Source organism: Pipra filicauda, unplaced genomic scaffold (assembly GCF_003945595.2).
Source record: "Pipra filicauda isolate LSUMZ 115617 unplaced genomic scaffold, ASM394559v2 scaffold311_size1313980_pilon, whole genome shotgun sequence".
In the NCBI taxonomy this organism is placed as follows: Eukaryota; Metazoa; Chordata; class Aves; order Passeriformes; family Pipridae; genus Pipra; species Pipra filicauda.
Genome location: NW_024104434.1, coordinates 1,165,327 through 1,309,505, shown reverse-complemented (window position 1 = coordinate 1,309,505; position 144,179 = coordinate 1,165,327). Strand labels below are relative to the sequence as shown.

Genomic DNA, 144,179 nt, shown 5'->3' with positions numbered 1-144,179 from the left:
AGACCTTCCCTCTCCCCTCCTTTCTTTCCGAGAGCCTGTTTCGCCTTTCCCGTGGCCCTCAGGTTGCCGGGACCCTGGCTGTCCCCCCGTCTGTCCGGGATACATCCCAGTACTCCCAGGGAAGGGGGATCGGTGTCCGCCCAGTCGGAGCAGCAGCCCCTGCCCGCGGCACCGCCGAGTCTCGGCTCCCCCGCTCAGCACCTGCGGCCCATAAATAATGGAGAAAACAAGCGGGACCCGTGGTTATTAATTATCCGGTTGCATTAAAATCTGTCACCCGGAGCCCGCTGCCTGTGTACGGACACGTGAAGGTAAGAGAGCTTGGATGGATGGATGGATGGATGGATGGATGGATGGATGCATAGATAGATAGATAGATAGATAGATAGATAGAATGATAGATAGATAGACAGATAGATAGACAGATAGATAGATAGATAGATAGATAGATAGATAGATAGATAGATAGATAGATAGATAGATAGACAATTTTCTCCCTTTTCTCTTCTGAAGATGTTCAATGACAGCTAACGCGGATTTCTGTACAGCCCGAGCCATTTCCAGGTTCCCTCCTGAAACACCCTCCGGCCGGTGTGGGGGGTGGAAAATTTTCCTACAAGAGGGCAAGGAGGAGGGAGACTTAAATCCAGGGATACCAGGAAAGAGGGGAAGCTCTCCTCTCGCCCCGCGGCCCCGAGTCTTGCCGGAGCCCAGAACGGCCCGGCCCGGGGATCCCCCCGGCGGGACTGGGAACCGCGGGAAGGTGCGGGGTCCGGCCCCGGAGCGGAGTCATCTCCCTCCCCGTCTCAGCCTGCCTTAATTACACGTCTCTGAGGTAGCTCTGGTTTGGGTTTACAAGGTATAAAAAGGAGAAATATCTACGAAAAGCGGTGGAAGATCGTCCTAAATGGATTCTGCTAGAATCATAGTATTCCTGTTACGTGTTATATATTAGATATTTTTAACATGGATGTATAGAGTACTACATGTATAGTATATATTAGGCACTATAGAGCACAGATCGATGTCACTGAATCAAAGCAAATCGGTATTTTTTGTGGGAGCAGTACAGAACCGCAGCCATCGGCAGATGCCTGCCGGCATGAATATCGCTGTACACAGAGTCATACGACTAGGTCCGTATATACGAAGTATATATATTTATGTATATATGTGCACATAGGTACTAAGACGGAACGGAAAGGCCCCGATTCCGCATATCCCGTAGGTATCTACCTACCCCTTCCATTCCTGAGATTAATATTTCACATCCCAGCTATGACAGCGCCGTGTCTCATCTCCCACCCCCCGCCATCCCAGCCTCACTCCTTTGCCCCTTAACACCCAGGGGTAAAACAGCTTCTTCTCACCCGCTTCCAAAATTTCGGCTCCCTCCCGGATCGGGGTGGTGGGGGCTTTCCCCAAGGTCACCGGGAAAACTAAATTTCCCCCCACGCACCCCAAGCAATGAGGGAGGGTCGGGTTGCGTTTCAAGCCCTTTCAGCCGAGCTCCCCATCCTAATGCCCTCCACGTGGAGAAGGAGTAAAAATGGGAAGAATTAAAAAAAAAAAAAAAAAAAAAAAAAAAAAAAAAAAAAAAAGAAGAAAATAGGAGGAGGGTGAGGGGACCCACGAACAGGCAAATCAGTGTTCACTGACCTGGGCAGACGCTTTTGATTTTGGCCGGTTCCTCTGGAGCGCTCAGGGCAGGAGTGCGGGAGGAGCGGAGCCGCTGCTGGCATGTCGCAAGCTCCCACCGAGGGGGAAAACCTGGGGGAGCCGCATCCTCCGAACGCCCACCCTTGCCCTCCTCCTCCTCCTCCTCCGGGCTGGGCTGAAGATCAGAGCTCTTCCGGGTTGGGAAAGGGCAGAGAAGGAGTGAGAGGAATATGATGGGCCATTTCTTTACACACCCATCGATGGGGCGGGGAGGTGGAGGCGGGGGGGGCAGGGGCAGGGCCAGGGCCGGGGGGACGCGCCAGGTACTGGGGCTCTCAGCGGTGTGAGCGTGATGTAACCCGTCCCGGGAGCAACTGTCAGCGCCGTGAGCCTGGAACACCGGGAAGAGGGAGAAGGGGAAATATAATTAAGCGTATGATCACACAAATAACGCCGAGGCTCGCTCCGCTGCATCGAAAGCTTTCAAGGAAAAGCGGTGACATTAACGGCGAGGGGCTCGTTCTTCTCCTCTGCCCCCCCTTCTCCTCGGGAGTGGAGGAGGGGGGACGGACACACCTTTAACGACCCAATTTTCCTTTATTTATTTGTTTTTAACCATCGCTAATTTATTTTTATTTTATACGTGTGTCTGTGTAAGGCTCCAGGACCTACACAGGAAAAAAAAATAATAATAATTCACACGCATGTCTTGGCCCTCCGAGAGTGGAGGGTGAGACGACAGTCCCCCTGTGTCCCCTGTTCCCCAGTCTTCCTCGGGACGAGGAAGGCTCCCAGCCACGGGCGGGACCGCGGCGGGGAGACACCGACCTCAGGAGTCAGTCCCAGCCCTGGGGGTCTGTCTGTCCCCTTCTCTGTCCCCTCAGAGCTGGACTGGCTTGAGCCCAGGGCCAGTGCGGAGCGAAAGGGGTGGGCGAGGGGGGATCTTCAGTCTCCTGCCCGCTCCTCAATCTCCCCTCCCTGTGAACACCTGGGGTTTTTCGAGGGCTGGGGAGTGAAGATAAAAACCCCTCTTAAACTGCTGTAGGGGGAGGAGAAGCCAGGGAGCCGGGCTGTGGCCATGCTACAGGCTCTCGGGGATGTCCCATATTTTTCAGCGATGAGAAGATGGAGGAACTGATGGGGGCAAGCGGGGGAAGGTGCTGATTTTCCATATTTAACCCCCCATTCGTGTCACTCCCCAAAACCTAATGCTGCAACCTCAGTGTGTCCCCCCGTTACACTCGATCCACCGGCAGATTCTACTTGCAAGAAAACTTCCCCACGGTTTGGTGATGATCTTTTTATTTGTTAAGGGTGGGTGCTCATTTCGGGGGGGAAGGAACTGGGGGCGGGAGGGGGTGTCCTGCCAGCAAAACCAGACAAGACACGAAGGACCAGCCTGGGGGGCTCATCCACGGAAAACGCTTCCCGGAGTGGCCACGCTCTTTTACCAGGATGGGCAGCCACGTCCGAGAGGGAAAATCGCTCCCCCACCTCATCATTTAACATCAACCCCCACATCCACCACTGGCGTGAAATGCTACCACGGGAAGGAAACAGAAATGCTTCATTCCCAGAACTAAACACGGTGTATGGAGCAGACCCCAGGCCCCACGAGTGGGAGACCCACTCGTGCTGGAGGGATGCAGAGCCGCCCTCCTCGACCCCACTCCGGTACCCAGCAGAGACCCCGACAGCGCATCCCGGCCGTGCTGAGTCCCTGAGCTCCAGAAAGTGGGGCAAAATTTGATAGCTGATCGCTTAGTGAGGCAAAAAAAATTAAATATGTGTATATACACACACATTCCTGGTCCTGGAGGGATATTGTTGGGTTTTTCTGCTGACGTTGGGAGTTCGCTATCGCTGCTTCTAGAGTGACTCTCTGTGAGGTGAAAGGTAACGCGATCGCCTCCCAATTCTATCTTTAGAAAACACATTCAATTAAGGTAATAACTTAAAGCTCATTAGGGCTGCGAAGGGAACCTTCCTACAGCCAAACACCGATGGAAACAGCTCGGGCACCCCAACAGCGGAGGGAGGGGGGTTGAGCCCATCTACCCTCGCCAAGAATTGTGCCTTTTGCTAAGGAAAAGCTTCGGGGGAAAAAAAGAGGATTTTATAGCCACGAGGCTTGTGTGGTTTCCACTGAGCCGAGTGGAGGAGCCGGGGATAAATCCTTGCGCGGTATGGGATAACAAAAAAGGAGAATGCAGCTGAAATCACTCAGGGTGTGTGTTCCCCATCATCGGGCTGGGAAAATCCCTGGGAAATCTTCTACTCCCCAAAACAGTGCTGCGGGAAGGAGGTGAGATCAACCTGGAAAGTGTTGCCCGGAATCCCTTCAAAACTGCCCAGAAAAAGAAAAAATGAAAAAGGCGAGGGAGAGGGGGAGAAAGCTGGGTCTGGACTGTCTGAGCACACCGTGAAAGTGGGGGGCGAGGTGGGGAAACGAAAAATCAGGAATCCTCCTGCCGAAACCTCTCGGGAAGCCCACGGAGATGGAGTCCCCGCACTATTGTCTCTATTCCTCTGGCCGGGGCTTGCTGGGGTGGAGGGAGAGAGAATTTGGGCACAGGCGCAGGCGCATCCACACTCATACCCCCCCTCCTACACCCACCCCGCACCGTGAAGTTCATTTCCAGCTACGATGGCTGGTGATTCAAAGGTTAAACATAACTAATGAGGCTTTAAATGGCACCCGGGGTTTATCATAAATATCACAGACCTGCCTCGATGCCTGCAGTTTAGGTCCGAATATACATTAAAGCAATAGTCAGATACCCAGAGATCATTAAAATAAATAAATACATGAAAAATTATATATATATATATATATGCGCACACATACATATTTTTCCTTCTGTGTGTGTGTATATATATATATGCAGAATATATATATCGTGTGCGTGTATATATATATTCCATATTTTTTCCATATATATATATATATATGGAATAAATTTTTTTCTTGTGTTTTCCAGCTTACTAGGGGAGCCTGTGATTCTCACAGCTCGTGTGGCTGACCCCACCTCTTGCTCTCTTCCTGGCACACGGTTAGACGGGTGTACATCAAAATAAATACCTACACACACACACACACAATCGATTTCGGCTCCGCCTGTACCAAGATTTGCAGTCGGACCCTCCATAAATAAAATCCATACGTTATTGTTAGGGATAACCGCTCTGCCGGCTGCAGAGGGGAGGCTGAGGATGTTTTATTCACTATAATTAAACTGCCTTGTCTGCTCTGGAGAAAAAAAAACAAACAACACTCTCTCTGCCCCCACCCCGGAGAAAAGTTGTCGATAATCAATAATTCCCCCTTCCCCAGCTGTGAAAACACAGTCTCAGAGAGGTTATTTTTTTAATATCATCGCTGCAATCTTCGTTTCCAAGGAGGGGGAGAGAGCACCCTCCGTCTTGATCTCCCCAAATCAGCCGCTTTGGCATTGATCCTGCGCTTTGTGTGCGCAGAGTATACTCGCTTTAAAACGATTTCCATTAAACGCGGCCGCCTACATTGGTAGGATCGACCTAATGACTTTGTGGGGGCGCTGGGGAGGGAGAGCGGGGATAGGGGGGAACCTCGGAAATTAAAATAATCCCCCCCTTTTTCCCCCTTCGTCCACATCTTCCATTCACCCAAGTCGGGGGCTTGGGAATGAAGTCAAAGCCAGACCCCAACAAATAGCCTCAGTTGTAAATTCCTATCCACTACAGTCAAGGTGCAAAATGTATTTATAAAAAATATATAAAGCACGTGGAAGAGGAGAATTTTAATTAAATCTTACTGCGGCTCTAACAACATCGAAGTGATATTTCATTCGGAGCCCGCCTCTTGCTTGTGTTTTATAGCGTTTTCTTGCCTCTGACTTTTTTTAAAATATTAGACGAGGTACAGAATTATAAATGACTCTTTCCTTATCTGTGCTGCTCACATATCCAGGATCAGAGGAGCTGATTAAGAAAGAAGTCAGAGGCAACGTTGGATTCATAATGATTCGGAATAATGAATCCTTATCTCTGCTTTCCAGATTATCACCCTTTCAGCTCCCAATGTTTTGTTACATGGGATAATTTATTGCATCTAATACATCACAATGAATCTGATGGCGGAAAGCGATGGGCAACGTTGGGGGAAAAAAATCGTGGGTCCTTATTTTAGTTTAGTTTTATCCTGGGGGCAGCGTGAAACTGATTTTTTTTTTTTTTAATTGGGAAAATATAAGGTAAATCTGATAATAATAATAAAAAGAAGTTGAGGGGGGATGATGAGGTGCTTTAATTAGTGTGTCACTTTCAGACTGAAATTAAGAAAATCGACCGGAGATTCTCCTCTCGGTGGCTCTGAGATCCTAATTTTACATGATTTATTTTTTATTTAAGGGGGAGATAATGCATCATAAACCTTGAATAAAGCACGGAGCCGGGCTAAGAGAAAACACAATTTGCATCTCTCTTTACCCCCCCCCCTTTTTTTTTAAAGGGAGGGTTGCCAATAATGTTCATTTTTTTCTCCCCGCCCCGTTGCCAAATAAATACATGCATAGCAAAAAATCGATAAGGTTTCTGCGAGGAGTCTCTCCCCTCTCTCTCCCTGTGTCTCTGCCTCCTTTTTTTTTTTTTTTTTAAGGCATTTCTCATAAACTGGAGAAACTCCGCGTGTTGCTTTGTATGCAAATGAACGCTACTCTGTGTTTCTGGCTGCAGAAATGAAATAGGGGATGGAGGGCGGGGGGGAAAACATTCACCTGAAATTATTGATATTCGCGTGCCTGAGGAGGGGAAGATCTGCTGATATTTTGCTGGATTTGAATGTATTCGTTTGAATCCTTGAAGGGAAGCAGCAGCCGGGCTCTGCCTTCTCACCTGCACAGGGAAAAGCTGCATTTCAAACATTTTCTGCGGCGAATAAAACCCCTTTGCTCCATTCTGAGGGATGGGGTGGGGGAGGGAGGGATTCCCACAGTAATAAAAACTCAACCCAAAACTTCATCTCAGCTGAACCACCGCATGGGTCAAACCCGATAACGGGATTTGGGATAACCCCCCCAAAACCCTGCGAGGGGCTGGGGAATGATCCCGACCCGCGCTGGAGCATCCCCGCCTCTGAATTTCTTGGGCAGCACAGGAGAGAAAATGGTGCCTAAAATCCTTTTCGTGGTCAATTTGCTGCGTCTCGATTGTGTTTTGGGTTTTTTTGTTTAAGTTTTTTTTTCCCCTTTTTTTCCCTTCTTTGTGTGCATAAAGATGATGATAAAATTTCTGGGGACAGGTGCTGGCGGTTCTATTCTGCCTTGGTTTAAGTTTCCCTGGCTCCCTCTCATACCTTCTTGGCTCTCACGGCACAGGGACGGTGTTTAATCATTAACCACGTCTAGCACGGTCCTTTTTTTCCAGGAAGGGAGAGACGTTTCTAAAATGAGGTTGAAAAATAACTTGGTTTTCCCCTTTGCCTAAAGGGAAAGGCTCCCACCCGGGGTCTTGAGTGGGGGAGACCTTCCACCCCACCCCCTCTCCACGTCTCCCCGCTATAGGTTCATCGTTTTGTATACGGTGTTTCACAAATCCCATCCAAACGCTAATCTCGGTTTCCCTACTCTTCCTCCACCGTATATGCCGTGCAATATTTGTCAAGGAATTTCAAGTATCAATTATAACCGCAATTTTTGATACCCACCCCCCCCCAATCTGAAGTGTAGATGATTTGATAGGAATATACATATATATAATACCGGTTCTCCCTCAGATGAATTTATTGGACCGCGTCCCACCCTTAGCTGAACATTCAATATTCCAGCATTATCTCCACACTTAAACTCGCTTTCTCCATTTCTGTGCCAAGATAAATTTGCATAATATTTGCAGTTGTAATTAGCTGATGAACATCTCCCAGCCTTCCCCTTTGTTTTCCGCGCGTTTGGTCTTCAATTGATGCCACTTTTGATCTTTAATATTACAGTATCCCGATAGAGCATTTTATATCTTATCTGCAGCACATGAAAGTCGGGCAGAAAGGGAGCGAGAAGGGGAAAAAAAACGGGGAGAAAGGAGAGGGAGGAAAAGGCACTGAACGAAGCTGAACTAATCAGAGTTTCGAAAGGTTGTTTCAGATGCCTGAATCCTCAGTTACGGGCCAAACGCGATAAATAGTGACATTAGAGCCATTTAAAATAATATAGGGCTCGATCAGGTGAGGTACCGCCAGCATCTCCAGCACCTCCGCATCACCAGAGAAGGGCGCCGAGGGCTCCGGCGGCAGAGCCGGGGCTGGGGACACGGGGGGCGGGGTGGGGGTGGCAGCGTGTGTGTGTCCCCCTCCAGGTTTGGGGACGCCGGGGAAGGCGTCCCGCGGACTTTTAGGGACTCGAGCACTGAAGTTGAGCTTTCCTTTTTTTTTTTTTTCTTTTTTTTTTTTTTTTTTTTTTTTTTCTGAGCGGGGGTGGGAGGGGGTGTGTGTGGAAGATGCTTTTCCTCATCCAACAACTGCATCAGGAGTAGCCGGTACCCCCCGACCCCCCGCCTCCCGGAGCATCTCGAGTGAGCAGCCCCCCCCCCAGGGTCACCTCCGCTCGCAGAGCCGGGAGTAAAGGATGTTATCACGTCGGGAGGGTTATTAAACCGCTAATGAATGAGTGTCTGTGAGACTCTGGACGGGCTGGAGAGACTGCGGGAGGGGGGTCGGGCGGGAGAGGAGGCAGAAAGGCTCGATCTTCATGCCAATCTCTGGAACAAATAGCTAACATTTAACGTTTACACCCTGCTTGGCGACGAACTGGCGCTCCACGGACCCCTGATCCAGGCTAAAATGTCCAGAAAGCCTTTGGAGAGAACAAGTTCCTAGCTATCAGGTTCTTCTGATCTCTCTCCTCCTTTCATAGGGCTTTGGTTTCAGGCTGGACTTGTCCAATGTCTGCTTTACCGCTGCGCGCTCCTAAATGAGTGTCAAGGAGGCGAATATCAAATAGCAGAGAGGTCAAGGCGATTTGGTTAACCGTTGGCTGGGCTGATGGCTTTAAACTTGTGTGGGAGGCTGGGGACGTGGCAGGGGGGAGGGAGGGAGAGGGAGGAAGGAGTGGGAGTGGAGGGGAAATAAACCCGAGAGAAGGGAAAGCAAGGAGGGGGGAAGGAAGAGGGTGGCATCTCAGAGAGCCCCCAAGAAGCCGGGGTCAAGGGTCTCACTGTGGTGGAGGGCTGTGGAAACCTTTGGTACAGAGTTTATCGGTGGTCATGGGTAGGCTGGGGTGTCCCTGTCCCTTAAAGGGGAGTGTGTGCGTTTGGGATCATTTGGAAAATGGATGAGTTTTGATGGCACCCACATTTGGGCTTGTGTGTGCTTGATCCCGGGTGTTTTCTGTGGGAAGCTGCAGGGAGTGGGTGGACGCACCCCAGATGAGAGGGTGCAGCCACAGGAGTTTGAAAACAGGGGTGATTTTGTAGCGTGTGGGTGGAGAGGTCGCACTGTGCTTGTGTTGGGGGAAAACCCAAAGATGCACCTGAGAAGGTGCAGTTGTGCAGGGCTGGCTGGGAGGGCTGAGCACCCGGGAGGGGTTTGTCACCCTGGGGTGACACCGGGCACGAGGCTCTGAGGGCAGGTAGGACAATGCCACGTGTGTCTATGTGTCAGGAAAAAAGAGGGATGTGTGGAAGAGTTTGCCTGTGGTGATGGGGGTATGGCAGGATGGGGGCAGGTGAAGAGTCCATGCACATATGGAACGTATAGGGATGGTTTTGAAGGGACTGTAGCTGAAGTGTTAATTGGCTGTGGGTGTGGGATGAGCTGTGCAGGGCTTCATGCAGGGAGGTAGGACTGTGGGTTTGAGGGGCCAACAAGCAGGTGTGACTGGGACATGCTGGACCATGAGCAAAGGCAGAACCCGGGGCTATGGAGGGCTGGGTGGAGGGCAATGCTTTCAGGGGGCAAATCCCCTCCCTGAGTGCTCTTGCACTTCCCAGCACAAGGGCAAGCTGGATGGCTCAGCAGTCAGTGAAGAAACCAAAGAGAAATTTTACTTTGCCCATAACAATCATCTGCTCAGGGAAAAAAAAAAAGAGAGAGAGAATTTCCTGGAAGAAAAACTTTTCTATTACTGAAGTGGCCAATGAACAGAACAAATACTCAAGGCCTTTTCCAGCCACACTCCTCAGCTCCAGCCCTCCCTTCCCAGCAATCACATTTTGCTCCTGACATTAGCAGAAAACTCACTCCGGTCCCAGGTAATGTAAAGCTCGTCAGCTGAATCAAGGCAAACAATCGCCATAGGAAATGTGTGCACAGCCACACACGGCTGAGCAGCGCCAGGGTTGTAACCACCACAGAGTTTGCAGGAGCTAAAACCAGGAGGGAGTTAATCGTGGGTTTAATTCCCATGCCCTTGACCTACAAGTTGCAGAGCTCAGGAGTGCGGTGCTGGAGGAAGAAATTCAGGTGAAGCCACCGAGGCTCTCAGGCTAAAGCTGAAGTCTCCATGTTGCCCTGGATTTTGCATTTTTAGCATCTTCTAGGGCATCTACTCCTTTCTACTCTCCCTTTTGGAGGTACACAAAGGACTTCAGAGGGTGAAGTCTCAAAAGAGATATTATCAGGGGCATTTCACTGAAGGCTGGTGAGGATGGGAGAGAGGATGAGCAAGTTTCAGGATCAAACGTGCATTTTGGATTATTTAAAATTTTCTTTTTTAAATTATTATGGGTTTCACTGGCTTGGCTGTTCAGGGCAGCATGGAGCCCAGCAAATATGGGCATCACAAAGGCGTGTCCTTACAGAGAGGTGCCTCGTGTGTGTGTTGGGACAAGAACGTGTAAGCAATGTGTGTGCAGGGGCTGCTTGTGCACATGCACACCAGTGATCTCAGATATTCTGTGTCATATACATATAAAAATATGTATATATTCCATAGGAGGCTCAGAGCTATACGTCTCCCCATCACGCCTGCATACATCCACATACATACACCCACCAAGGGTGCGTTTCCGGAGACATTCTCAAATAGAGCAGTGTAATTTCTCCGCTGATTTTGATTGACATGCTGTCCCTGGGATCATGTGTTAATCCCTTCTTCACTCAAGCCTTTTCATAACTCATTTCTCTCTGCTAGATGGAGACTCTGATGGTTACCGAGGCAACGATGATAGCACTAAGCCATTTCCCTCTCTGCACGGAGACCATTATTCCGCATGCATAGGCCATTTGCAACAAAGGTCGCCACAAAGTCATCCACAACACAGCACACGTTTATTAAACTTTTATTATTTTATTTTTTTATTTTCTTTCCCTCCCCCTAACAGAGAAACTAGCCAGCACGTGTACAATATCTCCCTTTTTTCTTTTTTTTTTTTTTTAGGAGATCTTTGTAATACAGGTAATAATAACTGTGGCAGATATTATTGTGCCCAAACTATATATCGCACAGATCAGGGGCTTAGAGTTCCTGGTCTGGAAAGATCATGCTTAGATGGTGAGGTTTTGAACCAATGATTCCGATTTGTCTTTTGTTCTCCTATCAAATAGCAACTTTAATAGCAGCTGGAGGAAAAACAGCCAACAGCAATGATATTAGAGCGGTGTGAGGTGAATATCTGAGTGTAAAACCCACATGGAGCTTTGCCCTGCAAAACCAAACGCCTCCCAAAACTGAATAACCATCAGCAACGACCATTCCTTTAAATCCATTTCCTACCTGGCTCTGGGTTTGAGTTGTAGAGGGTCTGTCTCGTGGTGTTAGGAGCTGGTTTAAGGGTGTTAAAAGCCAGTTCTGGCTTTAAGAGGACAGTGGATTAACGTGCTGCTGGAAAGGGCCCCCACTAACCTGAGGTGCTCCCTCCCCACCAGTGAGGTTTTGCCCATATGGGGCCACGCTGCTGGGTTTTATTTCAGTCCCATCCTTCGCCTCTGGAGACCGAACGCGATGCGACGCTTCGGGCCGGCTTTTAGCGAGCAGCCCTTTCCCTTTGGGAACGGCACGGATACAGGCACAAACGCCTTCCCGTGGATTTGCGAGTTCAGCACTGGAGCCAACCTTAACAGTGCTAAAGATCTCTGGAGGTCTCCATTTGCACAGCCCCCCACCCTGCTGTGGTGGGTCCTGCAGCCACGGTGGCTGACGGCAGCAGGGGCGGGCGAGGGCTGGGCGGCAGCTCGGACAGTCCTGCGGCATCAGGTCTGCCACGGATGTGAAAGAGGAGGAGAAGATGGCCCACGGTGATAAGCTCCCAGAAAATTTCTATGGTGCCTCCTACTCTTCTCTGTCCAGACAGCTCCCGCACTGCTCCGGGATCTTATCTCTCTGTATTGCTGCACCTCTCTGGCCTCCCTCCTACACTGTCCTGCTCAGGTTGGTGCAAAACACACTCCTAATTGCACTGGCCTGCCCCAAAGCTCTGATCCCATCTGCCCTCTCTGACTCCCATCACTGGCTTCACTGGTTTTAACACCTATTTCACTTAAATGCTTGATGCCGCCTCTTCAAAGCCCAGCCCCGGCTACTTCACTGCCCCTCCCTTTATTTTCAGATTGGGAATTAAATAAAATTATAAATTAACAACCTTTAAACATTCAGTTTTTTCTCTTGGATACATGGAGACACTGATATAACTGGGAAGTCCACATGAGCCCAATGTCTGCAAGTGCATGAAGTAAATCCTGTGCTCGGAAATCCACCTGAAGGAAAACACCTTCCGTGAGTAACCATCACTTGAAGACAAGCCACAGTGGTTTCCAAACCAGCTCGTGTGCTTGTTTACAAAGTTTCTGTTTTGCAAGACATTCAAATAATCTGAGACAAACAGGAGTAGGGGTTAAACCTCCCAATCTGCCATTTATCTGAAGAATCACTTTCTCACTGTGATACAACCACTGAGGAGGATGAAACACCCTCGGTCCAGCTGACACTCAGCAGGGGGGTTTATGGTGTGGGGTGAAGTGGCTCCTCTGCTGAGGGGCTGATTTAGCAGAGGTGTTTGAAGAAAGCAGCTGCCCTGGATCCACAGTGGTTGGTGTCCAAGAACTGTCACATCCACCTTTTTGAGCTGATGGTGAGCCAGAGTGAGGTTTGTTCCACTAGTGCAACATTACAGTGGGGAAATCCAAGAGCGGCTGATCCTGCAGACAAGGGCTTGCTGTCAGGAGGATGCTCTGTCTCATGGCACTCTTCACTGTATTCCCAAACCACATCCCAACTTTCTGAATAAAAGCCCGTTACCCTTTTCCCCATCCCCTGCACCATCCACCACCCTGGCTGCTCTTGCATCACTCCTTCCATTGAAGTCTCCAGCCTGACTGGCTTGATATTAAAAAAAAAAGTATGGAAAAAATTTATTTATCATGATTTCTGCTCATAATGAGCTCTCCCAGCTCATGTAGGGATGCTCAAGGCCAGGAAATGCACAGGGATATTTACTAGTGATGCAGCCCTGGGATGGTGCTGGGACTTTTGAACGAAGCGTGGCAGGTATTTCCAAGCCCCCTGCACTAATTGATGGGCTCTCTATATATCATGCCAGATAAAGGGCTCTTGCACAGTAAATGCTGATGTTTAGAACATCCTGATAGTGTTTTGTTAACAAGAAGATAACAGGAGAGCAAGATACGTTTGTTTAGCTGCCTATAGATAAACCCAATGGGGTCTTTGTTAAGTTTTCATGACTGATGGCAGGTACTAAATGCAAGAAATAATACCTCAGGTCCTGATTGGAGCTACTGTAGCACAAATTATAACCCATGGCACTGACCCGTGAGGGGGAATGGAGGGGTTAAAGGCTGCAGGAGTGAAGACCTGGGATTTTTTTTGGGTGGCGAGCCTTTTTTCCTGAACTGACAATGGTCTGCTATGGTTTTTCCAATGCCCCGGCATTGTGGTATCCACCAGAAAACGAGGAATGAAAAAGATGTTGGTAATAAGGTATTTATGGAAGCAGAAAGGCAGAGAGGCTACAAAAATTCCCAGGGAGAGCATGGCAGTGAACAGCACCAGTCTAAATCCAGACCTATTCTCCAAGGCTTTTCACTGGCTCATCCAGGGTAGGATGCTCCAAGAGTCTTTGGAAACAGAGGGTGAGCAAAGCTGTGTCGCAGAATCACATCGAGTAGGTCCCGAGCACCCTTCTGCCCCCACCCCAGGAGGGTGCTGAGTCAAGGCAGCTCCTGCCTCCCTCCCAGGTTTGCCTTCCCAGGGTGCTTATTAGCATTTCTCCCCAAACCACCTGCTAATTGCAAGGTGGGTCACTGCCAGCCCTCTTACAAAAGACCATTGTTGTTGAGAGGAGATGGGGTGGCCCTGGCCCTTAGTCGTGGCAGGAGAGGGGCTCTGGGGTCTACCCACAGTGCTCCCTGGTGATGTCCCAAAGGTGTCCCCGTGGATGTTCCAACCTGCCAAGGCCGGGGACAGATTACCAGCAGGGGGAGAGGTGCTCAGCCAGGCTTCCAAAGCCTATGGCTGCAAAACCTGTCCAGGTTTGGAAGTCAGGCCATGAAACACCCCAGCTCCTGTCAGCTGTTGAAAGGGATTATAATTACAGTATCTTCAGTACCATCTTTCCCGAGGAGTCAGTAATTGGCCACCCTTTTTTTGTTTTTTTTTCTTCTTGTGTCATGTTTTGTTTCATTCTTCTCGTGTCTTTCAGGAGAGGAGAGTGCAGGAGCTGCACTGGGGTGATGCTAAAAGCACCCACGACCCTTGGGTCGGTGCCTTTCCGGTGTGTCCCTCAGAGCAAGGGGATGAGGAGGGCTCCAAGCCTGGCTCCCTGGCTGAAAATCTCTGGGATGGTGGGAGTCTCAGCTCCTCCTCGGATGGAGGTGAAACCAGAAAGCAGCTGTGGCAGCTCCAAGCTGGTGCTGGTTTTGCACAAGAGCTTTGATGCCCAGCCTAATGTCATGTTTTGGCTTCCTAAGAACTGGGAATGAGGAGCTCAGTGTTACTTTAGAATGGGAAGGGCCCTCGGGGAGGTTGTGCAGTTTGGGTTTTGTTTTTCTACCCCAGCTGCTCATATGGGTATTTATTTGTTGGGTGTTTTCAACACTTTTAAGGAGTCAAAAAGGGCTGGAGAAGAAAGCACTGAACTGGGTTTGTGTAGTGTCCCAAATTATTTACAATAACATCTGGACTAATCCTGTTCCTTGCCCAGAGAGAGACCAGGAGCTGCTCATTTCTACTCCTGCTTTGTGCACTCTTTTCCTATCCAGCAGCAGAGCCGTGCCAAGCCCCCTTCTAAATTCAGATTAATTTCCAGCTATGGTTCTCCCCAGGCAGAAATATTGAAAAAGGACAGAGACTTTGCACCCAAGGCTGGACTATACATATTAACACACTCAAGCTTGAAAAATTCATGGATGGGGTAGAAACTCTGCCCCATAACTCATTGGGAAGATCCTAAATTTGCATTTCACAACCACCTGTGATGTGGGACTCACGTTGTGCTTCCGAGTGAGCGCTTGGCCCCAGCGTCAGAGCCAGCCCAGAGTGATGGAGAGATGTAAATGAAAAGCTAGTGGATCTTCCTGAGACAACTTTGAACAGGCATCCAAAAAATGAATGTGTTTTCTTCTAATTAGGAGTGTTCGTTATATCTCATGGTGATCTACAAAACAAGCCACATGCCAGTTATTGCTGGTACAAGCACAACAATTCTGACTGTGGGAAAAAAGTATTTCCAGGCATGTAGGACACAAAACTTACTAAAGGCATTTTAATGACACTTTAATTAATCTCTAGGCATAGGTTAAACAGAGAATATCTAAAAAGGTGTGTATGTGTGTGGGGGGTAATAACGAAAGTTAGGACTCAAATCAAAAGATGCTTTAGTACCTGCATATGTTATTAAATATAATTATATTCATTTAAAATATCCCCACGCACAAAAAATGGTAAACTGGAACGGAGGTTGCAAGCAAATCTCAGTAAATCAAGGCTGAAAAAAAATGTATCAAAAGAATGTTATGATTATCATACGAACAAAAACAAACCTGAATAAATTTAGAGTTAAGGTGAGACTTAAAAAAAGAAATCCCGAGGAGTTAGGTGTGGAAAATTACCCAGTGGAGGCAGCTAAACCACTTCAACTCGGAGATGGGTTGCAATAACCTAAAGAAAAAGCAAGTGTGGATTTAGAAACACGTTATCCTGACCCAGGACCACAGAAATGGAAATGCCTTTCTCAGATGCCTGTTGGCTGATAGAGTTTATCGCAACCAGCTGGGAGACTCTCACTTCCAGTTTGCTCACCAGATCACAGTCCTCTCTTTGTGTACATCTGTGACAAAGCAACTGGGGTCTCTGCAGAGATGCATCTTTTGCTTCAGGAAGAAAAGAACCTGATTTTAGCCCAAAATACCACTTCCTGCCTAATTCTTGCAAGTGCTTCACTGAGCTCTCCTTGCATTGTATCCCATTTGTGGTTGGGAGGTGTGTCAGGCAGCCTCGGGGGGAGCCCATGCACAGACATCTCCCCATGCCTTTGGTTTGGAAGGACCTTGCAGAGGGATCCAGACTTCTGCATGTCTCTTACAGGAAGATCTTGGCAGCCGAGACCCCTCTTCTGGGATAAACACTCAACATAAACTGGTGCCCCCAGTGACAGGTTCATATAAAGGTGCCTGGAAAAGTACCTGGAGAGGTACCTAAGGATGGAGCCTCAAAGGTGTATTTTGCAACAAATGTCACTATTAAAGCCAGGATTAGCTGCTAGAGGGATCCTTAAGCTTAGAAAGCAGAAGAAAGTTTCCCTTCCTGTATCATCAGGCAACTCCTCTGCAGATCCTGACCCTCTTGGCCTCAGACAGCTCTGGCACCAGCCGCCTGCTTGGCGTCCATGGGAGCTCAGAGGTGCCTGTTCCCATCTTGGCTTTGCCCCCGACGTGCTCTGTGACCTGGCACAAATCACGTCACCGCCCTGCTTCGGTTTCGCTGTTCCTAATGCCAGCAAAAAACAAATCAGTCCTTGTTCACAGAAAGTGAGTGACGCTCGCCCGGCCCCAAGATTTCTCCAAGCACATCTGATGGGAACTACCACAGCTTTTGAGTCCTTAAGCCACTAAACTAATGACAACGCTGAATATTATCTGGTTTTATTACCCTTTCCCATCAATGCCTTGCCCAAACGCACTTATAGGAATGGTAAGGTGGGATGTGCTGCATCCGTGATGGCAAAATTTGGCTAGATAGCTCAGGAGGTCATAGAACCATAGAATGGTTTAGGTTGGAAGGGACCTTGCAGATCATCTAGTTCCAACCCCTCTGCCATGGGTAGAGAAACCTTCCACTAGACCAGGTTGCTCCAAGCCCTGTCCTGACCTTGAACACTTCCAGGGATGGGGCATCAACAACTTCTCTGGGCAACCTGTTCCAGTGCCTCACAGTCAAGAATAACATCCTAATACCCAATCTAAATCCACCCTTTTTCAGGGTAAAGAAAGCCTGGAAGGTCTACCTCCTGAAGATGACAACAGGCAGGGGGAACGCGTGGTGTCAGACAAGTAAAAGTGAGGGACCCATTACGAGCAGCAGGACACTTGTGATTGAGATAAGGATAACTCAAAATGGAGGTAAACAGCTAAATTACTAAGTCGTTGCAGAAAATCGGAGTACCTTGGGGGAGGCAATGCCACGAGCGCACTCAGCTCTGAAAACATTTTGCAACGTGTGCATCCAAGGCTGGATTCATACCAGAGGCCTGAGTAATGTGATTTGGCAAGTGTTAACTCCATGACCAGTGCATGCCATCCAGAAGCGAGAAGAAAAACAAAGACATGATGCAGCTGTGCAGCCATTTAAGCATGGCTTTGGTAAACAGAGTGGGTATAACACTCACCGGAGCCTCGGGCACAGGCCAAGGCACTGGCTCCTCCCTCCACCCACCTGCACACTGGATGACTTGTACAAAACTTGGCCTAGTGGGAGCCCTGGAAATTAATCTGGTGCCCCCTGCATCTCCCCACCACCCTCCTTCCCCAACACCACACCGGCATATTTGCTTCTGCTTGTAAACACAACCAGACCACCAACTGAGGCCAACTGAAAACGAGGAGTCAGGTGGGTATCCCAAGATCTGTTCCCTGTTAAAAGCCTAGGGAATGCTTTCCAGCGAGCTGGTGGAGTGCAGCTTTGCCAACACGGGCACCTGGGTGTGGGAAGAATGCTGGCAGAGCGATGAACTCATTAAGGTGGAGCTCTGTCACCACCTCCTGAAGGAATCTGAGATGAGTCCATCGCTGCTCCGTATCCTTGTGCAATGAGTGTAGGAAGGATCAGTCACTGGAGCTCTGCACTCCCCTGCTCTACACAACGAAGCCAACGCCACCAGGAGAAACAGGAGCCCTTTCCATGTAAGCAAACTGATCCTGCTGATATCAAGTGACTCATTAAGGGCTTACAAAACTTAAGTAGACCATAGTGTTGCTCTCTAGTAGTGGGAACTTCTTGGCTTCAAAGGAGGATTTGATACCTGCCAAAAGCTCACCTCAGGCCTCGCCGTCGTTAGCAAATGCAGATCTGCCCTGGGAGGTGCTTGCAAGGAGTTGCAAACTGCTTCTGTTTTTACTCTAAAGAATTAAGTTTTCCAAAGATTCTGGGCAGGGAGAGGAGCTGGACCTGCACTGGACTGATGACAAACTCCAAAGCCTGAAATGGTGGTGATGAGGGGTGAAGGTGGAATCAAGCTCTTATGCTGGACAAATACACCTACTCAAACTGTGTTTTCTCAATAGCTTAAAACATTTCACCCTCTGCTCTCCCCTTCATCCTTTTCCCACCCAAAGCCCCTCAAAAGAATGAAAATATCCCATGTTGATTAGACTCATTAGAGACAAACAGATAGTGATAGGATGTGAGGGAATGGCTTTAAACTGAAAGAGGAGAGACTTACGTAAGATGTTAGGAAGAAAATTCTTGACTGTGAGGCTGGTGAGGCACTGGAACAGGTTACCAGAGAAGCTGTGGATGCCCTATCCATGGAAGTGTTCAAAGCCGGGTTGGATGGGGCTTTGAGCAACCTGGTCTAGTGGAAGGTGTCCCTGCCCATGGTAGGGGGTTGGAACTGGATGATCTTTATGGTGCCTTCCAACCTAAACTGTTCTATGATTCTGTGATTCTGTGATCTACAAAATAGCTAAATAGTCATCTTAAACAAATCTGAATTGAACTCACTGTGACTTCAGATCACAGGGTAAAAACAGGCCATTCCTCAGGCCCCCACAGATTGTGCAGCCAAATCTTGAAGAGCACAGAAACCATGGACATAGACAATCAAACGGAGCAGGATCAGCTTCCAAAGGAGTTGGTAGGCAGGAGATGCTTCTCCCAATTCTAAGGGTTTTGCAAAATAGATCCCCTGTGATCTGATTAATATAAGTGAACAGAGTCTTAATAAAGGTTAAGTGGGTGCACAGCAGTGGTTGCTTGAGCTCACGGCTTTGCCATGTTTCCTATGAAACCTCCTGGCAGACTTAAAAACCATCCCAGACATGACAGATGTGTGACACATGAAGTTTATGTTCAGTGAATTAGGAAGACATTTCTCCATTACAAACTGTCCCCAACTTAGTGCATCTCCATGGGACTCTTGCTGGTTCAGCTCAGGACTTTGCACAGGTCATGGTTATATTCCCTAAACATCATCTCGTGTATTAGAGAGCTACAACACCCCCAGTGGGATCCTCAGCATGAAACTGATGAACATCCTTGCTCTGGGAAACTTTTTTTTTTTTTTGGTCAGCAATCCTGAAACCAAAACATGCAGCATTTAGCCAGAGGCAACTGTGAGGGCTGGAGGGATGTGCTTCCTCCTGAGCTGTGGCACTGCAAACCCAGCCTTTCAGAGAGTTGATGGCACTAAGAGCCAATGGTGGGGCTGGGTTATTAGATACCGAGGCAAAGGCTGGATTTTGGGCTTGACTGAGCATCTGTCTTTGCAGAAAATATAGAGAACAACAGCATCACTTCATCCTCAGCATCTTAATACGTGCCAGCTCCAAGCACCAACGCAGACATTTCACAGCCCACGAGGCCCAGAGAAGGCAGCTATTGTACGAATTGTGAGAGGCGTATTTCGACGTCCCCCAAGTAATTTTGAGCAAGAAGCTGCTTCTCAGATAAACCCCACTAGATATCCCTGGAAACAAAGAAAAGCCAGGAGCAAAATATGGTCTCAATGTGAGCTCAGCCTGGCTCCTTTCACAGAAAGGCTCAAAATCAGTGGACGAAGAGGGTTGGATTTATGTTGGAAAAGTGTTGGAAGAAGGTCAACTAAAGCCTGTAAAGCCAAAGTATCTGTCTGGTTCAGTAGGTAGTAGATGGTTTCCAGCTCCCAACCTCAATGCAAACACATTTGCAGTTGAGGAGCAGGTTCAAGGACATATCCGTCACCAGGGAAGCTCCCAATAGCTCTGTGCTTTTATCCATCCCATGTGAAGGGTGTTATTCTGGTTATTTGACCTGTGGGAAGGTCTGGGCTTCATATCACCTGGATCCAAGGCTGAAGTGGAGCTGCCAGAGCAGGAAACGTTATCCATCTCCCCTGGATGGAAACTGGGACGTGCACTGATCCTGCACCCAAATGCACCAGTAATGCCATGACAGAACTGAGAACTGTGTCCAGTTTTCCTGATAAAAGACAATGTTTCTCCCTTTGAACACGTGCAGTGTGAACCATGGAGAGAAGACAATTCTTACAGCATTTACTAAAAAATGCTGTAAATGACAACTCAATTAAAAATAAACAACTGCACACTATTCCCTGTCCCTATTTCTTAATTAATTTATGTAAAAGGAAAAAAAAAATTATTCTTCAAATTTGGATGCCAAATGAAAAAAAAAAAAAATCCACAACAAACAGTGCCCAGTCCCACATCTGGTGAGGGATCAGTTTGAAGGAAGAAGACTGAGGGTGTCCTGTACACAACAAAGCTACAGCAGCCCCACGGGTCCAGGTGACACCAGAGTGTTGGGCTGGTGACATGCCATCACACTTGTCATTAGGCCCACAGTAGCCAAATGACAGGCACAGTGAGTTGTTGAACCCATGCTGGCTTAAGGAGGAATTGAGAGGCAAAACTTTGGAATTTGTAAACCAAATTCCTGCTCACGACAGGTGACAAAATCCAAAATTTTGAAAATGTGTTTTAAGTCTCCTTCTCTTTCATCCCCTCATTTAGGTAATAAAATCATGTAATTATTTTCTGTTTGGGTTTTTAAAGCTGTTTTGAAGTAATTTCGGGAGTGTTCACATTGAGAACATTACAGGGAGTTGTGTTCATACGAAATGACTTTCGGCTTGTGTTTTACAGAATGCTTGGAAAATCTTCCATCTATCTTGGCTTTGACATTTTGTTTTGTGAAAAAAATTGACCTTGGTCAAAGCTTGAGGCAGCAATCACTGAATCACAGAATGGTTTGGGTTGGAAGGGACCTTAAAGACCATCTATTTCCAAGCAATATCCTGCCAAATCTCAACTCTCAGCACATGTTTGGAGTCACGCTGAAATGAAAGTCCCCACTTGCTCAAGGGACCCAACAACTTTTGAGCTGCAGTGGCACTGGCAGAGGCCACCAGACACCTGAGCTAAGGGTCCAGCTCTCCGGAGCAGAGAAGGACTGGAAGGAAAATTAAGGGGCATCTGCCAAGGGGTAGCAGATGAAGGGGGCATGGTGATCCAGTAGCCCCCAGTTCTCCTCCTCTCTCTTTGTTAGGAATATCACAGGATTTAAAGTCCTAGTGCAAAAGGTCACTTCACAAGCATGAAGAGCTGTGTCTTAGAGTCACAGAATCCTAGGATGGTTTGGGTTTGAAGGGCTCTTAAAGATCATCTAGTCCAACCCTCCTGTTGTGGGCAGGGACACCTTCCACTAGACCAGGTTGCTCAAAGCCCTGTCCAAACTGGCCTTGAATATTTCCCGGGGTGGAGCATCTATCATAGAATAGAATCATAGAATCATAGAATCGATTGGGTTGGAAAAGACCTCCGAGATCATCGAGTCCAACCCTTGGTCCAAATCCAGTCCATTTACTAGATCATGGCACTCAGTGCCACGTCCAATCTGCGTTTAAAAATCTCCAGGGATGGTGAATCCACCACCTCTCTGGGCAGCCCATTCCAATGCCTGATTACTCTCTCTGTAAAGAATTTTCTCCTGATATCCAACTTAAATTTCCCCTGGCGGAGCTTAAGCCCGTGCCCCCTTGTCCTATTGCTGAGTGCCTGAGAGAAGAGACCAACCCCCACCTGGCTAGAACTTCCCTTCAGGTAGTTATAGACGGTGATGAGGTCACCTCTGAGCCTCCTCTTCTCCAGGCTAAACAACCCCAGCTCCCTCAGCCTCTCCCCATAGGACTTATGCTCCAGTCCCTTCACCAGCCTTGTTGCTCTTCTCTGGACCCGCTCCAGCACCTCAATATCCTTTCTGAACTGAGGGGCCCAGAACTGAACACAATACTCAAGGTGTGGCCTCACCAACGCAGAGTACAGGGGAAGGATCACTTCCCTGCTCCTGCTGGCCACGCTATTTTTGATACAGGACAAGATCCCATTGGCCTTCTTGGCCACCTGGGCACACTGTTGGTTCATGTTGAGCTTCCTGTCAATTAGTACCCCCAGGTCCCTTTCTGCCTGGCTGCTTTCCAGCCACTCTGTGCCCAGCCTGTAGCGCTGCAGGGGGTTGTTGTGGCCAAAGTGCAGGACCCGGCACTTGGCTTTATTGAACTTCATCCCATTGGAATCAGCCCATCTCTCAAGTCTATCCAGATCCCTCTGCAGAGCCCTCCTGCCTTCCAGCAGGTCGACACTCCCTCCCAGTTTGGTGTCATCAGCAAATTTGCTGATGATGGACTCAATCCCCTCATCTAAATCATCAATAAAGATATTAAACAGGACTGGACCCAACACAGACCCCTGGGGAACACCACTGGTGACCGGCTGCCAGCTGGATGCAGCTCCATTCACCAGCACTCTCTGGGCCCGACCCTCCAGCCAGCTCCTAATCCAGGAGAGGGTACACTTGTCCAAGCCATGGGCTACCAGCTTTTCCAGGAGTATATTATGGGAGACAGTGTCAAAGGCCTTGCTGAAGTCTAGATAGACCACATCCACAGCCTTCCCCTCATCCACCAGGTGGGTCACCTGATCATAAAAAGAGATCAGGTTGGTCAGACAGGACCTACCCCTCCTAAACCCGTGCTGGCTGGGTCTAATCCCTTGTCCATCCTGAAGGTGCTGTGTGATTGCACTCAGGATGATCTGCTCCATAACCCTGCCAGGCACCGAGGTCAGGCTGACAGGCCTGTAGTTGCCAGGGTCCTGCTTGCAGCCTTTTTTGTGGATTGGGGTGACATTCGCCAACCTCCAATCATCTGGGACCTTCCCAGAGAGCCAGGACTGTTGGAAGATGATGGAGAGCGGTTTGGCAAGCTCTTCTGCCAGCTCCCTCATCACCCTGGGATGGATCCCGTCTGGTCCCATAAAAAATAATTTATTTTCCCCCCTCTTCTTCAGTTAAAATTACTATTATTTATGTACATGGTACCCCACCGCCCAAGGGCGCCCCGTTATTTACAGGCTTTATTTACAGGGCATCTCTCTGGGCAACCTGTTCCAATGTTTCACCACTCTCATTGTAAAAAACTTCTTCTTTAAATCTAGCCTGAATCAACCCTCCTTTAGGTTAAAACCATCACCCCTTGTCCTATCACCACAGGCCCTGCTAAAAAGCCTGACCTCCCCACCCTCTTCACCCACCGCAAACCCTGAACAGGCTGAACCAACACCTTTGAGGGAAAGCACTCCAGGATCAGCTGCCACAGCTCACAGTTAATGGCTCCTGCTCCCATCAGCCAGGTACGAGCTGTTTGCTGGCTGTAAATCTCCCGTTACAGGCTCCTCTGCCATACAGCACACATGGATTAATAGCAGCTTTCTACTTTTGAGGTTACAGCTGATCCGAAAGTCCCCAGAAGAAAGGGCGAGTTTCCTAAGCAGCATGACTGACAAGACGGCGAAGAGGGAGTTTATTCAGAGCATTATCTAATTCATTCCCCAGTGAAGGAAACTCATCTACTTTTGAGACTTAAAACTTCTAAAGAAAACTGCTATGATCTAAAGAGATTGGCCATAAAACTATTTGTATTGAAAACTTAGCCAGCATGCCTTTAGTGAACTTCATTCATTAACATTCTTCCTGGCAAGGTTTCCATATCTCAGCGTTCATTTTATACTTTAATTTGGTTAGTAGGTCTTTGTTTAATCGTCCTATTGAAAGGAGAACAAAGAAGGTTTAGGTGATACAGTGAAGTAATACACTATATTTTATCTCTGGAAAGCCCAGACAAAGTCAGCAGGCTCTGATACCCTCCGATTCAGGGTGTTTTTTTTATTCCCTTTCTCTTCCAGGACATTTGGAATCACAAATCAGTTGCGGAGCATAAAGATCCTCACTGTACTTAGCTGCGGACACCTTCAGAAGAGAAACACCTTGTCAAGCAGAGAAATGATGCTTTGAGCACGACATACAGCCCCGAAGGAAGATTATCTTGGGAAAACTGCATTCCCATTACTCTGGGGATGGATGCTGTGCATTTGTATCTCCGTCCTCCAACAAAAACCAGTAGGCAAGATGGTTTCTTCCATTTCTGAGCTTTGTGCTTACTGTCTTGATATCAACTTCATGCTTTCTTCCTGGGCACAAAATTCATTGACAAGTTGCAGTTTTGCCTAATGAATAACACACTTCGCAGCCAGCCCCCAGCAATGCCACTTTCTCCAGTGACCCGCAGGCACAGGCTGCCCTAAAGGAGGATTTATGGGATAAAAAGGATAAAGGAACTCTCCTGGTTTCACAGTAAATGGAGCTGCTCCCCAGCCCCAATGCTGGCCGCACCAGTGGGCAGCTCCTGGGCTGCTGTAAACTGACACAGCTCCAACTGGCTCCAGATAAAAATCTGGCCCCAGAGTAATGGCAGGAATCAACAGGATTTTCTCACAGAATAGTTTTTATGCTCTTTTCTGGAATATTTACTACCAGTCCTCATTGTCCTGCTTAAATCCACTATGCCTGGTGCACCCGTAAAGGGAGAAAATTGTACCTGCCTTCTGTTTATACTGCAGCAGATGGTGAGTTGTCTCCTCACTGAAAGCTCTTTAATTCTTTACTTTCTCAACTTTACACCAGTTCTGCTCCAACCACCCATTGAAATGCATGTTTTCCAGAGGCAGAGCTCCCAACTGATGTTCCTCTTGATGAAGCTGCACCCCAAAGCAGGAAAACCACTCAGAGGCTCCGATGCTCTCCCATGACATCCGTTGAGCAAGCCAACCTGCAGCCCACCTGCCATGCCCTGTTCCCATGGATGGCAGTGTCCAAAGCCCAAATCATAAGATGATTCCAAAGAACACAGATCCCAACCATAAAATCAAGCAGGGAATCAAGGGAGCAGTCCTAACCCTAACTGCTCCCTAACTCCCCATACACTAAGCTTACGGAAGAAACCCAACCTGCGAAGTTCCAGCAGCAAATAGGAAAGTCTGGGGAAGGAGCTGGGCTTGCTCAGCACTGGGGCTGTAAAGAAGGTCCGTGCCACACTGCTGCTCAGGGGGTAACTATTTTTGGAAGCTGATTATTCGTTTATACCCCTGATTCCCGAAACACACCAGCGCAAGTGAAAGGGGAGGCAGGCTCAGCACCAAGCCCGGCTTCAAACCGGTGACCCGGAGGTGAAGGGCCCCTTCTCCTGTTACTAATCCCCTCAGCCACACAAGCCTCCTGAAAATGATGCTTTGGTTTTATTGCCACAGGGGTCATTTTTAAAATCATAAAACCCAGAGTAAGAAACCAGCCCAGTGGCAGCAAGGCCGAGCATGCACAGAAATAGCTCATCCAAACAGCCAAGTTCGGCCCTCCCATGGCATCCTGAGTGATTCAGTTGACTAAATGTGAGCAGTTCTGATTCATGGAGAGGAGGAGGAAATGGATAAACAACTTACCAAAAGCTAATTCTTTATTATTGCAACCAGAAATGACCAAAGACGGTGTATTTTGTATGTCTGCACATTTACACATGGAAAAAACCAAGAAATCAGGTTTTCAACAGCCAACAATTCAAAATAATATAAAATAAAAAGTCAAACCCAGTAACTTTCTTGACTGGTAATTAGGAGGGACGGAATATAAACGAGGTGGCATCGAACAAAGCAGGTAACAGTGCACTTTTAATAAACCAATTTCATCCATATCTCCACTGATTTGCAATTTAACAGTTCTATCAGCAAAGCCTCATTTCCCTAACTGGACTGGTACTTTTATAAACATGACTAATTCATTCTCATTAATATCAATTTGGATGCATTTAAAAAATAACTCTTAATATCTACACAATAGGTTAAAAGGCTATATTCTCCAACATCAGATGTTCCCACTGCATGGCTTAAAGTAGAAATATCCCCAAATTAAGCAACGAAATCTAAAATTGATTAGAAAACAAAAGGCCTACATTTTTTTTTCAATATTTATTCCTATTTAGCTCTGAGATCCATTGCACTACACTATATAATACTGACTTTTATTTTTTTTTTGTCTGCAATTTCCCCCCATATTTTCAAAGGGGAATGTGACTTGTGTTCACTTTATTGGTCTTTCCAAGGGGGATACACAGAGCAGAGGAACACATCTGCATCTCCCCCACCTAAACACGATCCCGATCCTTTTGGCAAAGTCACTACTATTTGTTAAAAAAAAAAAAAAAGGAGAAAAAAAGAAAAAAAAAGCTCCGTTCCAGCTACAGATTAACACGCTGTAGCTGCCACCAGAAGTGCAGAGCCCCCCTGGCCTAAGCTCCCAATTCAGAAGGCATTTAAGCACATGTATAACCAAGTGTGGGAACAGGCTCCTTGAAGGCAATAGGATTACTCACTTCTTAAGAAGTTACCACATGTTTAAGTATCTGAATCGAGGCCTAATTACGGTGCTGGCCGTCTCCTCGTGCATGCACTGCTGGGGCAGGGCTTGCCAATCCCTCACAGCCATGAGGACAGGGCCCGTGTCACACGGGCTTTTAGTAGCTGCTAGGTTTGTATTCTCAGGGCAAACGACAACAAAAATCCTCGAACCCTACAAAATAATTAAAAAAAAAATTACTTTATAAATATCAGGTATTTACACATGTGAAAATCTTTTAATGGGAGAAGTGTTTTCACACACCGATGAAATGTACAAGCCATGAAAAGGTACGTTGACAAAGACTAAGAAAAAACCAAAACAAACAAAAAAATACCAACCAAAAATCAAAGTATAAAATATATTACAGGTCCACCAAAAGAAATTCACACGGAAGAAAAAAATCGACACAATAGAAACTTTTTTTTTTTAAAAATAGAAGATATATCACAAAAGCTTGAACATGTTTATTTCATGTTAGTACTAAAAATCAAGGAAAAAAGCTTCATATATTCTCGTCACAAAAATATTTACCAGCCACTTTTTATTTCCACATTATGATTATCTGGCTCAGCAGGAGTCGAGGCTGAACTGTATCCAGACTACAGAAATCATTCCAGAAGGTTGTCTCAGTTTACAACTTACTGCAATTTACATTTTCTCCTCCTCTCAGCACCTTCCTGCAAAGGTTCAAGAGGGCTTAATAACAAATCGAGAAGGAATAGGACAGATATCTGTATTTACAACATTCATCCGTGTTGCTGCCGAGCCACAGGAGCGGGAGCGGCACCAGGAACCACCCAAGTCTTCACAGCGCTCTGTGCAAATTCCCCTTGGGAAGGGAAACAACAGCATGAGAATGTGCCAAAATCCAATCCCCTGGGCTCGGATGGCCTGTGGAACCCAACAGCCCCTGAGCGAGGGCATCTCCTCGCCCCGGATTCGCTCCAGAGACACAACCCCAACAGCCGGTGACGGAGGGGGACACGAGCAGGATGGATCCCTCCCGCAGCCGAGTCAGGGCAGGAGGTGCCGCGGCGACCGCACGACTTCAGTCCGCTGTGCTGTCCTCAGTGCGCCCTGTGCTTCCTCTTCTTGTGTTTTTTATCCTTCCTTTTGTTGGCACACTTGGAGCAGAACCATTGCATCTCTTCTGGGGGTGCGGCAGTCAGCCCAACACAAGGCCTGTGGGCAGGAAAATATTGTATCAGCTCAGTGGAGTAACGTTACTTCTGTTTCTTTACCCCCCCAAAAATACAACTTTTCGGTGGGAGACAGGCCTATTAATATAGCAGTTATATTATCATTCTCTTAATGAATGTAATGATCTAACAGAAACCTATAAAATCTCTTGCTTTGAAACAAACAAAAAAATCAAAAGGATACTCAGATAAAAAACGTTATTTTAAAAGAAAATATGCGTGCACTTTCAGGTGTAATAGACTAGATTTAAAAAATTTAAAATGCTTCTTTAACACATCTGCAAAAACCCCTATGATTTTATGTAGGTTTCTTTAAAAAAAACGCCTAAAAAGTGATTAATTCCCCCCAACTCTTTTATAAGAGCTGACATTTATATTACCGTTCATACAATGCTTCATAATTTGAACTGTCTATCTGTATACACTGTGCTCATAATCCTGTAGTTCTCACAAAATTACCAGAATCAGCAATATTTCCCAGCAGTTTCAAAAACAACCGTTATCACCAATGCCCATTAATTAAAAAGTAACTCTCCTTCACAGCTTAAAATCTGCTTTTTCAAATTTCAGAGCAACAGAGATAAAAATATCTCCCAGATTATTAAATTGGACACAGTAAAGCTATTTAAATATTCCCAACGTCACGAACTATTAAAAAAAAAAAAAAAGGTTTTTTAATAATATAGCCCCAATCTGCCAGGGACTGGCAGAGTAGGATGGATGAGAGGAACTTACCAGTGATACCAATCATCGCAGTCATCACAACCTATCATTGGACTGCCATCATCTGGCTTGTTACAGCCAGGACAGATCCAGATCTGGTTACCCCACTCGTCTCGGATCTGGTGCAAAGAAAAGCAAAGTTAGCTGGTTTTCAGGGCTAAGCAGGCAGGAAAATTGACATTAAAATAACAAAATAAAAGGTTTCTTGCTTATCTGACTAAGCCATTCAGCAGCCAGCGCTGCTATTTATGAGTTCTCTGATCATGAGAGCTCGGCGTTGTGTCGTAATTGATTTTCCTGCACTGCACATGACGACAAAATCATGTATTTTTCTGTGTTGTCCTGTAAACCAGTAAAGCCAGTTACACCACCCGACCTAAGCATGGGCATTCACACACAGCAGCCGGGGCTTAGGGACACAATTCCTTCTCTGTCTATACTTTTAAAATTCGACCCTGTTAATGGCAAGCAGGAGCCACGGCAGCCTCCTGCGTAAGATAACAGTCTTATATGCATGTAAAATATACAGCGCCGTGTGTATATATTGCTGCATTACTTATTAGCCAAAGTCTTCAACTCCAACGAGCTGATAAGATCAGGATATAAAAAAAGTTGTTACTGAGTAACTTTCCATTCCCCTTATGACATTTATGTCACAGTACAATTTACTAAAGGGTAAATGAAACAAGAAAGGCAGATCATTTACAGTGCAAGGCAGCTGCTCACCGGGTTTATCATATTCAGAGCTTTATGCATTTTTTTAATGTTTATATCCCGCTAGACCCCATTGTTTGTGTTTTTAAACTTCCAGTGGTTTCTTGAACAGCTCTTTGGTAAAAACATACACGCAAAATGTCACAAAATCCACCTGAAGGAGTACAATTAACAACACAAAGTACAAAATGTCTGGGGTATTACCCTGACTCCATCATTCCTTTATGAAGATTTGCACATTATCGCTGAATCTCAAAAACAGAAACTGTTTTGTTCTCAGCTTTTGTGCATTTACACATATCTCAGGCAATAACTTTTTCCTATCTGCACAGCTTATAAAAGTGATATTAAAAAGTAGCAGATGAAAAGCCCCAAATGTTCTTGGTAAAAAAAAAAAAAAAAGCCACTACACGGTGGTCTGTACATCTTACACCACTTCCTGAAAAATCAATAGGAATGTACCAGAGCTGCAACCAACACATCACTCTTCCCTGACTCCTCTTAAAGCCCTGAATGTTTTTGTGGTTTAAAACTTGAAAATACAAGGCCTAGGAATACTAAGCAGGAAACAATCCCCATCCCAACAGCAATATGGAGTAGGCAACGTCATAAAATGAACTCGATTTCTGAGCTGATTGACTGCAATAATCATTCCTATCTACCATCTAATCTCACATCTCCAAAGTCATTTTAAGTTGGTAAAGAAGCATCTGCTCCTCAGGTGAAGTGTCTGGGCTTGGTGTGAAGAGATCTGGAGGTATTTTAGTGGGATAACCCTGCTGGGGAGGGAGGGGGTGCTGTGCCATGGTGCTGCAGAGAAGGAGTGCTGTGGGATGTTGGGCTGAGGGCTACAGCCTTTTACAACCTGCTTGAACAACCTGGCTGCACCCACATCATCCCCCAGGCATGGGCACCCCATTTCTGGTGCTGCCTGTTTCGGGCACTGGCCGTGCAAGGTGTAGGCAGAGCTGTTTGATGTTGCCCCATTAGAAAACAGACACCCTAACTTTTCAAAACTTAGTTTTTCAGCATTTTTTTCCCCCTGCAGAATGCCTGTCTCAGGCTCTCAGGGGCTGGAGAGGGGCAGGGTGGTCTATAATCACCAAAACCTCTGCCTGTTTGTTAAACAAAAACTTGGGCTGCTGAATGAGGATACTAAAAATATTGCATAACTTCTCGTTCCTTAATGAGCCAAGGGTCGTGGAAGGAGGGACAGGATGGGATTGCTGAAGGCTGTGTCAGTACAAACCCCTGAGAGCTCAAGAGCAGAGCACACGTACTGATCCTACACAGAGATCCCACAGCACTTCCTTTTTTTTTTTTAAACTATAAAATCACCCTCCCGTCCTCCCCTGCAGAAGGGAGTTGTGCACTTCTGTCACACTGGCTCCACTCTTATCTCTACAAAGAGTTTTCCCGTGTGACCTGGGGAAAACCACGTCAACATTCTTTGTCCTGGGTTCCCTTCATACAGGAGGCTAATTGTTATTATTTTCTTCTTCTCCAACCTCTCCCTCAGAATTTTGACCTAAAAATGTCTCACATCACGGTGTGTCTCTGCCTGTGCACATCATGGGATCCTAAAAGCCTTGGTTTCAATTATAATGTTGTAAAACATTACTTTTCACAAGGGCATGTAGTGATAGGACAAGGGGAAATGGTCAGAAGTTGAAGGTGAGTAGGTTTAGATTAAATATTAGGAAAAAAATCTTTACTATAAGGGTGGTGAGGCACTGGCACAGGTTAACTAGAGATGTTGTGGATTTTCCATCCCTGGAAGTGTTCAAGGCCAGGTTGGATGGGGTTTTGAGCAACCTGGTCTAGTGGAAGGTGCTCCTGCCCATGGCAGGTGTGTTAGAACTGGATGATCTTTAAGGTCCCTTCCAACCCAAACCATTCTGTGATTCCACGGTTCTACGAAAATAAAGAAATAACCTGGAGCATCCATGTCCTCTGAATTCTCCATAAGGTGCTAAGAGTGTTACCGCTAGAGGTACCCAGGTGAAGTTCTAGGTTTTCCTTCTTTAACATAATCTCTTAAATTATTTCTTTTCATGCTTACTGAAGAAAATGGGATGTAGTGAAGTATTTAGGAAATGTTTCTCTTTTAGAGTAAATTTCCAAGTTTCTGGGCACTACTGTAATATTTAAGAGTGACACTGGGTTTACACCTGAGATACCAAAGGTGAGGATTTGTATCCTGCACCCTAAAGATATGCACAGCCTATGTGACATTGTCCAGTGCTGTAACTAACTCGGGAGTGAAATGGAGCAGCTGTTTAAATAGAGATCAGCAACATGATACAGCAGTTTAAGTCCAGCAGGGAAAAGCACCTTTTCCAGCAGAGTAGATTTACACTAGGAATTGTTATAAAAACAGGAATAAAAAAAAAATCATCTATAAGTTGCAATTAAAGCTCAGACAGCTGTAATAAAAACAAGTTTTAGGTGTTTTAAATGGTGAGATTTTTAAACTGCTACCCACTGCAGCTAAGCAAGGTGTCACCAATCAAGCTGGAATTCAGCCAGGACATTGGAGGGTGACACTGCTACAGTTGTGAGTGGTTACTGCTGCTCTTCCAGGACCAGGAATGCTCAGGACCTCATTTTACCTTCCATCTAAAGCAGAAACTCGCAGCAGCAGAGCAATCCAAGTCCTACCCAGAGGCATACCCACATTCTTTTAGGGAATGTAGCTCCTACACCATGCTAGATGGGAGACTTTTCCAAAAGAATGAAGAATGCCACCAGACTGTACTCACAAGTACAGAGTATGTGTCAAACACATTAATGAAATGTAGACTAATGAACTATCTACAGACTTCTGAGATGAACAAACGTTTGCAATTTCTGTATGTTGAGGAAACCAGGAAAGAGATTAGTGGACTCTACACATTTCAAATGAGGGCTAAGTCAAATTCTTGATGTTGTATGAGGGCTTTGTACTTTACCTGACTGACAGCAAAATCTATGGTGAGTTTGACATTTGAGGTTTCAATTCAGCACTTTTGAAAGCATCTATAAAAAACTTCCTCATCCAAAAATAAGTGCTCTAGCTCAGTTAGCAGAAAATACCCAAGTGGGATATAAGTAGACTCATTAGAAGAAACTTAAATATGGAACTAGGAACAAATGAAAAAGTCAGCCCAAGCTGTAGTGTTTTATTTAAGCTATTAACCCCTCAAAACATGTGCGTGGAAACAAGGGCTGGATAAACAACAGAGAGCAACATCACAAGCTGAGGAACCATGAGCTTGAGATGATGAGTCACCCAGGAGCTCAACAATTCCAGAGATGAATGTCCCTGGCACTGGGACAGAAGACAGCAGTGTGTGTTACCTACCACGTACGTACTGACGGTCTCGGTCACCACGCTCCGAACCGGAGCTTTGGAGCCTCCGGCCGCCGACACGGCGGGAGAGGGTGGTGGGATCAGGACTGGAGAGACGGTGGCCTGTGGAGGAGGAGGAGCTGGAGCTGGAGGAGGGGTCACGTGAACGGGAGCTGGCACCGGTGACGGCACAGGCGGAGGCGTTTTGGGCCGGGTCACGGGAGCGGAAGGTTTGGCCTCTGGAGCTGGCACCACTTTGCTGATGACTCTGTGGGACCAAAAATGAGGATCATTAGAGTCGGTGGGTGAGGAAGCAAAGATCCATCACCGACTAGACAGAAAGGAAATATAGTGCAGCTAATTCACATCACCTCGGAGTCACCAAAGAGGTTGTTTCAACCCAACACAAGGACTGCTGTCATTGCTACATCCATCCATTTACAGGACAAAGCACAGAGCCATGACCAAGTGAATGCCAGGACAGCCTGAACCACTCTGTGCCTTGCTGTCGTATAAATATTCTCTGTGGTTTTACTAAACCTTGTTTCGTTAAGTTTTATTACATTAGCCCAATTTGTGGGAAATATTAGAAAGGAAAGTTAATCAGCTGTGAACAGCACTGATTTTAATCTTCAAACTGAGAGACGATATCATCCTCTTAAGATCCTGCATTAGGGGGTTCTGCAAATATTTGCTAGTTTGGTATTTCTTTCCCCAAATGTTTATGAAATCAGCAGTGGATCTAGTCAGGACAAATAAATGACGCACACTATATACTCAGCAGATAAAATATTGCTACTTACTTGAGTAGCTGAAGTAGACAGGATGTAGCTCTAGTAAATACACAGTATAGAATAATCTTGCCCAGGAAGGGGGATACATAGAGGACCCAACGTTTATTAATGACTGTTGATACACAGTGTTATTGATGTGCATGCAATTTAACAGACAAGCCAGAAAAAGCCCTTACTATAAGGCTCTACATTAGAAGCATAAAGAGAAGGATGTTTTAGAAAACAGAACCAAAAAAAACCCCTCAAACAAAACACAGGATAGGTCTATTTGTTTTACCACATTTTGGTAAATCATTTAACTAATTTATTTATATTTGAATGGTAACTGTGGGAGTGCAATTGATTTGTGATGGGACAGTACGAAGAGGGTGTTTTAAAGAAAGGTTAGGCATTCCTGAGAGAAGGATTGCCTAAGGAAGCAAAAAATGGAGATATCAGTAGAAAAACCATGACAAAAATCAAATTGCAACAACTCCTGAGAACCAAGAATGTCCAGCTCCACCATCAATGGGAATTTTACGTTCAACTTTAGAGTTTATTGCAACTCTCTTATGGTACTCCAAAGGCAGTATCACAACACCAACTACAATGTGAGAAATTGTCTGCATTTTAAGTCAATAATCCAAGCCATCACTTGAGAAAGGCTTGGAATTATACAGTTTTTAATGCTTGGCTGAAATAATGGTTCTTTTTCTCCCAAGATATGCCACTTGCACTACAAAATCAGAACTAGGGCAAGTTATAGTAAAAACAGACTTAGGAAAAGGAAACCGAGGAATGGGTTTGGTATTCCTGCCTAACCTCCAGCTGCAGCATCACACCCACCTTCCAAGACCTACTAGGAGTGACCAGGGGAAGAAAACCAAAGTCAAGGAGGTTTAGAAATTTAGAGTGAAGCGGAATCTAAAAGGCATTAGATGATTTTCCATCAGCAACACTGAAGACATTCACACCACTCAGTGTCCCATTGATTGCTTCAGGTACCTAATGTGGGAGCTCAGGCTCTTTATATGTGTCAGTAAGGTGCTAGACTGTGAGTCAGTGCAGGACTCCTAATTTATGTTGTCTGTGACTTGCAGAAGGAAGGAAGTCCTAATATCAGGCCATCATAGGAGCAACCTACACATCAAAACCAGGCTCTTTCTCCTGTTAGTGGGGTACATCCAAAACCCCACTGTTATCTCCTATCAAGAAAGTTTTCTCTTTTGCTCACAATGTGTTTCTGGTTTAGTGAAAGTCTCAGTGTGTGGCTCCTTGGGCTCCTGCCAGACTGGCCACCCCAGCCCAGATGCTTCTTTTGTGCCTTCCTCCTTCCACTGCTCACACAGAGAGCCCTGGTTCCCAATATGAAAGCCCAAGACCTTGCTGGTGCCAATACTCCCATGGTTTGCAAAGTCACCCTCATGGCTTGAGAGCCACCTCTCTAAACAAACTCTTAGCAATAATAAAAGTGAGGAAAGCAAAATATTGGCACAGCAAAAGTCATTTGGATGGTTTCAAATATCATTACCCCTTCTTTCCCCGCCTCCCTCTTCTACCTCTTGCAAGTAAACAAAGTCCTGCTATGAGTTCTTCAGGGAGTCAACCCTCCCCAAGTCTAGACTAAGAAATGTATTAGCTAATAGGATTTTAAACACAACTTTGCACACAGTGTAAACAGTTTGAAAGAAGTATTAGCTAATATAATTTGAATAAGACTGACCATGCCCAGCTAACATATGAAATTAAATTGCAGAGTTTCTTGATCCAAAGCCAGGTTCTTCTCCTTGCACAGGGTCTTCGAAGCCACTCTGCTAATAACTGCAGAAGCTCCAAGGAATACCACATGAAATCTTCCAAAACTACAAATATTCATTAGGGAGCGACACACACTCATTGATTGGCTGGTTTGCTTGGAGTGTGCAATTAGGACATGTTCAGTATATAGGGCAGCTTGTTTATCTTGATTTTAGAGCTCAGTTATCAAAACAGGAGATCGGCATTTCGGAGCACGCTTGGGCCTACCACTCCCTTGGGCTAATGAAGTTCAGAGACTTCAGACTCCAGAGTGGAGAAATGAATGGTTTTGTGCTACACCATTAGAGGAGATGGAGTAATCTCAGCGAGGGTGGTTTAGCCTGTCCTGGAGAAGGGGCTGCACACATGGCAATATGGAGGTGGGGAGAAATCAAAGGGAAATAGCAGTCCCACGACTAATAATTAATGTTACTTCAGACTTGGAGAGAAACCTGATAGCAAAACAGTATGTAAATGATGGCAAGATTTATGAGCTGCGTTTTACAGACAGGAAAATTGAGGCACGGAGCACACTGCAAGTAGGCAGCACTCACTACGATCCTCCTGGTATCTAAATCCACTTTAAATCTCTGCTAGGATTTAAACTCTTTCTCCTGTTAGTGGGGTACATCCTAGAGATTTTAAATCCTAGCAGGATTTAAACTCTACCTTGGGACATCACCATACATTTATGGTTGCCTCCTTTCCCAAATGTGTTTTCATAAGCTTCCAAAATCATCACTAGGTCTGCACGTACAATGCTATATAAGACAAACTTTCACCTCCTTCCCCACACCAACCCAAAACCTCTAAAACTGAGGCTGGGCGAGTATTTTTTGTAGAAATCAAACACAAATGAACATCAACCAACAACAACACACTCAAGAGTCCTGAGACAAGAACAGCACTTCTCTGCAGGCTGCTTGCCTAGCGATGTAGCACAAACATATTCTACACTGAGAGATAAAGAGTCAATTAAAAGTTGGTTTTGAATCAAAATAGTTCCTCTGGAATAAAGGGGTGTGAGAAAACCTTTGGAATACATGTGGTAATAAGAGACTCCATAAACCATAACTAAAGGTTACCACCCCCTTTGAAAAAAAAATCAACCCCGAATTAATGCAAACACTGGTTTACATTAATTGTAATCTGTATCTGGTTGTGTCCAACCTAAATTCACTTTGGGTTTCTTTTTAAATGCCAGCAGGAACTGTGCTGCTCACAGAACCTCAGCATATTGATCACTGAACGCACATATTGATTTGTCACACAGTGCCCAGCAGTAGCCAAGAAAACATATCTGAACATAAAAAAAAGGGGAAAAGCCTAAGGGACATGAAATTTAAAGTGGAAGGACAGAAAGACAGAAAAATCCTCAAATACCATGATTACAATGAAGAATACTATTTTTCTGTGTTGGTTTTTTATAACCCCTTTGTTAAAGGGCAGAGCACGAAGCTTCCTGACAATGGCATTTTCAAGATATTTTAATTCCTCCCAATCTGCTCCAGTGCAAGCAGCACATATGATCTGCTCAATTACATCAAGGCTGAGCTGGGCCAAGCCCAAGGCAACACACAACAGGGTGAAATATCCAGGTCTCAGTTGAAGAGCCAGATCAGAGAATCACAGAATGGTTTGGGTTGGAAGGGACAATAAAGACCATCCAGTTCCAACCCCCTGCCATGGGCAGGGACACCTTCCATTAGATCAGGTTTCTCAAAACCCCATCCAACCTGACCTTGAACACTTCCAGGGACGGGGCATCCACAGCTTCTCTGGGCAGTGCCTCACCAACCTCGAGAGTACAGAATCAGTGCTTATCTACTGGTTTAAAACTGTGCCCAACACTATATTGAGGAGAAGGAAGAACAGCAAACTTCAGTGAAGTTTATTTGTTTCAAGAGTTTAACCTAATATCTCTACTCATAATGGTAGACAGAATGAAAACCCGTTTTAGTCATCACTCCAGGGCAGTCACTCCATTTACAGCTACATATCTGAACCCAAACAGGATGAAACTCAAGTGTCTGCTTGCAGGAAAAGTGCAAATTCTACCAAAGTCTGAAGTGTCATGACAGGTCAGTTGGTTTATAATTGGCTCTACGTGGCATGAGCTGTAACATGCTACATTTGGAGCAAAATGAAGCTTCAAGGTGTGAAATGGTTTCCTATCTTTGGAAGTAATTTATTTGATTCCATTCTGATCCTTATGGCTGAAAGCCCCACTGACTGCTTCACAGAAACACAGGGAAAATAGGAAAATACATGTGCACGGAAAGGAAATGGCTTTTCAAAAATAAGATATGAGCCACAGGGCTGAATGATTGCTATGGGTGATGAGCTCCAAAAACATGCTGTATCAGTACCCTGAAAGGTGTAGTAAAAAAATCACAGTAATCTTTGTTTCTCAGAGGCAGAGCTCCAGGGAAGCTGTTTCTCTGCCCAAAGGAAAAAAAATATTTGAAAAGTCCTAATTCTTTTCTGAACCCATGACCCATTTTTAAGCAAGGAGCAGGAGTTAAAGGGGCCTTTGTAAGCAGGAAAATGACACCATCAACTCCACTGACGTAATTAAAACTAGTGCAATTCACTTGGATTATTAATCATCATATTATCTATTAGTTTTGATATTCCCTTCTTGATATAAATTCCTCGGTGCTAGAAACTATTTCATTACTGAAAAATCTCACATCTGGAACTGAGGTTGTTGCACCAGAAAAAAACCTAAATACTCTAAGACCTATGGGTAAGAGTGTCAAAAACACCTCAGGGAATTAGGAAGATTTCCATATGGTTTAGATTCTTCACAGATTAGAGGTGATTTTGAAAATTTTATTTCAACCCTGGAGGAGAATCAGTGTAATTTAAGCTCTGTAATGTAGGCTAATTCCCATATTACTTTTAGAAAGGGAAATTTAGTTGCTATGTATTATGCCCTGCTGAACATTTTACTCTGTGCAAACAAGTCATGTTGGCAAACAGAAGCTCCACAAGTACACGCTCTGACCAACTCATGAGTCTGAGTGCCAAAAAGCACCAAACCTCCAGCAGAGCCCCAAGCAATTCTGCAAGTGAAGACTTTAGCACTTAAAACATCACCTGCCACGCGATATTCTTCTCTGTCAAGGAAAATTAACTTTGAGCACTTATTCCAACACCCATTTTTGTAGACACTGTCTCCCCCAGGCAAGCATGCTGACCTTCAGTGGTGCACATGGAGCTCCACAGCCCATTCTCCATTTCAGTGGAGCTGCAGGGGGGGCTCAGCCTGGAGAAAAGGAGGTCAGGGGGGACCTTCTCACTCTCCAGAAGTCCCTGACAGGAGCTTGTAGTGAGGTGGGCGTTGGCTTCTTTTCCAAAGTAACAAGGGAAAGGACAAGCAGAAATGGCCTCAAGTTGCACCAAGGAAGGTTTACATTGGATATTAGGGAAAATTTCTTCATGAAAAGGGTTGTGAAGCCCTGGAACAGGTTGCCCAGGAGAAGTGGTGGAGTCATCTTCCCTGCAGGGATTTAAAAGACATGCAGATGTGGCACTCTGGGACAAGGTTTAGTGGTGGCCTTGGCAGTCTTGGGTTAATGGTTGGACTTGATGATCTTAGATGTCTTTTATAACCTAAATTATTCTATGATTCTACAATTCTATCACTGTGGCAAAGCCCCACAAACACCTCTTTCCTGGGCAAGTGAGTCTAGTGATTTCACAGGCATTGTGTCACCTAATCCCATTCACAAGTTTGCTGAGCTTCATCTTAAAACCAGTTAATCTTTTTGTCCCCACCATCACCCTGTTCCAGGCTCTCACTGCTCTGGTGTCACAGCAACCTTTTCTAATTTCCAGCCTACATTCATAGTCAATTAAGTCCCATTTGCTTTTGTGCCAATATCGTTCTTCAGCTTAAATTGCTTTCACCCTCCAAAATGTTTACTTGCCTGAGGTATTTGTAGCCAGCAATCATAACCCCTCTTCACATGCCAGACTAAACACACAAAGTTGCTCTCCTAACACAGACTCCACTGTGTTCTCCCTAACAGTGCTCCAAGCCCTGCTCTGCACCTGCTCTTCCCATTTCACACAGAGTGGGTCAGGTTGGAGGAGACCTCAGTGGGTCATCTGGTCCAACCTCCCTGCTCAAGCAGAGTCACCCCAGAGCACATGGCACAGGATTGTGTCCAGACAGTTCTTGAATATCTCCAGTGAGGGAGACTCCACATCCTCTGCGAGCAATCTGTTCCAGTGCTCTGTCACTGCACAGCAAGTAAGTTCTTCCTCATGTTTAAGTGGAATTTCCTGGGCATCAGTTTGTGCCTGTTGCCTCCTGTCCTACTGCTGGGCACTACCAAGCAGAGCCTGGATCCATCCTCTGACACCTCCCTTTGGATTCTGACAGAAACTGATGAGGTCCCCTCTCAGCTCTCTCTTCTCAAGGCTGAACAGGACCAACTCTTTCAGCCTAATTCATCCTTCCTGAACACAAGCTGCCTTAAAGAACTGAACACAGTATCTCAGAAGAAGTATCCACAGGTTCTCATAGGACACTTCCCCTATCTCTGCTAAAATCTCTTGCAATGCATCCCATTGTGACACTTGTATCACGTTGGCAACTCCGTCATTCTATGACCAACTAATGATCCCTCGCCCACTAAACACCTACTGTAGTGACACACAAATCAGCTCTTTTCTTCTGGCTGAAACTTTTATCAGTACACTTTAAATGCAAAGTCTTAACTGCAATTTTTCATTTACTGAATTAAATATAATTTTCCCCTTCCATTCAAGGGGATCCAGTTCTTTCCAGACAATCAGTAGATCCTCATTTGTACCGACATGGTCCTGTAACTTTACTGTCAACAAAAAGCATCAGTGTTCTACCTTCTTCTGTGACAAAATTTTAAATGAAATTATTAAATCAAACCAGTTGTATCCTGTATGAATAACTCCTTCCAAAAGAACGGTGATCTTCTCTGTGCCTTCATTTCCATGGTCCTTCTTTCCTTCTTTTCCTGTTTGCTCAATATCCTTCACAACATTTAATTCACTTTGACTTCATCTCCACAATCTTCTGTCTTGGACACATTAAATTCTTTGCTAACAGTCCTTCTCTCATAGAGATATGATGCTTATTCCCAACATTCCTTTGGAAGGAGCTATTCATACAATTCACTCTGTAGTCATTTTGCTGCAAGTGCCCCATTCCAACAGGCAGAAAACACCACTTTTGAATCCATTAGGTCTTCAGTCGAGCTGACATTTCGAGCTATCTCCTTTGGTTTACTCTTGAAATTGAATTGCAGGTTTTATACTGTTTATTTTCCCATTACTTTAAGTGAAACAGAGTTCTGCCCTTGGCCTCCACCCTCTGTATCTGTTACACCAGAGAATTTCTCCCAACAACCACAAGCACCTTTCTGTCGATGACTCCTAAATCTCCCTCCCATTCTTTCTCACCATTCCGGACTTACATCTCTGGATGGTTCATTGCCAGTCTGACAAAACAAAACTGAGCTGGTAGCGTGGCGTCTTAGTATCTTTCATCTCTTTTCTTTTTTTCTTCTCTTATCATCAATAACAAACATCTTCAATGTGAAAACCACCTGGCATCATCCCCTTCTGCTGAGCTCTCAGCAGCAAAACCAGAAGCTGGTAAAACATGTTTATGTCAATGTGCTCTTTGCAAACTTTTCTTATGTGTTCCCTGCAAACTGCTCTTTATTGTCATTTGTTTTGGGAACTGTTATGGGATGCACTATCTAGAAGCTTGCCCATAAACCCACATCTACTCTCTCTGAAGGGAACTGGGGTAGTATACGAATTTTCCTAATTACCAGGAAATTATGCCAGCGTGGGTTTAGAAAGTCTCTAAAGCTGGAATTTTCAGCTTGTTACTGAGACATGTTTTTGAAAGAAGCAAGTAAGATGGTCAGTCCTGAACTCGAAACTCTGTACAGCTAAAGATCAATTGCTCACAGGACAACTTCACTAAATTCAGGCAGGAGCATCTGTTCTTCTGTGGCTACTTCTTTATGGTCTTCTTGTTCATGTGCAGCTCCCCGGAACTATAACACAAATCCTTGGGTCTATAGAGTTTCCTCACTTTTGCTGAAAAACTTCGATAAAAGAGTGAATAAAACTAAGTACCTCTGTGAAAGAGAAGAACAAATCAGCACCTTTGTCTTGCAGTCCTCTTCTACGGAAAGTCTATTTTTTAAACAAATACCCATCTGCCTTTCTAATCTTTCACACATATTTGATCAGTTTCTGTTGTGCTTCAGAAGGGCAGTTGCCCATGGCCATTTACACAAGCAATTCCCTCATGTGTCTAAACTTGCCTGAAGTAATTTTTTTTTTTAATTGCGGTATACAGTACACAATTTTTTTTTTTTTTTTTACTCTTGAGCAATAAGCAGCAAAATCAAAGAATCTCACAGTAAGTTGTTTTGTTTTCTAATGACTCAAGCCTTTTTATGGATTCACTTTTGGAGTCATCACCCAATGTGGCCAGCAGCAAAATGAAAATAATTTGCCACAGCCTACTACCTACCATAAACAGGATGAATAATTAGTTGGGATGGCTTCAGTAATTAAAAAAAAAAGGAGGGGGGGAAGAAAAAAGCTAAGGACTACATCTGAAGCTGTAAATTTAATTCACACTCAAGGAAGAAAAAGCTCTGCTAAATCACCTCTAGAAATATAAACAAAAATGATCATTTACTTGGTTTGGTAAAAGGGATATGGTATTCTTCACCTTTTTTCCATGTAAAAGCAGCAAGGGAGAGGCTGGGGAACCTCCACCAAGTGAAAGAGCCTTTTTGATGGATACAGGACCACACATGTGGATTTTACTGCAGGATTTGAACCAATATGTTACACTAAAAAAGAACAATTGGGAAAGGGATATGAATCATAGCTGAGACAATATCTTCATTAAAATACATTCAGCATTTAAAAAGGCATCGAAAATCAGTCCTCCAGCTCCTACAATTTAAAAGACTACAAAACAGAAAAACGCTGGTATGTCTATAAATACACACACAAAGATTGATGAAAGCTGTAAAGATCACTGGAATTCCTTCAGCACACCTTGGAGAGGAGCAAGATCATTTTTCATTACTGTGCCTCCTCACTTAGGTGGTCTGTCGATCATATCAAAAATGATTTCACCATTACACGCTCTTTTACAACAAAACCTGGATTGACACCCAGAGCATTAGCTCTGTCAACACACGGTTAACACGGTCCTTCTCTGCTGAAATAACTGGGGAGCCCATTAGCGCAGCAATAAACACAGACTTCCACTGCCCGGACCCCACTGTTTAATTCTCCCAAACAGTGCTTTACCCTTCTTCATTTTTCTCCCCGAAGTATCACTTTTTCCCCCCCTCCCTCCTCTTTAATTCCACAGTAAGTTCTCCTCCAGAGCTCTCTGTTGAATAAGCAGGGTAACACACACCGCCCACAGCTGTGTCCCACAATGGCCCCATGCTGTGCTTGCATTACGTCTTTCCAAGGATTTGGTCACGGTGCCTTAACTGCTCCAAACACTGCCTTTATTCATGGAAACGTGCAGAGGGAGGGGCTTCCAGCAGGATTCCTTTACCTGTTTCCCCACCACAAAACAGTGAAATAAATGGAATGGGTCACGAGCTACTTGGCTGGTAATGCAAACCTAGGGCTTGACAAGTCAATAAAAAGCCAATCCTTCCCTCCCCAGCCACACACAGGGAGCCAAGGCTGGAGGCAAACAGTTTGGATGTGCCAGCACAGGGAGCCTAATGAACCCCATTATTCAGCTGTTGTGGGCAAACACTATGAAGACAGGAATCTAAATTGTCAAAGTCTGAGTAGCACTTAATAGCACCCAAAGTTCAGAAGTTTCTTCACATCCTCTGATTTACCTGTAGGAGAACAACCCTATTAAAAATTAAACCTCCTGAATATCCACCAAAGATGATACGGTAAAAATCAGATGCATTCTTGGAAACTACACATGGCAGAATTCTAGTTTAATTAAAACTAGCAGTGAAGTCGTGGATACCCAGCTTTTCTCCACAACTCACACAGAGCTTGAGATGTTTTTAAAAAAGCACATATTCACATTACAGCAGCAACTACAGATCCCCAGTGAGCTTTGGGGAACAACAAAAAGGTCCCTCCCTAATTTATTGTCTTCAGCCAGATCAATAAAAAAGTATTGTGATGTATTTGCTAATACCTTCTTCTTCTTTCCACCCTTGGTGCCATGACCTTTTTGAAGGCTGATTATGTTATATGTGTGTGTAGTTTTCCCACAAAAATTCAATCTCTGAAGAGTTTGCAACTCAACTCTTTGGTAGATTAAGATTGTTGCAAACAGAAGGATCCATCATTAAGGCATCTGTTTTTTGGAGAACATTACCCTGCGATACAACGTGGTGGCTCTCTGCGTACTGCAGGTTAGATAATAAAATTTTACAGGATTTCAAAAAATATGAAGAACTGTTTCACTGCAATTCTGTTGCCCAACTGTGCTGCGCCTAAAATAACAAATTCTTGAGCAAATAGCACTGAAAGAGGGCAGGGTGAGGTTGGATATGGGGAAGAAATTCTTCCCTGTGAGGGTGGTGAGACGCTGGCACAGGTTGCTCAGAGAAACTGTGGCTGCCCCATCCCTGGAAGTATCTGAGGCCAAGATGGATGGGGCTTGGAGCAGCCTGGGATAGTGGAAGGTGCCTCTGCCCATGGCAGGGGGTGGAACAAGAAGGTCTTTATGAACCCTCTGAACCTAAGCTATTATGTGATTCTGTCATTCCAAACCCAAACCATGTCCATCTGTGCACTACAGCTTCAATGAGGAGATGTTCTCCAGCTGCATTTCCTTTCAGGTTTCCATTTTTTCAGACACAGGTTATCTTGACAACTTATAAAAATGATGTGCTATGAGCACCTTATTGTTTAGATCTTTGGTTTAGATGGAAAATCAAAAAACTTGGTGTAATAAACCAGGTCCCCCTGTCCTCTTAGCCCCAAACATATGCTTCTGGGTCCCTGACATTACACAGAGAGGTCACCTCTATGGTCACAAAATAATATCTCTACCTTGCCCCTTGGTTTTGAGATTCCCTACAGTGGATGTCAGCTGGCTGTGCTGGTAGCTTTTGTCATGGGAGTATCACATGAAAATAAGTTGGCCTTGGATTGATAATATCCTACCCAAGCAATACAAAGCTTTAGTGGAATCAATTAAATATCTGGATAACAAAATTTTTTCTATCCCTTAATCCTTTTAGGATTTTATTTCACAATCCACAGGTCATTTAATATACATTTTTATAGGCACATACCCATAGATATCTGAGTATGTGTGCGATTTGTTTTTGGAGAAAGTCAGTGTGTGATTTGCTTTTGGAGAAAGTCACATATCTGCTCATTTAAAAATATAGGAGACAAGGGGCAACTTCATTAGAGCAGCAGGTCAGGTTTACAAGTTAAATACTGTTAAAGTACCTGTATTTCCTCCTCTCCTGTCTAGTTTCCAGGTTTTCTGCTGATGGCAAAGCTATGATATGAGTCTGGAGCAAAAGTCTGGAATTTTAAGGTAAATCTGGAGAACTGATTTCACAAAAAACCCCATATTTCCTGCTTTTAAGGCACAGAAACACTGAACCAGCCCCCAGTGAGTAGCACTCTGCTTTGTGGTCTCACATTAGTGTCAGCAGCCATGTTGTTTTTTTTTTTTTTTTTAAATGTATTTAAATGTAGAATAAATTTATCTAAAGTACCAAAAATTACAGCCTGAACTTTGGCTGACTTTGGTCAGCTGTAGTAGTAGCTGGAATGTCAACACCTCATCAATTGATATGATTTAAAAAAACTTATGTGTATGAAAAATTATAGTGCTTAGGAAAAATAACTGGACAAAAAGAAACCATGATGCAGTTGAATAAAAGTATTAAATTCTACTCATCATTTGCAGTTCATTTAAAATTCAAAAGCCTATACTAGCTGTGTTTTTTGTTTTGTTTGTTTTGTTTTGAAAAAAAGATAGCATCTCTAGTTCCTTCCTATACTAACTCAGTTAGCAATCTACCTTGATAACACTGGAATGGCAAAAAAAATCCCAGTGAAAAACCCTTCCAACATATCATTCAAATCATATCTAAAAAGGTGGTCATAAATATTTTAGAACCCTAGCAAACCAATAAGAGCAAGGCCCATTAAGGATAAGATCTTTTACAACAAATTAAATAAAACAATTTATTGAAGCCTGGACTTGAGATAAACTAGATTTACTAGCTGACCTTTTATTCATTTAAAGAACAAAATTAGCTCTAATTGCATTAGAATGGAATCCAGTAAATTTCTTCTAATGTGGCATCCATGCAAGTATTGCTGTAATTGTTTACAACTAAGATGGAAATGCTTTGATAATAATCTACTTTCTTCTTGTTTTACTGTGCAGTTAAAACACTTGCAAAAAAACTCTTAAGCAGAACAGTTTTTCCAATATTGGTTTATCCATCCTCCAGCAATAGTACATTTTCATGTCTATTAACCCAACATTATTAGTAGCTGTTTCTTTTAACTGATGTGTGTTATAAGAACATTTCCACTCCAGACAAGCTCGAATACAGGTATCACTTCGAATCTAGGAGAAATATGTATTTTAGTATTTCATGTTCAGAAACAAGAAAGGAAGACACTTCTCTGCCACTGCCATCACTGTTTTGTATATTGGTCCAAGCAGAGCAGCCAAGAAGTGAAATCATAGAATCACAGAATGGTTTGGGTTGGAAGAGACCTTAAAGCCCACCCAGTTCCAACCCCCTGCCATGGGCAGGGACACCTTCCCCTAGACCAGGTTGCTCCAAGCCCTGTCCAACCTGGCCTTGAACAATTCCAGGGATGAGGTATCCATAACTCCTCTGGGCAACCTGTGCCAGTTTCTCAACACCCTCACAGTAAAGAATTTCTTCCCACGATTTAATCTATCCATGCTCTCTGTCAGTTTGAAGACACGCCCCCTTGTCCTGTCACTCCAGGTCCTTGTCCAAAGTCCCTCTCCAGCTCTCTTGGAGCCCCTTTAGGCACTGGAAGGTGTTCTAAGGTCTCTCTGGAGTCTTTTCTTCTCCAGGTTGAGCAGCCCCAACAGCTCACTACACTGCAAAGGCATTTTCCTCACCACTGCTGTGTTATTTAGTCAACTTGTGTTGCTGTTGTGTTGTGTTTGTGGTGTGACATGAATCTCCACTCCATGCACCATCAATATGACACTTTTTCTTCAGACACCTGAAAGCTTCTGTGGCCTCATCAAGATCTGTAAATACTTCCATTGAAGACAATGTTTTATATGTAGTTCCTTTAAACCAACCAATTTCCAGCTGAACATTTAATTAAGTACTTCCAAAAGCCTCCAAATGGCTCTTTAACAGAGGAAATTGAAATAATTGAAATCGCTAATTTCTCCATCTAGTTTCTACTCATCAAATTCTATGAATCCCCCAAAACTTTCCTTATACCTTTCCATGGTGATTCAGGGTATCCTCAAACAATTCCATGCCAGTAAATTCCAGAGACAGGTTAATGGAAACACAATATTTCTACATGATAATTACCAGATATTCAACACTTCATTACCAACATAGATGAAACATAAGTTTAACTTTCCCTTACCATAACACATCAAAAAGCTTTTCTTTCTGCCTGAGTTACTTAAGAGAATGACGATCCTATGGTCTTTTCCACGAATAACTTTAAATAGAGATTGCAGTGACTTCTGGTATTCAGAGGTCCAAGCTGCACGCAAGGCTATGTAAATGCTTTGCCTCAGAGCCACACCATCCTTTTCATAATGATCACAACATGTGACAATTAAAATATGCTCTGAGTTCAGGCTGAATAGTAATTGTTGAGGATGAAAGCACAAGTATTTCTTAAAGCAGGACAGCTCCACGGCGAGCCCTGTCGCAATAGATGCTGTATTGACACACAACACAAACCACTTCCTAGAGCCATGAGAACAAACTGTTTTTAATTGTGTAACAGCAAATTTCTTCCTGGATTTTGCCTTGGAAAACTACAAAAACTCCTAAAAGATCTGGAAGTCCTAGTTTGACACTAGCCAGAAGGTGCAACTGGCTGATACAGCCACTAGAATCATGGAATCATAAAATGGTTTGGGTTGGAGGGGACCTTAAAGATCATCTAGTTCCAACCCACATCAGAACAACTTGTGCGTACCAGCATGGTGGGCAATGAGGAGATATTGAAGGTAGAAAAGGGAAAACAGTAAGCAAGTAGAGATGGAATACTAATTAATCAAAACTTGTTTGGTGTTATGCAGACTAAAGCAACCTCAAGGACGAGTGTCATGTGGAGAAGATGAAGTTTCCCTTCTATGCTGAGAGCTGCAGCACAACCACTTTCTGCATTTGCTACCAGGAATCTTGTGCCCCTGAAGATCTCAGCTTTGTGTCTAATTCTCCTCTAATTTGTCTAGAAACTTTGAGCTAAATCAGCTTTGTGTACCTCCCACACTGAAATCTGGGTTTAAACTTTAGGCTGTGACTTGCAAAGGATCACAACACCTGAGGTCCTCAGATAGGGACCAAGGTGCCACTAAAGATGCAAAAAGGAATTTGGAATAGAAGGGAGCTTCCCAAAAGGCCATGAAACAAGGTATCAGCATCTCTGACCCACTATTGGCTGGCAGGGCTGCTGCTGATGTACCCACATGATTTGTAGAAAACAGATGGAGTCAGAAGTCAGAATGTGTGTGGGTATGAGAAAGTCTGGGGTGAGATAAGATGGGAAGCAAAGTCAACTCTTTGGTGCTAAATATGGCTTCAGAATTTTAATTTAGAAGTTCTGCATTGAAAATACGAGGTAATTTTCCCCATATAAATACTGTACAGTCCTTGCAAAAGCAGAATTTAAAAGTATCCATAGCTCCTCAAGGAGGAATATGGGTTTGTGGACTTTTAAAGGCACAGTTTGTCCAGCCATGCACATTCAAATCATGTACACCAGGACAGACAACGGGCCTGAGAAAGCAAGAGCTTTGTACAGCAACCTGAGGCACAGAAATTTTATATCACACTTAAATATTGTGAAAGGAAGAAAGCAAAAATGGTTGAAGACAGGATAAAGTCCTGATATTTGGGGTGTGGGTGTCCCACAGAAACCAAGGAAAGACTAAAGTCTCTTAGCAGCTTCAAACCAGTAAAAGCCACAGTTACCTAATGGGGAAGAGTAGGACAGCAGAGAAAAAGAGAATAATCATAAAAATGCCATTTAACTTCATAAAGCGGAAAAATGAATGATTTGGAGATGTAGTTCATAATGGCTCTGTAAGAGAAACTTAGCAATCCTTAATATGAGGAATGGAAAGAACAGTTTGGTGCTCATGTTTACCACCAGACATGAAAGTGTGCTCTGCACCATTAAATCAACATGAAAAACCTGACTAAAAGAAACCCTTCACATACAACACAGGACCAGCCTAAAAAGCCCGGTGACGCACTGTTTCCCCAGCCTCTCCAGCCACCTGTTTATGCTGGATGATCTCAGGATAGGGATCATCCTATTTACACTCCTCCAGTACAAAGTAACTATTATTTGTACAACAGCACCCAATAATTAGGGAGCTAATGAATCAACACTTGAAATGCGTTAGGTACACTCATGAATAATCATCAACAGTTATAACAAAACAGACGCGGATAAAGGAATTCCAACTGTTATTCCTTAAAGCATAAAGCAACTGTTGGCTGAAGAGCGTTGTGAAACTTAGCTGTAGGTTACATGAGGGATAACCATCCATTAGAAAAACCTCACTACATGTCACTGGAGGCATCGTACAAGTCTAGATGGAGTCTTGTAATCCATGCCCTAGAAAGACGTGGAGTGGGACATACACTGGGATGGATGGAAGGTGACAGGTCCCACTTGAAGAGTATATTTTGCCACTAATTTTTAAGCATTTCTCACTGAAAATAAGAGCTCCCACAGCGATAGAGGATGAACTGTGGTAAGCACACACCTCACAGATGGATTTATTCGTACTTACATCTTGTCTTGGCCTGCTCCCACTCTTAATGTCAGCCGAGGAATAACCGGTGATGGAGCCGGAACAACTGGTTCCACCTTTATCTGCACAAGGGAACACAATCATCAATCAAAGACTGCAAGCAGACTCCCAAAATATATTAATTACAAGAAAGCACTGATGGAGTTAACCAAACAGAGTATATCAGCTTAATGAGACAAAACTATTACATACTGCTCTCTCACTCTTCGTGCTGTGGCATGGATGGTCTTAGTTTGTTGAGAATCCCAGACATAGCAAATCACAAATATAAATTCAAAACTAAAAAATCAACTTGAAATTTAGCTGCATTTGCACCTGCTTATACACTTTGTTAACAGGTCTTCCTGATGTAGTACTTTTCTAGAGACACAAACCCCCCCAGTATGTTTCTAAACAATGACATGAAATGCTTTCTCCTTAGTATTCAAGCTTGACAGGTACCCACCAGTGTTTGCAATTTTTTTCTGAGGTTTAAATTCCATTATTTCCCAGGTTCATCACATAAATGTCCCATGACCTTCTTGAATGAAAAGGAGACACAGAGGAAGCAAATAAACCCCAAGCACCAACACTGAATACTTTAAGAAAGTGTCTATCCACACAGGGATAACAACCACTGCCTTTTAATGCAATTAGGCCAAGTGTTTTAATGACTATTTTTCAAATGGCTTGGTTTCCAACCTCAGTATCTGGTGGAGTTTAGATCACTTGAATATGTCCTTGAACTCTTGGAACCAGTATGTGCCAAAATTACAAACACCCACTGAACTACTGCTTTGCAAAACCTGTGTGGACACTGTAATGATTCTCCATACATAAGTTGCTCAACTTATATCTATACAAGACGTGTATATACACTATATATATATAAAATTATATATTATATATTTTATATATATATATATATATATCTCTCAAAAGAGACAGAGACTGATCTTGTTTTGAGCATGTGTGTCATCATATTTAACAAAATAACCACTTAGCTGAGCCTGGTCCAGGAACTTAGAGACAAAACTATCATGCAAACATTCAATGGAAACGTGAGGAAATATCTGGTTTCATAAAGAAAGGGAGGGCAAACCAATCAATTCAAGGCACAGAAAGCAGTGCAGGAGACAGCAGGGCAGAGTGGGAGGGCTCAACTGGGACTTACATTGAGGAAGGTAATGACAAAGTCCTGTGCCATGCACCCTGCCCAAAGAAATGGAGCTGCTCCCTAGGAGATGCCTGCTCCAGAGAGAGAAGGGCTGCAGCATGAGTGGTATTCCTGCTTTGATCCAGTTAACCGTGCTCTCCAATAAAGTTCTCCATGGATATGGACTAGCCAACTTCACAGGCCCCTCTCTACTCCTTTGTTTATGTAGCACAATTTTTTTGTTACATTTTTTGACATTTTTTGTCATTCACCTGGAGTGCTGCAAGACCTTTTTTACTCTGAAGCTTCTAATGCCTGCAACAATTTCACTGCCACCCTCCACAGGTGAGTCTCTTCTCTGCTTTCCCAGCATTTTTAACCTGTAGCATTGTCCACTCCAAAGAGACAGGGAACTGAACCCTGGGTACCGGAGGCTCAGGCACATGGCTTTGTGCAGACTATCTTACCTCTTTTCCTGCAGGTTTCTTCTCCTTCTGTAGTGCCTGTTTGGAATACAGAACTTCCTAAGACAGCCACTGCTGCTTTAGCTTCCAGCACACAGCACAGAGAGACACCCACGCCATCTATAAAGGTCCTTGGTACTATTATTTATATACTACCAAGATATTCTAAACAATGGTGGTGTGAGCTCATGTGGCAGAAGAAAAGCACATAAACCACTTCTTTATGCTCAGATACCAACATCCCAATCTGCTGGGAGCAGAAAACAGGGCTCCACCACAATCTTATCCTTTGATGCAAGAGGATAGGAAGCATCTTTCTACTACGTGGGTTTGTGTGTAAGGTTTGCATGACTGAAGCAGAGAGCAAATTAAGGAGCATCCACAGTTATATCCTGCCTAGCTTGGTCTTCCTCTACATCCATGTCAGGATTTTGACTCAGGAGCGAGGGAAGCTGACTTTGGGGCAGCAGCTCTGGCAAACCCTGCTATGATGCAAGGATGGCTCCATTTCTCATGAAGCAGTTCCTCAACTACTTTAGTTTCCAGTTCAGCGCATTAAGGTTTGCTGAAACTGGGTCAGCAGCTGCTCAGTCACTCCTCCAGCACGCCCGGTAATCTCTGGAGTACAAGTGGGGTGTAACTGCTCCAACCGTTTGCTTTTAATTTGGTAGAGCATGAAAGGCAGTGCCCCAACTCACTGTCTCCTTTTCTGGCTCCGAGGGCAGCTCCCAACACTCCTGTGGAGCACAGAGCTGCAGGCAAGCCCTGTGCCAAAGCTGGTCTTCCTCGTGCCACCACCAAACACTCCCAGTATGACGCCTTCAACTTCTGCTTTCTGCCATTTTTGCAGAGTTCTGTTTGCTGTTCCGTGTCTTTCAGCAGCTCAGGGCAAAAAAACTTGATAAAAAGCTTCAACTCCCCAGCAGGATGGGATGCACACTTAGGTAATAACTATACCCAGACTCAAAAATGGGAACGTTACAGCTGAGTCACTCTTCTGTTTAAGTGTAGCAATATCAGAAATAGGAATGTGATATTTTCTACTGGCCATCATGAGCTGGAACTGCAGTGAGCCCACAAACTCATCTTCCAGGTTGTGCTTACGCCTCCGGAGCGGACGCGCCGTGGAAGATTAAACGTCCGAGCTGTAACTTGACCATTTGCTCTTGCAGTACAACTGCTGGCTAAATAAGTCATTGTGTGATCTAAAAGCTAAATTAAGGAAACATGTACTTTTAGGGGTTAAAACGAAAGAGCAGCATTCTGGAGTAATACTGGGAATTGGGGCCAGCAGAAGAGCATTTACAGTGGATTACTAAGCTTCCCAAATCACCAAAGAGGTAAAGTCCAGCAATATAAGACTCCTTTGTAGCTAACTAAAAATACATTGTCAGTGGATTTGTCCAGTTTTATGTATAAGCAATACTTCTTTCACCTGAACTAATACTAGTAGTCATATAAGCCCCTTATTGCCATGTGCTGCATTTTTTTTGCTAATCTTCAAGGATTTAGCTTCTTTGCCACATACCTCAGGGCACCAACTGATAAAGCTCTAACTCTCCATTTTTCCAGGACACCAGCAGTGCGGCCTTGCAAAAAATGAAAATCGCTCAAGAGATTTAAAGGGGAAATTTATTTTTAAAATCCTGACTTGCAGCAAAGAGGTGGATTTAAAAAAAGCTTATCTCTCAAGAATCAGTTTAAATTTTAATTCTATCTGGGGACTCTTTCATGCATTCTAGCTTTAAAGTTTATCTTTTGACAGGGACTTTTTGCCAGGGCAATGGGTAGCTTTGTCAATTTAATTTGTCCAAGTTTTTATTAGTGTTGAACTCCTTTTCCCCACATATATATATCTGTTCAGTCTATACCGAAGCTTTACCAGTTTGTATTTGTTTATGTATCTGCTATATCACTCCAAAGCAAACTAGATACAGAGAATTGCAGAAGAAATGTAAAACTGAATGCATGGAAAACAAGCAACTCACTGCCTCTATTTCATATTCACCCACATTCAACTTAAAAAGAAATCTCTGGAGAAATTCTCAGTGAAATACTGACAAAACCTCTCAGTGATGAGAGACAGACAGACAAAATGGGGAATCTGTGAAAGTGTTGTTGCAGTCTAAAACCAGACATTAAATTATCATGCACAACTGGGCCACCACCCTGTCGATCACCAACTCATCCACAGCTCCCAAATGGTCTCCAGATCACCCAGATTCTCCATGGAAAAAAACATTTGCCAACTTAAAAATATACCAAATTTTGAAATCAGCACTTTGTTGCAAGTCCAGCAGGAAACATAACAGTGGCAAAAAAGGAGAGTGGGAAATGTCCCAAATCTGAGCTTGTACAAACCAAGAATCACAATCAAAAGAGGACGTAAAGAGCATCTTGGTAAAAACAGAACTTACACAGTGTTTCCTAATGCTCAGGATAGAGATTTAGGAAATCCTGCATCCAAGGTTATCACATATGAAGACAATCTCTTTTCTTCTTTCTTTTCAATATTAACAATTTAATACGTATTATAAGGTGAAGTGACAAAAAATTAGAGCAAATCCTGAATTAGGGGAGCTGCTTCTAATGGGATTTCAAATCTGATAACATGCAAATATGCTGGTTTCATTTCTTAAATATTAAATATATTCTCAAGATTAGGTGATATTGGAAAGAAGAAATTATCTTTGGCTGATGTAAATCAGTAAAGAGTTACAGGAGTGAAAGGATCTCAAACCCCTTGAAAATTAGCTCTTGCCTTCTCTCTCTCAAGCACAAGGCTCAAAACGAAAGGTGACATTTGAACATTTAGACCATAATTTGAAAACAGTTTTCTTACTTCAAACAAACTGGAGCAACAAGGGGGCAGACTGGCTAAGAGGAGACTCAGCAGCTCTTCTGAGCACCTGAGATAAGTGGGGAACTCATCTGCTTGAAGGCAGTCTGCTCCTCATTTCTGTCCACCTGGGAATTTCCAGGCTTTGAAAGAAGACTTTTAGGAACAAAATTTAAAGTTTATATGAAAGGTACAGGGTTGTTGGCCCTACTAGTGGAAGTCTACAGAACAAAATTTCTGCACCCCAGCACCGCACCCCTTCGTTGTGTGTGTGCTGTTGTTGAGCCTGAGCCCCAGCTTTTCCAGGTGAAAAGTGAGCTGAGGAAAATCAGAAGGACAATCTCACATTTCAAATTCACAGAATTGAAATTCTCCTGTGTTGTTTTCCAAAGAGGTGGGACAATCCCTGAAACTCTTGGCAGACATCTTCCTTGGAGCTGTTATTTTTAAAAGACACCAAACCTGTAATCCCACTTCTCCTCAAAGCTCTTGGACAAGGCTCAGCAGCAAACACAGGAATCCATGTGGATTTTCCAAGCAAGTGTGCCATCTGAACTCATCCAACCAGCTTACCTTTTCGTGTTTGTGTTTCTCCTTCTCTTTCTCTTTCTTTTCTCTTTCTTTCCTCTCCTTTTCCTTCTCCTTCTTTTCCTTTTCTTTGTCCTTCTCCCTTTCTTTCTTTTTCTTCTTCTCTTTTTTGTCTTTCTTTTTCTCTTTTGGTTTCTCTTTGTCCTCAAACAGTTTTTCAGGAAGCATTGGAGACAAGGAAGGTAACATGCTGGGAAGCCTCATGGCAGATGGTGTGCTGAACAAGGGCACAGACATTTCTTTGGGAGGTAACACAAGAGGTGCTGATGGCATCTTTATCTTATCTTCCTTACCCTTATCTTTGAGCTTTTCTTTGTCTTTTTTATCCTTGTCTTTTTTGCCTTTCTCCTTCTCTTTCTTTTTATCTTTATGTTTCTCTCTCTCTTTTTTGGTATTGCCATCTTTCAACTTTACTTTTGTGTCAGCATCCTCAAAGTCCTTTAGTTTGAATTTATAGGGATCAGGATCATCCTCTTTGAGTAGTTCCTTCCACTGAAACTTTGCTTCCTTGTTTCCCTCCTTGTCTTTATCCTTCTCCTTGTTCTTTTCTTTCTCCTTATTTTTCTCCTTGTTCTTCTCTTTGTCTTTTTCTTTTTGTTTTTCTTTCTTCTTCATTTTTGTTTTCAGCTCCTTTTTCAATTTCTTTTTCACTTCCGTCGATGAAGCCAACTTGGTTTTCTCCTCATAGACTTTGAGAAGAGGTTCTGGAGTTGGTGGTGACGCAGAAGGAGAGGAGAAATAAGTGAAGTTGGTGGGTGGATTAGAAGGTGTCCCCATATTTGCCTTCCGAATGACCTCATCAATTGAGTCATCCATTGTCCATGAAATGTCTGAACTTGAAGTCCCACCTGAGGCAGGTATTGGAGTTGCTCCTGCCTTATTTGCATTATTGGCAGAAACAGAAGGTTTAGGAGTTGTAGTCTCTGAAATAGAAAGTCTTTTAGGACTGGTAAAAATTTCCCCTTCTGATTCGGAGCCAGAGGAAAACTCGAAGGGATCCGGTTCTCGTTCCGCACACGCACGAGCAATCACAGCATCGATGGAATCGTCAATGGTCTTGTCCATTACTGGTGCTTTCTTCACCTGGTTGTCAATATTTGGCTTGGGGGGAGGCTCAGGTGGTGCCTGTACTTGTTTTACTTGAATGTTTTCCTTTCCAATCTTGTCACTTAATGCAGCCAGAGGGGTTCTACTAGGTATTTCAGCCTTCACCGGCGGCTGTGGAACATGAGCAGGAACCTTTGGACTTTTAGGACTTTTTGGGCTCTTGGCGCGACCTGGTGACTTCTTTTCTTTGGATCCAGTTTTTGGTGAACGTATGGGGCTTCCAGCTACCACTGGTGAGGGTGTAGTTTTAGGTGATTTTGTCTTCTGTCCTGGAGAACTTGTTTTGGACTTTGTTTTGGGTACAAACGGCTTTGCCTCTAAAGTTTTGGGGGTTGGCACTTGGGATTTTGCAATGGGAGCCAACATCGGTGGTTCTGGTGAAGGAGGGGCTAAGTCTGTACTGTCCTGAGCATGAACTGGAGAGAGCATTGGTGGTACTTTTTGAGTATTTATTGAGCTGAGAGGCTCACGTGGTTCCAGAGTTACGTCCAAGGTGTCCCCTTTGGAAACAGATAGTTTTGGTCGTTTCATGGGTGGGAATTCCTCGGCATCAGGACTTTCTAACGGTCCCTTACTCAAGTAGTTCTCATCATTAATTGCCTCATCCTCTTCCATATCTCCTTCTTCCTCCAGTGGGACCTGCATGGCCTCTGCAGATGTACCTCCATCAGTAGGCACCTGTTCCTCTTCCTCTTCTGTAACAAAGAATATTTAAAAAAGTATTAGGATAATTAAAATGTGTTTTCCAGAGACAAACGAGCATCAGAGGAAATGTTCACATGCATCTCAGCCCATAAGAGATAACTGGCCACCTAAGAGCTTCTTACTAGTCTGCCTGGAAGGAACATGTGGCATCTCCTGTCTCACATCAGCCACCACTGGAACTGGCAGGTGCCCTCATGGCAGTGCAACATCAAACCCACGAGCACAGGTAGAGCTCACGGAGCAGGTCCAAAGTGCCACTTCTACTCAAAAATGCCATGATTACCTCCTCATTCCTTTTTAAATGAAGGGAGAGAGCCTGAAACATTTTTTGCTGTAACACAGTGGACCGCAAAGCATCAAAGTAAAATTAAACAGAATTGCCTGTCTTGACTATATATCTCACAATTTTGACTGCAGATTAACCACTAGGAAAATGTCTTCCTGGACCTGGTTTGTTTTTCCTGAAGCAGTACAGTATAAAGGGTAAAGCAGAGGACTAAAAGTCCCATTAAACCTCCCAGGTTCTGTCTCTGATACCATCTTAAGAGCTGTTGCATATGGACATTATCTGTTATGACTGTATGGGAATACCCCAGCATCCTCTGTGTGTGTGTATGTGTGTGTTGGTTTGGATCAGGAACATGCCTTTGAAATGGATTTCCCCACCCCACCCCCTTACTGTTGTTTTGTTTGCATCATGGAGCAACCCTGGAGTGTGTGTGCTGGCTTCCTGCAGCAGTGAAATCAAGATGAAAGAGGAATACACCTAACGTGCTCCACAGCAAGTGAGATTTCGGGCTGTGAGACAAAAAACCAGCTTGTGAAAACAAGATAAACCTGAAAGTGGCACAGTGTGGACATCAGGCATCAACTGGTCCAAGCCAGAGTGGACACCACCTGTGTGATTGCTCTGGTTTTTTTGTTTAATAGCAATTATTTTCTTCTCCCTACACACAACACCATCTTCAGGCCCACACATGATGTTATGGTGCAGAGAAAGGAGAAAATTCACTTGAGATCTCCCAGCAAATCCACAACAGGTTTAAGAAGAGAAACTCTGATCTCCCCAACCACAGCCAAGCACTTTATCCTCTTGGATACACTTCCTTACTTTCAAAATGGAATTACCCGAGCAGGAAAAAGGATTCTTAGTCCGGAATAAGAATGTCTACACAGGCATTAACCTGACACATTTATATTTGCAGTAATTACATCATTACACCTATGCTGGTTACCATTCCTGCACAGACAACCTCACTTCACTTTACCCCACATCTCTGTTTACCCAGCTGCAAAAACTCATGACATTTTGTCTAGCAGGGTTTCTGAGGAAAGATATCAAGTGCCCCAAGATTCTCACAAGAAATATGTAGTAAAAAACATTTATTAGGACAGTGGTTAAAGCCCAACTTCTTAATGAACAGGTGGTTTTAAAGAAGCGAACACCGAGAAACTTGAAACGTTCCACTAACACTGTTTAAAGCTCTGTAAGGCAGCATCTTTCTGAAATATCTCTTTTCGAGGAGTTTATTTTCAGGTTTTCTGTGCTGGTGTTTCTCTACTGTAATGTGTCAATGCTCTGATTTAGAGGAGTTGAGTCAAGAGCCCTGGGCTGCAGCACAAATCTTGCCAGCATCACAAATTAAGTAAAATGAGCTAGCAAGTCTGGCTTTCGCCAGGGCCCAGAGGATTTACAGCAGCCATCCCAGAGAGAAGACTTTGCCTGAGGATAAAGCCTTAGCCTTCCGTGAAAAACAGAAATGTTAGGGAGTTAGGTTTTGCCTGGCTGGGCACTGACATTAAATTTTTTAAACTGCAAAGTTAGAGTATAACTGAGAAATCACTGTGGACTGAGCCTGCACCTGCTATGGGGGAAAAAAACCTGCTTCCCCATCATGGAAGTCATTTCAATCCCTGTTTAAGCTGCTGCAGAAATCAGCTGCCTTCACCTGCTCGGAAGCGTTTTGGGGATGAAGAATCAGCATTCATCAGATGTCACACAGCACTGGTTGCTACCCAGCAGTTCCCTCCCAACCCCATTCCACCCAGTTCACCACTGAGAGTTTGTTTTCATTTAAAAGAGAGATAAAATTTAAAACAAACACCATACTTTAAAATCAGGATTTAGAGAAATCTTCTGCCTCAGCCGCAAGATGAAAAGTGTAGCCAGATTCAAATATTAGGGGAGATAGGGTTTGATCATGCAGACTTTAGAGATAGCAACATATACCATTTTAATACAAAAACCACAGGGATAAAAAGAGTCAATAAAGTGGAAGAGAAACTGCTGCATTAAAAAAATTACATTTACTAGAAAAATCAGAACATTTATTTGCTAAAGATTTCTGCCTGGTGTCCGTTTTAACAGCCTCTCTGTTACACCGTGTCTCACGGAAGGGCACTGAAATATTTCATATTTTTATAACTTCTTCCCATCCCAAGGTGCTTCTCATGTTTTACCTACTCAGGATTGCAGGATACCAGCAGCTGCTGGATCAAAAGCGAAAAAACAATTTCAGAGGAGGTTTGGAGAACAGGGACCGGAGTTTTGTACAATAAAAAAAGAGCGATGCTTATTTTTTTTCTAATAAGGCCAAGTAAAGTTTGCAGCGGGCCCACGAAGCTTCTGTGATCTTGTGTGGAGGTGCCAGGGAAGGGCAGGAAAGGTTAAAGTGCAGTTTGTAGAGGTGAGACTAGAAATTGGGGTGTCTTGGCTCCAGCTTTCATGCACATTCCTGCAAGCCACAAAGACAACTTAGTAAGGAAGCAGAAGCATTACCATCCCTTTTATATGGACTTGGATTCCCCAAAACATCTGGAAAAAATTGCCTGGGTCAGTCCTGAACAATCCAGGGACTAAGGAAGTTCACGAGCACTTAACTACTGACACACATTCACCACTTTTCAGACATGCTCAGATGACAATCTGGAATCCTATCGTGGTCAAATGAAATCCAAATTTCTCTTGGAGCGAGGCCATGGTCTGATCCTCAGCAAGGACTGGTTTTCTGCCAGGCAGCAGCTTTCAAACCTGAGCCACCGCAGCTGCGGCTGTGGAAGAAAACAATGAAGCACTTTTTTTTCTTTTTAGGGGGGGCTGGTAATTAGAGAAAGTGAAATTTTTATCTTGGGTTCAAGACCTACGGCTCTTTTTCCTCCCAAAGGATTCACACCAGAGCAGGAACCAAATATGGGAAAACATCAGGTTTGAAGTGTGATCTGCCTGACTTGGTGATGAGCCACTTTCTCACCTTTGTCCATCTCATTCCCTATCCGGCACCTCTGGGCGTGCCATCCTTTGTGCATGGGATTGCTTTTTAACTCTCTTCACTGCCATTTCTCCCTATCTCTGGCCACCTTATTAATGATCCAACCCCAGTTAGCATCTACAGGTCAAATGGATATCACCTCGGCCATCTGCCCTCATAACTCTCTGCTGTAATGAAAGGAGACTAGAGCTGTTTGGGAGGTTTCTCAAGATAACAGATACATTTTTTTTTCTGGTCGTTAGAGGAGTCAGTGCTGGATCAATATTAATGCTCACATTACTAAAGCCATGGAGAGCAATTGTTTATGATGTCAGCCTGCCCCTTGTGCAGAGCCTGGGATCAGACCATGCACGGGATAGAGGAGGGATGATTTCAGCACTGGATTTGTCTATCACTGAAATGAAAGAAGCTGAGAGCTGTTAGCATGCTGTTTGTGAGAAATCAAGACAGCATTTCTTACTTGAGAGTACTAGGATAAGCCAGAGAAGTGGTGGAATCACCATCCCTGAAGTGTTCAAAAAACATGTAGATGTGGCACTTAGTTTATTGGTGGCCTTGGCAGTGCTGGGTTGACGGCTGTACTCTATGAACTTAGAGGGCTTTTCCAACCTAAATGGGTAACAACATCATTTGTGTCTATGTGAGAAGGCAAGTTCACTTCCATGAAAGGATGATTTTGAAGTTAATGGAGGAAGGAAGCCACTCCTCTCTTGACACAGGTCTGCAGCATGATTTTGGGCAGGTTACACTACGTCCTGCTGCCTTCCCATCTGACAAACGATGATAATTCCATCTCACAGAGGTGCTGTAAAAGCTGAACTTGATAAATATGTAGCTCCTTGGGATTTCTGAACAGAAAGCATTAGAATCCCAAATGCAAACTGTGGGGATCTGTCACCACTTCAAATGCTGGAAAATTTCTTAAGCTGAACAGTTCAGTCAAGAAACTGAAACTCCTGCACCTTTTTTAAGTAAAAAACATTAAAGAAGCTCAAACTCTATTTCTTGGTACATCATGTTCCAGTAGCACAGCAGGGACCCCAAAACCAAAGGCTTATTGAATTTATACCTGCTTAATTTGGCTGCAGCTCAGTTTCAGGACAGCAATACTCAACACTTCAGTAATGAACGTCCAAGTTTAGGGACTATTTGTCCCTAAAACTGATACAAGGGTACAAAGGAACAGAAAATCTGCCTTTATTGCAGGAAAAAAAGTGCAATCACCCTTACCACACTGTCATGCTCTCCTGGCTGCCTTGAGAGAGGAGGCAGCACACATTGCTCTTACAACAACAGGTCAGATGATAGTGAAGGCAGGAAAAACAGATGCAAAACTCACCTGATTGAAGAGAGAGGCACCTACGTGTGAGCATTTTTCAAACAAGAAAACCTATTATATATAAATACATCTATAAAATTAGAATTGTCATCATCTTGGTCATTACCAGACTTTTTACTTGGTAGCTTCAGAGACAGCACCATAAGCAGTTGGTGTCCTAGAGAACATGGTACAGACTGGGAAAGACAAGATCTCTGCTCATATCCTGGCCCTGCCAAAAACCTACCCTGTCAGCTGGCTGATATTTAATTTAAGCAAAGTTTCAGTCTCTCTTCTGAGAACTGGATTAATATTTTGTTACATCACAGGGTGGTGACAGGATAAAACCATCTGGGTAAGACATGATGATTTAAGAATAAACCAGTATTTCTTTGGTACAAGGTGAAGCAGAGTCAGACACGCTGGCCTAAAGCTGGACACCACTTGCTGCAGAAAGAATAACTTGATTTTAGTAACAGCAGCTCTTACCTCCAATGCTACAGTTAACATATTAAATGCACAAAGCTCTGGGAGGTAACAATTCCCGTGGAAGCCAACTCTTGTTATTACAATAATGCAAGATTTTGGCATTTGGTATTTGATATTAACTGTAGTATGGCAGATAAAAAGTATCAGCTATCAGAGCAAACCCACTGAGGATACAACTCACAAAGAGCAGATGTTTCCACGCAACTCATAAATGACTATTTTCAACAATTAAATTTCTTCCATAACCCTTTTCTTTTTAGACTTGAACATTTTGTGTTCTAACAGAATGCAAAGTGGCCAAACAAGGCGTGCCAACAGATCTCGGAATTCTTTCACACATACTTCTGTTCATATCAGTCTCACTGCTCTTTTGCACTGCGTGGTACCAAGGCCCTAAGTATGGAATTGGGAGAGTGAGGGTTTTTAAGGAAAATCAGGACTCAGGAAAGGAAGTAATGTGGAAAGGCCTGCACTGAAATCTTCAACTCATCTTTCTTTCCAAGCATACACTCCTTAGGAGCGCATGGATATCAAGCTGGGGGCTTTATACACAGCCAGCTCAGCCTCTCAAGTGCAAGGAAGGAAGAGATCGCTCCCACCCAACATATGAAACTTTTTAGTAAAAAAAAAAAACAAGGAAAAAAACTTCCTGCAGACTTCCAGAATAATTTTCCTATGGTCTAGTTAAAGCATGGGATGAAGCCAAAGATAATTTTTTGGAAATTTTAAGTCATTAAGTCAAGAGCTTACATCCCTATCATATCCTCATAAGCAGGGGCTTTCGATTTCTGTTTAAAATAAAGGTTTTTTTTTCTTACGCCATGATATGTTTTATCTCTTTAACTTGTAATAACAATGGGCTTTTCCCAAAACAAACAGAAAGTGTGCTTGTAGTCCATAAAGGAAATTAACGGAAGAGGGACAAAATTCAATCCTGATATCCTACAGGCCAATATCCTGATAGTCTAATGGAATACGAAGACACTAAGATACCTGCAATACACTTGCAGCTTAAAAAACTGGATTTTATAGAGATACTTGTGTATATATGTATATTTATAATTGTAATTCCTCTGCCCTATGAAAACAACTCATCACTGATGTGACCTGTTTACCAAACAGGTGATAAACCAACAGATTTCTCTTTTACTGTATAAGACCGACCAAGCTATCACCAAACCCTGGCATTTTCCAGTTGGTATTTTCTACGGGAAGAGAGCTGGTAAGAGAGCACCATAAAGGAGCTCATCTTCCATGTGTCTCAAATATTTTCCACTGACACTGCCAGCGAGCATGAGAACAGGGTATTGATAGTTTGCCAGAAAAAAACCACAACTCCTAAAGCTGCAGTTCTACATCACCTTGTTCCTTTAAAAAGAAACAGTCCAATTCTTTCATTTGTCGTGGTTCAAGCATTTGTGCAGGAGAATGGGGAACTAAAAAAGGCTAAAATAAGAAAGATTATCTACTGGTCTGAGCTCAAATCACTAATCTGGTCTGTCATGATACTACTCAAACATTTGGGCTAGAACAAGTCAGAGGAAAGTCCTGCAGCTCCTTTCATATACCATCATCTTGCCCCCTCTCCATAGTGCAGTGACTTAACGGGCTGACTCAGGTGGAAATACATCTGGGGGTGGAAGAAAAAAACCAAAGACAAAGTATTTTACTGTACAGTTGGTAAAGTAAAAAATCCCACCTCGGGATCACACAAATCTAAGGGTGTTGGAAAGAAGAGGAGAGAGGTGCTGAGCATCACTCTGGGCATCAGATCTTGGCTAAGGGTATAATGTGAAACTTGGGCTTCCAGTGCTGCTTTAGGATACAGATACAATGAGAATAACACTTCTAAGTACTTAACTAGTGGCTGTCCTATTCTATTATTTTTTTAAAAAATGCAATTTTATGAAGCCAAATTACATAGGATTCTTAGAATGGCACAGCCAGATCCCTGCCGGGGACAGAAAAACAGTATTGGCAGATTGTTATCTGCTACACTCACCGTCTCTCTCTGACCTGACAAAATTAGTTCTGAACCTGTGCTGCTACAGCAAGCAAAAAGGTGTTTCTATCTAAATACGAGGGACAATTCATTTTTGCTTTGACTTTTTAACAGTGGCTCAACAGTTTTTGTAGATCACACACATATGAATGCACAGCAGTGCTGGGCTGATGTGCCTGGAGCTGTGATGCAGCTCTGGATGGAGAGGAGAAACAACTCCAGAAGCATCTGCAGGAAGAGGATGTATGAGAACCAACCAGCTCCCTGTCAGCCTTCCCTCAGTCACTTTGGTGTTGCTCTGAATTATCTGTGACTGAGTCTCTCCCTCAAATCTGCAGAGCAGAGTGTGATGTGAAAACCACCACTGTTAGACCAAAACACGGAGACAGGGAGAGAAAACCTCTGAACAAAATTTGGATTAATCTCCATGCTTTTTATTTCACTTTTTGCTCCCTCTGGGGTGTACGATCCTTAAAAGAACCGGGAACTCATCCCGAAGCACACGTGCAGGCACAGAGGTTTTCCCCTTAAAGGAGCATTTTGACTTCTAAAAAATAAAATTATTAGCAAAGACAAGGTAATTAGGCAATGACAATTCATAGAGTACAACCAATCAATAACAGAGTACATTAGCAAGACTGACAGAGGTGTGAAGCCCATACGTTATAAATGGCTCTATACTGACCTGTAAAAATGCAGCGTTTCCCTCACATTCGGCACAATAAAAAACTAAACTGCTATATAAGCAAGCCAACCTGAAATGACACCTAGTATTATAAATGGCCTAATCTATATGTTAATACTGTTGTATCACATAACTGCAGCAAGACTAAGATAACAATATGACTTTGGGGTTTCTATGGCTACATCCTGGGCTAACGTGCCTGAAAGGGCTTGCTGCTGACACCACACAAGCTTTCTGAGTGCTTCTCTTTGGTTATTTATGATATGATTTATGATAACGACAACATCTCCTATTTTCTCCCCTCGTCAGATACAATAAATTGCCATCGTTAATCACCGTTCTTGCTTCAGCTATGATTACAATAGTATAATAGGGCCTGGCTATGGTAATACTGTGTATTAAGGTGTTTTTTTCCCCCCTTTAAAGAAATATGCACAAGTAGATCTTTGTAGCCGATGTCAGTACCTGTAGTATTTTAATAATCTTCCCAGGAGTATTTCTGGATGAGAATTCCCGTTACAACTCAGATTCTGCACCGCTCGTCTTGCAAAGATCAAATTTATGATCTAAAGACTCAGAATCCACATTGTATTATCTGTATCTAATAATTCCCAAATATAATACGAGGGGTTTATATGCATTTTTTCTTGAGAAAAGGAAAGCAGACCGTCAGCCTTTTCACTTTGCACCTCTGTATCTAATCTTCCTGGCTGAGCTTTCCAAACCAGCTTTTCAAGTATCACAAATCTTACTAAAAACAAAAACACTGAACCCATATAAACATCTGGAAGGATTTTACAGTGCTTTTCCTTTTCTATATTATGGTCTTATATAAGAAAATACACTCTTCTACCTTCAATAAAATCCTATGTTAAAAACCCCCAGGCTTTTACAAATATTTTAGGAAGCAACTGTTGTACCCCCTAGCAGAGGAACAGACTAGTTATTTATTGCACTGGGGTACCTGTACCTCTTCCATACTAATAATTTTTACCTGGCATTGCAGAATTTTAGTCCTCCACTGATGTTCAACCTACATGTGCATTTGGGTACTTGGATTTAGCAGTGAGAAAATACAGCGATTGTTTAATTAATATCTTATTTTGCAATGGAGCTAAAGAACAGAGTAATAGGAAGGCGTAACTGTCCGACAGACAGCACATATTTCTTTCAGTTTATTACTTCAGACCTCACTCTTTCTCCCCAAAAGTTCAGAATTTAAACTCAAAAAAGCTTTGCTGTCTCTGTAACACATCTGTGAGAGCAGAAATGTGGTTTAGAGCCCAAGTTCTAGAATTTAAGAGTCACATTTCTCATCCCCAGGAGTCCCAGAGACAGCAAGTAAGAGACAGACACGATGGCACGGTGGGGTATTTTAGATTGTACTAATAAGCATATTTCTATTTATATTGCTGCTATAAATAGCTAACATGCCCTTCAGCCCAGAGATCATTAGTGACCCAACTCATTACTGGTTTTGTGGCAGAGGTGGGAGGAGAGGATGTGGCAATACTGATCAGCACAGGGAAGATGTTTGGCATGGAAGAAATGGGGATATGAAGACAGTGGTCTCCTATCAAAAGATGAGCTCATCTCAAAGTTCAGATGATAAACACAGACATCTCTGTGCCAGGTGTGGCACAAAATCCACATGGAGGGAGAACTCCTCTGCCAGACAAGGTCTGGGATAAGCTACAATTACCTGTGTCTGCCTGTGACTCACTTTACTCCTCAAAAAGAAACCTGGGCTACTTTGGGTCCTAATCTGTTACATTCTTGTTCACATGATGGAGCTTCTGCAGAAATGAATTCCCAGAAGGAAGTTCTGGCTCAGTGCAGCTTAAAGACCTTCATCACTCTGGTTATGTAGGACAAAGATGCAACTTTGCTGCCATAAAAAAGGCTCTGAGTTGTTTGTATCACCTTCAAATAACTTTTCAGTTCAACAACTCATTTGGCCATTAATTGCCTTTCCTCTCCTCCTCCTCTTGTGCATCACTTGCAATTGCAAGGGCACGTTTGAATCCAAATGATAAAGATGCTCAGGGCAAGAACCGTATCTGTGTTTTTCAAAGAGCTTTGGTTAGTCCTGGCACTATAAAAAAAAAACAAACCCAACAAACAGGGCACGTATTTAGAGACTCTTCCATCCATCTTTTTGTCTTCATTGGGTAAGAAAGGGAAATTAAGTATTTTCCCAGCAAGTAAAAAAATATTTTATAAAAATGAGGAAGATTTGGGGAGTGAGAAGTTTATTTCCAATAGATGAATTGAGAGGTATAAAAAAGTCAACTAGGTCTTGTGCTCTAGACTAAATTGGAAAAAGTCTGTATACTCTGCTGGGTGACACTCTGATCTGTGGCATCAATGCACAGTGGCACGAATTAAGACAAGTCACTGAAATTTAATTAAAAAATAAATAAAAAAGCCCTGCCATTGACTGGAAGCTCTCACTAATGAGAATGGAATGACTACATTTTCCAAGTAAAAAAAAGATGTGTTCATCCTGTGTCTTACTATATGTAGCCACACCATACCCAGAAGTGTTTACCAAATATTCCAGCTCTTGGGAATGGGTCTATCCACTCATTTGTTTAAGGGATACCAGCAGCAATTAGGAATGCTTTTGCCATGCAGAGCCACAAGTTTATTCTAACAGTTGCTAACTCAGAAACGCAAATGCAGTTCCAGCTGACAACTCTGAACAGCATCCAAAGCCTTCAGGAGGATGTGCTGACCATGCACATCCCAGGATTTCAGCAGTCTGAACTGGCACTGGTGTGTCCTGGTACATATATGAAACCCCCCATTTGCTGGGATGAATTTTGAGCTACAATACGAATCCCATAACAAATACAATCTTCTTGATCTAGCAGAGAAGGAAATCACTGATGATAAGGTTTTAATAAAGCTTGACAAGCCTCAAAATTAAATTTGCTGGGAAGGGTTCACCCCCGAAACAGATACTTTCAGGCGGCCTTCACGAAAGAAGCCAAGGAAAGACTTAAAGAGAGGAAAATGTTTACTTTAAGAGCTTTTTTTCTTACAGCTACAAATCCAATTAGTGACTCTCTTTGTCTTCCAGCCTCTCTGCTTCATTCCGTACAGGAGCACATGTGTGTCCTGGCTCTCCCTGTAACCCTGCCCTGCTAAAGGTGCCCATAGGCAGAGAGAAAACTAATCAGGGCAGCGCAATCACCCATCCAGCAGCACTTCCCTGGCGGCACCGCAGAGCCATCTGACACCGGATCGGACGGCCTGAGACGCCACGGTGGGTTCAAAATGCCTCTGTCAGCACCGCTGGGAAAACACTGCTCCGGGAGCACGGGGTGACTGTGCTGAGCAATAACTCTGTGGGCAGCTTCCCTCCCCGGCAAGGAGCCCGATTCAGGAGGCCGTAGGAAAATTTAAACCGCATCCAATTTAAGACCTCTGCTTTTTTTTTCCGGTGACCTTATAATTTTTCAGGGACAGCTGCTAAAATGTATTGCTTCTTTCCGTAGGACCTCATGGATCACGGCAACATCTTCAAATAAATCTCACTTCCAAGGGAGCTCAGAGGCTGAAAACAGAGCACGGGAGTCTGTTAGATGCTCTCACTGTACAAGGGCTTTTTGGGGACACAACTGGAAAGACCTCGTGGTCTTTTGCAAAGCCACAGCCACAAAACAATCCTACATGTCTGCGGTTGCTGTCCTGCTTTGTAGGACAATTAAGTTAAGCAAAAAGCAGTGAAAAACATCAGAGAAAAAGAATAAAAGAGAGATTCAAAGATATCAGAGTCCTGCAGGTAGACTAGGAGAGCTAAGCATGGAGGTGAAACGACTGTGATAATACTTCTCTTGGCATCACTTGCAATGGATGCAAAGAGAGGATCCTCTTTTACAAGAGTGACAGAACAAGGGGGAATGACTTCAAACTGACAAGAGTAGGTTTAAAATGGATATAAGGCAGAAATTCTTTACTCTGAGGGTGGTGAGGCCCTGGCACAGGTTGTCCAGAGAAGCTGTGGCTGCCCCATCCCTGGAACTGTTCAAGGTCGGGTTGGATGGGGCTTGGAACAACCTAGTCTAGTGGAAGGTGTCCCTGCCCAGGGCAGGGGGTGGAACCAGATGGTCTTCAAGGTCCCTTCCAACACAAACTATTCTGTGATTCTGTGATTTTTTTGGGGGAAGCATTAAGCAAGTTGTAGAATATTGTCTCTGTTTAGAAACATTCCAACCCATTTTTTAAAATAAAACTTTACAGCTTTGATAAGGACCTCAAGGCCCATGTTGTGTGAAGATGGACTTTACACTCAACTCTCTTCTTATGCCACAGCCTTCATTTGGATGCAAGGGCTGCCCCAGTGCTCCCAATGACCTTGGCAAAATTCTTAAAACAAAACAAAAACAAAAACCTACACTAAAAAACCTTCAGGACCTCAGGCTCTAAAGCTATTTTAGAATTAGCTTTGAATAATTGTCCCACAATAGGAGTTTTCTTGATTAATTGCTTAAGATAAGGCCTCCTTTTCCTTGCTGGCCTCCAGTGACTCCCTGCACTTCCCATAATCACTTTTGTCTCAGTCTCCTGTTCACTGGGAACAGCTAAGAGAAAAATCAGAGATACACCAACTCCATTACCTGAGGATTAGCCAGGAGATAACCCTATGTATTCCATTACTGACCATTATTTGAGTAATTATTCAATCAAGTTTAGACCATGTGAAAGATGCACTAATTGTTTTGCAGAGCTTGGCCAAGCTGTTTATCTAAGGGATGCAACTTGTGTCCTTTAACAAAACAAAAATGATGTGCTGATTGCAAAGGAAAATGAGAAGTGGCTTTGTATTGAACTCTGTATCCTAATTAGGCTTAACTAGGAGTTAAGGATCTATTTTGATCAAGTTTCCGCACAAGCTGGATTGGGGACATACTTGATTATAGAAATTCTGCAGGATATTGCTTTTCCATCTAAATTATTTAAAAAAAATGGTCCTCTGCCATTATTTTTCTAGCAGTTTATGAGATAAGCATCCTGAATATAGGGAAAGCAGGAGAAACAAACAAGCCAGCAACCAGCAGGCTTAATTTAAACAAGAAACTTGTGCACACATCGGTCCTAGACTCAGAGGGCTTGATACTGTGATTTAAACTGAATTAATGCCTTTTAGCTAAGTAATATTTTTCTTGGACACACGAGAGGAATGAAAAAAACCAAATGAAAACAAATTTAGTGAAGGAATTGGCTTCAGTAGGCAGTTTTACGTAACATTAACTTTCCACTCGGACATAAAAAAAATAGAAATCCTTCATTTCAGAGTTGTCGGATTCCCATGCAACCTTCCCCTTCCACAGACCTCAGGCTGGTTCATTACCAGGTGACTCCCTGCTGAGAGGGGACTGAAATTCTCAGGGACACCAGCTGATGATCACCAAAGACCCCCCAAAAGCCAAAAACTAAAGAGAAGTTTTTTATCTCAAGATACCAAACTTTTCTTAGTCATGAAATGTCACAAAAGCCTTTACAGCTGATGCAAAGTTAATCTGCAGCTATCCATCTGACCCCCTCTTGTTGCCACTCTTTCTAAACCCCTGTTGCATGAACTCAGACCTTTACCAGCTCTGTCTTCATGAGTTTTGTGGGGTGGAGGAGAGATTTACCTATGAATTGACCCAAATCCTATTAGCAGCAACAAGCTGTTGTTCCCTCCTCTCCCCAGAATGAACTATGCTCTGGGGTGTATTACAGAGAAATAAATCGAAATGAGGGAGGTTTTCCCCGTTAATTTCTCTCACCTCCCAATTCAAACTGTAAATCCACAGGGACCTGAATTAGGTTTGTAAATAGTGCCTTGCACCTCCACTACTGCCTGGATAAATCAGGAACAGAAACAACACTGAAGGTTTTCTTTCACATTTCTTTCTTTTTTCTTTTTGTTTTGATTTTCTGTTTTCTTTCAACCTTTTATTTTTCTTTTTTCCATGTCTTCATTGCAGATGTCCCTACCCAGGCAGGGGAATTGGAAGCAGATAATCTTTAAGGTCCCTTCCAACCCAAACCATTCTATGATTCTGTGATTCTACAATTCATTAGCTGCCCCTTCCAAAATCCAGAAAATATTAGCTTTTCTGTATTACAGGTAATTTTTCTTTTTCCTGTCCCTCATTCTGAGCTGCCTTTTTGTCTAGCATTTATCAGGAAGATGAAAACTAGATGAGGGAAGAATACATTTGCTTTTCATGTCACTCAGAATACTTTCATGAAGGTGACTGGTGGCCAGAGGTCACACTGAAGCAAAGGGTGAAGGACAAAAGACCCAGGAAACCCATGAAACACGGGACTTGTAAGAAGCAGCAAGAGCAGCAAGAGGAGATAAAGAGGAGTTACACTGAACAAGCATTTCCAGGGCAAAATAAGGAAGATGGGACAAGAGAGTATGTTGTGGACACATGGTCAAAGGAGATGTGAAACAAGCCAGATTGTGCACGGGCAGCAATTGGTTGCTGGTTTTTTTCCATCACCTGATTCTTAATCATGCAAGTTTCGGTCCTCGAGGTCTTATTTAGGGAGAGTCTCTTCACTCCTGAGTTTTTCTGTCTCACACCTGTCACTACCAGGTGTAGCTACCAGGGCTTCATTTCTTATGCACATCCAGCAAAATAAAAAATGCCTCGGGATACTCTCAAATAAGAAGCTGCTCAGATGTGATGTAGCTCAGCAGTTATTAAAAAGTAATTACACCTCATATTCTCATGCAGCATTCATTACTTTCAGAAGGGGCTTAGATATCTAACTTTTAGATATATAACTTTGCAGGAATAGCTGAACAATCCCAGTTTGGTCACTAAGGTACAGATTCTCTTGCTTAAAATAGTGAGTTCAGTGTCACTGTGCCAAACCACGAGAATGTATCCGTCTGGCACATTGCAGCCAAGACGAATTAGCTTACGATCTCCTGGGGTCTTCTGGCTTCTAATATAATGCCTGAGAGGACAAAGTTGCTTGCAATGACCAACAGCTTGGGACACGAGGCACTGACAGTTTAGACTTTCTTAGACGGTTTTTGCACGTTACCCTGGCTTCGTCCACATTCGTCCCACAACATCCAGTGGCTGTACAACCACAGGGCAGATCAGGTCAGAGAGCTGAAGGACAAGCCAAAATTCTGCTCTCCTTCTTCCCCCAAAAAACCCAACATTTATTCTCATCAAATTGTTAACCAGCTCAAAGGAGAGGGGGAGAAAGGAGAAGGCAGGGATGAGAACACCCTGCTCCTCCTGGCAGCGTCCCACAGCTGCAGCAGAGAAACCTTCCCCCCAGCAGCCTGACAGACAGCAGGGGATCAGCCCTCCTGACCTGACAGAACACACATGATGGAAACACAACATTCAAGGTCAGTATATCACACTATAACTATGCACTTTCTGTTGCTAACTTTACTTTTTGTATTTCAGAAGAATTATGAATCGTTTCAGGTGTGATGGGACTTCCTTCATCTTCCCTCAAGGGTAGATACGGACACTTGTGTACCAATTGAGCCTCTTGCTGCAGATGGAGAAAGTTCCAGAGAAGACTTATTTAGATCTCTGACTTTGCAGAAGGACAGAGGATTCCTTTTCCAGCTGGGGCAGGAGATTTATTTATTTTTCTTGAATGGCATCTTTGACTCAGCAAAGATCACTCCTCAATTCACTTTCTAATTTTTTTCTTTCCCTCTCTTCCAGGAGTTGGATTTCAATGATCCTTGTGGGTCCTATGATTATTTTTACACCATATTATTCCCTAATAAAGTGGGAAAAGGAAAACCCTTTCCTCTCTCCTTTCCCACCAAGAACTGTTACTGCTCCCAGCTGCCAGACAGACAGCAGAACTTCTGATAATGTCTAAAAATCTCTCTCAAAAAAGAAATATCACTGAAATGCAGGAAAAGGACCTGCCACCACTTCTTTTGTAGGGAGCTAAAGAGCCTTTAATAAAGAACTTCAGATCCAGAAAAAGATCTGAGTTTGTTTCATGCACTCAATAAGACCCTGGTAGACATGAGATTTTTGTTTTATTTTGGATCTTCTTCCCCTCCCCTACTATTTCTGAGCTAGAGAAATAAACACATAAGGTTGGTGTGCTCTGTGTACACCCAGGAACTCATTAAGTTCAGCCAAAATGACCTCCAGAACTGTGGGATGAAGTAACAAGAAAAATAAAGCATTAGGAATTTTAATACAATAACTATTTGCTTCCTTTTGCCACAAATTCTTTATGGGTTTCTAAGTTACATCTGCTACCACAGGATAAACATCTTGTGCTCTGGCTATTAAAGGCTTCCTACAAAAATCTAAGATTTACTCAGTTATCTGCACAGAAAACTGTTTAAAAAATCTAGGTGCCTTACAGGGAGAAACAAATCTAACCATAAATCTGCGAGCAAGAACAAGAACACTTTCTTAATCCCCTAAGTAGGAAAGGTGTTGTCAGGACTTGTATCTACGCCTTCTGCAAATTAAAAAGGAAAAAAAATAGTCAGTGATGGTCAAAAGCATAAGGAACCGGGAGGAGAAAAGACAAGTTACAATTTTAGTCTGGACACCTGAGGAACTGTAAAGATATTATTTCCATTGTCAATATTCTACACCACCACAAGAGAATATTACCCTTGACATACACCAGACATGCTGAATGACAGAGTGGCAAAAAATGTCATTTATCATAAGCCATATGATTAACAAGCTCTCTGACTGCTCAAGAATAGCAGGTATTTAGAGGCACAAGATACTCAATTCAGAATAAAAGTCTAAATTCATTCTTGCTCAGGAGTTAAGATTTTTGCCAAGCCACTGTTTGGGCAATTTTCTGTTACCAAGACCAGATATTCCAGGATAACCTGCTCAGGGCAAGGCCACATATTTTTACAGGCTCTTCACCCACAGATGGCAAAGAATTTGCACAGACAACCAAAATCACAGAATCATAGAATGGTTTGGGTTGTAAGGGACCTTAAAGATCACCCCGTTCCAATCCATTTGCCATGGGCAGGGACACCTTCCACTAGACCAGGTTACTAAATCAGGAGTCTCATCCTAAAGAGATAAAAACAAACAGGGCTCAGAAATGACAAACTCCTTATGTCACTGTCATGCAAAATATTGGTGGCAGGGATGAAAACTCAAACTATAGGATGAGTTTGGAAATCTAATACTGAACCCATCAGCTCACCTTTTGCTTTAGAATAGGTGTGATCTGGCTAATCACATATTTTTAATATGGTCAGAAGGAGAGAGTCCATCTCTCACCCCTTGGATTAGGGGAGATACCTTGTTCATCTGCAGTATGATCTTGCATCTCTCCTTAGGAGAGACGAGTTCCTCCTGCCAATGAAACTGTTGGTTTCTCCTGGCAGGCAGAGCAGTTTAATTCCCTGCAATTCACTTATGAATTATTCGGGAATGACCACCACTTTTTGGCTGATGCCCATCTAGAAAAGGCATAATTTTTAATTTCAAAATAAATCACAAAAGGGCTGTGAGACTGTAACCTCCACTTTTTGTGCCACAACCCTCTCCTTGCCTCCATCCCCCCGCCAGTGCGGATTAGGATGGGGAGAGGGATGAATTATCTCTGGAGAACTATAAAAGATAGAATTGATTTTTGGTAAGAACTCCATGGAAGTTCTTAATACCTCCTTATCTTTGTGAGTAATACAGCAATGTTCCTCCGCTGAGTGAGCGCCTATCTTCGGAGCAATCCTTGCCAATGTTATCTCTGCAGAAAAGCAGCTTTGAAGGGCAGAAAATAATATATGTTCCCCACTGGTTGCAAAGGAGTTATGTCAAAACTTGTAATACAGAGTTTAGGTCCTGCACTACATATTTCCATAACTTAGGGGAATTCAACAAGTTGGCTGCTGTGTCACCAGCACGAGGCCGAGATAAGATTTGCCCACCTTGCATTGTGAAATTTAACAACTGTGAAGCATCTCAGAGCACCTGCACAAACCTAATGATGTGACACTGCCCAAATTCACTGTCTTGCATGTTAATATTTTTATTACAGAATGAATTTGTGACGCTTCTTTAAATAAATTTTAAAAATCCTTCATATTTGAGTATTTCCTGAAGAAAAGTGGCAAATTCTAGGTTCATAAAGGGAAGCAATTTCCTATTAGACTAGTAAGGAGGGATTGGCAAAAATAGGTGTAGTTTTGGATGCACAAGTTATTTGCCAGGAGAGAGGCTTGTGTGCCTCTGCTTTTTTCCTGGCCAAAACAACTGATCTAAGAGGAGATCCCACCTCCTCCTCCAAACTGTCTGATCCTGACTGCAACATTAACACCAACACCTCTTATAATTTCAGGTAGTCCCCTACAACTTCTGAGTGTTTAGGTCAAATAGTCAATTTTCTGAGAAACCTTTGATCCAAAAGTTCCTGTTTCTGAGAAAGACTCATTTAAATGTGCCGGGATCTCTAATGTCACCTCCCTGCCAGACCAGGTTATTTATATATAATATTTTCCTCTTTATTTTCAGCCCTTGACAACTAGCAAGGAGAACACATATAGAAAGCATCTTGCAGCTCCCCTGAACACAATCCCCTGCTGCAGCCGAGCAGTCTCTCCCGAGAAAAAGAACAACTTTTTGGTCATCTACTGAAGCCAGTAATTCTGTTCTTCGGACTCCCAGGATTTCTGCTATCTGATGGAATATTTAAGCGGAGACTTCATTCCCCCGGTGGAGCGCCGACGGCTCAGCCACTCCACTCCGGTGTTCAATGAGCTCTTGTGTTCTATTACAGAATAAATGCGATTTTCTGCCCAGCTGGAAAATGATACTTCTTCCTAGTGCAGAGATTTGTACCCCACTCCAACCCGCCTAAATAGGTCACAGTTACATTTTCACAATACCACCAATATATCCCTTCAGAAAATGCAAAAGCTTGGTGCACCCAGGGCAAAGACTATCAAACATGGACTACTGCAGACTCTTCTTAGCAAGGAAAAAATAAATCAAACTAAGGAACACGTTACATCTCTCTATAAAACCTCTCCCTCGGCCCGGCGGGTTGGAAGAGCCCTCCCATATCTCTCTCTCTCATCAACTTTCCTATTTCAAGGAGATTTGAAGGCCCTGCTCTGGCAGTGACCGGCTCGGTGGTGCTTGACAAGACACAGCTCCGTGCCTGACTCCCATCCTCTATCAAATGGGGATTATTGATATTTTCCCCCAAGTGCCTTGAGCTTTCTGAGTGTACCAAGAAGCCTTATTTTTTCCTGCCCCAAATAAAACAAGCTCTGTCAATCCTACCAGCACTGCTCTACATGGTGCAAGTCTCCCAAAAATATGGAGTTTGAGGTCTAGTTAGATGACTTGAGGAAGCAAAAAGTGAGATATGTTGCTCAATTTCTTCTTCATCTGCCTCCTGTGCATGCTTTTCTTACGTTGTTTTATCAGTCGAATGATGGTGGGACTTGATGATCTTAAAGTTCTTTTCCAACCTTAGCACTATATGATTCTATAAAGTAATTAAGCACGGGTTAACATGCCCTTCAAAAGCATGTGTTGTTTTCAGCCACCCTGGTGTAACTCTGGAGTAAGCTCAAAAAAGTCAAGTGAGTAAATCTCTGCAGGTGGAGAGACTGAAACTTTCAGTGTCAAAACACATTCAGGGAAAATGAAGCAAAATGTGGAGAAAGGGGATGCTCAGAATTGATTTTTCCAACAAGGCATTTACAGGCACTCCAAACACCACCTCCACTTCAAACATAAAATAGTCATTGTGTGGATTTGTTACAGTGCAACTCACTAACATATTTGATTCCACATTATCTGGAACTCTGAGTTATCCGAGGTCTCATCTTCTTAATGGAAGGGAATGTACAAAAGCAGAGCACTCACTTGAACACACAATATATTATCTATACAAATTGGGACTCTTTCAACAGACAAACTTAAAAACCAAATTATGGTTGACTATTAATTTGATACTCTGCAGTAGAAAACACCACTTAAAGCCTCATGGTTTATAAAGCCTTTTAAAGACACTTCTTGGCATTACAGAACACCAGATCTTGACCATGCGCTACAACTCCGTAGAAAGATCCCATGAGAAGAAACTTTTTGGTAGTTGGTTGTTGCAGCTGAGACCTTACCAAATATTAAACAAATACAGTGCTGTGGGCTAAGATATCAATATTATAAAAATGTTTCTTGGCATAATATCCCAGTGCTGTGTCAAAAGCAAAAATTCCTGCTGAAGCGACGTGCTGGGTATCTCAAAGGAAATTTGGAAGCAAAAAACACAGGCAGTCTTGCCTAATACACTGATCCAGGAGCCAGTGCAATTCAACTTTTATCTTTGCTTCACTACAACTACCTCTAAACTAAGGTGCCTGCAAAATAAATTCAGAGCCCTGCCTCAGTTTCCCCATTTTTAGAGACTGGAGAAGCTACTTGAGAATGGTGAATTCAAAGTCAAACACGTATTTGCCAAACACACAGAGAAATGCAAATTGCTTTTCCTTTTCAAGAGACTTTCTGCATTTAACAAAGTCAAATGTGAGAGATATCACCACTGAGAGGTTTCTATGTGGGAGCAAATAGTAGTTTCTAAAGCACACGGGGTTTGTCTTAAGCACAGGTATTTTTGAACTCAGGGTCATATTCTCAACAGCATTACTTAGAATCACAGAATTACAAAACGGTTTGGGTTGGAAGGGACCTTAGAGATCACCCAGTTCCAACCCCCTGCCATGGGCAGGGACACCTTCCACTAGACCAGGTTGCTCCAAGCCCTGTCCAGCCTGGCCCTGAACACTTCCATGGATGAGGAGTCCATAACCTCTCTGGGCTATCTGTTCAAGTGCCTCACCACCCTCACAGCCAAGAATTTCTTCCTCATATCAAATCTAAATCTACCCTCCTTCAGCTAAAGGCCATTCCCCCTTTTCCTATCACTGAATGCCTTCATGAAAAGTCCCTCTCCAGCCTTCTTGTAAGTCCCCTTTACTTACATTTTGCAGTGTTTTACAAAAAAGCCCAACAAACTTCAGTAAATTAAGATTAAGAATAATAATAACTTTCAGCAAAAATAGTATTTTTTATTTCTTACGCACTCAGAAGAACCAACCTTAATTTGCCAACTCCCTTAATTAAACATTAATAGAAGCTCTAACTTGCAATCAAAATTCTATAATGAAAATGGTAACCCCCACATCTCATTCTGCAGCTTTTCATCAGCGTATGAGCCAGACTTTAGCTGTGTAGCACCAGACATGCCACAAACAGCACAGCACAGTACAATTTACTGCATAAAAATTCAAGTCCATAGTGCAGTGACAGATACTTGGATGCTACTGGGCAGTTCATGTTATAAACAGAGGCATTTCTCTTGAAAGTTCAATAAGGTTGAAAGCCAAAACAGTGATACGGCATCAGGGATTTATCATCTAATAATAAAAGACTGTTTGTTCCTCCAGATCTGCTTCAAACAAGTGGAGTCTCATGCTGAAAGAGCAGGTTCAGAAGGCATGCAGCTCTTCAATTGCACTCCTTATTGTATGCTTTATATTAAAGAAAGCAATTTAACTTTTGAGGACAAGAAAATTATCTTGAAACTGAAGTCCTGCCTAAGCTCAAGGCCAAGTTAGAAAAGAACATATAAAATTATTAAAAGGTCTTCAATTATTATGATAACTGGAACACTCACAACAGCTGTAATTCAGGGTGCCTACACATTTTAATTATAACCCCCAGTTTCAGCAGGTTATAGCTTTCTCTCTCTATCATGCTAAAATTTATCAGGTCTGGCCTGTCTCAGCCTTTAAGCAAAAAAAGTTTAGGTCACATTGTTCACTTCTGCTCCAATCATGGGAAAGTAGAACAAAAAGAAAGTAACTGCATTGGTGACAGAGATGGAAACACTTGAGTACTCTCTCTTAATGGTGCTTTGGAGATTTTTGGTGAAAACTACGTATGGTATCACTGAATCCACTCCTGTTATTCAATAAATTATAAAATAACGTGAGAATTTACGTGGCTGTCAAAGCAATGTGAAATGGAGGGGCACCATTGTCGAAGAATCCTAGAATGGGTTGGAAGGGGCCTTCAAGATCATCTCATTCCAAGCCCCCTGCCAGGGGCACCTTCCTCTAGCCCAGGTTGCTCAGAGCCCCATTCAGCCTGGCATTGGCTGAAGCTGTTTTACACCAGGTATTTAAGCAAACCAATCGGCCCCACTTCCACAAGCACAAATGAGGTTTCCTTCTTAAACAAGTCAAGGCTTTTGGATCTTTGCCTCCCTCCTTATCAAGCACAAATGGACAAAACTGGACTCTGCAGAAACGATCTGGTGCAGCATTCTCTGGACCTCAACTTTCTACTCATGGACTTTGCTATAGCAGTAAACCCCTTCCCTGTCTGTGCAAGGTTTGATGAAAGGCACAACTCTGGTCAGCACAGAACAGACAATCTGCTACTGTGCAGCCAAAATTAATCCTATTTAGGTATATATATGTTTGCTTTTTTTTTGAACATCCAACAAATTTAATGCAAAACCATCCCAAGACAGAGACAGGTATGTCTGCTAACTCTTGAGAGACTGGAAGTGCTTTGACACTGTGGATGGGCCCAAGTGATGATCTGCTGGTTGTGTATGTGCTGCCAGAAGAGAAAAACTAACCTAGGTTCATTCACATGACATACACCGATTAAAACCTTACTGTTCTTCTAAAATGCTCCTCTGGACTGTAAAGTACAATATTACAAGTGAATGAAATTCAAGAACACAAGAATCTCATTTATACACAACGACGAGTATCTATAAAACTATACATCAATGACTATTAGGATGTAAATATCAAGCAAAACTACTGTATTATAGTTTTGTAGATCCAGATTTGCCAGATGGAGCTCCAGCAAATCACTGCTCTGAGTGCACAACCTCATGCTCCATCCTTTCCTGTTTTAATGATATGGTGCACGTGAAAAAATAAATTGCGATGGTAACACTGTCATGCAATGACACTTGAACATTCTATGTCCAACCTCACCTGAATTTTTCTGAGCTTAACAAGTGCAACCTCATATGTCTCAATGTTTAAAAGAAGGATGTAATATAGTAGTAGCACTGAATTTATGATTGCTTTTATTAAAGAAGCATCTTGGAGACCTCAGCTAACAACAGAATTCTGTTGTGGTAGATGCTGTCCAGACTTAACCTGAAAAGACCTCAGTCAGAACAGTTTACAAATCAAATATGGAAGACATACCTAAGCTGAAGGACAGGAAATATTACTGTAATAATACTGATTTATGAAGGAAGTGACCTACCTAAGGTCACAAAGCAAGTCTGACCCCGGTCTCCCAAATCCCAGTCCACTAATTGCAAAACTGTTCTTCGCCTTCCTCCTGAGGTGAGGAGTTGGCACAGCAAGGAAAGCACAGCTCCAATAGTCTGTGCAGGATCTCAAAAGGACTTTTTAAATGAGGTACATTATCCTTCTTGGTGGACTAAAACACAATGCTGAAAACCACAACTACACTGTCCCTTCTACACCAGCCATGTTCAGAAAATTTGCATATACCACTGTCCTACCACCCAACAGCAAGTCTTCTATACATAATATTCTATTTATTTGCAGGATATACTGGTGTACTAAGTGTATTTTTAAAGCATTACATCACACTAAGCTGTTAAAATACCCATTTCACAGGTGAACAAACCGAGATTAAATGATACAAGAAGCCTGTTTGCTGGATCAGCTGAAGGCTTGACACAAATTCAAGGAGCTCTTGAAGTAAGACTATTCACAATAATAAAACTTGCAAGATGTGCAGAGAAACCTGTTTAAAATTCATTTAACAGGATCCACACAACAGAAAAGTCACTGCAAAGGTAAGTGTTCCGAGACCTTCAACTTACACTGGCTGAAGCTGCTGAAGAGCAGTAAAACAGGTCACTTTTAGGCTGGTGCAGATGCAGCCGCCCTTCCGGTGGCTCTTTAACTCTCCTGAACGCTGACACAAAATTTGTATTTAAAAGACACAATCCCAAGATGTTCTAGGTCAGTCCTAATGGATCTAATTAGAAGTTTAGTTATAGTTTCAGTGGGCAGTTCTACATATTTAAGCTGCTAATGTAAATCATCATTAGGATGCTTCGACCATAAGCATCACAAAGCCCTTCCAACAAATATAGTCTGAAAACACTTGGAGCCTGGAAACTGATAGGTGTCCTTGTTCACTTATTTTTGTCTCCATCTCCCTGAAAGAAAGCAAAAAGCTCCCATTCTGGGTTAGCACAGGATCAATTAAGAACTTATTTTAATTGAGTGGGAGCCAAACTTTCCTTCAGAGTTCTACGGGCTGTGTATTCGCTGAACAGACGAATTTCTGCCTTGTGTGAGTCTTCAGGGAAGTTTTTCCTCGTGTGTACACGGGAGCTGAGAGACTCAGATGTCAAACCTCAATTGTTAGGCCAAGTTTTTTTTTAAGCTGATTTTCAGGTACCTCTAAACTTTTAATTTAAAGCACTAAAACCAAATAAGAGGCCAACTCTTCAAACACGGTCCACGTTAAACAAGAGCATTTATAGGGTTACAACTAAGGAAACAAGTGCATTTATAGGGCTGCAAGAGGAAAGCAACTTGAGCTTCTGCTAGAAGTGAAAGAAGTGGGTGGGAGGGAAGGTAATATAAAGAAAGTTTCAGGCAGTTCTTGCCTGACCTGTGTATTTTGACTTCTGATTTTTCTGCCTATCAAACGGTAACACACACACAGACTCAACAAGTAACACTCATCAGGGATTGAAATCACTGCAGGAAAAAAGTCCTCGAAATCCAGGCTTGTTATCCTGTGTCGGAGCAGCTTGACTGGAAGACGCTGACATGAGGGAGAAGGACGGACCACCATGGTTAGGAACCCACAGTAGGCAATGCTGGTAACTCTTCAGCTGCAGCTGCTTGCAAGCCCCGCACCTCAGTGAAACAGGAAAGCACCAGGATATCCTTCCTGTTACCTGGAATAAACCCCACTTCACTCAGGGCTATTACTGAACAAAACAAGATAAAAAAATAAACCCACGCGCATTGGCCCCGTAAAATCCACAGGAAGGAGTTTTGCTCTCCCCTCCTCTGCCTGCAGCCTGGCGCCAGGGAACAAAACCCGCGTCCCACCGACGGATCCTGCCAGAGACGATGCCATGAATGCCTTCTCCTCTTACTGTAGGGAATGAGGGGCGGGCGGGTGCCCTTATTGTTCTCCCCCAGCTCCATCCTCCAGCCTGTCATCGGGTACAGAAGCAGCCTTTATGCAGCAGTTGTACCGTCCCGTTTCCTGCCTTCTGTCAAGCTTAACAAAACCCAAGTACTAAACACATTTTATGCCTTGGAGTATCAAATGTTCTTTGCTATCAGTCGAAATAGAGCTCTGTTAATTTTCATTATTGCTTCATATGAAAATGTTAGCTCTATTCATATTCCATATTCAAGATGTTTAACCTGGGTTCACTGTATGAAAAGTCAATCATGTGTGCATAAATTCAATATATTTTCTCCATTTATTGCAGTACAATGAATATCTTACAGAGAGTGATGTTTGTGTCCTGATTCAAAAATATTATCTCTTTCTTTTGCCCAATTTATTTTGCATTTATTTGAGGTGAGGCAGGTATACTTGGGTTAAATAAGCTTTATCATAGCTCAGGGTTTAATATGTTTAGCACAAGAAAGAAAAGCAGCGTAAGAGAAGGAAATAAAAAAATCCATCTCCGAAATCATGCCAGCAAGTGGGAAGAAACACTTTTGCTGATAAACAGGAAATCTTTTATTTCTAAAGTTAACATTCTTAAGTAAAAAAACAAACACTTCAGCTAAATTTGTGGGTTTTAAAACAAACTGTGGCAAACATTAAGGGAACCAAATAGAAACCATCTTTCAGGACGGTAAAACTAGGACAACTGCAAGCAGGAGGTATTAAACAAGCCACGACAACCAACATACACAACAGCCAATTTTAACACCAATTAAGCATATCTGTGATCAAAACCTGGAAAAAACAAGCTTAGAGAAATGTCAGTCAAATTATTATGTAATAACATAAACCCTTTACATTATTATTTATAGTTCAGGAGGTCGCACGTGCTCCAAAGAGTGTCTGTCCAGTGTGCTCAATGTACCCTGCAACCTCCAAAAAAGATAAATTAAGAGAATCCTTGCTCCAGAAAATGCACAGTGCATTCCATGACTAGAGAAAGCTGGCATAGAAGGGTGAGAGAACAACTAATTGATGCAGTTGATCTCAGAAAGCCAGCCAATATTGGTGATGCTCTGCCTGGATTCTGCTCTACCTCTACGAAAGCACAGGTTTCGTGGTGTTCATGGGAGTTTTTAAATACTGCTGAAATTAAAATAAAAATAATAAAAGCGGAAAAAAGCAGTCTTTTGCCTTTTCCCCTCTTCCCATCTCCTTTCTGCAAGTTTGCTCAATAATTTAACTGAAAGATCTAAAAAGAGTCTTGCATCTGTGTGCCCTGCGCTGAAAGTGAAAGCTGGATTTCAGACACTTTAATAGCTGAATTGTAAGTTTTCCTTTCAAAATGAAAAAGCAATTTTTGCTAGTTTTTTTTTCCCCACAAAAAAAAAAGAATACACATAGAGTTTCTCCCCACCAATCTCTCAAGTTTTTCACCAAATGGGTAAACAGACTGAGGCCAATTAACAGATTAACACACAACACGCGGTGACATCAAAGAGACTGTCCGTATAGGTACAGGTTTCTTATGGGCAAATAAGCTTTCTTTGCCTAAGTAAAATTAAGATTTTTGTAGTTAGTGTAATATAACATGTGCTAGGGGGTAATAAGGACAAGTGACTGATATCCATCAGGCTCCTGCCCACCAGTGCACTTACTCTGGGCACGTTGCACTGGGCAGACTGGGACACTGGAGAGATCAGTTAATGCGTGAAAAATGCTGTGAAGCTGAAAAGCAAGAAGTAAGTGCTAAGTTTTATATCCTATTTCAGCAGCTGATCAAGCTTATGATAACTGCAATATATCTTCGGGGGGAAAAAAAGGCACACAGGTAAGGAAAATTTAGAAATTCAGCTCCAGGTTTCTACCTGCAAAATGCCTCACATGACGACAGAGACATAACCAATTTCTACTGTACAGAAGAAGTGCAAACGAACACCCAAAGGAGCATAAAACTTTTCTTCAAAATACTGGGGTCGAGACAGCAGCCACACATTTTGCTTAAGCATTAAATGGAACTTAATATTCCTGCAAAGAGGTGATCTGGAGGAAGCCCTGCTCTAATTTCCCTCTTCTGTTTAGATTCCTACACCAATGCCAAAGCGCCGACGACTAAATGGACGCCAATATTAGGCTATCAAATTATTTACCTACGGTGGGGGAAGATGAAGAGTTTCAGTGGAGCGAAAGCAAGGAAGAAAAACTCAACTTCAAAGCAAAAACTAATTATGTGTTTTACTAATTACATTTTTAAAAGATACACAGGGCACTACCGACGAACCCTGCAAAACTGAAAACACAACTGTGTCTTAGGCTGCCTTGGCCTGGAAAAGAGCTCCCGAGAATTACCAAGGGATTCCTGCTTCCCGCAAACACAGCGCCACTAATATTCTCCAGATTTGCTGGCCCTGCCACGAACCATCTCAAGAAAATGTTTACATTAAAGTCGGGTTCAGCGAGGAGGTCAGCTAACTTTAAGGCTTTAAGAAATCAGCAGCCGTCTTGTCTCCTGAGCGGTGCAGGGGGATGGGGAAACTCTTTTTTAAAAACTAAAAAAAAAAGCAAAAAAACAAAAAAATCATTAACTTGCTACATGGACAAAACCTCTGTTTTTCACTCCGTTACATTTGCTGTCAGTGATGTGAAAGTTTTGGGGGGTTGTTGTTTTTTTCCCCTCCATCTTCAGGTGTCCATCAAGAAATTGTTGGCACACGGTGTGATTTTTGGGGCTGTCCTGTGCAGGGACTCGATGATCTCTGTGGGTCCCTTTCAACTCAGGATATTCTATGATTTCCAAAGTTTCTGCATACTCTGAAGCTGCTTTTAGCCTAAGCCACCACATCTCATGTTTTAAACCCATAATGAAAATAAGGGGCACTATCTCACGCAATTAGCCACGATTTCTATCAGGTTTCTGACTTTGGAACTGCATGGGTACATCAAGTAAACAAGATAAGGAATTTATATTGTACATATTCAGCCTTTATTCTTTAAAAATTGCTTTGATGAGCACTGAGTGGCTGTCAGATGATTTTCTGTTTCATTCTGTACCACACAGGAATCAATACAATCTGGTTTTGTTTGAGCCAGGCTCCTAAGCTTACGTCTTATTTACATCTCGCTACTGATAAATGATAGCAATAAAAGTGTGGCATTCCACAGGAAGAAAGTGAGATTACACTTCATCTAATTGTTTAAAGTAGGAGAAACACTATTCCCACTCGGAAATAAATGCCTTAAAGGCTTCCACTGGTATAATTGTAATTGCAAAGGTCTGACAGCTCCGCGCCGAGCGAGAATGGCTGCAAATACAACAATAAAAAGTCAGCTTTGCCTGTTCTTTATTTTTTATATCTATGTATACATGTAAACACACCAGAAAAACACTGCCTTGGTTAGAGGTTCCCATAAATAATCAAACCCCCTCGATGGTGGTGCCTGCGTAAGAGACTTCGTGTGCGCTGCTAAATGAAATCAGATGCGCCCCAGTGAAGAGCATGGAGGCAACTGGTAATATTTGCTTCTCCCACAAAACATGTTTAATAGATCAGGGTTATACACAGAGTACAAAAATCCCGGAACCAGTTCCTAGCAGCACACAAACAGAGGGAAGGGAAATACCTGTGCCGTGTTCTGGTTCTGTCTCATTAACTTTAATTTATCTCTGTACTAAGTGCAACTACTTTACCAAGTTAAAAAGCCTGAGCACGCATGTGAGAGCTACCCAGGGGAAAAGAGAAGTAGGAACAGACAAGTAAAACCCAAATCAGAAATAATCTGTACAGAAATAATTTGATTAAGTTAAAGAGTCTGAGTTAGAAAAGGGAACGGATGCAGAAAACTTTTGGAAGGGAATTTCTACTGTCCACTTTTAACTTGGGAAGTCGGTCTTTCTGCAGGGTCTGACTCTTTCAAGCAACTCCTTTTCCTGCTCAGTGAATCCCAAAATGATTTCCAAAGCCTTCACTCATTTTGACACAAAGGATACAGGAGACTGTTTAGACTCCTAATAATCCGGGAGCCGTTAAAGCTGCACAGTGCTGTTAAACACGGGATGGCGGCAGCCAAGAAAACAATTCCTTGGAGAGGAAAACAGCCAGCATGTGCCCTCATGTCAAAATCACATACCAGAGGAAAAGAACTTCTCTGGGCTGGTGTGTGATGTGACTGTAAGATGCTTATTGTGCACGGAGAGGCTCAATTTCCCTGGAAAAGGGACATTTATTTCAGCCACCACACCTCGTCCTTGTCACCTGCCCAAGAGCTCAGTGCTTGGCAAGCACTGGCAGTGCTGCCATCTGGCAATTAGTAATAAATATTAGGGATATATTAACATGGAATCTTCTGAAAGTTATGCAGGAAGTTTTTAAAATTCTATTAGAAATGTTCCTTTTCTTTTTTTCCTCCTCTACCAGGAAACACTGGACACCCCGTAAGCTCCTCAGAGGTGAATATAAAATTGCACTCATGTATAGTCCAGTAATCTCAAAGTATACCATAATAAGGGAAAGAGCACGACTCAGTAATTAACACATCACCACCACATTTCTTCCGATTCAACAAATTTACAGCTGAAAACAATTCTGCGTAACCCAATTTAATTACATTAAAAATTATGCAACTTATTTTATTAAAAGGGGATTGATTGCTCTACAAAGAATTTAGATCCAACAATGACCTTCTGTGCTACTGTAAAAGGTGTTCAGAACCCAATGAACATACAATAAGGCTCTAAACCAGAAACTAATTAGCTCACACACAAAGTATTAAATCTGTTTCACAAATTATGTAAATCATATAAAAAATGAGGTATAATACCAATGGCAAACTTTATAGTGCCAAAATGGAATAAGCTGTATGTATACCTGCCTTCAAATTAACTAAAGCAATTATACTGTAAAATCATTAGCCCAAGACATAGTTTAAAGTCAGGCTTTAATAACTTAATGCTACATGTATTTTCTAACCACAGAAAAAGCATTACATACATTTACACTTCCCACTAAATTTAGAGGAGGTTATGCTGCATTAAAGCAAGCAGGAAAAATAAAGTATTAAAAAAGAAAAAAAAAAAAAGGAACGCCAAAAATGTTTACTGCAGAAAATACGCACAAAATCAAACCATCATTTCCTCTGGAGCTCCGTCTCCCCATAAAAACAAGGTATTAGTATGCTTTTTGTAACACTAGCACGTTTAGCACTGCCACCGCCGAAAAGAATTAAATAAACGACTCCCCCGAACGATGAGAAAATAAAACACCATTTTACAGGATCCTGGCAATACTTTTAAATGCCAATTATTTGGTCTCATGGTTCTGCGTGTCCTGTGGCCAAAAAAAAATCTCTTGCTTCTTCTCACCAGAGTAGGTGGAACAGCAGCTCACGGTCCCAGCCTCTCTCCACCAGGAGCGGTGCTGCCTCCACAATCCCAAGGGATGAGCTGAAAAGTTTAATTTTCTTGCAGCTGTGGAGTGCTCAGAGACCCTCAGTGTGGAATCCTAAAGGGATTTCCAACCCGCTTTTCATTCTTTTAAGATAAATGCGTGGGGCTTGATGCATCTATGTAGGAGTGAAGGGACCAACAAACAAGTGTTCTTACTCTGCTCAGATGTTAAATTTGTTATTGCCGTTTTCATAGCGCTGGGGTGTGTGAGACAAAGTTCTTCCTGCTAGTGTGTGGGAGAACAAAGTTTAGGCCAAGGGTTGTGAATCATCTACCTGTTACCTTTCACAAGGGATGAGTCTACTGTGTCTTTATGTAGCCATGTATAGCTGTGACTTTTCAGATGCTTTGGGATTCCCCCAGCATAAAAACAAGATATGTGTGCATGGTTTATGTCTGCAAATGAGCACATACAAAATACCTGTGCAACAGTTTTCCTGGCCTGATGGGAGATGAATGCATTTTTTTTTCGTGTGAAACTAAAAGCTGGAGCACAACTGTGATGCTGTGTGTGTGCATTTAGAAATAAAGATTATAGTTCAGCTTTAAGAAACAATGATTCAGACCTTTTAAAATCTCTTCTAGCTGTTCACAGCCAAGTGTTGCTGTCAAAATTCCAAGGGGCAGAAACACTTTATGGATTGCTAGAATTTTTTTTCATTTTAAAGAAAAGAGCTTTTTTGTGCAGCAGCATTGTTTGATATATTAGGAACTACACAAGCTCAAATTTGGTGCTCCACACCCCTTCAAACAGCTGGGGTAATACACTGTCACAATACACTGAGCTTAAACACTGCTCCAGGAATGATGTGGCTTTGGTGTGTCACACAGGAGGAACTGCAGAAGATCTTTCAAAAACTAAGTAAAAAAGGTGAGAACCTTTCCTCTCTTTCCAGAATACTGATTAATAAAAAAGCAATTTTCTGAATTTGTTATGGTACTTTTAACACTAAAAATCCAAAGGGAGACTGGTCAGTAGTGAGGTCAACTGGCCAGAGATCTACAACTATTTCTGTGTGTCTACACATCCACAGTCACTAATCTCACTAATCCCATGTAATCAATACACGTGGACTCCACATTTACTAGGGGTTGCTATAACATTGTTTTAATGTCACCTTCTCACAAACAGTATAAAAATGACTGGTTTATGCTGGGAAGAATTACTTGGGATGAAGGAGAGAATGGAAAGAACCACAGAGGGTAGAAATTGGGAAAATCTGAGTCATATCTGGGCTAACCTGTGGTGAAAACCAATGACATCAATGCAGCCAACTGAGAAAGGAGGACTTCAAGGCAGGATCAAGGACTGAATCTTCTAATAAAATGCATTTGATTGGAAAGAGTATTTCCTTGCTTCAAAGTATTCTTGCGGCGATCACGCTACGATAGAAGTTGTCTCCTAAATATCAGCTGCCTCTTGATGTTGCATGACCACCCCCCTCCCTCTCACAAACATAATGTAACCACCATGGTAATTACAGTGCCTGGTTACATGTAAATATTTAATACAGTTTAGGTTTTGTCTTTAAAACGCATTTTTAAAAGGAAAGTAAATTAGTTTCCGTAGCTGAGTCTGGAACTTAGTTATGGAGAACAAGTACTGAAAAGGAGAAGGAACTCTAAATTTAAAGGAAAGATATTTGCTGGTGTAAACTGCGTTTCTAATTTAATTCAGAATTAGATCTTTGTCATCAAAACAGACCCAACAAAGCCGGTTCCCTGACAATATTTTCTCTGTGTCTTTTTGACTTGCTGCTTGAATCCACACACGTGCCAAACGCCACAGTACTCGGGAACCACTTAATCTGCTTCCTTTTGAAACTCATCATCAAATGTTCATTTCTGCACAGTTAAAGGCAGGGTCTTTGTAAAGTGTTTTCTTTTTAAAATGTAAATCCAGTGTCTTGGGAAGGGTGTTGCTTTTTTTTTTTAAAAAAACCCACAAACCTGTGAAGTCTTGTTCCATTCTTTTAAACAGCAATGCAAAGTATAACACATTAAAGGAAAAAAATGTCATGGATTTGAAAATTCCTTAGAGTGTCATATTTCCCCTTCCACAAACCTGTAATATATTTTAAAATATTTTTGAAAGAAGAAAATTTTATTTCTGCTATTTCTATCTGTTGTTTCAGCAGCCCTAAACCCCTCTTTATCTTCAGTTTTGAGAAATTTATGTTTTTAAGAGAAAAGAGAGACAGAGAATGAATGAACGAATAGGTCGTGAAATATCCTAAAAACAAACTGCAAGAAAAACATCATTTCAACTGCATTACAGCTCCAATTACTACTTACACCCCACTTTCCTGGGTTAGACTGTATCTTGATCAGTGATATCCCAGCTGGTTTTAGTTGAAAAAGTTTCCATTTCTATCTCTACTAATGGTGCCACTGATAAAGAGGGAGAAATCCATCGCGTCTGCTGCAGAACTGAAACTCCATCGAGGGATATATATTCATTAACGCATGCAGGAACTGAAACCGTCAGGGAACATATATATTTATGAACCCTTGCCCGTACACATAACATTTAGAAGTATAGAAATCCAAACAGGAGAGCAGAGTGCAAGAAGCATACCAGGATTAAAAAATATGCCAGCAAAAGGACTGCAGATCTTTCACCTCTAAGCGCTGAATAAAAGATCAGAGGAAAGCAAAGTTGCACGAGAAACTCTCAGCTTTGCCACATCACCCTGTATTACAACATTTAATTCCCACTTTCAATTTTATTAAGAGTACACTGTCTGCAGGTACGTATACAACAGTCAGACAAAAAGAAAGTAAAATGTACAAGGTTAAGCACCCTCAGAAGTCGCTGCTGTAGCTCAGCTGATCCTCACACTGCTCCTTCCCCTTGTTTTATTGCTCTTCCCATTTACGCTGACGTGCGGGTATAAAAACGCCTCTGGAAAGGCATTTCCAGAGGATATCCTCACTCCCTGCTTCTGTACAACTTTGGCAGAGAATGAGGGCACCACAAAATCACGGCAACCTGTTCTAAACAACCAGTTCCCTCCTCTACACAAGCTGAAAGTGCAAACAAGGCGGTGACGATCTCTGCTGTGCCTGGGGATGGAAAGCCCAGCTGGGGACACGCAGCCACCAAAAGTCACAGCCATGATCCACAGCATCCCATCCCCACCTGTAAACCCACCAGGAACTCGGCACATGTCCCCACAGTCACAGGCTGCTCCAGCTAAAAATTAGCTCCAACATCAGCATGGGGAAAAAAAAAATAAAACTCCAACCAAAACTTCTCTGAGGTTTTGCTTGTATTGAGGGTTTTGGGTGCTTGTTCCCTTGTTTTGGGGAGGGGAAGGCTTTGAAATGGTGCATCAACCATGAAAATATCCCGCCACAGGCACCAACGCTGCAAACTTTTTATTTTCTTAACTGTTGCTACTGCATGCTTAAAAGACAAAACAGCAGCGTGAAGCAAAGCTTTGGCTAACAGGAGTAACTGGAAAGCCCAAATCCTTTGACGGGGTCCTTTCCAAATTCCCATTCATCTTCCAAGGAAAGTCAGTCTGGCATTGAGGATTCAACAAGTTATATTGTAACTGGGTCCTTGTGTGTTCTTAAAATAAACATTTCATCTCTTTGCGTGGAAATGGCATCTCTTTCAATTTACATCTTTGGAAACAAAAGGCTCTGAAAAAGTATACAGAAAAAGCTGGAAAAACCCCATCCTAGTTTGCAAAACCAGAGTAAGATATACAAAGGAAATGAACCTGTGATACTATTGCTGTAACACAAACACTCGCTGGCCACCACCACCATTTAATTCACATTACGTGCTCTTTTTTAATCCTGGGTTCTTCAATTTAGCAATGATGAGCCACATTAAACATGAAAACTTAAATAATTGCATTTTTGTAGATCGTGCTGTGTTTAAGGCCAAAACCATCTGCGAAACAAAGGAGGAAACAGCCTTTTTTTTCCTCCTAATGGATTGGTATAAATGTCTGTTGGAAGAACACGGTGGGGAGGAAAAGAGGAGAGAATCCAAGGTATTTATATAACTGCCTTTAGACATGCAGTTTAGATATCCAGCATTTCGAATCACCTTCCTGGAGGTGTCTGTCTGTCTACTCAATGGATTTACAGGGATCTTTGATTCCTATTTCTAATCACTCGCCAAACAACTTCTGTATCTGTGTTAGCCAGTGTAAATATTCCGATACGTATTTAAAGTGGATCCTGAAACAAACTCCTCAACAGCAACAATTTTGATTTTATTTTTTTTTAATATATAGACCTAAATGTCAGAGCTTAAGTCTGCCTACATATAAATTTAAAAAGTTAATGAGATTATAGTCAAGCAACCACACGGAGGCCTGAAAATACACTTCGTAGCAGAAATTAACTCTGTTCTGGGTTAATTTTTGAGTATATATTGCAACATATATACTCATATGTGCTCCATACTGGCAGCACATCCCCTTCTATCCATCCCCAATATTTTGTGCTCTGTGCACAGCTCTTCCACAGCCAAAATCAGATTCCCAGAGTTCAGTGTACCAAAATCCATATTCACGTTACAACCGAAGCACATAACTTAATTTGTGGACATTTTACGAACTATGCAGCCAAATAAAACCCAAGGCTGATTTTCTGCCTTTTCTGTCTCTGTATTTCTACTGCATCCTGTTAATAATCAATTTTTCCATTGGATTTCCTCCTGTCTAAGGAAGGGACCGACCTGCTATTGATCAGACACAGTTTATCTGAATGGGTAACGTGAGATTGGAATGAAGGCACCAGCTATGTCTGAACGTCCTCACACGTGGACAGAATCCCACACTGGAATAAACACAGCTGGGGCAAATTCTGATGCACTGAGAGCTCCAAAAACGCATTCCCATTATACTAGAGATGAAGGTCTGGAAGGCTACATGAAAAGTTATCGTTTGGTGAAGTGAGAAATAAGCACCACGAGCAGCCTGTAAATTCAGAATTTAGAATTAGTTAAAAACTGGTTAAAACCTGGGAAAAGCCACTGTTCTGGAGCCAGAAAGAACCATTCCACGCCATCAAAATGCTCACAGAGCTGAGACTTTGAGGTTAATAATAAGGAAGTGCATTCCAGTGTTCTCCTTCTGCCCTTCAAATAAAGTTTTACTGAATTAAAAATACATTGTGAAACAGGATTCCTCCACCACAGTGACACAGTTGCTTTGGCACGAGCCAGACAAGCATGGGGATGCTATAACAAAAAAATTACTTCACTTGGAGTTATCCCCAAACCCAAACTTCTGGGAATTGATTGATGCTTTCTACTAGTACGGAAAAAAAAACCCCACAGACATATAACTCTCACCATTCCAAGTACCATGAAAACCCAATTTTATGGTGTATGTGTCACTAAGATATTTTTCCCATCTCCATTCCCAGGCAGGACACAGTTCTGATCTGACTTATGTGGTGAACAGCCACATACCAGAGCCATTAGAGGGCAACCTATGGCAGCCCATTGCTATAGAACTGGGCAAATTCCCAGTAACTAAAACATCAACAAAGTTGTTTATTCATCAATTATGACTTGGAGTTTGCTTGTTTGGACTGAGAGCTCTGACCAGGTGACTGCCAAAATGAAAAATATGCAATTTTTTTTTTAAATTAAAAACCCTAAGAAAACACCAATTATTTCAAAATTATCCTGCTCTTTAAGGTCAGGTAAGAGGAAAGGAATGAAGAAATCTTAGGTGCTAATACCAGTCTGGCCACTGATTTGTTACACAAAATGACCTAAGCTTCTCCTGCAGCGTCTGGGAATGATACCTGGAATTGCAGCAGCAACTATGATGAATGATACCTGGTACTGAGGTAACATTTATAGGGCAATGCAAAGAGGCCCATTGTTATATTAACGAAACACCTTCTGACATTGTTTTACTTTAAGATAAATATATGCTGATGTTGCACATATGCTCAAGGAAGTGTAAAGGGACCATGGAACCACATGGACTCACGAGGTTGGATTTTGTCTACAAGATGAAAACCCAGTGGAGCCACCATAACCATCTCACAGCACTGACAGGAAGGGAAGGCACAGGAGTTGACCCAGCAATGCCTTTCATGCAGCATTACAGCAGCATTTCCAAATGGAAACTCTGCTTTCTCCCATGAAAAGTTTTTGCTGTATCCATGTTTGGCAAAACTCACATTTTCCAGGGAAAAACCAATATCATCTCCTCTTGTTTCCCCTCCTCTCATCCCACATTTTAGGTTGCTACTGCAAGTGGGACCAGCAAGCACAGTTCCAGAGAGAGGGCAGAAAAGCACTGAAGCAGCTAAAGTTGTCAGTAACAGCTTTGGACTCAGAAATACCCTGGCACTTATATTTTATTTCATTTTCTTCCTCTTCTGGGGCAAGGTCAGAGGATAAAACAGCAAGGACCTTTCCTGCTTTCAGTAAACCCCACATAATGTTGATAGTTTAGCATTTAGTTTCCTTAGGACTGATGCTATTTTAAAGTTGGTCAGAAAATGGGTTTCTGCAAAAACTCTTCCCTACAAGAAAAAAACCACATTTTCTGGTTTACCACAAAAGGGCAGTTCTATACAGAAAGCAAAATCCCTTTCAAGGAAAGTATTAGTGCAATTGAGAATCTCATCTGCTGTTCAAGAATAGCTTGCAAAGTTTTTTAACCAGCTGTTACAGTTAAAACTGTTCAGAACTGGTCATTGTTTACTGCTTCCTACGTTATCAGATCCTATGTCTGATGCCCCAAGACTGCCCCTTTGTGTGGACACAAAGTACCCAGCAAACACTGCTGGAGCACTAAGTTAGAGAACTAATAAAGTTATGGAAATATGAAGATAATGAACTCTTTCAAGGGCTATTTCACATTTTTTTGCCACACAAAACATCTATTTACGTTCTAAAACTCCACCATCTATAACTCTACACCAAAATATTAAGCTGTTAACATTTTGTCTATAATAGAAGTCAGCTGCCTGAAATGAAAAATACACAGAATGGTCACATTTACGGTAACAGTCTTTCAATTCTCACTGAAAGCTTCACCCTCTGAAGAAACACCTTCTGAAATGCCAATAGAGAATATTAGTTTCTATTTTACTGACATGCCACGAAAAATAACCACATGGTGTAATCTGATGCATTATCACCTCAGAAGCTCAATGTGGTGTCAAATTTACTGAGCCAATTTCAATCTGCAGGAAACTGGAACTCTTTTATTATCATTATTATTAATACAGCTTCATTTTGGTGCAAGTTTTGAGCTCCGTGGTGTATTTAAGGTCCCTTCGTACCAGCCAACAGCAAATCCTTTGGAAGGGAGTCAATGGCAGAGAGAAGGTGGAATTTTGGTGGCCCCAGTTCCTGGGATAGGCAAAGACAAATGGTTTAAACCGAATACGGGGCCGATTTCTTTGCTAAAACACTTCTGCTTCTCTCTCCCCACACCTCCCCCAAACTATGTGGCTCCATTTGGCTACCCCTGATGTTTTCTGGGCAATCCAAGGGACATGCCAACATGGAGAGGAAGATAATCCCATTAGTGATAGCATTAACTTTACACCTGGGTATTCATACAAGCATAAAGGAGGTGCACAGATTTCCTGTCCAACCTTTTCTCCCCCCTGGCAAATCTTCCCTGTGCCTTTGAAGGAAGCAAGAGCAGAGGACCCCACATCCAAACTCGGGTCACTCCTTCATGAAAGTTTCTTGTGGAAAATAAACAGTTATCAAACGCAACTCCAACACATCTCAAGCTGAGAAAATAATTAGTTCATGCTACAATTGCTACAGAAATGAAGAGGGAATAAATGACCGAACATAGCTGTGCACACGCACTGCTCCAACAACTGCAATCAGGAAAAATATTCCTCACACTTCTTAGCCCAGTATTAACCAGTAGCAGAAGAGGTAAAATGACAAATTTTTCAAGAAAATATATATACTGAGGAAATAGGCTCCACTTAGAGTGCCAAAGTGTTCTTATATGAATTCAAAGGTGTCTCTTATTTAGAGTACAGAACTCTGGTCCACTGTCAGAGGATTGTTTAAATGTCAAACGGAAACAAAATAGTCATAAGATTGTCTCATCTTGATAACACAGGGATGTGACATGTGGTTATATATATCTGTGTGCATTTCTGTGTGCATATGTGTTTTGTTTTACCTTAAAAGACTGGTTACACTGTCAGCCCACCTGGGGCAAAACCCAGTTCAAGTCACTCAAACTTCACACTGGGTTTCTCAGCAAACACAGTGGGGCACAGCAAGACCTTGGTGCTGCCTGCAGCCACTGGACTCTGCTCTGCCATTGTACTTTAGGAAAGATTGTGAATTCTCTTACATTTCATTCATTGTTCAACACCCACGAGGCCAAAGGCCCCTAAACAGTGATGCAAAACGCAAAAATATCAAAGCAAAACCAAGGAGAGTTAGACTCAGACTCTTGGGCAGACTCTGCATCAAGGAAACATCCAAGGTGCAGTTTAGCCACTGTGGTGAGATGCCCGTGACACAACACCAGGGTGGTTTTAGCAGCTCGGGATCAGACTGGTGGGGGATTTAGCTGGGAATGAGACACCAACAGGAATCCCGACTGCAGATCCGGACAGCGGAGCTGTGGCTGGAGCAGGGAGCAGCTCCCACCTGCAAGGCTCCATCTCACCCAGGTGAGGAGGGAACATCAGTTTTCTGGAGCTAAAAGGTCAAATCTTGACCCAAACCATAAATATCAAAGAACAGGGGAATGAAGAAGGTTGTGCATCGGCAAGGGGGAGTGCAGGACTTGGCGTGTTTGGGCAAACCCATGGACCCAAGGAATGGTGCTGATGAGCTCCCTGCTCTCTGGAGCAGCCTTGTGTTACCTCCAGGCTCGGAGCAGGGGCACAACACAATGGTGGAAAGGACCAGGAGAGGGAGAGGAGCTTTGAAGTCAGAGGAAATGCACAAAAAATGAGAATAAACCCAAAACACGTAAGGAGTAAACGACGGAGTCACTGAAGTGGCTTCAGTGGAAGGTGATCACCACCTTCTCCCAGCAGCACCTTTAATCATCCTTGATGCAATTTCACTAAAGCAAATTCTATTTAATTTCATTGTGCCTGACCAAGCAATGCAATTCCTACTAGCTGGACACTTTCTAGCCTTCATCAGGCTTTTGCAATAGCACTCATTCCCTCGAATTTATCAGTGCATTTATCACAGCGGTTCCAAAAGCGCCAGCTCCATGAGGCAGAACCTGGTGCTCAATACTTTATTTGTATTCAGCAGATCGACCTTTGCATTCTGTCCTGGTAGGCTGATAATTTCCCCTGTTTCCAAGAGGACTCCTACTGCCCTGCCACGCAATCACTCCCTCGTTTGACGAGCAGAGCACTTTCCGTCACATCAGCTCTGGCCCTTGCATATTTATACAGCCCTCAGTAGCCCAACCAGCCTTAAGTTTAGCCCAGAGATACTTAATTTTGTTCTGCTACGGGAGCAATAAAACTGAACTATTCAGATTACTGGATTTAACCCCAAATTTCACAGTTTTAGTGATCCTTTCGAGAAAAAACAATAATTCATATATGGCAATCAAAGATCAATTTGAGAATCTCTACAGGATGCAGTTAAAAAAACTTGTAGCAGTGTGATTTTTACTGACAATCTAAAGGACACTAGATACTCAATAAAAATGCAAGAGAACCTTCTCCTTCTGATTGTTTCAGTACATAATCATTTGTTAGTAAAGCAGCAGGAAATTAATGATGAAAGGAGATTATAAATTATATCAATGTACACAGAAATAGCTAAAAGTTCAGCAAAAGCATAATTATTCAATTCTTCTCGTGTGTTATTCTCAAATGTTATTCTCAAAATATATTCGTCATCATGTCAGCTCATTGTTCAGAAGTCAGTATTTCTAAAGTTTGGGGTTTACACTTGCACTGTTGGGTATTTTAACAGTAGAGAATGTGATCTATGTGGCATAATTCATCTTTGGCTTGGACTGGATCCAGGTCAAAGAGCTCCATATTTTCAGCCCATTAGTCATGGGAATTAGAAGTATTATACAGTTGCTTTTAATTGGTAGTTCATGCTCAACCACTGCAAACCAGTCTATGATTGCAAAACTAGCTAAATTATATTCTCAATAAAACATCATCCAGCCTACAAAAAAAAAAAAAAAAAAAAAAAAAAAACCAAACAACCCTGTCCCAAAGCAAATTACATCTCACATGCATAAGTAAAATATAACCAGCTCCACACTCAACGATCATGGGAAAAATGTTGATGGCCAGCCCCAACTGGCCACTGGAGCAGAGCTCCAGCCCAACGCCACGTTCCACCCCAGCTCCCTTTCAAAGGAAAGTCGTTCTCAACGCTCGAGTGGTCAAACACAACATTAAGGACCAAGCACTAAAAAGTTAATTGAATGTTTGCCAGGAGACGTATGCCCCGTTTTTATACTGGATAATTAATTTCTTTGTTTTTATAAGAATTTTAAAGAGTGACCAACATGCACCCCGAGGGTAATGATCTTCATTCAAGGGAGACTTCTGACTTTCTGTGACACAGGACTTATTTGTAACTGGAAACCCTCCAAGATTGTTCTCATGTAGGTGCCTGCTTTTAACATTACCCAAATTCTTGTATCTATTTTATCTTAAGCAGCTGGTACCTTTGCACACCTCTCCTAAAAAGATGATCATTCTAGTTCAAGGATCTCAAAAATAAATTTGTTCTAAATATTGTTCACAAACAAGGTGAGAGAGGCACAGGTGAAGCATCTCGGGCTGGAGGCTCCCTAGAAGGGACTACCTCTCTACTTCTAGTCATGTACTTTCAAATTATAAGACCTGTCCTTTCCCATCGTGATAGTCTCTAAACCCTATTACACACAGTAACAAGGTTTTGCTGTTGACAGTGTGAGCTACTCATTAAGATAAACTTCAGTTTTGGGGTTTAAAAATTTTTTTCTTAAGTTACTATCAATCCTGTCAGGATTAATCGCTTTAGAGTATACTTAAACTGTCAAAACAGTTCCATATTTAGAGCCAGAAAGGAAATATGGACTATTAGCATCTCACAACACAGGCCAAAGCTTCAGCTTACCCACAGACTTTTGGTCTACTACTGTTTTGGAATAAAAATCCAGAATTATTTTTACCACGATTATGCTTTTGCTGTTTATGATGAACGCTGATGGAAGTTAAAACCCTAATCATTCCCAGGACATTGCCATCTGTGAGGAACTTTTATTGCTTCTGCAAACGAGGTTTTTAAACAGTCAATCCCCCACACTAAAGAAAATATTGACAAGTAAACAAGCAATATGGTGCCCCTCTCTTCAAACCCTCCCTGTGATGATTGCAGAATAACTGCTGATTATAGTTATCAGGAAAATATACTGGCTCTGCACATGGCATTTAACTTCCTTGGGTTTTGCCATTAAACATGACCAAGTATCAGAAAGACCACAGAAACACCAAACTCATGAACAAGTGAACTCTAAAATTTCTTTAAGCTTTCATCTGTTTGTGTGGTTTTTGGATTCTTATTTTTTACTGTCATCCCAAATGCATCTAAAATTATCTCGGTTAACATAAAGAGATGCTTTTCATCATCAATAAAATCAGGACCAGGAGAAGAGTCTGAAAGAGTGCCAGGGTGATGACACGGTTTAGCTGGTCACCTGGACTGGCTCTTACAGGTCTGAACACATTTCCATTCCAAAAGAATCAACAGGCATTCACTCTGCACAGGTACCTGATTCTAACTGCTATCACTCCTATTACATATTTAAAGTTTTTCTTTAAAAAAGAAAAGCAAATTTTATAATATCCGTATCATAAAAGGCAACTTGGTGTAAAGGTGTTTGCTGTGAAGAACCTCTCTACTGCTAGCTGGACCTTCTAACTCTCAGCTGGAATTGTTGGCAACAGAAGAGGTGCCAGCAAAACAAATTCTGCCATCCACCTCCCTTTACTCTGCTCACTGTGCAGGTTACCTGTGCACTGGTGTGAGATACAATAGTTGGGTTACAAGTATTCACACTGTCATGACACCTTCCAATTTTATGACTCTTGGGATTGTGGTTTTCTTGTTTGAATTAAATTCACAGAATCACAGAATGGTTTGGGTTGGAAGGGATCATATAGTTTCAACCTCCACTAGACCAGGTTGCTCCAAGCCCTGTTCAACCTGGTCTGGAACACTTCTAGGGATGGGGCAGCCACAGCTTCTCTGGACAACCTGTTCCAGTGCCCCATCACTCTGACAGTGAAGAATTCCTTCCTTATATCTAATTATTCTCAACCTGGATACTGCAGCTCCAACTAAGCCAGAAGACCTGATCTGAAAGGCACAGTGATGTTCCACTGGTGAGAGTCAGGTGATGGGCACAAAGGTTACTATGGATATTCCCATAAGGAAGCCTGATCTTTATGTCCTTGTTTGTGTCTAGAAATGTAGCCCACAGTTACTTATGCTAAGACAGTCTAAGGCTCTTTCTCAGTCAGCTAAATCAGCTGAGAACTTGTTTGTCCTCCAGGGAAAGCAGCGTGGTGACACTGGGGCACCACGAGCACGTGGACTGCTGCCTGCAGCTCATGGACATGTCCACACATCCCAACTGGAGTGAAGGCAGCACCTGCCCACCTGCTTTTACCACCAGTCCAGGGTAAAAGCATCTAGGGATCAGATCTGCAGGTCTTCCACAGGTAGGTGGCAGCAGATTTCACTTCCAATCCAGTAAGGCAAACTAGAAAGAAAATTTCCTCTGTTCACGCTACCAAAATGGCAGAGAAGATGTAAAGTGAGTAACCAGGTTGTCTGCAGAGCAAGAAAAACCTGTACTCTGCCCTCTCCCAGATCTTTGTTGACATGATGACAACTAAAAACAGAAAACCTACTGTTTCTTGTGGAAGTGGAAATATGTTGAATAGTGTGTGCACACACAAATATTTAGGAGAACATAAAGCTGTGGTGGTGATGAGGGGCTCACCATGTCCCACCAGCAGCCCACAGCAATAATTCCCTTTATGGTAACACATCAAATGGAAGAGCTGGAGAAGCTCTTAGGACCTGAGGGAATGGCATAAAGCTGTGTCAGGGGAGATTTAGGCTGGATATCAGGAAAAGGTTCGTCACCCAGAGATTGGCCGGGCACTGGAACAGGCTCCCCAGGGCAGTGGTCACAGCACCAAGCCTGTCTGAGTTCAAGAAGCATTTGGACAACACTCTCAGGCACATGGTGGGATTCCTGGGGCTGTCCTGCGCAGGGCCAGGAGTTGGACTCGATGACCCTGATAGGTCCCTTCCAAGTCAGGATATTCTAGGATTCTAGGATTTTAAGCTGCTGGGCTGGTGGCATCTTGTGCCCGAGGCTGTGGTAAACTCGGGTTTATGTGCTATCTTCTGCTCTAAAATAAAGCACACGCATTTATTGATCAAATATGAATTGAATGCAAATGCCTTCCCAGCTGTAGCCTTTCCAGGCCCTGCACCACCAGAACATTGCCATAGTCGAGTTAAAGCCCATATTCCACTCACACTGGCAATTTTCCACTAACAACAAACCCAAGTCTAGTAGATGCAACATTTCAAAATGCATGTAAACTATTTAGATTAATTCTTTTTATTGACAATCCCAGGGGAATGGAGAGAAAATGATTTGTTTTACCCTCAGAGCTCAAAGCTCTCTTGGGAGGTAATTCAATTGAAATTTCACATTCAGTCTAGCCAGGCAGTGATAAACAGATGCTTAAATTAGCTGCATTACACCATAATCAAATATCTTAAGACGGGGAAAAGTTTCCAATAAACAATGGGGGCGGAGGGAGCTTCCCAGTATTTTTAGAAGGAATGTTTTTCATACCTCTCTGAAGCTCCTGCAGCAGCAGCACTCCTTCAGCCACAGAGGCATCTGACAGTGCAGGGAATAAACACACAAACACCAGTCCAAACACAACTGGCATTTCCCTGACATCTCTGGCATGTTAAGCAACCCTGCAACCCCAGCACTTCCTTTACCTGCTGCCCTTAGACAGGCGATTTCGACTCTCACGTCCTGCTGCCCCGCGCTCCCGCTCCTCCAGTTTGACACAGATGTTTCTCTCCTTTTCATTTAAACAAACTGTTGCATAAAACACCCTCACTCCCTGTTTCCACCACCTAAGCCATCAGCTGCTTCCTTTCCCTCTCCTTCTTGGTCCTTCCCCACCCCTCCAAGCAAAAAAGCAGCAAGAAACAGAAAGCCCATGTCTTGTTCCTGCTCCACCTGTTGGGAATGAGAAATTTCTCCAAAAATAACTAAATGCTTTGTCCATGCAGATGGGGTCCCCCTGTTACTTTTGAGAAATCCCTGGAAGGGCATGAGTGGTCCAGGAGAATATTTAAAATACAAACTGCTTATAGTTCTCCTACCTAAATTTCCTAATCCAAGAAACTAAGGAAAATATCAGAGGAGAAACAAAAAGAGAAGAGCATATTAGAAGTTTTCTAAATTTTACTTTTTTTTCTTTTTTTTTTTAAAGGAATTTTGCATTTCTCCCTGAATTTTATGTACAGGTCTGTGAGACTGCATAAGTGATGCTGACTGTCACTACAAACACTTTCTAGTTCTCATGGTTATCAATGTAACGTGCTCTAAGCACACTAGAAGTTTCAAAAATCAAGATGAACAAAATAATCATGACTACAATCAAGTTGTTCCAATAATCAAGATTTAATCCCTGAGGAGTTTTCACTTAGGGGGTTTGGTGCTCATTTAGTGTTGCTACAGACCCCAAGTCACCCCTTGGCATCCAAACCAAACAAAATGCCCTGAAACAGAGGCTCAGGTTAGCAGAGGTCAGGCTTCCAAACACTGTGTGTTTTAGGGTTTGGGTTTTTTTTGAGGGGGGTTTGTTGTTGTTGTTTTGGTTTTTTTGAAGTTCATTGTCACTTTTCCTTATCAGTAAGTGCTCTTTAGTGTGCCCTGCCAGGGAAAGCATTTCCCTGCTACAAGGGATGCACACGGGCAATATTAGAGGGGAAAACAAGATTCAAAATTCCAAACACCCTGGGCTCCATACAAAAATCTACTGCCTGTTATAATGGACGCTGAAGTAAATGTTTTAATGATTCCTCTGACTTAAAAAAACCAACCCTATAAATACTGACTGCAGGTTCAATCTGGTTGAATCACCTCGTGCATCATCACAACTTTAAAATCCAAAGTGTAAATGGCTCCTTGAGTTTGTAATGCTCAAACCCAGAAGCTCCTATTTCAGAAAACTCTGAATTTTTTATTGGTCTTCTTGCCTAATATAAGTTTTAAGTAAACCCAAATAGCAATACTGGGGGAAATTCTTAAAAGACAATATGTCTGCCCTCCAGGTCAGCAAGTTTTTAAAGTACTTTTTGAACCAAGGATGTGTTTAGTAAATGAATGTTATAACAGAGCCATTTCTGCAAAGACTAGATCATATTTTAAAGCAGTACAGAGCACCACAACCTGTAAAATGAGGCTAAGAGCTGGTAGTTACTTATGAAAAACTGTGAAGTGAGCAAAAAAAAAAAGTGTTTGCTGGATCGAATAAAATGTGAAATGTTGCATCAAGTTTTTCAGTCCGTGGTCAAAGCAAGCTACACGAGACCCTTACCTACTGTAAGACAAATATGGCATTGCCAAAACACCTTTCCCTTTAAATGGCATTACTTCCATCACAACAGCTCAGGACAAGTTCTCAGCAGTGTGAAACGGGAAGGTAAAAGCTCCTTCCGCCCGGAGAAGGCGAAGCCAGCGGATGACATGTATCCCTCTTCTCTTTCGTGCCAAATGCACCAGGAAGGAGCTGCCTGGAAAACTCAGCAGAGGCAGCAGCATCGTGTGAGCCCCGGGGAGCAGCACGGGGAGCACCAGCTCACAGGAAAAGCCTGACAGAGGTGAAGACCAGCCCTAAAGCTGCAGTTCAAGTTCGCCTGACCCTCAGGTTACCACCACACCGCGGGCGATGCCGGGGGCGTCTCTCGCTGAAACCCAAGGCATCAAAGTTGTTGGATTTTTTTTTTTTTTTTTTTCAGGGATAGCTGAGTTTCCAACTTCTTTTACTTACAGGCTTAAGAATATACAAGTAATTGCAGTAGATTAAAAAGCAGCAAAGAAAGGGTCTTGAACCTCTCCTTCGTGCCTCACATCTTTGCTTTCATAAAGTAGACGGACTCCAAGTTACTCATCTCCTAAAAAAAACAGTAATAAAACCCCCCAATCCACAGCTTTCAGGCACCCAATGCTTTTTAGTGTTAATATTTCCAAATACAATTCATGGCTCTAAAAGGCTCCATGAATTAGAATAATGCCATGAAATCAGTAATTTAAATAAAGTAATATTTTAATTGATTCTAACATTCCGAGACATTTCTTAGCATTGCCACATCTTTCTGACCTTTCACCCCAAGTGGGTTTTGCTCCAATGACGAGGACCAGCTATTTATTGCCGTCTTTGAAGTTATAAATTTGCACAGTAGCAGGATCTGCCCCCAAAGAAATAAGGGGGGTATTTCCTACTAATCTTACAGAGAACAACATTTGGCCATGAGAAGTGTCACAAAAATTGCTTGAAAATACTAAAGTAACATACACAAACACACCCAGCAAAAGGGTTGCAAAATCAGAGGCCACTTCAGTTATTGTGGTTTTCCTTTATAGGAGGGTCAGGAAAAAATAATAATAGTAGGTGGCTGTTACATGACAAACAAAATAATATAGCAATAAAACAGGGCAGCTGATTAGACCTGCAAGGGTAGAACTCACTGGCCAAAGTTGTGACATGAGTATCTGGTCATCTTACATGCTTACTTAAAAGAGAAAAGGACAAAAGAAAGATTGCATAGGTAGAGATACAGAGAAGATAAAGCTAAATTAGGTATTTGATTCCCAAAGAGAATAATATAAAAATGCATCTTTAGTTTCCCCCCCTCATAAAAGTGTACCAGTAAATTTATTGCCAAAAACCTCTGAAGTTTGCTAAAAACTTGGACATAATTTGAAATACTTAATAAGACCAGTCAAAGCTCTAATAAGAAGAAAATTTCTAAGTCCTTATCATTTAGCACACAAGCCTTAGAGGGAGAGGTAAGGGAAAATACTTTTTTGAGGATAGGATACTCTACAGTTGCCCTCCAAAGGACATTTCATACTTTTCTGTGATACACTTGAAATTTACCCATCATACACAGGATAACAAACCAAATCCTTTCCCAGGTTACAGACACAATATTACAACTGGATTCTTAAAAGCAGTTAGAGGTTTTTGTTGTTCCAGCTCCTGCTGACTCCTATTTTCACTTATGTTAGTTACCAAATTCTGAAGAACTTGTTGGTTTCTGACTCATTCTTTACCTCCTCCTCCCACCTTCATGTAACACTCCCGCCCTAGTGTTGTCTAAGGGTTTATAATTTTTCTGATCAGCTCTCCAGAAAACAGAACTATCTATATTTACACACAGCAGTATGAACATTTAAAGAACTTAGTAGCCTGAATATATAATATTCCAAGTTATAATACACTCCCACCTTCAGCAGATTACTCCTAGAGTAAATTAACCTGACAGAGAAATAATGAGTGAATATATAAATATTTCCTGAGTGCAGTACATTATTGGGAAATTGGATAAAAGGGGCAAGAATTCAAGCAACATGTATGAGTGTGAAGACTGTGAAGGTCTTCCTGACAAAACCATGTGTGAAATGTAAGAAGCTCCATGCAAAGCTTCACAGTTCTCCTTTGCTCTCACTTAAACATAAAGATTATTTTGAAAACTTTGGGGTTTCTGTACTGTCTGTTGTTTGTAAAGTCAGTTGTTTATTTAAGCAACAGCAAGTTATAATCCTAAATCATTTATCTGCAGCCATTACAGTATTTTTATAAACTTATTATTATTTACAGTTCTACTTGGTTTTCTTAAACTTCATTTCCTGTGCAACATACATTTTAAATCAAACACACTTGGTTTCATGCCAGTTAAATACAAGCAGCCCGGCAATGAATAGCTGAGCACAGGAACCCCTTTACTCCTACTACACTATGACTGATGTAACCACTGCTGAATGAAGAAGAGATGAAAGTTTCTCCACACCTTAACATTCCTACCTTGTGTCTCCCTGCTTTTTAATTTTAGAGTGTCACAAGTTGTCCTGTCTTTTCAAGCAACACATTCATTTTCACAAATTCATGACCCAGACAAGCACTTCAACAATTCTACTTTATATTCCTTTTACCTGCAACTGCTCCCAACGTGCTTTTGAAACACAAGATTAAAATCAAAGGCAAAAGAGAGAAAATACAATGCAATTTATTTGTATGTCCCATCCACATGACAACGTACCTCCTTTGTCTAATCGACTCCCGGGGAAAAAAAAGGAGGTCAGGAGGTGAGATCTGAAGAGAGGATGGAGCTCAGTGGGATGGAGGAGAGCAGAGAGCTCCCCAGACCCGGGCTACACAAGTGAGATACTGTGGAACCACAGGAAGGGGAAAAGGAGAGACTAGAGGTCAGATCCTGGTGTTTTTGCACATCAAACTGGTATTTTGCGCTACCAGTTTCAGGCTGCAATCCCAGGACACCGGAGTCGAGGCAGGGATTTGAACAAGGCATGGGGCTGTGTTAGGGGAGCTGAGGATCTGGCCCTAAAGGAGTCCATAGTCAGGGAGCAAAAAAATCAACAAGAAATCAAACAAGGGCAAGAACGGAGGAAACGAAACACAAGAGCAGTTTGGCTCTTGCCTTCTGGCCTCATAAATCCTCAGCAGCAGAAGAGAAGTCGGATGGAAGAAAGCGTAAATAAAGCAGGAGGTGAGTTTTAACCATTTTTCAGGGCAGGGAGAAGGAAAGCTAAACAGCCCGCACCTCTCCACCCTCATTGAGATGCAAACCACACAAAGGCGAAAAACTCATCTTGATGCACCGGTAGTTACGCATGTAAATTCCAGCGCAGCGAGCAAGATAAGCCCGAAGAATGCAGTTTCTCTCACCAGAAAGATTCAGCTTTGTGTATAATGCTGTAGTCTAACTACTGTAACCATCAGGACGACTCTGTTTAATATCAATAAAGTGAGCAATGTGTTCGCCTCACGCTAAACAAGCAGAAAACCCAGAGCAACCAATTCCCGCAACCCAGAAACACCCATACGTGAAACAGCATCCAAGTTAGCTTTGATACAAAAAAACCCTTCTTTCCACTTCAGGCTCTTCTTTCTTAACAGGAGCAGAGCAGCAGAGAGGAGTCTGAAATGAGAGCCCACCTGTGCAGCGCAACGTGAACCTCGAGTCTCCTCTCCTAGTGGAAAATAAAGTTTTATTTTAATAAGACAGGCCTGTGATGTGCCCTTGTAGGAGCCCTGTACGATAAAGCTGACAGCACCACTTGGCAACCTCTTTCTCTTTCCTCTGCCTCATCTCTTGGCTAATTTTTTTTTTTTTTGCATTATTTTTAAGTTATTTTGGCAGCTGCAGAACACACAAATCTGCACACTGCAGAACACTAGTTTGGTTATCTAGATGCAAAATTTTTTTTTTATTTTAATCATTAACAGCAATTATGAAGCGTTGCTTTTGAAAGGCCATAATTAGGGATGACAGACAAACAGTGGATGTGGCAGGAAAAGATAGTACCAGTTCTTTGATAGTACAAAGCAAACCACCAAGGCAGCATGATAGTACTAGTTTCATTCCTTTTGGAGTTCATCAGTTGTGAGCGATTGAATTCTGCCTCGTGAGTGATAAATGCATATTTTGATTTGTTTCCCCTTGAAAGCCAAGTACTCTTTTATTGGCAGGCTGATTAAAGTGGAATTAAAATGTTCTCTGAGGAAAGAGGCGAAAACTTGTCACCTTTTCTGCAATGCTCTTTTTCCCCCCCTTAGTAGATAAGGGTTTTTCAGAGTCACAGACACCGGATACTTGGGGGTAAATTAACCAAACTAGTCATGTTTTAAAAGGACAATCGTTCTATTTTTTAAAGCTGCCATTTTCTGAATATTTGATTAGGGCTGCATTACAAAAGATAACTTTTGCAAACAGTCTGCTCTCCCCCACCCTCCCCTTATTAATTTTACATTAGATTTCCACTCTGTTCCAGCAAAGCCCGTGGTGACTCCCTGCTCCAGAGAGGCTCCCTCCCTACAGTGATCTCTGCAGGATTTCGGCACGGCAGAGTTCAGCTACATCAGCAAACAGGCAGCCAGAAACCTCAGGCCCCGAGCCGAAGTGCAGCTGAGCTTGAAAGAAATACAAATATTTAAAGACAGCGCAGAGAACCAATAAAAAGCAGAAAAAAAAATAATTCCACAAAGCATTTACATGACATAAAGCTACTACACTAAAATAAATGTGACCCTGGTGAATTTGCTATACCAGAAGTTTACGCTTCCCTCAATTTAAAATTTTCAAATAAAGAGACTAAGTACTAAGCCCTGGAGAGAAAAATAGTAGAAAGTAATACAGTTATGAGAGCAACAGCAGCCATTGCGAGTGATATTGTTATTCTCCATCAAGGAAGCAATAACTTTGATGAATAATCCCCTTAATGAACACCAAGATGGGGTTCTGCCTCCCTAATTAAATTAAATTAAAAGTGTCAGGTATCAAACCTCCGTGGTAAAGACGAGGAGAAGCTACACAGCAGCTCCCCAACACAGTATTATCATCCCGATTTTGAATTTCAAAGTATTAACAATATAAAGACGCAATCTTCGGGTGCTCTGGAGCCAGGAGGGGCAGAAAACAGACCTACAAAAGATGACAAATTAATAAAAGGCCCAGAAGTAGGTGACTGTGGCAAAGGTGAAAACTTTCTGCTTAACTTAGGCCTTAGCATGGCTGTGTCGTGTGGCTTAAAAGATCAACTACAGAAAACGGAGAAAGCAAAACGAGTTCAAGCGAGCCATGGGGTCTTATCAACAAATTATCTTTACCAGATAGAAGGCAGATCTTCATTATTACTTTAGCAGGATTTTTTGTGGGTTAATTTTCTTACTCTCTATCTGATGCAACAGAAAAATACAAAGCCTGAAGGAAAATAATCCCTATAATTTGCATTTTTAAATGGCCCTACATAAAATACACATTTAAGTAGATGCATCATAATGGCTGGAATTATTAAGTTACATAAGTATTTAGAGAGATTATGAAATACTTATTGATTTAACTGCATAAATATGTACCTAGGGAAATTTATATCATGAATGAAACTGGCCAAAGCCACTCTGTCAAAGCCAAAACAAAGACAATTATCTTGTCAATAAAAAATAGAAGGTAAAATTAAAAAACCCCAACTGTTAGTGTATTAAAAATAGACCAATTTTATAATCATAACAGGTAACTTGTGGATAAGCCTCATAAATCCCTAAACAGACACCCAAGTGAATGGAAAATAAATACTTATTTTGACTGTGTCCTAAGAATCTGTTGGGATTTGGGGGAGGTGGAGCTTTCTCCATCCTGTCAAAAAACATAAAGTTGTACAAATTTTTATTTTCAAAAAGTACCTAACTGTATAATTGCAGAGGCCCTTTCACAAACAACGGTTTAGGGCATCCTCACCCCACTAAGAGAGTCTTCCAAGCTTTAAAAATTCATTAGGATCTTGGCAATAAATATTGCCAATGTATTTTACTGTAACTGTATCGATCCTAATGCACTTGACTTATCTATAGAGATAAAACTTATCTTGACCTTGTCGAATACAAACAGTCTGGACTAAAAACCTGCGATAGCCTCTCGTGGGGAAAACATACAACAGATAACAGCTACAGGGATGATACAGGAGCAGAACATCAGTATTAATGCTTCAGACAAAACAGGAATTTGCCTGAGTATTACCCTACCAAGCTGATGTAAAGAGACACTAATAAATAAGAACCCATATGAAAGCTTTAAAAAACAAATATGTATATTTAATTAGAGTCTTCTTGGGCACTGTATTAATCCCCTTAGAAAATATACGACACAGATGGGCTGCAGGGCAATATTACTGAGTAGCTTTTTATTTGGAGGCAATTGCCTCTGTTTCTGAAAGTCAAAGCTGTGCTAAGAAGGAACCCAACCAACTTTTCCCTTTGTTATTTCAAGTTGCTGTTTCCAGCTGCAATCCCAGCGGTGGCTGCAGACAGCGGCTTGGCCTTGAGACATGAACCCACCCTGCTGCCGGCTCTGTCCCTACGGACACTGCACCACCACCCAGGCTCAGGGTCCACAGCAGGAGCAAGGTCAGGATCAGGCTCCAACCCTGGGATTTCCCGTGGAAGCAAAGAGCCGTAGGGATCTGCACCGAACGCTTTCATTTCAAACTCTTTGGTGCTCCTTTCCTCACAATCCGCCTGCGCTCGGCTGCCGATGACTTAATTAACATTTTCTACTAGGGGAAAAAAAAATATTCCCCACTATTTCTAAGGCAACAGAGATTTTTGGAAAAGATGTCTTGTGTGGTTGATTCTGAAATGAAGGCAGGAGGATCCTGCCAGTCGGCGGCAGAGCGTATCCCTCGATCTCTAACGCAAACTTCTCCAGGTTGTTCGTGTAACTCAACCAGTTACGGACAAAGAGGCACTTCCTGAAAGAAAACTACAACATGCTTTTTGTAATTAATTCTCCATGTATTTGCCAATTTAAGAGCCAAACACACCAGAATATTAATAGACCTCCATCTTCCAACTACCTTCCCTTTACAAGCAGTAGGAGCATTCTAATGTAACGTCAGCGTTAAGTCCTCCAGTATCTCAGAAAATTATTTCTTTGTAACACAGTGTTTTGCAGCTGGTCATCATAGATTATAAAAAAAATAGGATGTTTACAGGAATTTGGACAAGGAAACTATTTCTAGGTCACAGTAATTACTTTGCGTTTGCAATTAATGAAAAATAACCATGGCTGATCACTCTAATTAATATTTCAATATGCTAAACAGCACCAATGCAGGACAAGTTCTTGTAAAGATAGAGGAAAACAAATAAAAGAGGAAAAAAAAATCTGCCAAATAAAATCAATAGGTTTCACACATAACTAAATATTATGTGTTTTCACATATATTTTTAACAACCTGCAAGTACTGACAATTCAAAAATACTGTAATACACATTCAGATACAAAGGTAAAATTATTATGGCACATTTACTCTGCTCCTTCCTGAGCCACGAGCAGGAATTTTAGAGGTTTCCAATTTACTCTCAGCAACTAAATGAAACTAACTCCACAGTTTTCTATTTCCACCTTTAAATATCACTTAGTTTTGAGAGACAGCAATAAAACTTTCTACCTTTTTGATAGGCAACAGTATTTTGCATTGACTGAAGGCAAATAGAGACAAAAATAATACTATCCACAGCAGTGGCACAAAGAATAAGGCTCCATTGCTAATTATACAGGGAACTGAATTTAATTACATGGAGAACATTAAACACTTTCCAAAAAAAAAAAAAAAAAATCAAGAAAAGCTGGAGATGAGCCTTTCAAGCGCCTTTAATGCTCCAACAGTGCCCTCTGCCGAGGCACCGAAATAGTGCGGGATTAGTGATCCCAACACCACCCAGGACACACAACCAGGCATCGCTATTTTGGGATCGTTTCTACCTAAAATTAGGCACTTCACAAAAACCAATTAAGCCAACTTTCTGCAGGATGACTGTGTCAAATATCCAGTGCAGCGCTGCATTCAGCGAGGGTTTTAGAAGGATACTGCAACTAATAATTTCAAAGACAGTCGTATTTCAAAGACATTCAAAAAGCAACATCTTTGGTCTGAATCGCTTCTGTCTCACTCACAAGATCCATCTAACAAGGATATTCCCAAAGACTAAATTGTTTAGGAACTGTAGTAAAGCACTGCTGTTCCCAAGATTCAATTTAGTTTGCTTTTGCATTCTGACAGATACAACTGTATGATACTGAAAACACCTTTGAAAGCAAACAGGCTTCAAAATAATCTAAAGCAAATTAAAAAAACTGGTTTCATTATTCGATACATTTCAATAGGAATTTTTTCTGGATGGTAACTACATCCCAAAATATTGCTGTCTGGCTCCTGACAACAAACCAGCAAATTAAATGCCATCCAAGCACCGAGGGGAGATGGAGTGATATTTTTCAAAATTCCAGTTTCAGATGGCCAAGTGGAAAAGGGAAAGGGGAAACAGAAATGGGAGGCAAAGGATCTAAGCACAACTGAAAAGTGTAGCATAGAAATTCCTGGCATCTCCCTCACTGCTCCTTTTTTCTTAAGAAAACACAGTTGTTTTATTCTTAAATCACCCCTCGGCTTTCCTACCTTAATCCGGGACAATAAAAAGAGAGAAGAGTTATTTGCTTCCACTTTAAGTTTTTTTTTTTCCTTTTGACCAAAGTTTTAAGAATTTCCACTAACACAAGTGAACCACAGTTTTGAAAGTCTGAGCCTTGCCTTTTCCCCAAATTCACGAGCTATTCAATAGCTCTAATGATTAACCGGCAAATGGTTCATCACCTGAAAAAAACCTGCAGCCACAAGCACGTAGATATTTCAGATTAGATTGTAGCCATAGAATTTAGATAATTTTACGGCTGCAGGAAGCCCACGATGCCAAAATGGCCATGAATTGTAGAAGACTATTTCCTACCAGCAGCTCCCTGAAACTCGGCTCCTCTTCCCTGCAGACTCTGCGTTCTCTCGGTACTCAGAGGAGCGAGAGGCCAACACAGACTCAGCTAAAAGTCACATCTTTCTACCTCAGTGATACCTTTTATAAAACTGGGGGATCTTCCTGCTTTCATTTTAAAAGCAGGAATTCAAAAAAACTCCCCCGTTCTTGAGAAATCTTAAATTTAAGTGGTTTCAAATGACAGAGAACAACAGTGTAAAACACAAATGCAGGCTGGCAGTCCCGAGGTGAGGTTTTTTTGCACATCCTGAAGATCACAGCAACTTTTCCATCACCTCACAAGCCTCCTGAGAGGGTGGTAAACTATCAGACACTCATCTAGCTGGAGATGCTGGAGGACGAGAGCGGGATGTTCGCTCAGCCTTTGATACAAACACCGATTTCCACAATATTTACTGAGCACGAAGGCTTGAAATCAGGGTGCTAAAACTCAGTATAAACCTTCAGGGCTCAGAGTACCAAAAGTGTTGCTAATTTCAAAGAAATATATGAGTTCTTTTCAACCCTGACAGCCTTTTTATTTACCACAAGCTGCGACAAACCCTGGGCTTTCTCCACCCAGCTCTACCTCCCTGTGGCCTCTGTTTTATGTCAGCAAGGCTGGAATATTTTGTTTAACTGTGTTGAAAAATTAGTTGCTTAAACACAGCAGTGTAGAAAGGGCTGAGACCAAATGTGTGTCTTGATGAGGAGTCAGGCACCCGTCCTCACACACTGCTTCACTTTCAAATCTGTGTTGTGAGCCTCATTTTTACAAATCTACCTTCCCCCCTCAAGAGAGACCCTGTCACAGCAGGTGAGCCCCCACTCACTCCATATATTTAATTATATATAAGTATATATATACTAGGGTGTATATATATAAGTATATATACTTACAGTATATGTATATATACTTATATATCAATATACATACTTACAGTAATGCACACCAAAGGTTAAATGGAGGTAATAAAATTGCTTTAAGCCACACCAGTGTAATAACAACAATAAAAAAGCACATATTAATAATGCAATATCAAGGATGTGTAATATTACCATGAGTTCAAGCTAAACAAAAACGTTTAGGAATTTGCTTACTTAAAATACAATGCAAATGATGGAAGATTTACTGCTACTGTTGGACCCTAAAGGTCCACTTGCTGCCTGTTTAAATCTGTAGCCTTAAAGCAATATCCTGCTTGTAGGTGGCTTGGTTTTGGCTTTCTAAAAGGAATGTTAATTTTGCAGGACAGTTGTACAATCTAAAATCTCAATCCAGTGCCTTGCAGTTGTTTTAGAGAGGTAGTGCCAGGAGTGATTAACTGCATTAAGTTATTCCTTTTAATTCCCCAAAGGAAGACTTTTAAATTCAGTGTGCATTTCTAAGAAAATCCAACATGCTGCGATTCACAAAAATTCCCTGGAATAAGCTCATCTCCTTGCAAACAAAACTTGGGAGATGATTGCATAGTCTTCTGAATAATCACAATAATGAAGTATTGTGAGAGCTTTGACAGTTCAGTGTGCAAAATGCTAGAGATCCAGCAAGCAATGAAGGCAAAAAGCATTTTCTTCCTCTCAGTGTTAAATTGAGGATTTTTTTAAGCTAAAAATGGGAAGATCAGACCACCTGCTTTTCCTACAGAGATTTGAAGCAGGTTAGTGGAATCAAAACAGCAAACAAAAAATCAAAGAGAACATGAATCTATACATCCTAACTTACTGAAGATCTACCTGTTCACTCATCCGGAATTCCAGATTATCAGGAATTCTCAATTCAGATGCCACAGAGGGACACATCAGGCACCCAAGTTAATTTGACACCTGGGGTTTATGTGCCAGTAAATTTCCAGAGTTTCCTCTGATCTCTGAGACTCATCTCAGAAGACACCAGGTTTCCAGCTCTCTCTCCCTTCCCCAATATCTGCTGCCACTCACTACAATTAGGAGAAACGGAAGGCTGGAGCTGTCAGAAGGGAGGAAACGGGAGGCAGGAGTGCCTGGCACCCTCCAAATGATCAGTGCTGCCCATACAAACTGGAAAACTGCCTGTGAAAATTCCATTTGTTTATAGAACGAGTAAGCCCATTTCAGGAGCAAGTTTTTTCTTTTTTCCCCTCAACAAACACACTTTTTTTTCCTTTTTTTTTTTTTTAAATCAGGGAGAAAAAACCTGAAACCATATTTTACTAGGAAGCAATCTGTCCACGGATTCCTATGGAAAGGCAGAGTGGATGTGCAGATGTCAAAGCAAGCTAAAACTGGAGAGTGCAAACCCACCTTCCCCCATGTGCCCCACTCACTTTATTATATCTATGGCACAGATTTCACAGCACTCAACAGGCACTTTACAAATCAGCCTTCCCCAAATCACAGAAATCTTGCCTCCTGCCCTAAAAGTGTTTCTTTAGAATTTGGTCAGGATATTTAGCTCTCTGCTCAATGAAAATGAGGAAGAATGCCTTCATTTCTGTGTGCTAAGCTATCCCAATAGCTGGAATGTACAGTTGCAGCTTTTGTAATTAATATTTATTATGGTGGTGAATTCAGGTTTAAATATGCAAAGCAGATTTTTTTTCCAAGAGGAAATGTATGCTTTTACCATAGATTTATGTATTGCCTCAAACTATTTCTTTACAGTTGCATTTTCTACAAAATGAAAATCAGTGATAGAATGTTAGATTTGACCTTACAGACAGACTTTTTTTATTAAAATTCAGTAAAGAAATTCAAGAAACATCTTCTAAAACAGTGTATCACTAACTAAGCACTACATGGAGAACCTTTTACCCATGGATTACTCCTGTAAAAGTTAATGGAGTCAGCACATTTAAACTTTGGTCAATAAGGGAAATAAAGTTTTCTCTATGAATATAATTTTAGCACAAGGAGATGCTATAAATTGGAGGATTTAAAAATTATTGAAAGGTACTGAAATCTCACCTCTCCTCCCTCCAAAAAAAGTCAAACCTACAACAGGACATCTAATGAAAAGGAACAAGAGGAGCATATTATTTTCAAATTAAATTGTTAGCTAAACTCAGGAAAAAATGTAACTCAAAAAACGCTCTTTTCAGAGTGTAAATAATTTGCATGTAGGTAGAAGTCTCTTGCCAAACAGTGATGGTTATCAAACAAATCCAAACTGCATCACTCTCCTCTGAAAGATTTCCAAAAGATTCAGAACAAAATCTGAAAGTTGAGAAAACAGAGAAGAATCACCAAAAACACAAAGAAGTAACTTGAAGAGGGGAAGCTAAATGTGACTGTGGGAACTTTGCTAAGAGATGCTTAGAGGGAACATCTTACCTTTTTGGTACCTTAATATTATACTTGCTCTTTTAGATTTACACACAACAGTAACAAACACTGTTAACAACACACTCTGCTCAGCGCTGCAAAAGCAGCAAGAGAAGATGCCCAGGAAGACCCTGAGCACTGCTGGTCAAACCAACCTTTGATGGCCACATCCAGCTTTCTGCATTCTCCCTACCCGAGCTTCGGAAAGCTCATTGTATGGATCTGATCGAGGTGATTAAAATCCTGCTCCACTGGAAAAATGGTCACATTTTGCTGTCCTTTTACCCACCTGGACAAAAGTTTGTTATAAAAATTAAGCCAGTTGTTCATTAAAAAAACCCAAACAATAAAACTATCTGCTGCCCTAACATTTTATTCCCAGTAAAACTGAACTTTAAGCATTTTCAGCCATTCTTCCTTGTTATTTCTGTTCCTTGTACCCTCAATATCTCACACCAGGTTTCACCTCTAAAGAAACTGATGACTCTTACTGAAAATTAGGATAAGGCGTATGTAAGCCAAGATAAGCAGGTTTAATGGGGGGAAATAATTGGATATAATAGTAAATCTGTTATTTGATGTAAAAAAAAATGCAGTTAGCACTGATGCAACAGTGTCAACATACATATCAAAACTTTTTTCATGTTAAGGAGATGTAAACATTTAAACCTCTAAGAAATCTGGGCCACAGCAGCTGTCGAGTTTGGACATAAAACCAGACAGAAAAACTAACAAAGACTCCTACACTGTCCAGCTCTGCAAGGAAAACCTTTTTGCCTTTTCAGAGAAACACAAACTGGAGAAATAAAATTAAACTCCAGTGAGAAAAGACTGAAAATTATTTGCTTTTTATTCTTTAGCAAGAACTCTAAGAGAAAAATATTTCCCTGTAAGGGCAGCCACGGGTTACAGCCACATCCTTTTGTCAGCTACCACGTGCAGCTGGTCCACAGTACGAACCCAGGGCAAGCTTCCAGGATGGAGAACAGGGATGGAAATACAAACTGCAAACACTTAAAGCCTCTCTCTGTCTCTGCACTTTATGCTGACTTTTTGGAACTTCTTGAACAGCTTCCATTTTCGGCTGCTTCTGCTCACTTAATAATAACTTCACATTTCTGCAATAAAAATTGCAGAAAAGAAAAAGCTTGTTCAGTGATGGAAACCCATCATGTTGTATTTTTGCTTTGCCTTTTTTTCATTCTGAGTAGCCTCAGTTTTTAACCCTCACTACCAAGTTCCAGAATTATGAACAGCCAGTTGGTACCACACAGTCTGTATCCCAAACCTGAGAAATACGCACATAGCAGGAAACATTGCTTAGACACTGAAATGAAGAGCATTTGTATAATTTTGTCTTGCTGCTTGAGACAATTCATGTCTCAAACTATTGTGCTGTCTCTATCAGGAGTTCACTAATTACTAAAGCTGCTTGTTATTACATGTATCTAATTAATATTATCAGTAAGTCCAGAATATAAGCACACTTCAAAAGAATGACCTGAACAACTACCACTTTCACCCACAACAGAATTAGGATGTATTAAGGAAAAAAAACCCACTACAAGATTAGACAGGGAAAAAAAAAGATAACTTGATCAATTTTCAGATTCTTCTGAAAGAACTACAAAAATAATAGATAACTGGAAACTATAATAGAAGCTTTAAAGTTCGACATCTGACAGTATCACAGAATCTTACTTGAAAAGTCTTGGACAAAAAAATTAAACATGCTGAAAAGAATGCAGGCAAGTGGTAATGAAGAACTGGAAAGAGCTGGTTAGGAAGGAACCAAAATAACATAATTCAGGCATTCTCTTATTGTGGTATATTCCAAAAACAAGGGTGATCCCACTGAATGGAACTTGTCAGAAAGTGTTAACGCTAAAAGTGCTGCACAAACGTTTACAGAGAAGGACAGTTCTGAGAAACAGATGCATAAATAAACTCTTATGCTTAAAACAATGTAAGCTGCTTGGCATGCAGGAAAAACATATTTAATGCATTTTAAGAAACTTGTTAATCAGGTAGAGAAGCATGGAATACTTAGGAGTGGGAACTACTAATAAGAGGCACAGGCAGAGAAAAGGTGGAGCACATTTGACAGTCTTGGTATTTAGCATTTAGGTCAGTCTTACAATTCAGAGATCCACAACACTGCATAGAAACAGCATAGAACTGTTTGTAAAAATCAGATTCCACTTCCAGCTGGGAGAATGGCACATAAATTTGAAGGGGTTTAGGAAAAATTAAAATGCTGGAAAAACTGAACTTAAAGGGAGGAAAAAAACCCCCATCCCTAAACATGCCAGTTTAGCAAAGTAATACATGTAATAGTTGAGATGGGGGAAAGAGTATATGAGCTTTGCAAAAACATGGGTTAACAGAGAAACCAAAACTCACTGAGCACCAACAGTATTTAGACTCTTTAGTCCCTTTCAGTAACATCACAGGCATATATATATGTGCTCCCTTTGCATTAAGACTGAAGCACATTTAAATAGAAAGACTGTGAGATCCTGTCTGATAGCTGCACTGAACCTATTTTATCTCCCTGAATGGTTTAACTGTAGCAGATTACACAGTGACACCACGGTGAAGGCTACGAGGTTATTTCCATTTTAAATCATGCCTCAAACATTTGTATTTCTCAGGGGGAAAATACCCCAAACCAACTGTATCTATTAGAAATACAACATCTTATGTCTGGATTCCACTTAGGAGCTGAATTTCTGCGAGAAAGTTGCCGTAAGACTTCAGGTATTTGAGTTCATGTAATATTTCCTTCCACGCTCCTTTTCTTACGAGCAAAACGCAGCTAAAATATAAAAAATGTTTTAAATCAAAGTTTATTGAATATATTATTGTGCATAATAACTAGAGCTTTTGTTGCATGTGAAGAAGTGTTTAAAAATAGCAGAACTTGCAGCTGTCTGAAAACTACATGTCCAATAGCCTTAAGTCATAACTTCTCTCAACTTGAGGCTTGGAACGATGCTGTAAAATTTTTGCACGTGTGGTATCTGAAGGGAGAAGAGTGATACAGAGCTTTTGGGCTTTTACACCTCGGGATTTTCTAGCTAAAATAAAGTACAACACCATGCTTTCAAGCTGGAAATTCCTCTGAAAATGGTGTGCAGCCCACGCACTTCTGCAGTGATTTGTAAAATATTACTGTTAAAACACGGATGCAGTCAGTGCATAAGTCTGAACCAATATGATTATTGAATTTGCATTAAGCAGCAAAAGAGATATGATAACTGTGGTGGAAAACCACAGCTGTGTTTTTGCAAAACACAGGTTGTTTTTTTTTTTTGGAAAACATCGAGTTTGAAGAGGAAAGAGGAAAATATCTAATTTTCCATGATATCTAGAAGATCAGTGAAGTGAAAAACCAGGGGAACATAGATTTTCTGTACAATTGTCTCATTAACAGACTCCTAACACTGACCGAATCCCTTGTTTTGCAGGGACAAAGGACATCTGCAAACCAGTTTAAACTGACAGTGGTGTTCAGGTATCCCAAATCCTTGCTCAGATGGCAGCCTGGTATAGTCTTTTAACATGGCAGTCCACCTGGACTGATGTATTCTGCTTCTCAGCAGGGATTCCTGCTCTTCCTTAGGTGATCTAGCAAGGAAAATCGAGCGAAAAAAAATGTAGTCTCTGAATACAGAAGTCCAAGCTGACATTGTCAACAGTTTGGTGTGCCCTGATGGCTCTGGTTCAACTCAACACTGTGGATTAGTATTTTAGTTATTTGCCATTTCCCTCAAATTCCAGCATCTGTAGCAGTCACCTTGTGGCTGCACTGTGGTGTCTCTCCTTTTTTTGTCTCCCAAGGATTTCTAGCAGTGAACCTCTGGACCTCATGCTCCAAACTGTGCCAGGTGTATCACACACTAAGCTCCTGTTCTTTACTAGAGATTACTGCAGAGTAACTACTAATCCAACCTCCAAGGAGATACACCACTGTATCTGTAGTTATCTGATCCCCACTGCTCAGATTGTCCTGAAACATTTAATTTTCCTTGCATGTGCTCGTCTGGCTCCTCTCGGCTTCCCTCCTGAAGTTTCCATTCTAGAGCCTGTGTGTGATGTGCAAGCAATCCCTCTCTCTGGATATGTGTTCCTTTGTTTTGTTTTTTTTTTTTTGGGTGAGAAAAGACACAGTGATAGTGAGAAGAGCTAGGAAGCAATTTGAAGTAAACTTAGAAATGAACATATTTAATTAGTTTTAATTAAAAGGCAATAAATATTAATACTAGATTTTTAGTGATGCTAAACTTTAAAAATTTGCTACTAATTTGTATATTTATATATATATATATATATATATATAAACCAACTTAAATATTCCACTTTTGCCATGCATTTTATAACCACGTAACACATAGCAATATAAGATGCTATATGGACTCAGATTAGGGAAAGTCTAGATCTTTTCTTTGTATTATTTCCTTTGCCATATGTAACCAGGTCATGCTGTTATTTAAAGAACACATATTTTGCTATGTATGCTGTAAATGAGACATACACATGAAAGGCAAAACAAAAACTGGAGAGAAGTGACTTGGGTTTGCAGAATAAATAGTTTTAGCCTTGATACTGCATCAGCACAGTGAAGGTAGGTGTGATATAACTCAATATAGAGAGTTAACACTAAAGAAATTTAAATCCTTGATAAGTATAGCAATAATATGCTCTCAAGTAAAGGAGGGAGGAAAAAAAAATCTTTAAAATCTCCACTTGTATTTATACAACTTTCTTTATATTACATCAGCAGGTGTGATGACAGGACAGCTCAGGTGTCTCACTCTGCAGCAGGAGGCAACAAGGCTGAGTATTGCTCTGGATTTTTGCCAAATGTCACTCTTCGTCAACTCCATTGTAATTAGGAATCCAGCTCTTTGCACGAGGAAGCAAGACTTCTCCTTGCACACACTGTTTCTTACAGAAATTGAGTTGCCTTAAATATGCTCATGTACCATGCCACCTCTGACCAGGAGAGGTTCCAGGTTTAACAAAGCTTTGGCTCATTAATATGACAAGGTTACAGCTCCTTTTTAACGCTACAGAAAGAAATGAACGACTATTCAGAGGAAGAATGGCACTAATGCAGCTGTTCAAAAAGTAACCCCGACCTTTGTGGGGTGCTGGAACACTAAATGCAGGTAAGGAAACAAAGTCACCTAATTCTGGAGAACAGTGTTTAGGTGTTACCTGATCGCTGGTGTGTTCTCTCCCTGTTAATGTGATACTAAGTGGACACGACTTATTGCCGGGATCTCTCCCTCTGGAGCTCGCCTGTTCCCTCATCTCCCTGCCCTTTCAGAAAAGATCATCTGGGAGGGCAAAACTTACACCAATTAAGGCAGCAAAGAAACTGCAAAACTGGACATGTAGAGGCTGCAGTAACTCCGAGGAGTTTGACCTGCAGTCAGCTTGTGACAAGCAGAAGCAAACAGGTTTTTAATTCATATCTAAGCTTTTCCTCAGAAAACCAGCATCTAGAATCTTTCCCCTGAGATACTACCAATAAATTTCATCTCTTCTAAATGACATTAAAAGGTAAAAACAGCTTAATGCAAAGATGTGCTGCACTAAGAAACAGATCTAAGACAATGAGACTGTAGTAGAAACCTCCTCCGCTGCTTAACAATAGGGAATGGAAACATTTTCAATTATTTTCACTTAAAAAGAAAGTCAGAGTCCTGTGACTGCATTGATAGGAATGATGTACACACACTTCTGGGAGCATTGCCTTGAACTAAGGAAAAAGGAGCTGGTTCTTTCAGATGGAGAGGCAGTGTGCACAGAAGTCTCTGGCTCTGCCTCCCTTTGCTCCCGATAAAAGCTCGGAGCAATGAACCCTCAGGAGATTAGCACACACACAGGCTGGCTCCAAAAACTTTAGGCAGCATACATGTTCCTTTGAGTCTTGTACATGTGTTGTGTATAATGTGCTCTTTTTGATATTGAAAAGTTGCTAAGTTGTTCTCAAGCTGGAAGGGGTTTTCCATTTAGATAAGGCCGAAGCTACAGCACAGCACAAGCACATGTGTAACACTGGAGTCTGAGAGCAGCACAAGTGTTGGCCGTTCCACCAGGGCTGATAAGAACGATTCTATTTTACAGAAATCCTACTGTAAGTTATTTAACCCCAACATCCATTCTCCTGGTGGCACTGCCAGCAGCACCTTCCCACATCCCACACCTCTCTCTCACAGCAGATTAAAACCAGTTGTCCCCCTGCTTGGCTCTTTGCATTTAACCACTCTAAAAGTCCACCACCTTTTCTATACCTTGACTGCTAAAAATATCACATGGAAATTATTCTCTGTATTATGAACAAAAGCAGCTCTCATACACATGAGAAAGGAGGCAAACTATTTAGATAAAAAGAATCAACACTTCTATTTGTATCAGTTTCTTCAGTGTTCCGGAAGCACCTTTGAATCAAACACGGTTCTCTCCTCTGCAAACACAGATCTGATACCAGGATGGGCTCTACTCCCTTTCCTGGGAGAGCATAACAACCCTGCACTTATTTACCATCATTCACACATACAGGTCTCATGCTAACCTAGGAAACACACATGCACTGCTGGATTTACCCTTAAAAGAGAAAAAGCTATGCTTGCTGGATGCTTTCAGGGAACGGGACCTGGGCTCAGCTCATCATCACTTCCATTGCTGCTGAAATGCAGGACCCGTGGTTGGGAGGCTGTGGCGACTACTCGGTGGCACAGAACAGCGCCCAGCGGCTTCCCCTCCACGAATTTGAAACTGCTCGGGGCATTTAGGCTGGCAGAACTCTATAACCCAACTGGATCCACGCCAGCAGGGCTAACATGCTGCTCTTGAAAAGTGAGCCACCGGGGCTTTAATCACCACAAGTGGCAAGGACTTAATTTTTCATCTCATTTGAAATATGCCAGGCTCAACAGCAGACCGAGCTTCTCGTAAAATATCACCTCCTCATCAGCACTGTTTCCTGCTTCATTGGATTGCCTTGGATGTCTCCTGTGAGGAGTCCTGCAGCAACCCTGCTTGGCTGAGCCTGTGACCCAAGAAAATCTTAGCCTGCCACGGCAGGGCACAGGACACATATCCCACACACAGGACATGTGGATAATTGATAATCCAAAATTCAACCTCCAATTTCATCTGACATTCTTCACTTCCCATTCCCAAAATGCCCCAGTGGGGGCATTTTGCCTTTGACCAGGCAGCAGGGCTAGTTTTTAGGACCACGGCTGTAGCCCAGCATCCCATCTGTGTGACATTATAGTGTGGGATCTAGGAGATGTGATGGGAGTTCACCTCACCAGAGATGGACCAAATGTACCTGCAAGGAGCTCAGCCCAGTGAGCTCACTGAAGGGACATATATGGGAAGAAAAAACTCCTTAAATTGAGGGCCCTTTGTAAAAATGAAGTTTACCCTGAGATTTTGAACAAATTCAGTGTTTCAGCCTGAATCATCTTAAATTTTAAATAGATACTATGCATGAGCTGTACTCCGTGAAAATCAGCTCATCTAATGGAAGCTCGTTACCTGCAACATCAGCACTAAGATACTTATCACTTTTTAATTCACTCAAAGTTTACTTTCCCCAAGAGTCCTAAAAAAATACTGAATTGTGTGAATATATGCAATGTTGTGATAAATCCTTCACATGCTCTAGTTTGTAAGTGTAAGTGAGCTGTACAGCAACACCATCACAACAAAATTCAACATTGTTTTTCGAGCTCATCACAACCAGTGTGATTTTATATCATGGTTTTAAGGACTCTGGCAAAAAAAGTTAAGGTCTCATGCTACAGGAGGATATTTGGATGGCTAAATCTCACTAAAATCTAAATAGATTTTCACTTGTAATTCTAAAGGTCCTTAAAAAACCTCCAGACATCCCAACTCAACTTCCCTGTACAAGGATATGTGATTTTAACTGTATCTTTTATCTTAAAAAAACCCAGAGAATATATGAACATGTTTTGAGCACAATGAAAATATTTGTTTGTAGGATATTTTATACACCCCCCAAGAAAAGGTAACTGAATAACAGCAAACTTTGCTGAATTGAAAATGTAAAGCCTGTAATACAGAAAATTAAAACTATCGAACATGAGAATGGTAAAAATCCACCAATTCTCTTTAAAACAGCAAAAGAAACGAGTTATTTCTGAAAGCTCGGAGATGAGCTACCACCTCCATCTGTATTGTGATTTAAAATACTCAGAGCACCGAGAAAGCCCTCTTGAATGACTGTGTTAAAAGTTTCCCATGCAAACCCAAATGCATCCTTGTTTCATATTTAATTTGCAATAGGATCCCCAGCAGCTGAGCTGTGAGAGCTCCCCTGGCTGGTGCCGCACTGCCTGCTGAGCCGGGCTCCACACGAAGGCACCACACGATTGAAGCCTAAATCCTCAGAGCTGCACCTCAGCTCCCTTTAAAGTTAATCTGAACACACTGGACTCGAAAGGAAATGAAAAGTGAGTTTCTCTCCCTTCCTATGGCACCAGGACTTCCTGTGTTTTAGCGATTGGTCAAGAACTATTATTTCCTCCATGTTATTCCCAGTTGTGACTGTCAGACGCAATTAGTGTTGTCCGCACACAAGCGCTAAATGTTTGTTTAAATAAGCCTGGAACCAAAGTCCCACATGCACAGAAACCTGGAGAAACGTGGAGAAACTTGGAGAATATTAAGATTCAAGTATGCTGTACCTGAACGAACATGCTGCTCTAAATATTTAGAAATGCAAAGTTCGTTTGCTGAGATGAATATCCACAAAAATCTATGTGAGATAAGGGGTATTAAAAATTATTCACTCTCCAATTCAGGATGGATTATTTGGCCAATCTGTTAAGCTGTACCTCTCAGACACACAGGATCAGTACCATCCTCCTCCCCTCAGGGAAAAGAGCTCATAACGTTTGAAGAAAAGTATGCTCCATCCCAACGGTAGGAATACACATGAAACACAGAGTCTTCCTTTAACACAGCTCTGGAATGGGAAAGCAGCAGACATCAACAGTGCAAATGCAGAGGGCAAACAAGTTCACCAAAGAAAATAAATTAAGCCTAATGTTGCAGATTGTAAAGTGGCCAGAATAAAGGCCATTTAAGTTGTTATCGACCTGTTTTAAACACACACACGCAGAGTTGAACTTCAATTTATCTCTCCATATAAAATACCACCCCTGGCAGCGTGGCATCATTGCTTATAACCATGATTGAAACATTAATCTCAAACCAAGCCAGAGAACTTTGTGACTTACTGCATTACCACCTGAAGACCCACTGTTTTCCAGCCTTGGGCTAAGTGCAAGCCAGATCCAGCCCTGCTCAAGTTTGACATTGCTCCTCAAAAACACAGGTATGCTCTGGTAGGCTTTGCTTAACCGACCCAAACAATGCACATTTATACACAACACGCACACAGGGTTACATTTTACCCAGTCACACCATACACAGCTGTTCAAAGAAGCAGAATCCAAACTAGAGAAAAACATAAAAATACCGTCTTGTCAAGTCATCAGAAAACCATTAATGTTTCTAATGAGTGCAATTACAAAAATGAAAGATTCCAAAGAAACACAGTTAAAGATGAACTTTAATTATCCAAGCGTCTGGCTACATGAACCGGGGTCATGTCTCCAAATGCCTTCTCATTTGAACTCTGTTATCCACCCAACCTTACATCTCTCAGAGTCTTTCAGAATGAAATGGAACTGCCTACACACAAAAATAAGTTATCCCTTCCTAATGACTTACCCACTCACTAATATTCCCTTTAGCTGACAGTTGGAGAAAACAGGAACGTGTACCAAAGGTGAAAACTGGAAGAAGATGATCTCTAAGGTCCCTTCCAACTTCAACCATTCTAAGAAGATGCTGTAGTCAAGAGGTGTATGGTAAAGTTATAGTGCTTATCTGTGTGTGGCAAAAGACAAATAATTCAAATGAGCTTTCTTAGTCATAATTTTAAAAATTAGGAGGCAGAATTCCTTGGTCTTAACCTGGACCCTACCGCATTGCTTGTCTGCAGAAGTTTGCAATGAGTCATTAACCTGATTAATGCAAGAAAGATATGGGGTCCCGTAATCCACCCGTGATCTTTGTCTAGACAACGGCTTGTTCTGATGCTGAGATCAAGGTTAGGCTTGAAAATGTGCACATAAACACCATGCAATATCTATTCCCAAACAGTTCCAAGCATGTATATTTTTCACAGGAGGAAAGAAATGTTTCAGACACTTCAGAAGGGTTTAAATGAAAAAAGTTACCCCGCAAGTAACTCTTCTCTGGGCAGTTTCGTTACTCAGAACAACTGTCTGGAGGGTCAGCTCCTGAATTCCAGGTGTGGACCATTCCATGTGTCCATGAAAATGTCACAGCTGCTAATCAGCAGCAGGAAGATGCTTGCCTTGCTGGAGAAACTTAAGGCCACATGACTCAAAATCAGAGGTCTCAACTAATATGTTCTATTTCCATGTCCTTCCCAAATAATCCTCTCAAATACAGTACAAAATTAAGGACTGCTTGAATTATAAGATGTTTCTCTGAAAGTCTGGCACAAACTCCTGTGCAGGAGGGTAACAATCAAATTTGTGGCTTTGATCCCAGTAGCTAAAATAATTTTAATTTGTTTTTTAAGTGCCAGGAATTGTTAGTAATCACTGACATTTTCTTGAAGTTAAAGAATCCTTGGTGGCAGAAGTCAGAGAAAGAAATAAAACCATTTGAATTAAGAAAAACAGGAAAGGCTCCAGCATGAAGAAAACACTGAAAAATAATAAAGTTACAATGTCAGCCCTTAAAATAGGCCAGTTGTGCTTCTCTTTATTCCTGCTTTAAGCAGTGGCCAGACTTTCCATTTCCCCCTCCCTCTCTTAAGTCCCCAAAAATACTCAGGGTAGTCAGGGAAAGTCTGAGAGGCCTGAGAACAGTAACACCCAGGTATCAGACGATAACCTAATTTGAAACTTATGCTTTCAAAGGCACAAAGGTGTCTGATGATCCAGCTGAAATAAAATCCTCGAGCACAGGAGCAGCAGACAGTGCAGGAAGCGACGCAGGCGCTAAACAAAGTCACACATTGTCAGAAAAGGGAAAAAACTGATCTGACGTGACGAGTCAAGACAAGTGACAAAAGTTTTGCTGAAAAAGGATCAGTAGGAAATTAAAATCATGACAGCATTTCTGTTCAAAATACACAAGACAATAGAATCCTTTTATCACAAAGTCCCATTTTCTCCTCCGGTTTTATTCTAACCAAAATTGCAATTTGCACATCACAATGCAGCGAAAGGATCCATGACTTTCATTCCCATTCCATGTAAATAATTTACTGCAAAAGGCTGGCTTTTATCAGTCAACTTCTGCATTCTGCAGTTTTTATTTTTGAATCCTTAAGAATCACTAAAAACTTGTAAGTTATCTAAACAGGTCTGAAAACCAGAAAAATCTTTGTGAGAAGGTTTTAGAAGGACAATATCCACTTGAAGTCATGCTGCCTTCATTTCATTTGCTATATGCAGCAAATAAAGCCAGATAGCTAAAGAAGCTAAAGCAATACATTTTCACAATGCTGAATTTTTATAGTTAGTTTTACTAGCTCCTCATTATTACTTGCAAAGAAACCGGAGGCAGCATCTTTATAAAACTTATCTTCTGATTTGCTTCTTCAGGTACAGCCAGGTTCCAGCTGATTTATTTATTTTAAAGGATATAACACTTAAAAAGACCTCAACAAACAGAAGTCTATCACAAGCCCTCCCCTAAAAATCAAAACAAACACATTTAATCCATTTCCTCCATTCCCCCCTTTCAGTTGCCATTAAGTTTCTTAAAAAATAGCAAGAGTTGAGGGGTTTCTTTTCCCAAAGACATGAATTATTATTAGAAGTTAGGTACTAGTCTCCTAGAGAAGATAAAACAGTGTCTCCTCTGTTTCTGTAGTCTCTGGATCCCAGCTATGTGATTTGGTTTCTGCCACGAATAAAGTTTTACTACGGCACATCATTACATTGATTTTTTTTTTTTTCCCCCAAGTGCTGCAAATTAAATGAAGCTCTTCAGTGAAAGTCTATTTAACTTCCCATTTTAAAAAAAAAAACTTCCTCATTAAATCCTTTCTTGCAGGATTTCACTGGAAATTATGGTTTTGATTATGATACAACTTCTTCAGAAAAGGTAAAGATACAGTTGTCTTCCCAATTACAGCTTTATCAGCACGCCTTCGAGAAAAGTTATTTTTCTGTCTAATGGCAAGATTTAAACCAGGCACATTTTCTGTGCACTTTTTTTTGTTCCTGTCTCCTATTTTCCTTTTCTTCTTTGAAACCTGCCTCTCCTATTGGCTCTTTCCCAATGCCTTTCTTCTGGCTGCATCTCAAGCTTGGCTGCTTTTCTCATTTTGTCCGTTTCTCCTGTTGCCTCTCCCTTGCTGAGCTGCTGCAGATGTGAAGGCTCATTCTCACAAAAGCAATCAGAGTCTAACTCAGAGCACACTGCAAAGACAGCTAAAGGATGCCTGTGAATATCAGCAACCAGGCAGAGTGAGCAGCCAGGAGCAAAACCTCCACAGTCTGGCAGGGCTTTAACTCTCCAAACTGGTGACTACACAGTACCTGTTTGTTGAGGAGGGGTGGTTTCCTAACCAAGTGTACTGGAAAAGCTCTGTTGAAAAGATCATTGCTGCTTTTAAATCATCAGTGCAGCTGCTGGAACGAGGAGCAGTTGGTCTGTGAGGTTAAACTAGATCTGGGGAAAGGTAGAAAGGCTTAAAAACAGCAACAGTGAGACCTGTGTTACCGAAATGGGAAAGTGGATATCCCAGGATCCTTCTAAAGCCCATCATACACTGATTTACAAAGGAGGATCAGCTTTGTTAAACCGAGATTGGTCTGAGATCCAAGACTTGCTACATTCAGTTCTGGACCACAGCCACAGAAAGCACTGCGAGACTGAGGGGGCAGTGGCAATTTTAAAATCTGATCTATCTCCCACTGGAGCTTGACACTAATGCTTTATGTCACCCTGATGCTTAAGGCTTTATACAATTACAGTTCTAGCACTAGTAGATCCTAGACACAAAATCTGTTGCTTTGATTAGCACCTTGCTTCACCACCACCCCCAATTCTCATCAATTTGAATGTGATTTTCAGCATGAAAAAACTAGAGATGTGTTCAGATGATGTGTAATTTGACAGCTGGGTTTCCACACTTCCAGGTGGTTGGAAGCATCAGGTTTTGGCAGGAAACAGGTCCTAACATCACATCAACAGCGAAGAGGGGAAAAGGCAGGACCGTAAGAAGATCAGCAATTTTATGCTTTGATCTGACAGGGAAATAAAATGCTCTGACAGAAAAGGCTACAAATAAATCTGAATTTGTAAACCGTGCCAAGAACTTGTCCTGACTCAATGATCAGAAATACAACAGCAGTGCTTGAGCCCACATTACCAGGAATGAAAGACAACAACATTTCATGCCTGGTAAAAACGACATTTGTTTCCAGATCACCTTTAAGGGAAAGAAGCTGAACCTCTGGGAAGTGAGAGTGAAGTGATAAGAGGACAGAAGAGGACAGAAAAAAATGAAGCTGGAACTGAAGAGGAAGTGTGACTCCCTAACAGCTACCCCTTTTCCTCACAAAATATCTGAACTAGTGCGAAGAGAGTCTCATGCCTTCTCCCTCAGGCTGTGCTGCAGCACAGTTACAGTGTAAGAGAGAAATAAGGCTCTAATACAAATACCACAGGCTATGATCAGTATTGCAAACAGCAAAGATGTTTTCTTCAGTCTCCTGGTCAGAAAAACAGGGGTGGGCTGCCTGTGACTTCAAAAAGTCAGAAAAAGAGAGCAGTTGACACAGTGTGGTTATTTAAAAAAAATATAAATCATTATTATTATTATTATTTAAAATGAAGTAATAACAAGAGGCAGCAAGCACAGGCAGAAATTCATCCCATGAAGCTTAAAAATAAGGTCACCACGGCACAGGTAGGATTTACACCTCCTCCTTCTTTGTTTTAATCATGGAAAACAATACATATTCTTAAGGCATCAGGACTCAGGGCTCTCAACATTATCACAAAATGTAATAGTGATTATTATTAGCTATGGAAAAGTATCTGGGCTTTCTCAGCTGGCCTAGTTTCAGCACGTACTGTTTTGCTTCAAATGCAATCAACAAATTCTAAGAAGTTGATTTATTATTGCAAAATGTATGTTCCCTTGCATTAAAGCACAAGAAATAAAGCATGACCATCATGTTTTGCAACTAATTTATTTTTTTCTCCTTTTTTAATCTGTCTTACAAGTTTACCATGACATTTTAGTGACAACAGTGCTAAACTAACTCAAAAAACAAAAAGAGACTAATTAAAAATAGGCAGACAGCAAACATCATGATACATTGGCATAAAATTATCCCTTCAGTGTCCTTTGTAAAAATACTGCTAAAACCCCAACATTTTCCATGGCAATACTGAGTCAGATTGTTTTATAATATACAGAATTATATATGCAGATCCTCACAGTGCAAGCATTTGGTTAGTGCTTGCACTCCATATTTAAGCAAGAACATTTTCTGCCTTCTTGGAACAAAACTTGTACCACTGAACTGAACTTCTGACTGACAGAAATTACAGATCTTGAAAACTTATTTGCCTTCCTCCCTTTCCCACATCTTCAGGAATCACTCCAAGTTCTTTCAGCATTTCTTACGACTGAGTACATGTGAAGGAAATGGCTCCTCTTAGACCGGAAGGACCTTCTGCTCTTATGGATTCTCTGGCAAAGATAATTAAGGCATTGCTTGGGCTGCTGGGCAGACTCTGAATACTCTGAAGCACCACCAGTTCCAGAGTAAGTGGAAATAAGAAGCTGGTTACATGTGCAGAACTAAAGGACTTTTGGGAAGGAGGGCAGCAACACCTACTGGCCACTGTGCAGACTGAACACTGCTTTGGTTTGGTTTTTAAATTAACAAGATATTAAAAAAGCGTTTTCTTACTAAAGTCATGGCTACATTACTACTAAAATATATCAGCACTAGTAATTTCTGAATCCTATCAATAAATTAATATTTACAACATGAGCTGAGCTTCAATACAAAACAGGACATAACAAGTCTTCCTGACAATTCCTTTAAGTGACTGAATAATTTACTTTACACAGTCTAATGTGCACAGTCTTCCTTCATTGCTAATTATTGCCTACTCAAAGCAACTCAAATGTTATGGACTGCACAATATGAGCAGCAGCATGGTTTTCTTCCTACTCTATGAAGTATTGCAAAGTGTTTAAACAGTTGCTGCAATTCTTATTTTTCAAATGCATTCCTTTAACCTGCAAAAGTAAGTTTTTCTTCAAAATTTTACTTGGAATAACATAAAATAAAACATAAACAACAGAGTTTCTTGATTCATCTCACTCCTTTCAAAAACAAACAGTGGGGCACAAAATACAAACGGCATTTTCAGAAAACACTTAATTCAAAATTAAAATGTCCTCAACTGTATTTTAAATCAACTACAACCAATTTGCATTCAGCAGTTGTATTTAATGCTTGCTCTAAATTTTCATTTAAAAAAATATTGTATTCATTTTTTGAAGTTGTGTCTATACGTCCTCTGATACACTAGCCTTAGGCATCAGAAGTTTTCCTGGTTCTCATCCAACTTTGGAAATAATATCTTCTTGCTTCAGGTGTTAAAAGGATTCATACATTATTTATAAGGAGTGCTAAAATCTAACTCCTGGATCTAACTTGCAAGAGAAAGAGTATAAAAAGTTACATATACAAAAAAAAAAAAAAGCACAACTGTCCCCATTTCAATTTTTAGCCTCTCTTTGTGTGTAGTGTATTGCCAGGCTGAGTCTGGAACACTCATCTCTCCCACCTCATGTTCAGATATTTCTCTGCAGCTGCTTTGAGCCTTGCTAGATTTGACTTTTCTTGCATATTTGAGAGTATGAAAAGAAAAACAACAACCCCAACTGGAACACTGCTGGGCAACTCGTTACATTTCAAAGATGCTGGATTTCTCTGACAGAATGGTGTTTGTTTATCTCCCAAAAAATCAGGCTAAAGAAAGAAAACAGAACAGGGTGCTAAAATCCCTATTCACTTCTCAGTGTCTTCTTCCTTTGTACTCCTCTCTTATAAATGTTGTCTACATATATGATATTTATATTTTGTTTGCCTCTTCCTGGTTTAAGAGAGTTCATCATTAGATTTTAAAACAATCCACTGAACAAACTTCACATGGGGGAGCCTTTAGGATCTCCTTCACAATTTAAGGAAACATTTATGTTTTGAACAGCAGTTCCATTTCCTGGGTTGTATTAAGGCAAGAGACACTGAAAGACTATTGATCTATAAAACGTAGCTAAAGGAAACAGAAAAGTAAGGTTCTACAGAGCCTCAGAATACTCACCAGCATGAGTAAGTCCTCACATTGTTACTGGAATGAGTAAATTTGTTCACTAAACCCACTGTACCTGACAGCCTTTATACCTCAGATACCTGTTCCTGACTACAATTCCACTTAGTCTAACTGGAGCACACAGCAACTGCATCCATCCAGATGAAGAGGATGCTTGAAAGCCTGAACACACACTTCCTACAGCTCGATAAATCCCTGGAATGTTGCCCCATGCAATCCCTGTAGCAGCACAGCAGTGGATTTCCTTACCCAATAAGGTGTTGTCACTTATGTTCATCTTTACTTCGGGCAGAGTTTTTACACCTACTTCAATGTGCAGACTTTGAGACCTTATTTCTTAAAAAAGAATAATATGCATAATAGAGCATGATATCCATTCTGTCCCCACAAAATTATAAGTTAAATACCTTAAGCAGATTGGACCTGTTCTTTACACTCTTTTGGAGAACATATTATATTCTTTTGGGATTTTTTTCTACGAAATCCACAACCTTACATATATTTATTTCCATACGAAGTACAGTTGCGTGCTGTTCACTGTTCAAAGGGGAAGTTAGACTAGGTCATGTTTCTTAAAGCTTTAGATCTTATTAGCAATCAAGTGTCATGCAGCTGAAAAATAAAGAAAATAGTTTTGCTTTTTCCACTGCCACAGTTAAAATTCTCAGGCAAATTGCAGCTCAAACCTTATGTATAGTCGGTTTCACTGTTTCCTCAAGCCTTGCTTCTGTGAGAAAGAAAGGGAAGGAGCAGCTGGAACAGTGATGATGAAACCCTAATCAATGTTAGCAAAGAGAATTAAGAGCAAGTACAATGCTTCCAAACAACTCCTACTTCCGTATTCAAAGATGAATTTAACGGGAAAATGAGGTTTTTTCTGTTTGTTTGGTTTGGGGTTTTTTGGTGAAATTTGTTCCAAGGAAGAACAAATAGCTGTCAGGAGCAGAGAATGCTCTGCAAGTCTCAGCAGCCTTCCTTCTTCTACCTTTACCAAATCACAGAAGCTCTTGCAGTTTGTGTGAGAGGGAGGCTGACACAGAAAAGGTAAAGCAAAGCATTCATTTCTGTCACCTGAAAAAATTTAAATGCATCACAGAAACAGGTATTAACACGGTGAATTTTTGACATGAGGTAATCTTGAAGGAAAGTAAAAGAGTGGAACACGAACTTGCCACAGCACCACCACCTGCTTTGCAATCGTGCGTGTGAAACACCCCGTGGGTCCTTCCCGGGCCACTGCTTGAGGATGCACAGAAATATGCAAACACAGGGCCCAAAACTTAAAGCAAAGGATTAATTTCGCACCTTCTTGAGAGGAGACAATGGGTGGCAGGTAATCAGGGATGTACTCCTTCCTCTCCTCTGCATCCTTACTTCCCGGCTGGGGAAACTGCAGGACATTGTTCTTGCTGACGGGAAACGAAGGGATTTGATGTGCAAAAGTGACAGGTTCGATGTTGTGGATGTAATCTTCCAGCTCGTGCAGGTTAACCCCCATAAGCTTGAAGGCATCACCTACGTCATCCAAAATTGGATCTGTGCGGCCATCTGGAACGAAAAAAGCCAGCAGAAGAACAACATTTTTGCAAAAATTCAGATTAAAAAAAATTGATCTGCGCTTAGAGGTTACAGTCCCACGGCTCAACACCAGTAAGGGACATAAATTACTGCCCCACAGTTCTACCAGGTTTACTTTCAGAAGTGTTTGGTTTTGACCCATATGACTTTGTTTCAAATCATACCATTAAAAGAACTGCACCTCAGGGAGCAAATGGAGCAAAAATGAGGGAGTAGCAACAGGCAGCTTTACCTGGCAACAGCCAATTAACATCGTGCAGTACCACTTAGAACAGTTTTCAATTTCTTAATGTAAATTCAAATTAACAAAACAAGCCCTTAATATGCAGAAAACGCCCCTTTATCAGTATGTAACAGATCGAATGTCATTTTTCAACCTAGAAAACAAAAAAAATCTCATTTTGTTGAACTGACTGCAGTTTACAAAGGGGAAAAAAAAAGGTGTCATGTATCTCTTGATAACAAGAATACTTCATATAGTATCTTTCCACCAGATGAAATCTACAGGCTTCTTAAGACTATGAGCCACTTCACCTATTTGTTAGATATACCTCCTGGATAAAAGAGGTATATTAAGTACTGGTCTGATGAGAGAACAATATTTTATACTAAACTTTAGGGATTAAGTTCCTAGGGTGCAACTTAAGTTTGACTCTACAGCAAAAAAATTCTTCTTTTCCTTACAAAACACACAGCAAAGCCTTAGTTGCCAGGAAGTTGGGATCTTTATTTCATATGATCTCCAAGTACACCAGTTTCCCTGACCTGAGAGAGGAAAATCCCTCTGAAGGCCTCCGGAGGGAGAACTGGACACCTTTTGCTTTGGCAGCCAAGGCACTGCTTCAAGTCTCATCCTAACTTCACACAGTAACAACAACACACACAAAAAAAAGAGATGCCTTAAACCCCAAACATGATTTCTAATTCCATAAAATGATACTGAATGATTACAATTCTGCAGAGTTGGCTTATGAAGATATTACATCCCTACATGATGATAAGCTGCGATTTACTTTAAAAAGTAATTATGGCAAAGCAGCCCGTGCCTATTGAAGGAACACAATGGCTATTGTGGAGCCCCAGCTTTGGAGAACGGGGGGGATGCTCTTTTGTTTGTCCTTTAACCTAATCTCTTCTTGGTTTATCTTGAAGCTGAGCAGGCTGGTTCTCACATCACTGGATGAATTCAAACTCCCGGCCAACTCCCGCCTGCAGGTACATTTAGAGAATAAGAATTTCGTTCTAGAATTTCCCTTCTTAGTCTCGCAGCGAAGATAAGGATAATACTCAGATTATGGGCTTGATTCTCAGCTCTCCAACACTGGCCTCTTGTGTGACTCTGGGCAAGTTGCTTGTGTTTTAATTCTTTCCACAGCTAAAAGGAAGATCAGAGCAAGTTATCCCCGTCTGTATTTAGAATGTGAACTCTGCATGACCAGAACCATCTCGGAGTTTGTGTTTGTGTAATATTTGTTACAAGTGCAACACCAGTTTCCTCTGCACTCCAGGGACAGAGAAATGTGGAGACTTGCATACTCATATACAGGAGGATATCACCCCTCTGGAGGCATTATGAGATCCTATTAGATCTCAAACAGAAGACTGCTTTATCCTTTAAAAATTAAATTTATATAATTGACACAGAGAAGAAATTTTGTGCGGTCACTTTTAGATGCTCTTGAGGCTACGAAGATCCCTGCAAACTTACTGAACCATTTTAAAGGTGTCAAAACTCAACAGATACAAACAGGTAAAAAGAAAAACTTGGGGAAAATCTTTTCAAAGGTTTTTTCCTAGATCTGCACGTGATCTTTTCAACCTCCAGAACAGGGTACTGACGTGACTAGCAACTGCTAAATGCTATAAAGGACTTCTTCCTACAAGTGCTTTTTAAGAACACATGGCAGAGAAGCAACTACTAAGTGTAGCCGAAGCATGGAAATATTTCACAGCTGTATCAAGAAACAATTACATGTGTTAGAAAGGGGGTTCAAAAGGTAACAAAAAAAAAAAACCCGAAAAAGATTCAGTTTTCCCACAGCTTTGACATTTGCCTCCAAAGAGACAATGCCAAGCCATAAGACTGATTAAAAGCTAAAAAAAAAAAATGTTTAAACCTGCAACTGTCAGAGGGATGAAAAGATGGAGCAATTAACCCTTCTTTTCAAGACAGGGTGTCCCTGGTGATAAAACTGTTTGAAAAAAGTTTCAGGTCTGTATCTGTACCTGTATTTAAAATCTAACTTAATTTAAAATCAATTGGAAATATACACAGCACAAAAATGCATTAAATGTAATGCCAGGTGATTCATCAAATAAAGGCTTTACACTTTTATTTGAACAGTTTAGCATTCCTCTTCTCTCTCCAGTTTAATTTAAAAAAAAAAATAAATCACTACAATAGCAGAAGCCAGACACATGAAAGGGAATGCTGACAAACATGTAACACTCTCTCCTGGTGTTTCATTCAGTCTTGGGGCTTTTTTCTGAAGGTAAATGGTGCCCCAGAAAAAGTTTAACCTGCGCATACTGAACTTATCTCAATATTCTTCAAATATCAGTTTAAAAATTCAGATGCTGAAGGCTCCCAATGAAATAATTAATCCAGTGTCACACAGCAAGTCAGTGCCAGATCACAAACAGCCTCAGAGCTTTGGTTTCCAGTCTCTTGCTGTTCCTTAGACCACAAGACTTTAAACACTATCTGTTGTTCAGGACTGGGAAGAGGTGGAAGGACACAGGAATAGCTCATCAAGCCAGTTACAACTCTCTTCCTTCCCCTGCAAACAGGGAACTAAGAAAATACCTCTCTTACAAGTTTTCAAGCTGCTCTATGTCCCTGAGTGGGAACTGTGCTCCATAACTGGTAGAGCTGTGGCAACAGCAGAGCTAAATTAAGACCATTTGGTCTCAAAACAGCTCACCAGAGAGCTGTAGGAACACCCCTGCAGGTCCCATACTGTCAGCTTCCCTGAGCATGAGAATGAACTCCGGGTGAGAAAACAGATCCCAAAGAAGTCCAGCACCGAAACAATGGACAAAGAGAACCCAGGCAGAGCTGAGCATTTGGGTAGAAAGTCATCTAGCCCTCAACCCTGCTCACCATCACCTGCAGATGAACCTACCTACCCACAACGAAAACCAAAGCAAACACAACAAGGATGGTGCACTAAACTCCCCTTCAGGCGAGGTTTTGGGTTCTGGGGAAAAGAAATTTTTTGAAGCTACTAAAATTTAGTTATTTTTTCAGAAGGCAGGAGAATTTCTCCACCAAACAAGCTGGCCAGTGCTTACAACATCCAAAGGCACTGTGAGGGGGTGTGGGAACTATCTTACTTTCCTTAAATTCATTCAGTAGCAGGAACAGCTGACTTCCTTTTGTCAAACTCACTCCCATCACCTCCTCCTTCCTCGCCCAAAGTTCATATGAATCAGTGAAAATTTAACGAGCGAGTAAGCACAGAGCAGAAGAGCTTTTAGTTTCATGCCAGGTTTCTCAAAGGAAGCAACTACAGTTCTGTAACAAATATAGTGAGAAAAATTAATGAGTCATCACCCATGCAATGTGTACCTGGGTTATAAATAGCTCAGCATTCCCCCTCATGGCTGCTATAAAAGAGATTTTAAAAAATTTTATTTTAACCAGCAAATTATTAGGTAGAGCTCCTTGGCATTTTAATTACAGGCTCTATCACAGATTCCTTGTGCTCCAGCACATCACACAACCCTGCCACACATTAACTACACGTGTATCTACACCCGGCAGTCACTCCAGGATAACTGTTTCAGGGAGACAACACACTGCTTCCATCCAGCATCCACAAAAACAGCCAGGAGCATACACAGTGGGTTATTTAATAAGTATAGATGTCTTACTTGAGTGCACTTAAGTGGGAAAAACAGTGCTATTAATGTAGTTACCAGTCAGGCAAAAGCATCTTCTTGTTATTGCTGCTCAGAGTCTGCTCCTTCTCCCAGTAACCTCATAAATGTCAAGCAAAAAAACATGTTCACCCTCTTTATCAGTGGCCAGCAAGAAGTTAATTAGTTTAAAAACATCAACATTTAAGGCTATTAGGACATAAAGAAGTACAGTTGTTATAACAAATGTTATGGGCCTGGGGTAGATACTCGTTACAAAGTCATTCAGCAGCAGCAGAGGGAATCAGCTCTTTTAAACTGATCATCAGAATTTAACACTTTGATAGAGATTGTTATTGTAGAGTGGTAAGACTGAAACGACTAAAAAAGAAAAAAAAAGAATAGAAATGAAAAAAAGATATGAGGTAAATTTGACATTTAATTAGAAAGAAATAAAAATTTTGCCAATGCCAGGTCAATTCTCTCCCTTGTGGTAATTCCTAATGAAAATATTGGTCTGCTGTTTGCATTCTCCCAAGAAAGTTGCTATAATTAAGTAAAGTTTTCCTTTACAGGAGGTTGTGCAGTGACATTGGAGCAGGTTTGGAGCCAGTTCTACCTTGGCAAAACATTTTGCAAGATCTGTAATTTTTCCCTCTAGTTATAATGTTGTGCTCACCAGATCAGAACCTGTCTTTAAATAGAAATGCACAGTTGTATTATTAATATTAATTTCAATATAGTAATATTATCTATATTATGTATATATGCCAATATAATTAGTATTTAGTCCTGCAAGGAGCAGGAAGTTGGACTCAATGATCCTTATGGGTCACTTCCAACACGAGATATTCTGTGATTCTATGATTACATAAAAATAATCTTTAAAAAAGTAGTCAAGCAATAAGAAGCCAAAGACCAACTTTCAAACTTTATTTCCTCACTGTCAGCAAATTTCAGCAGAAAATACAAAAATAAAACCACAGTATATCCAAACACAGGCTCAAGACTGAAAGCTGAAGGAAGGAGTATTGGAAAACCCACTTCTAGATCCAAAAAAGTTAATTACCTAGTTTTAGCAGCAGATAATCTAAATCTGTGCTGCTTAAATATGCCCAGGTGCCCTCAGTGAAGTGAAGTAGCTTCTATCTGGCTGGTTTTTAGAGCAATGTAATAGAAAAATCGGGTTTTGGGGGCATAAACCATGACTCCCCTCCTCATCACCCCCATGAACTGCACTCACACGAACGCACTGGGAACCAAACTCCCTCACTGGATGTGTTAAGAGGTAAAACCCAACATGTTCTGCATGTCTATAACCCCCCACCCCACTGCCAAGCTGCATCAGCTAAATTCAGAGCAAACAAAGTAGACACTGGTCTGTCTTCACTGGACAGCTCCCCAGCATAAAAAAACCCAGCATACACAAGAAAATCCAGAGGAGATAACCCAAAGCACCAGCTCTGCCACCACCTCTATCAAACCACGTGGAACTTAAGTGCAAAACCAAGTGGCACATAACAGGGAACTTTTCCCTTTTCACCTCTGCTTAAAAAAACCCAACGATAACAATTTGAACTCTTAGAAACCACATCACGATACTTTGTTTTGTAACCCAAAACCTTAATTACATACCCCAACACTGGTTTTCAGATATTTAACTTAAATTTTAGGATAAAAAAACATGTGTGAAGCCTACAGCATATTGAATAGGCTTTCTCTTACAAGCTTTCCACAAATTTGAGCAGCATAATATGGTGTAGTATAAGAGGAAAACCCTGATTTTCTCGCTGTAAGTTCACCCTCTCCTCCACCCCCCACAGAGTATTCAGAAGCATTTCACGGCATCAAACACATCTCAAAACCCGCTTTGCAAATCCTTTTGCCTCCCTTTTGCAGCCACAGAAGCTCCCATCAACCACAGCTACTGCAAATGCAAAGAAACAACAGCAGAAAAGTAATGAAAATCTTGAATGCAGCTCTCCTAATGGGATGTAACAGCTGGAACAAAGATCTAACACAGCTGGGAGAGCCATCATTTTCTTCTGCAACTGAGAAAACACGTGAGCTGCGATGACACGCTCCTCAGAGCGATACCACAGAGCCTCAGCTACGTCAGAGTAAATCCATTCAGTTTGGAACACAAAGATCATGTCCCTCAGCTGACAACCCTGCTAACTCAAACCCCACCGGTTTGACTCCGAGATAACGCACTGACAATAAAGATGCTACAATTGGAATTTAATTAATTCTACTTATGCAAAACCATGGCAAAATTCAGCTCATTCATCCAGAGCTGGGTTTGCGCAGTAACTTATTTTAGGAGCAAAAGGAAACAATTCTGAAAAAGGCAGGGAGATGTCAACTGAGTATTAAGATGTCTTTTTACAAACCTTTTTAAAGAAAGAAATACAGGGATCATTTTAAGAGAGGTAATACAAAAAATACCATATCACTGGCATGAAAACAGCATATTTCCCTTCTCCTCCAAAAAAAAAACCCTGATAAAAATGCAACAAACAAAAGACTGTAATACTTGTTGTACTTTTCTCCATTCATAGAGGGGAAAAAAATGCCTTTCCCCACTTTCAGTAAGCAAATCCAAAGCAAGAGAGGGATAACCGAGCTCTATGCACTTCCAATCCTTAAGCACCAAAAGGAAAAAGTGACATTTTCACCATCTCTTCATCTTTCCCTCCCAGTCTTAGAAACACTGCAGCACCTGTGGCAGAGGCAGCTGAGCTCGGGGGCAACGCTGCCCAACAACTCATCTCTTCCACAAGCATCTTCCTCAACGTCTGTACTGACCCTATCAAAGGACAGCTCTGACCAAGCCTAGGTGAGCTCCTTTTTCACCTCATAACTCAGTTCTCTCAAACCCTCTCTGTTGCCTCCTTTAATCACTTTACAGAGCATTTCTGTTTGGATTGAGATACAAACTACAGAGGTGCAGCAGCTACATTTGTGCTGCTGGGGGACACGGGTCAATATTGCACAGTACCATTTCCAGACTAACGTGCTCTCAAATTTGGGGAAAGCTTGTACAAGGAAACCTATTCAACCTAGAATTGAAATCCAAACAGTTTGCAGCACTGTTACTAAGTCCCCCCTGAGCTTGGTTACACTGGCAGTGCCAGACTTGATCTCAATTATTCCTGAAATGCGGAAGCAGAGGCAGGACAAGGTACCAGTACGCTCAGCTCATCACTTTGCTTTTCCAGGGATCCCTGGAGCAGCAAAAACTTCTGCTCCAGAGAAGGAACCTGACCACAGGTAGCAGCACCTTCAGGCCATGGCTGCTCCTCTCTTGACCAAGCTTGGCTCTACACACTTTCCAAAATCACTTTTGCACAGAAACATGCCTGTGATACTCCTACCACCCACAGCTGTGACACCTCCTTAGCACAACTTCCACAGCTGGGACAGAAGTGCTGGCAAACTTTCCCACTGGTGCATTCCAGGGCTGCCATATCCTTGTTACCTCTCCCATAACCTCCAGCTGCCCCCAGCACATTCTCAGAACTGGTGGTGGCCATGGTAGCCCCAAATCCACCATCAGTGAGTCACCTTCTCCTCAGCCAGCACTTGAGGTGAGCAATCATTTATCTATCCCAGCTCCAATTCCTGATTGCTCTAAACACCTTTCCCACTGCCAGACCCAACTGCAGCAGCTCCAAACTCTGCCCCAGAGGCTCTCCAGGAGTTCCCCCTCCACCTATGACATGTGGAGCAGCAGCAGCCCACAAGCCCACAGCACCCCAGGATGCCAAAGGAAGGGGGAACACGTCCCTCTGGGCACAGGAGACACAAGCAGCCCTGTCTCTCCATGTGCCCACCTCTCCAGGGCACCCTTGTTCATCTAATCCCTCCACTGCAGGGATCCTCCTTCACCTCCCCCTCAGTACTTACAGATCCAGCAGGAGCACTGGCAGCCCCACCTCTGCAAACACATCACTGCCATGTTACACCCTCTCTGCCCCACATGTAGGGTAACAAAGGTCTCCACACACACAGACCAGTGACCCTCCAACCCCACCGACAGCCTCAGCCTTGCTCGGCATTCCCCACAACATTCCCTCTGTTCAGACCTGGCAGTGACCCTGACAGCCTCCCTCTCCCCACAGACTGCTCCCTCCCCAACCCCTCCCTGACCCATCAGCACCCCCTGCCTGGCATTCCCACACCCAGCAGATCCCTACCACCCTCTCATTCCCACTGGCAGCATTACTGACCCAGCAAGCAACTGGACATCCCATCCTCCCCCAGCCCATGTTCTGCAGGTACCAGCAGGACATCCAGCCCCTCAATACCTCCACTGCTCTGCAAGGATACATAAAACCCCAGTGGACACACAACTGCACTCTGTGGCACTCCCAGACCCAGCAGTGGTACTCACTGTCCCTTTCCCATCCACAAACACTCCTGTGGGACCCAGCCAGCAGTCCTCACACCAACTCCCAGACCTCTCTTCTTTCTCTACTCCCACTTGGTGTAAACTCATCCCTTCCACGCTTCCACCCCAAATCCAGTGAAGCCCTGGGAATCCTGCCCCCACCATCCCTTCTTCCCCACAACCTCAATGGCAGCATTGGCTAAATCCAGTCCCCCACATATCCAGCCAAACCTCTTCCACTACATCCACCTGAGGGCATTCACACCTCATGCCACATGCACTAAATGATCCCCAGCCCCATCCCTCCCTTTCTGCACATACTCCACACCTCCCACATGCAGCCCTGTCACGCTCCCACATCCTGTGCACTACACCTCCATTTCCCCCAAAAACACCTCAGTGCATCCCTGCCTTCCCACATTCCTCATACACAAGTTCCCAGAGCCACAGTACCATCATTTCCCCCCTGTACAGGCACATCCCCAGCCTCAGGTACCTGGCCCCATGCTGCTCTGCTATATGTCAGTCCCTGCCCACTTCCATACACGTGCATTCCTGACATCAGGCACCACAGCTCTGTGTCATCCCTGACCTGACACAGCACAGGTACTGTGCATCCCCAGCCCTACACCTTCACACCTCCCCTTGCACAGGTGCACCTCCAGCCCTACAAACTCCCCCCTTTCACACATATTCCCAACCTAGAGCACTCCAGCCCCAGCAATAGGGCTTTCCAGCCACATCTCTCCCTCCCCATGCACCAGGGAGTCCAAACCCTGTGCCCTCCAGCCTCAGCACTTCCCTTTGTGCCAGAACCATGAACCCTACGCAGATCCCCATCGGCAGTGGGCCCCCACAGCCTCCTCAGCTTTGCCCCTAGGGCACAGACCCTGACCCAAAGATGAGCCAGGACAACACAGCAGTAGCACCATATCCTCCCATGTGCATATCCTACATGGCAAAGGGACTGGTTGCCCCTTCTCCCCTCTAGATCCAGAACACTACAGCCCCAACAGTAGGGACAACAACCCTGTCTCCCCCTCCTGTACACTGCACCCCAACACCCTGCACGCTGTAGCCAGAGAGAGAGGGACAGCAGCCCCATGTCCTCACAGCCCAGACCCACTGCCACCGAGCTTTGTTTCCTCCAACTCCAGCCCCACAATCCCAACTCCTTGCCCATGCTCAGACCCACTGCTCCACAGCCCTCGCTGGCAGCAAGGACCCCATGTACCAGTACTGCCCTATGGCCTTCCCCCCATCCTCTCAGTCCTCTGCACTGTTCCACAGCACAGAGCCCCTTCATCTTCCCCCCAGCCCTCAGCACTGACCCACAGGCTAATCTCCCCCATACCCACATCTCGCACCTGCTGACCCACAGACCACCTTCCCTACACAGCCCCACAGCCTGAGCCCTGCACTACCCCTTCAGCCTGATCTCTCCCAGGCCCACTCCTCTCTGTCACAGACCACTTCCCCCTGGTCTCTCCCTGCAGACCTGCCCAAATCCCAGCTCCCCATGCCCTCCTGAACTCCCCACAGCCCCCACCTCCCTGACCTTCCCCTGCCAAGCACCCCCAGCCCTTGGCACTGTCTTGACAACCCACAGATGCCCTCCCTCACCTCCCTACTGATACCCCAGGCCTTCCCCCACAGACCCCCTTCCCACGGGCCCCAGGGCTGCTCAAACCCACCTCCCCGTGCCCTCCCGCCCTGCCCAAATCCCACCACGCCACATCCTCCTGTCCTGCCTAAATCCCACCTCCCCGTGTCCTCCTGCCCTGCCCATAGCCCACATCCCTATGCTCTCCTACCCTGCCCAAACCCACCACCCCACACTCTCCTGTCCTGCCCAAATCCCACCTTCCCGTGCCGTCCTGCCCCGTCCCCCAGCACTGCCCTAATCCCGAGCCCCCCTGCCCTGCCCCAATCCCAAATCCCCCCGTGCTCCTGTCCTGTCCCGCAGCCCCAGCGCTGCTCCCTTGGCGGGATGGCCGGGGCTGGCAGGAGCTCACGGAGCCCACTCAGTCCGGACTCCGCTCAAGCAGGGCCACCCCCAGTGTCCTCCCAGGGCCGTGTCCAGCCGCATCCCCCCTCCCTGCCCATCCCCTGCCCCGTCCCGCACTCACAGAGCTCGCAGTAGCGGTGGCAGCCCCGGCCCAGCCCCTGCAGGTACCGCTGCAGCACGTCGGTGAGGAGGTCGCAGGCCGAGACCTGCACCGAGTCCCAGCCGAGGGCCTGGCAGATCTGCGCCACCGACACCCGCAGCAGCCAGCGGGAGTAGGTCTCGCACATCCCGCCGGGGCCGGGGGCCGCGGGAGCTCCTCACGCACCGCCCGCCATCGCGGCCGCCGCCGCCGCCATCTTGGCGCCCGCCAGGCAGCGCCGCTCCAGCGCCGAGCGCATCGAGCGGGGCGGGGCCGCGGCCGGGAAACGCCTCCAAGGAATCCCGAAAATCGGCGCTGAGGGGGCGAGCTGGTGGCGGGATAATATGAATGTGTGAGTATATAAATATCTCAATAGCTCTAAATTTAATCTTCCCTAAGGGAACTTACAGGAAAGATGGGACAAGTTTACAAGAGCATGTAGTGACAGGGCAAGGGGGAATGGCTTCAAACTGAGGTAAGGTTTATATTGGACATTAGGAAAAAAGTCTTTACTGTGAGGGTGGGGAGGCACTGGCACAGGTTGCCCAGGGAGGTTGTGGCTGCCCCATCCCCGGAACTGTTCAAGACCAGGTTGGACGGGGCTTGGAGCAACCTGGGATAGTAGAAGATGTCCCTGCCCATGGCAGGGGGTTGGAACTGAACGAGCTTTAAAGGTCCCTTCCAAACCAAACCATTCTTTGATTCTATGATATCTATAATTAATCTAAAGTGAATATAAATATAAAAATATATTTATCATAAATACATGACTATAAATATAATATATAATAAATATAATATATAATGTAAATGACTATAAATATCTCCATATCTCCTAAATATTTGAGGGTCAGGTGTCAAGAGGTCGGTGCCAGACTCTTCTCAGTGGTGCCCAGGAGGAGCAACAGCCACGAACCAAAATACAAGAAGTTCCACCAGAACGTGAGGAAGGATTTTCCCTACATTGAGGGTGGCAGAGCATCAGAACAGGCTGCCCAGGGAGGTCGTGGAGTTTCCCTCTCTGGAGACATTCCAAACCCACCTGGATGTGTTCCTGGATGTGTCACCTGCTCCAGATGACCCTGCTTTGACAGATCATCTCCACCCTAAGGATTCTGGTGAAAACCTTTAATTAAATAACCGGACAGCAGGTCGAGGGAGGTGATTCTCCTCCTCTGCTTTGCCCTCTGACCCCACCTGTAGTCCTGCATCCAGTTCTGGGATCCTCAGCACTGGAAGGACATGGACCTGTTGGACTCAGTCCAGAGGAGGCCACAAAGATGCCTCGAGGGCTGGAGCACCTCTGCTATGGAAACAGGTTAGGAGAGCTAGGATTGTTGAGCCTGGAGAAGGAAGGGC

General features: G+C 42.5%; 1 protein-coding gene and 1 long non-coding RNA gene across 2 annotated transcripts; one reads left to right on the top strand and one right to left on the bottom strand.

The window, feature by feature from the left end:
* Nucleotides 1-25,620: 25,620 nt before the first annotated feature.
* TAF3 (TATA-box binding protein associated factor 3) lies at nt 25,621-143,040 on the bottom strand. Its single transcript, XM_027739945.2, has 7 exons — nt 142,803-143,040; nt 132,147-132,389; nt 54,193-56,009; nt 49,161-49,243; nt 32,556-32,811; nt 28,511-28,617; nt 25,621-27,758 (listed from the first exon to the last, which is right to left on the bottom strand). The coding sequence occupies exons 1-7, from the start codon at nt 142,966-142,968 to the stop codon at nt 27,644-27,646; spliced, it is 2,787 nt and encodes a 928-aa protein (XP_027595746.1). The 5' UTR covers nt 142,969-143,040; the 3' UTR covers nt 25,621-27,643.
* LOC113997813 lies at nt 70,894-74,583 on the top strand. The gene is made up of 2 exons (XR_003544229.2): nt 70,894-71,160; nt 74,288-74,583. It is a non-coding gene; the product is annotated as an uncharacterized LOC113997813 (long non-coding RNA).
* Nucleotides 143,041-144,179: the final 1,139 nt, after the last annotated feature.

What these genes read in the sequence shown, in the direction of transcription:
- TAF3 (XM_027739945.2), bottom strand. Translation starts at nt 142,968, where the DNA reads ATGTGCGAGACCTACTCCCGCTGGCTGCTGCGGGTGTCGGTGGCGCAG. An exon ending in AGAAACACAAACACGAAAAG is followed by an intron (nt 49,244 to 54,192) that starts GTAAGCTGGTTG and finishes TCCCTTGTGCAG; the next exon opens with ATAAAGGTGGAACCAGTTGT. An exon ending in TGCGATGATTGGTATCACTG is followed by an intron (nt 27,759 to 28,510) that starts GTAAGTTCCTCT and finishes TCCTGCCCACAG; the next exon opens with GCCTTGTGTTGGGCTGACTG.